This window comes from Chaetodon auriga, chromosome 2 (genome assembly GCF_051107435.1).
Source record: "Chaetodon auriga isolate fChaAug3 chromosome 2, fChaAug3.hap1, whole genome shotgun sequence".
NCBI lineage: Eukaryota > Metazoa > Chordata > Actinopteri > Chaetodontiformes > Chaetodontidae > Chaetodon > Chaetodon auriga.
In genome coordinates, this window is record NC_135075.1 from 28045514 (window position 1) to 28189692 (window position 144179).

General features: G+C 42.8%; 3 protein-coding genes and 1 long non-coding RNA gene across 4 annotated transcripts; 2 read left to right on the forward strand and 2 right to left on the reverse strand.

The window, feature by feature from the left end:
- Nucleotides 1–30530: 30530 nt before the first annotated feature.
- lsm3 (LSM3 homolog, U6 small nuclear RNA and mRNA degradation associated) lies at nt 30531–34334 on the reverse strand. The gene is made up of 4 exons (XM_076745255.1): nt 34282–34334; nt 32421–32531; nt 32159–32254; nt 30531–31413 (listed from the first exon to the last, which is right to left on the reverse strand). The coding sequence occupies exons 1-4, from the start codon at nt 34300–34302 to the stop codon at nt 31333–31335; spliced, it is 309 nt and encodes a 102-aa protein (XP_076601370.1). The 5' UTR covers nt 34303–34334; the 3' UTR covers nt 30531–31332.
- A 1080-nt stretch (nt 34335–35414) lies between these two features.
- Nucleotides 35415–37479, forward strand: LOC143331349 (uncharacterized). The gene is made up of 2 exons (XR_013078129.1): nt 35415–35487; nt 36866–37479. It is a non-coding gene; the product is annotated as an uncharacterized LOC143331349 (long non-coding RNA).
- Nucleotides 37480–55692: 18213 nt separating this feature from the next.
- Nucleotides 55693–61057, forward strand: abraa (actin binding Rho activating protein a). The gene is made up of 2 exons (XM_076749523.1): nt 55693–56463; nt 59936–61057. Exons 1-2 carry the CDS (start codon nt 55825–55827, stop codon nt 60371–60373), a joined length of 1077 nt encoding a protein of 358 aa, XP_076605638.1. The 5' UTR covers nt 55693–55824; the 3' UTR covers nt 60374–61057.
- Nucleotides 61058–66729: 5672 nt separating this feature from the next.
- rims4 (regulating synaptic membrane exocytosis 4) lies at nt 66730–118464 on the reverse strand. The gene is made up of 6 exons (XM_076745243.1): nt 117095–118464; nt 91667–91811; nt 84738–84850; nt 82913–83014; nt 80010–80149; nt 66730–74415 (listed from the first exon to the last, which is right to left on the reverse strand). The coding sequence occupies exons 1-6, from the start codon at nt 117189–117191 to the stop codon at nt 74197–74199; spliced, it is 816 nt and encodes a 271-aa protein (XP_076601358.1). The 5' UTR covers nt 117192–118464; the 3' UTR covers nt 66730–74196.
- Nucleotides 118465–144179: the final 25715 nt, after the last annotated feature.

The window sequence follows — 144179 nt, forward strand, 5'->3', positions numbered from 1 at the left end:
ATAAACAGCTGAACATCTCAAGAGTTTCGTTTGCAATATGAAACCCCCCTCATCAACCGGAGGAGAGAACAGCAGCTTACAAGGGCCTGAGCCTTCAGGAGCCACTCCGTTATTTGATCCTGCAAGCCAAGAGGTTAATGAAATTAGATAACAACCATGTGAAACAAAGAGACCGTGCCTATAAATTACTTAAAGAGGAACAGAAACAGTAAAATCACATCTATAAGTGACAGTTTGAAAACACTGACATGCAGCACGCCTGAGTCCTGGCTAATAATCTGACACTTTGGGAATAGTCGCCTTTCCTGGTGCTTTAGATGTGCTCTCTTAAATTTCTGCTTCCACACCAGAACACAATGGCTGCAACGATCAGGCAACAGCAGGAACTCGACCTGCCACCAAACCCCACAGAACAACTTGACCTCAAAGCTGAATTCACAAACCACCACTTGAAAATGATTTTTACCTGCATTCATCCTGATTCTACCCTCCACAGCCGCTGGGCAGAAGGAGGAATGAATCATTTGGGATGAAAGATTCCCCAAGTTTGAAATATTCAGTGGACCGAAAGTCCGACCGACCTCTCACATTGAGTTTCAAACAGAGAGCGTGACGGGCTGCTGGTTCCTGAAGCGTTTTCCCCCATTCTGTGTTCCCATTTCAATTTCTTATTAAACAAATTCCTCAGTGCTACTTAACATAAAAAGACAGACTGTCCCCGATAATGAAACTGTCATGTAGTTTTATATAATGACCAACATTATATAGTTATATCATAGTGAATGCAGATGGGTTTAAATACAACAACACCCATGATCCTCGGCCACCATTACGATGAAAAAACACAAAGTCTGGACAGAATTTGTCAACAATTGACCAAAAATCCAAAATTAAACTGATTTAAGCTGCAAAATCTAATGTCAGTTTTCTCATTCATCATTAAAAACATTGGCTGTTGAACCAACTTGTGATTAACGTCAGGAGCAAACAGGAAGTGGCGTGATGTGCAGTCTTGGTCATGGTGTTACCCAAACTGGAAGGATCCACAAACGGTCTGAGTTCAACACTGGAAACTTTACACAATCAGTGTTTGTCTCTTAAGGCCATTGAGTGAAAGAACTTTTGTGTGGCCTCAAGGCAATGCTGTGCTATAAGAGGAGTAAGAAAAACCTATATATATAAAAAATAAACTTCCTGTATGTAGCACTTAACGATGTCAGAAAGTGCTTTATGAAGGAAAAATAAAAGCAGATAAAACGAGAAAAAAGCCAAAGACATGAGCACAGAGGAAGTAAAGACAACAAAATGAACTGATCAGGATCAAATAAGTGGGAATTAAGCGGTATAAATAAAACATATGTGAAAAGCTTTCACAAAAAGAAATCAAAATGTTGTTCCGAAGAATTGATCCGATCGGTTCAGTGAGGCTTCTTTCTCTCTGTGTGCACTGCCTGTGAAGTTCAGCGGATACCTTCATTAAAAACACTGACAAAAACCTTCGTTTTATTTCTTTTTCCCTAAAACACAGAAAATATGCTTCCCTGGAGGTTTGTCAAGTTATCTCTATTTAAATATACAACATCCATAAAGCGGTCCACTCAGACCACGCAGCCGTCGTCTTCCTGAAAGGACCCCCCCCCACATACCCCCCACCCCCACGTGATGCAGCATACTGTACATATCAAAACACATTTTCATGTGCAGGAATGAAAACAAAAAGCTGAGGAAGAGATGAGGGACAAAAAGGTCTTCTGTTGCCTGAAGGCTTTGCTATGCAGCACAGGGTTAAGTTGAGCACAGAGAATTATGGATTACTATCTCACACATTTCACATCTTAAAGTGCAGACTGTGGACTTTTGCACATTCCTGCACAAAACCTTACAGCTCTTTCACATAAATAAGTCATGTTGTATATGATCTTTTTATCCATAAATTACTGTCAATTCTCTATTTTTGCTTCTTGACTTGCAGAACTTACTTTTCTGCTTCACTCATGTATTTGTTGTTATGCACCGAAACACAAAGGCAAATTGCTCGTATGTGAAAACCCTTGCGATAAACTGACTGTGATTCTGAGAAACTTTCTTCCTTCAGCAGATGTGAAAACATTCTTCCACACTGAACATCATCATTGTGCACAGTGAAGCACAACAAACAAGAGAAAATAACAAAAAAAAAAAAATGCATTTTTGAGAGGAGGGGAACTTCACTTAAATAGTTGCAGTTTTTGCACCTTTTGCTAAACTTAAGTTATTGTGAAGTAGCTTGAATCAGGGTTGTCTTGAAACCAACACCTCTACAACAGGATAGAGCTAAATGTGACCAAGAATTGCTTGTAAAGGATCCGCGTGATTCTACATAAACTGAACACAAGCGCAGCCAAGTTTCTGCTGCGGGTTAGAGCTCAGATGTACCCTGAGCAACATGTTATTGTCTGAAACACTGACTCCAAGTTTGTCACAAAGTAACAGCGTGTTCGTTCCAGTTGAACAAAAGTTTGTGATGTGAAGATCATTACTGAGCAAACAGAGGCCGTCTGTAACACTGTCGTCATTTTGTCAGCCAAGGGCTTCAGTTACCTGCTCTCCTTCACCAGAAGCTGACGGGGCGACGCGGGACAGGAGACAGGAGCATGCTGTGCAAAGTGATCCGCCGCCACAGTGTAACTACATGAATAAGAGACGAGAGGAAAGCAGTGAGCGCCATCAGTCAGCTGAACGTAAAGTTACACCTGCAGGGCTGGACCGCTGACAGCAGAGGTGAAAGGACACGGCAGGTAAATGTGTACATCGCAGCAGTCCACTGATGCAAGCGCCGACTTTGAGACGTTCAATCACCGCTACAGAAACCTCTGTGGTTCTGTTTGACTGAGTGACGCCATAAAAGAGATTTAAAAAAAAAAAACGACTCACCCAAATAATATAACACATATCTTCTACCCTCTAGTGGCGTCGAGCCCTGCAGATGATTGGTTTGATGATTGATTGATGAGATTGGTTTTATTGGATTGAATTATTGGATTTGACGAATCTGCCATTCCAATAAAACAGAATAGATTTTCATTAAAGAGGGCCTCAAAGTTGATAGATGACATTTAAAAGATTCAAAAGCAACGGGTTTATTAAAGTTCCAATAAAAACGTGTCATCACACGATCTGTGGCTGACAGTCACTTGATTAAGGCTGGTTCAAACACAGCAGGGTTGACTAACTGTGACTTGAGACGTGACCTCTCCACACTCATACTGGGTTGAACCTCAAGATGGTATTTATTCCCCCATGGCTACAGCTACATGCTAAGACTTTCAAACCATCTCAAGCTGCACAAATCAATATTCTTATAATCACTTACATGATCTGCCAAACACTAAATGACAGACGAATTTAGCAAATAGCTGGTGAATATGGTGGAGCATTTAGCAGCTAAAGAGCCAGATATTTTACTCAGGAGTTGGCTGAGATCAAATCAGAGCAAACAGGAGAGTGAATACTGGACTTTCACTTGTCAGGTGGCCAGAAACAGCACTGCTAATGAATGCTAATGTCGCTCCATGTCTGCTGGATCAGTACATGAGCAACTGCTCACTAGCAAGGTCAATTTATAAGATGGTGATATCTCATTGTTGTGTTTACAGCTTGTTCCACTGCCTCTAAGTGGTCAAAAAGGAAATATTGTTTGAAGCAGGCAAGCAGTTAGCCTGGCAAAACCGCATGTAGGCCTACAGGTCAACTTCTAACTCAGTAACAGGGACACTCTCTGAATTGTTTACGTGTGATTTAGCAGAAGCGGAAAACTCAGTGACTTAAATCACAAAAGCTGGTCAAATTCAAGACTTTCTACACTGAGTAATTTAGGTGAACTGGCCCTTTAAAAAAGCTCAGTGACTCAGTGTGTTTTCTTTGAGGAGCTGACAGACTGTACAAACAATGCACTTCTAGGAACCTCAAGAAACTAAATGGTTTAGATAATAAATCCAAATCTCCAGAGAAACATGTAGAGTGTAGAAAACAGCCTAAACAGGAAAAATCAGACGCTCGGCCTCCTCCCACGATGCACAGCTCCTCCTGTAAACTCTTCTGTTTGTACCATCCCTGAACTTGTGTCTGCGCTCCTCCGGCCTCTCCTGCTGTGAACCAAGTATTAGATGATATTAAGTTATTCGTTTAAATATTATAGGAGACGGGAGGAGGAGGTTAGATCCACAAAGAGCTCTGCAGGGAAGTCACGTTTTACTGCCTGCGTGTGTGTGTGTGTGTGTGTGTGTGTGTGTGTGTGTGTGTGTGTGTGTGTGTTTCTGTCATATGAAAATTGGTTTAAAGCCACTTACTGCAGCAACAACAGCTAATTTTCACAGGGAACGTAAAGCTTGGTTTGTCTTCTCAGTGACAGACTGCAGGTGAGAGCGCGGATTGATTTGAATAAAAAGCAAAGTGCTGGTGAGAAGCTTCGAACTGACAGATCTGTTGTGTTCGGCTGCTGGAAAGCTGCATTTTTAAAGCAAGTTGTTAAGATCTCATTATGTTTTTAATAATGTTTGCTCACTGTTTACTGCCTGGGCTTGATTTTATGTCAGTGTAGCTTGTAAATGCAGCTCGTCCAAACAGGGCTGCTAATTTTTTCCAGTTAATCATTTTCTTTTTAAAACATCAAGAAATTCTCACTTTAGTTTATTATCTAATGTGAAAAAAGGCAGAAATACAGTCAAATCTGAGCTGCTGGAACTAATGAATTAAATGAATCGACTGTTTCAGATTTAAAAAAAAAAAAGATATTTTATAATAATAATCCCTAAATCGTTACATTTTTATGGTGAAAGAAACAGGTGCTGTTTAGACAGACACTCGCGCTCACCTTTCTGCTTATGAAATGAGAAAAACAAGGTAAGAGGAGCCAGAGGAACAAACAGGAACAGAGTGACAGTGAAGAACACCGAGCTGTACATCAACACCCTGATTCACAGAGGAGGGATGTAGGTCACCTGTAATCAGACCACGCATCCGTCTGTGAGTGGCTGGGGGGGATCAGACATGATGATTGTTCTGACCCACTCACCTGTTCAGGGGAAGCAGGAGGGGGCTATGACTTACAACAGACAGACAAACGATACACCAAGTCCAACATAATTTGCTGGAAATGCAGGTCACTGAAAAATGACAAGCCAAACTTTAAACCTCCTCTCTCCGTTGAAGAAACGTGAGCTCACTCCATGTTTACTTTGGCCAAAGTTGAATCAATCAATCTTATATAATTTACTTAATTAGAAATTCTGGTAAATTTCAGGTGGGCTCTGTATTCAAAAAAGTCAGCGTGACATTGAATGAGGTTTTCTGACTTCAGGCTCAGCCGCAGGCGTCACATTAACGCTGAACACTGGATGTGGCTGCGAGCAGAGGATGATTACTGATGGTTACAGCTCCTGGAGGGAGCTCCACGACAGAGGCGACGCTGATTTAGGTTTTTTAAGTGTCATCTCAATGCCACCTTGTGACACCGTCCAAACTTGAATGGAATCCAGACACAGAGCATGAGGTCTCATTATATGCAGATGATTTACTCGTTTACATCACAGCTATTCTGTGCCGCATATTCTGTAGACTTCTCGGTCACAAACTCAATGTATTTAAAAGCACATATGTCTCTATTAACCCATCAGCTAACTCTCTGAAGACAGTGTTGTTCAGACAGTTTCTCTTTCAGTTTTTTCAATAACAATGATCTCAGTTAAGTCCCATCATCTCTAACTCTGCCTTACAGATACAGCATATATACATAAAGCATTTCAGCTGTGGCACAGAAACAGAATCAGGTGTCTTATTTTCTCACATTTCTTTTCTTTTGGACCGACCAAGGACACACTTCCTTCAGTACCTGCAGATAATACACTTCACTCAGAAAAGTCTCTGTTCCTTGTGTCTCCAACTGTTAACCTTCTTGAGTTCAATGGTTTAATTTCTTCTGTCTATGCAATGATTAGCTCTATAAACCCCCAAATGCTGGACCACCTAAGGAAAACGTGGGAGCGGGACCAGGATGTGCAGTCCTTGGAGGCTGAATTGGATGGAATACTTGATCGAGTGCACACCCACTCCTGTCAGAAATGGACCTTTCCAGTTTAAGGTCTTACACCCACACATTACTAGCTCTAAGTTGGTTAGGGTCTATCCAGCGGCTCACCCTGCTTGCAGTAGATGCAGACACTCGCTAAGCACTCTGGCTCATGTGTTCTGGTTTTGCCCAGTTCTAGAAACATTTTGGAAGGGCTTCTTTTAGTCCTTTAATGAAATTTCCAGTCCTAGTATCGATCCAAACCCACTCATGGCTGTATGTGGCGTGAGACCGGATGACACTGCCCTGAGTAATAATATGTGCAGCGTTATTACATTTACAACTCTACTGGCAAGACGGCTATTTCTCTTCAAATGGAAACATGCATCCACACACACACACACACACACACACACACACACACACACACACACACACACACACAAACACAGAGCAGACGGCTGAAAGACATGATGCTTCACACCAAACTGGAAAAGATGAAACTTTGAGGTTCTGTGAGGAAGTTTCATAAAGTTTGGCCTCCCTTTCTAGCCAGTCATAATAAACGCTGGTTTGGGATGAGGTTTAGGCTTACAGGTCATCACGCATCCGTGCATCTTACATACATCCACACAGTGATATAATAACTATAACTATGATCATTGCCCTGTCTCCATTTCTGTGTATAACATTACCAGTTTCTGGTTTTAAATACCTATTATAGTTTAGTTTATTAACATTTATTTACTGGCTTTATTTCATTTCCTAACCCTTACTGTACAGCATATCTGCATTATAGCTTTTGATACCAATACCCACCTGCTATTACTATTGCTTTTATTAATAGTTACAATAAAATTACTATTATCATTATTTATTGTTTTCAATTCTTTTTTCTTATGTTAGTACATACAGTCACACAAGGATCGGTGGGTGGGGTTCTGAAGGGCCTGGATGATTGTAATGTCCAGACTCCTGATGTTGTTTTCTGATTATCTCTACATTGCCCAAATTAATAAAAAAAAGCTTATCAAAACAATAAATAAAGTGAAGTGAGTTAATTCTTGGTCATTTTGTGTTTTTGAATCATGAAAGTTAATTCAATTTTTTGGTGAAATTATTTTTGATTATGGTTAATTAGATCATCATAATCACCTGTGGCAGAAAGATCAACACACGGCAGCACAAAATCTGCCAAAATAGTGGCAACTTTATTTGCAGCTGCGCTGGTGTGTGTTGGACTATTTCAGTGAAGAAGCTGAGTCCTGTTAAGGTGAGCTAAGGTAAGGGTGAAAACAAGTTTAAAGAACAGGTGCATTTTGGGGGGGCATTTTTTCAAGTCTTTCATTTTAACAGTATGTGCAGAACGCTAGCCTGACGCACCAGATGGTTGGTTACACAGAACCATGCGGAAAGTCGTCCATGAAAACTGTCTGGAAAAGGGCAGACATTGTCAAAAATGCTCAAGGTGAATGAATGAACCATCCGTCGATTACAGTCGGTCACAGGCTAACTTCAACCAATCAGATCAATGAACCACCTGACGTAGTGGGACTCTTGCCGGGAGAAGAGCGAAAACATCATTTGATTGAGAAAAGCCTACAGTGCCGTTCTTTAATCGTCTTTCAATGTAGATAAAATCTCCGGCTCTGATACAACTGCTGCTACAGCAGCATCGACGCCAACCTCTTTAAGAGCCGCCATTGTTGTTTTCAAACAAACGGTCCCTTCTCTCGCTGTCTCCACACCTAAACCACGCCAGTAGCTGCCAGCCTTTCCTCACAGGACACTGCTTTGTCTGAATCATTGTGGTTTGGACACAAACACATAACATAAAGCTTGGCGAGATGGATTCTCGGCTCTCATGATCTCGTGTGATCTCGCAAATCCAGCTGCCTCGCAAGGAAAGTATGAAGCTGGCCACCGGCATAACTGGCCTACGCTTGTTTTTTCAGTGGAGGCTTCAGTTATGTAGCCTAGAAAGCAATAAATGCAGCGGTTAGAGTTGTATGCAGTAATAGAGTGCAGTCTCGTGCATGAAGCCAATTACAGACCCTGACCTAGACACTTTGTCAGCACCATTACACTGGAACCAAAGACAGAAAATAAAAAATCCCTCCAGAGGGAAGCCAAAGCCACCACAAGCGTGCGGAGCTGCTTGCAGTCAAGACTGCTAAAGATAGACTGAATACCGAAAAGAGACCCCAACCAGCCTCATAACTCAGTCCAGAACAGAACTCTCATTAGTATCCTCATCAATTTAAATCAAATCAAGCTGCCGCTGTTTGCAACACATTGCTGATCATAAAGATCAGAGGAGGAATGACAGGCCAGACGAATACCAACCGACTGTGCTTCCAGACCACTTCAAATTCTGCTTCACATATTTTAATCAGCTCTGCTGCTGTTGAGGAAATAAATCACCTCTAGGCTGACAATATGATTTTCCCACTTTTACTCTTATTACTGCTCCTAATAAAGAAAACCTCTGAGCAATAAAAGTAACTTGTCGGGAACAGTATTTGGTACGGCCCGTTTGTGTGCCGGCGCGGGACGAAACCCAAACCATCTTTCGGTCAATAGTTTGTTTGTCTTTGTGCTTGCGGTCATATTAGCCGTACAAAAACATGTGCAGCTTCCAAACCCGACCGCTCGCATTTCAGGTTTCTTTCTCACAGTGGAGTTTTACTGCTGTCTGGAGATAAAAACAACATGTCTGATCTATTGATTTCCTGTTTACACTGTATTTTGCTTGGTTTTGTATCAGTGGGGGGGTGGGGGGGGTATGACTGTTCCAAACCAAAATCCACTCACTCATCCAAATTCCCTTTTCACATGCAAGCTGCTGTTTGGTAACAGATTTTTGGGTGGTCGGACGAATCCAGCCTTGACAAAGAAAATAATTCCTCACTATATTGTTTCTCAAGCCTTAACTGAATCTGACAATACGCAAAACTCAGCACCTGTTTTTCCTCCTCCAACATATCATAATAATAATCATAACAGTAATAATAATATAACCAATACCATCCATATAGCGCTTTATCATGATACCCAAAGCCCTTCAGTGAAGGGTGGAAACTCACTCTAACCAATGTGTCCCACCTGGGGGATGCATGGCAGCCATTTTGGCACCACAATGCTCAGCACACATCAGCTTCAGGTAGAGAGGGAGGGAAACACTGAAGCAAGCACAAAGGGGGTGATTAGGTGGCCAGCCGGAGAGAGCCGTGTTGGTAAGTTTGCCAGGATGCTGGAGAATTAGGATTTCTTATTAGGACCAGAGGGAAGACTGCCCTCTACTGGCCGACCGACACCATTTCCAGCATTAACTTACTGTCTATTAAACCAAAATCAAACTTCGTCTCCTACAAATTACACTGGTGCACTACTAACACAACAGCTAATACATTTTGAGAGAGATGTAAAGCCACTGGAATTACTTCATATCGACACAATGAGGAAACTTTTCCAGACGTTTCTGCTCATCCCAATCTCAAAGACATCACTTCACATGGCACTGATATTGCAGTTAGTTTGTGGTGGCAAACAAACGCTGGCCGGCTGGATGATGTTCACAGATTAGGAGGGAATGTATCTCTACTCCTATGAACAGCACAGAGGAGGATCCAGCACCGCAGTCTGCAATCCAACATGTGGTTGGTCAAAGCACTTTAATTAAGGTTCGGGAAAAGCCGTGGGTTTGGTTGAATGCTAGCACAGTAAACATGCTGTATCTCGTGTGTTGCAGACTTTTTTTTCTGTATCAAAACAAGACCACAGTCTTTCTCTAACCTTCACCAAGTGCTGTCAGTGCTTAAACATAATCGTATAAAGGTTTAATAATGCTGTTGTTGCTGTGAGCATCTTTTGCGTCACAAGATTGGATATTTTGGTGGAAAACAAAGCTTGTTAACTTTATCAACATCTTGCTGAGTGCATTAACAGCCTTTCGTCATTATCTGAACAGAAAATGTAATGTGCAGCTTTGTTTTTCCTCCAAAACATATTTGCTGTTGCAGATTAGTTTCTTGGTAAGAGGGTTGATCGGACAAGTCACAGGATGTTGTGTGCATCACAAAAACGCATCATGTCCTTCACCTCCTTCACTATTAATACACTGAAGAATATTAGCTTTGTGTAAGTTATTCATACTATCTATATTTAAGATTCAAATTCTTCAGGTCAAATGTTTGGGCCTTTAAATAACGACTGGGGCTTTAAACCCAAGCCAAACATCAGTCTATGCTAATTGTACTGTATGTGCTGGAGCTGGATCACTCCTGCATGAAAATATGGCTCCTGCCAGAATTTCAAGTAAACAAATGCCTGAGGCGACGCAAGAGCTCATTATGGCTTCTATTACATAAGAGAAAATTCCACGGCTCATTAGCTTTCCCAGCATTTCTTTAAATATTCTGTTACACATTTGCTGTTTGCTTCTCACTCTTGTGCCAATGAGTTTGTGATGTCCGTCACAACCTTCATTGTGTTGCTTAAAGAGGATACTGATGGCAAGGTGGTAACAGAAAACTGACTGCAAGCTGAACCAGATTTATTCATGAAATGCAAGCATTGCCGGTCAGGTGGGAGTTGAAGTAATTTGTGCAATGCAGCCCTGAAACAAGATCACACTTTTGTGCATTCTTTCTCTCAAGTATACAAAACAGCAGCACAATCCACAGCATACAGCCTGTCCACTGGATGTCTCTGCTCTGTGTTTCAGGGCAAGTCAGGGCAAGTTTATTTGTATAGCGCCTTTCAACACCAAGGAATTTCAGAGTGCTTTACGTAAGACATAAATGCATTGAGAAGGACGAGGCGATGTAAAAGGACACATTCAAATAGGATTTAAAATGGAGAATGAAATGAGCTAAAACAGAATAAAACAGAAGAATAAAAATTACAGAGCAGCTAGAGTCCAGCACCATGTTTGAATCAATACAATGAAATTCAGTGGCAAATAGAAAAGCCTTAAGCCTGGATTTAAAAGAGTTTGTTCCAGATGTGCGGTGCGTAAAAACTCAAGCCTGCTTTTCCATGTTTAGTTTTGTACGAAGGCTTACGGTGGGAATCTTTTCCATCAGCCGGCAGCGAACACAGAGGCAGTTAATGGAGATGGCCGGACAGTAAACATAGCACAGAGGTGTCACAGAAACAGACACACGTCTCTGTGTCCCAGTCTGCGCATCAGCAGCTGGATGCTAAAAGAGTAAAAGGGTTCATGATGGAGAGAAGCTCCAGACTCAGACGAGTGGCAACAATTGGTGCAAAGAAAAGCCGGAGGAACAGATTAAGTGACTGATAAGACAGAGGTGATAAATGAGGGGCTGGAAAGATCTCTTCCTTATCAATCTCAAAGGCGAGCCACTCCTGCTCTGAGCTACGAACTGACGGGTCAGGTAATTTACAAACCCACGCAGACTTCGCTTCCTTAGCATCCCCGGGCTGCTCACGCACATTCCTAAGCTCCTCACTCATGAGTGTGGACCATTGAATGAACATTTATGCACCTAAGGTACTCTCTTTAGAACGTGCAGGTGTAAAAGGTTCTGATGCTTGTCGGTATCCAGTATTTCCCACTGACATGTCATATCTCTGGTACAGGTCGAAACACGCAGGGGAGCGTTACTCTTCTTATTGTTTCCTTCTATTCAGACCAACCTCAAATCCTCCTCGTCAAGGTGTTTTAGTGACAGGGGTTATGTGGAAACAGCAGTTCATGGCTGGCTGTGCAGCAAACAGTTTCAATAAAAAAGGAAATAACCAATAGAAGACCACCGTGTTTAAACCAAACAACATCTACATGTTGCAGCAAACGAACAGGCTTTTGGTGATTTGTTCTGTTGAGCATTTTGTGTGCAGGATGAGGTTTTTCTTTCACTCTTGGCTGCTGGTTCAAGAACAAATGTTTTGCAAAGCCACTGCTGCTTATTTGTTTCATATGAAAAGTGCAATGCAAATGAGATTAAGGCTGATATTGAACTCTGGAAGACGGAGTTTAGCTGATGACCTCAGCCAAATCAGGTGCTTGCAAATATCGCCTTAAATTTGCCGATGGTCAGGTGATTTTGCTTAGATGTTCAGAAAATATGCCCAGATTAAGGGTGTTACTCTGCAAAATGGGCCACCAAGCAGTGTCCATCTGTCTGTCTGTCTCATAGTTTTCATCCAACCATCTATGCAGACTTGTTCCTGCCGGGCAGACACACAGTTTTTCTTCCTTCAGTTCCCGGACCTTCATTTTTCTATGCCTCATCTTTGACTGCACTTATCTGTTCCTGCCTCACCTCCCTCCCTGTCCTCCCTAATTATGATTTATCAGCACTGATGCTGCGTAATCCCACGACACGAGTGAAAAATATGTGCGCATTAACCTGAAGCTACTAAATTAATGTTTAAGTCATGTCAGCAGTAAAAGGAAGGTAGAGAACGAGGTAAAAAGGAGAAGAGAAGCATTTTTAGATCTTAGTTCGCATCCACTCACCCTCTCCTTTCTTACCCCCTCCCTACTCTCTCCTCCCTGCCATGCCTCCTCCTCCTCCTCCTCCTCCTCCTCCTGGTCTGTGTGGTGAACCACACGGTTAACTGCGGTCCAAGCCTCAACGGCTGTTTCTCGTAGACCTCGTGGCGGCACAATGACACCCTGGGCGGCCAGTTGCCACAAAACTCCACAGTCAAAACAGCTCCATCGACCAGCAGCTGAATACTCCAGAAAAGTCTGTGACCACTTTAGCTTAAGGTTAATCAGACCATTTAAGAAGAAAACATACCAGTGCCCATAAAGCTGAGTGGCTGACAAACAATATATAACACATCTAGTCTTTCCTCCTCATCATCCTCAGTCTTGATGGGAGTTATAAACTTTAGAAATAAAGTTTTGTGAGATCTTTGTTCCCATACTGAAGATAAGTAGCCTACAGTATAACTGACAGGAAGCTCATATTTATCTTACTTTGAAAGCTTGAGTGTAAGTGGCTGAGAATATTTTGTAACTCAGAAGCAACCTCAAAAACAAAGAAAAAAAAATGTTGCGTTACTTATTGTGCCGAGGTTTTCTGGCTTTAATTATTTTCAAACTATTTTTAAACAGACTGGCCATCTGTGGTGGACCAATCTTTACTGTAAATCTCGTGACACATCCATGTTTTTGCCTGTTGTGCTTTCTTAATTGGCCAAAATCGAGTCAATTATGGTCAATTTGGAAAAAGAGCAAGTGTCATGAAATTGTGTCCTTGTGGTGTTGGCTGGCAGACCAAAAATGGTAAACGTTTTTCTTATGTGAGCAAATACGTGAAGTGCTTCAAACTTCCAACTGCAGATGCACACATCTTTAGCGTTAGCGCTGAATAGACTAATGCCAACTTGTACATAAAAGGATTAAGAAGCATTTTGACCCAAATCCTTTCGCTAAACCCCAACCAGCACCAGCGAGCTGCTGTCAGCTGCTGGCCATGTCGTGTGCAGATGCTGCATAAACTGCAAGATTTCTAAAGTCAACAGAAATGAAAATTTCTGCCTCCATCGTCTGCGAGAGGATTTCTTATTAAGTAAAATTAGACATCTGCTTCACTTTCTTTAGTGGGTTAGCTCCTCGGTTAGTGTTTGTGCCCACACTGTGTGGTCGCTTGCTGCCGGGAACTATTCAGATGAATTTACACACACACACACACACACACACATCTGGATTTTTAATATTTTGAATTTCATCTTAACGACCACGGAAAATTGGATTTTTACCTCAAAGCCAAAAGACAAGAAAATATGGAAAAAGAGATAAAAGCTAGTGAGCAAATTATTTTAATGCAACAATTATCATGCTTCAGCTGGAATACATGCCCATTTACTCTCCTCTTTTTCCCTTCTCGCTTTCAGAAAAATGCAGCTGTTCTGTTGTTTACTCCATGATGATAATCAATGGTAATCTCAGGTTGGGCATTGACCACTGTCTCCTGTACAGAGTTGTTAAATGCAGTGATATAATTAGTGTGCACACGGGCAGTCCGTTTGGCTGGAGTTCATCTTGACCTCAGGTATAGTTTGAATTCCTTCTCTGGTAAATAATGTCTTGCATAACTGTCCTAAATTTGGTGTTTATGAGCACTTTTCAGCCTGCAGATCTTTCTCACTCAACATGCCTTCTGCGGTTAAGGTCCAGTGTGGAGGATTTAGTGGCATCTAGCGATTGCAGCTAAAGGAAGGTGACTTCCACCTTTAGTGGCCCTAAAAACATGAAAGGATCGCTCTGGAGCCAGTGTCTGGTTTGTCCGCTCTGGGCTACTGTAGAAACATGATGATAAGAGATTTATATTTTCAGCCGATTACACACTAATGAAAACAACTAGATTATATTACATTTCTGCCAATAGAGCCCCTTAACTCCTACACACTGGACCTTTAAGGACCATCATTTTACTCATTGCTCTGCCTCTGAATGCAAACATATATGATTTTAAATGATTTCATCAATGCCGCTTTTTTCCTGGAGACTCTTCTCACTAAAAACCATCACTGACGAGGCCCACTTGTAACCCTGACCCCTAAACCTCTAGCAATTCTCCTTGATCTGTTTCTTTGGACAGGAAAGGTGTACACCGCCATCTCCACACTGAACCTGTAGGTTGCAGCCACTGTGCAGCAGCTGTCTCATTGCGGCCAGTTTGTACCAGAATCATGACAAGATTACAGATTAACTCATCTTAAATAAATCCGCCATTTCCGGTATTCCAATGACAGATGATGATACAAGATAAAAATGGGATTTATACAAACGCAGATGTCTTTATAAGGCTGACATGACGGCAGATTTGGTCAACACATCCTCATACCTGATTGGCTTTGAATCGGTCGGTTGACAGTGACTCCCAAGACGACATATACAAGGATTACCAAAGGACATACAGGCGGAAAGATCATGATTTGGATAAAAAAAACATTACTGTTGTGTGACTTAAAATAGGCCAGTCTTGACTTTTCACACAAACACCTCCACGTGGACTTTCTTGCTCTTTATACTTCCTCACCTGACTTCCTCCTTTGCTCTCATCGTATTTACTACAGCGACTCGAGAGGTCGCAGTCCAACAATAGTGTAAATTCATTTGACGTGACAACCTGCTGACACAAACAACCTATAAAGTTGTTTTTTCAGGTGAGAACAGGCTGGATTTAGGACGACCTCACAATCAATCTTCAACCAGGTGAAATTATGGATTACTACTCTGGAATATCTGATCTATGTAACGGCAACATGTTTATCTGCTCAAATGACCATTTTCAAAGCTTAACAAGAAAGGTTGTCACCGCTGCAAAGACTCCATCACAGATATAATTTACAGATAATCTATAACATCCTACTTTAGCTCACACAGACTCTTTGCGTCTGCATTTCTGAAATGTCCGTCCTCGTGTGGGTGGTGTCAGCGAGCACCAACCACAAGTGACCAGTTCCCAAAAACATGTTTTTATTTTTCCACGCTGAAATAACTCCTGTCCACTGGTCCCTGATAATTACAGCATACATGACATTATCCCGTGCATTGTCCTGTAACAGACTGTTACAAAAACCCTTTAGGAGTCAGACAAAGGGTCTGCTGGGAAGCCAGCAGCGTGAAACTAACTCCTCCAGACACGTACAGTATTGTTGCCGTGGTCATAACAAACCAGCAGCCGTGTATATTAACAAGCTTGGACATGCTAACCACGCCACATGCTGCGGATTCCTTGTCTGCCTGCTGTCATGTGAAAACCTCGTAACAGCACTTGATATTTCACAATTCACAAAACCATGAGAGGAAATCAAAGATGTGCTGCTCGAAAGCTTGTAAACAAGGTTGTAATTTCTAATACTTTGTGGAGGTACAAGGCTTTTGATTTGGCAGACAGGAAGAGGTGAGATGAATCCTCAGGACGTACAGATGAGCGTGTCTTCCCGTACCACCACCTTATTCATCAGAGAGCTGTTACATAAACATTTTGTCTTCATTCTCTCCCGTTTTCTCTCGCTCTCATTTCCTTTTTAAAACACTTTCACAGCCGCTGTCCAGACAGGATTATTATGATTATTATTTCTGGGTCAGCACTTTTTTTTTTGTTTGCTTTGCTCTTAAGAGATTTTAGTGGGTAATGGTCAAAATGTATTCTCTAATTCACTGAGGACACACTTTTAGGTTTTAATTGTAAACCACATTACTGCCACCTGCAACCTTTTTAACAGAAAAATCTCACACAGCCTCACATACTTACAGGATCCTCACCGAAGAACTGTGTTTACTATTTGCCATGTGGTATAGTTGATATAAGTGATTTGATTTTGATGACTGAGGATTGGGGGTGCATGTCCTTCTGGCAATGACAGGAAGGGGGAATTACGGTAACTCTGATATGACATGAACGCAGCACGAACCCCTCTATGATTTGATCTCTACCTTAGAGTGTGCTGAACCCATGACAAAAACAGTTGCTAGTTAGACTCAGCGAGCACGATGGAGGTCCTCATTACTCGGCAGGTGTTGACGCAACATGCAACATTCCATCTAGATGGAATCTGTGCTAACATTAGCAAGCTAGGCTAACCAACCTTGATTTTCTGTGTGGAATACAAGCTTAACAGCACAAAGGGCCTTCATCTCAAGTGATAAGGTTGTAAAAAGGAAAAACATCTGAAAGAAATCATTTACAATATTGCAATTAAATAAATAAATAAATAAATTTGATGCTATCAACCCTTTAGCTTTGTTTGGTAGAAGGAAGCAGAGCAAAAGCAAAAAGGGTATTAAAATAAAAACATGTCAGTGAGTGAGGAGGGTGTCGGTTTGACTTTGAACAATGTGCATGTCTGCACTGGGAAGTCTGATGTGATCTCAAACGAAAGGAGAAATCTCAGCACAAGAGATCTGAATAAAGTATAAATAATCAAAGTAACAAGAGATGAGATCAGCTGACTGGTCACTGATGTTAATACAACAGTGCTCTCAGCTGGCTCTCGTCATCTGACCTGGTTTGACACATTTTGCATAAAGTTAATTCACTGATGACCTTTCACGATGGCGCCGGTGAGGTTGCTAAGAAATGAGTGATGTGACTGTGCAGCATCTCCGGCCCGGCCGAGGCAGAGTGTGCCTGTTTTTGCATTCACGTGTCATCACGTGTGCTCGCTCTTCCTTCCATGTGACCTCGTGTCATTTTAATTTCTCTGAGGCCTTGTGCTGTGGCTGCCTCTACGACCTCATCATACCTCCTGCCCATGGACACAGGTGACTGAAAGCACACACATAAAAGCAGCGGACCCAGGTGTGTGTGTGTGGTTTAACTACAGAGAGGGCATAAAGCAGTTTTACCATCATTACATCTGCTCCTATAAACTGCGCCACTGCAGCATGCAGCTGCAACCTTTCACTGCAGCAAACATACATGAACTGAAGCTGCTTGTTAACAGGATGAACCAGATTAAAAACAAGCAGGGTTTAAAGCTGCTCATTTCAGATTTGATTTACGTCGAATTTCCCATGATGCCAGCCATTTTAGCACCCACTTCTGCAGTTCCTCTTATTTGCTATTCATAATTGCAACTAGTAGGCTGAAATGGGCTGTGCTTCCCACCTGACTGCTCATATTTATTGTACATTATGATGTGGACTGAGCATAAGTTCCAGCTTGTGACTCCTGTTGCTTCAAACTACTGCAATGAAAACTCTGAACTAACAGTATTTAAAATTCAGCATTGGCATGGACCAACGGTCATTTACATTCACAGAACTTAACTCAGACTCTCCTCTGAGTTTTTGGCTTGTGCAGCAAGACTCGCTCCAACCTAACTCGGCCATAGCTGCTCTCAGGAGCCTCGCTCCACAGCACTAAAACCACCTTTACCACCAGCAGCTGTAAAAGGTTTGGAAATGACACCCAACACCCAGAACTAAGAGCACGGTGAGCTTGGCTGGACATGAGCCCTGTAATGTAGTAATCACTGGTCCCCAGAAACAGAGACCAGATGCTCACCTCTGCTGACAAAGGCCTGATTAGAAACACATGGAATCATTCCATTTGATGAGTCTATCTTTAGATCAAGCCTCAGATGTCCAGCTGTGAATCTGCAACATCCATTTGAAACTGTGCAATAATACCTATTCCTGACTGAATGTAGATAAACATCACATATCCCAACACCCCAGAATCTGAGAGACATCATAGCAACATTTTTGACAGGAAAATATTAATACTGTAAGAGATACCAGATTCCAAGTTCAAACAACATGGCTGAACCCCCTTCACTCTCTCTTTTGGCTCAATATCAACACTTCTCTGAGCATTGGACCCGCACTATTTTCTCCTTTATTCTGAAGATGTTGTGTGGTAGAGAACTTGAACAATAAAAAAAAAGTACACATGACTTCTAAGGATGCAAAAACAACACTGGGCTTCTCTGACACAAAAGGCCTGATCACTGAGACATGAATAAATTCATCAATCACAGTATATACAGTATGTGGGTTATAGGGTACTAGATATATATATACACTATATAGACGCAAGTAAATATAAGTGTGACAACATGTATTTTTAGTGTAGAATAAGGGCTCTGTGTCAATGTCAGTCATTACATTAGCATTAGCTAATGACATTAGCAACAACACACAAAACCACACTGGGCTAGCAGTCCTTAAAGCTAGAACCACTTATCATTGTAACAGCGTGTCTGCTGACCGTCGGAGAACCTACGCTCACATTTATACTCATATTATCCACCGTTGGGATATTCTCGTGAATCATTTAATGCAAACCATTTCAAGATACAGTCACAAAAGGAGGCACAATAAACGCCAACAGCAGACAAACAACCGTTCTTAAAATTGAGGCAACTCACCAATGACGTCCCTCAATGATCCACAGAGTAGTAACACTCCAACAGAAATGGTCCACAAACATCCTCAAAGGTGCAAACAATCCACTGCAGAAAAAATATTTAGTCCAAAACGCGATAATGATCACAGAAAGATATTTTCTCTTTTCAAATTAGTAGGCCTTGTGCTCATCTCCCACTGTCTTCTGTGTGTTCCTTGTTAGCCGCCATCTTGTATTCTGTGGAGTTTTAGATTTCAAATGAAACACTTGACCAATCAGGAAGCCTAGCAATCACAGAAGCCAATAGCAGTGTGAGCTGAGCACAAGGGCCTCCTCTTCAGAAGATCAAGCCAATCACCACCCAATTTGCAGATGATTGATGTTTCAAATAGCCAGTGAAGTTCTGAACATACCAATATGGTTGATTTACCTTTGGTTCACCTCAAATCAAGGAATTCAGTGCTCATGGGGATATTATACACAGTTTGAAGTGATAAATGCAGTAAATGGCCTCAATATAAAGATACATAGTCAAAATATGGGCATAAATACCTTAAATATGAATATAGGTGGCCAATATTTAGATTTCATGAATATAATATATATATATAGTAAATTATCTTTTTTTTTTTTTTAAGGATGCCGAGCCATACCATTAGAGGAAACATGAAAATATTCCATTTTTGTGGTATTATTATCAGTTTTTATTGAACTTGGACCAGGGTAAAGCCTCATGCTGTGGTTCCATTGTGTTTTCCAGCTAATAAGTTGCAGATACAGTCATCTGCAAGCATCTATTTAACATTTAAAAATGTTTCGGTAAAAACTTCTACACTACACTACACTACAACTTCTACAGTACTTCCAGAGACTCATGTCTTCAGAGATGCTTCAGAATGTGACAGTTACGAGCAACAAGTCTCCAGAAACATGGGTCAGTTGCTGACTGTAATGTCTCATAACGGTTCCCGGTACCAATAAAACTCCAACTCTGCAAGGTCAAAAATAAAAACGCTCCAATATCAAGTCATTACAGATTTTTTATTGTACAGAGGACAAATTCATTTGCTTTTTATTGTGCTGCATCAAACAATTTCATGTCAGTAAATATTTTGATATTATTGAATCATTGATGGCTAAAAATCTGCTAACTTTGTTAAAATAAAACCAATGCTTGGATTTCAGAGGGTTTAAGTTAATGAGATGACGTTTAATTCATGTGAATGTTGAGCAGTTCTGCAAAGTTTCATCTTAAAAAACATGATGCGAAGTTTCAGATCTGCATTATATTTGTCCAGACCATTGGTTACCAATCATTTGATTTAGTCCTGTGTTCAACATATTCCATTTATGTGCATAAAAACAGTTTGTTTTACTGGTTCTGTTTTTAGGAAAACACAGTGTCCATATTATGTTTAGTGGGAAAGTTGTGTCTGGTGAAGAAGTGCTGCGTTCCTCCGCTCTAAGTCATAAGGAGGTGGTTAGGGTGGGTGGCTGGTGGGAGTTTGGGTTTGCATGCTGACTCCTGCATCTGCTAAGGTTTAGGCAACAAAAGCGCTTTGGTTAACGCTCATGAAAGATCATGTTTTGAGCAACGGAGCAATGTTTGTTTGTTTGTTTTATGGCTGAATCCCTGTTAGCAGCTACTGTTGGTGTTTCTAATGGGGATATAAATTAAAAAAACTACATAAACCAATGATCAACAGCTGGTGATGGTAACGATTCAACAAGCTAATGAGTGAAGAAGAGTGCAAATGAGCAAACATGACTTTGCCAACATCAGCTTTGAAAATGAGGAACCACAAACACATTTTCCTAAGAATTACTAAAAGTTAACCATCTTACTTCACAAGAAAACTCAGTTGTCTTTCCAGGAACAACATCCATCCATTCAGGAGCTATACCCACTTATCCTGAGGGTTGTGTTTGGGGGTTGGCAGCAGTTGCAGCTGACGCAGGGCGAGAGGCGGGGTACACCTTGGACCGACAATCAAAGGGCTGACACACACAGATGAACAACCATTCACACTCACATTCACACCTACAGGCAGTTGAGAGTCATCAATGACCCTCACCTGCATGTCTCCACAAAACAAACCCCAGCTGCTTGACTGGTTTGAACCCAGAACCTTGTTTCTGTGAGGCAGGTAACAACATGCAGACTCAAAATCCAATGCCGGTGTTTGTAAAGTTACTTAATATGATAACAAAGCGTGGGCTGGAGTGGCCTCGGTGTTGATTTTACATGAGAATGCAGACTTGTCAGTCAGTAAAAGCAAAGTCATCTTAATCTCACAGAAAACAACCAATGACAAGGCAGTGTCAGAATGAATAATGAAGTGTTAAATAACCATTCAGGGTGAATTATCTGAAGGAAATAACCATGAAAAACAGAGAGGTGAGTTAAAAAGAGGACAAAAAACATTTGCCCCGTGTTGGACTGACTCCAGGCTTCATACTGCTGAAAACAGGATCTGTCATATGAACGCGCATGCATCATAACCTCAGCGGCACATATACATACGCACTCATCAGGGCATGACAGTGGCATTTTTAGAAAATTCTGTCTCCCATGAGTCACTGCTGCCCCTCAGCTGAATGAGAGGACATCTCACTGATTACATCAAAACAAACACACTCACATGGCCATATGAAGTCACGTTATACAAGCACATGTGAAGCAGAGGGATTGACTCACATTCTCAGTCACACTGAAAACCTGCAAACAGTCTGATTTAAGATAATGCCTTGCTGTTAACATGATGCTCAGCAGAATGTCAAGGTATTCACAGTAACCCCGAGATTTCAAAAGCTAGAAATCATCGGGGAGACGTAAAGGAATGTGCTGTGAAGACACACGAAGCAAAAACAAATGGAGAAATGTTAGTGTTCATTCTGTTCACAGCGTGGGGGGCAATCACAGAAAGTTAGACAAACAGAAACAGACGGAGGCTTCATCCGACTCTGAAGAGTAAACAATATAAAAATGAGGCTGCTGTGTCTCTATGTCCTGCTGACGGTGCCAGTCGTCAATTTCAGAGGAATTCAGACTCATTAGCCTCTGAAGCCTTCATTACTGCACAATAACAGAGAGGAGAGACAGCGGTGGCAGTAGCTTAAGAGGTTCGAGAGGCTGGCGTCTGACCAAAAGGTTGTTGGTGTAAATCTGGAGGCCCGCAGAGGGAATCGCTTTGGGAAAAAGGAAAGACAAATGTCTTTTGTTTCCATCAGCAGCTATAGTCTCGGATTACACGATGGTCATGAGGATTTTATTTCTCATGTTATTATATAATGCTGTGCATAATATTCCTCTGTCATGGGAAGATGGAGTGACAAAGCCGCAAATTGCACACCCTGTTTTTATATGTGTGTACATGAAGAGGTTAGCAAAGAGTTCGGTTTTGGCAATGGGCGAACTGGTTTGGCAGTGTTTGAACACGGTTTTGATCGGTAATTAATTTCAGTGTTTGAAGTGTGTGACCAGGAACGAGGGAAGGATAGAAAACACAAACGCATGCAAGGAGCATCATAACAGAGAATCTGGAGTGCATAATAACCAGATTTCTAAGAACAGATGTGACTTTATGATGTATTATTTTCATCTTAACTTTAAGACAAAGTGGCACCTCGAAATTCACATTCATAAAAACAGGCTCACTCACACACACACACACACACACACACACACACACACACACACACACACACACACACACACAGCCGTGCCTGGGTCTCTGCTCTTCAGCTCAGCAGGCAGATCTGCGCTGGCATCATAAAACGGTTGTGGCATCTTGGTATTTTCTGGCCATCTGTCCTGCTCTCTTGTATAACAGATCCCTCTGGGCTGTTATTTTCAACTTCTACAATGGGTCACTTGTTGGAGAAAAGGGACACAGGGCATTAATTTGTTTTATCATAATAATTTCAGTTCTTGGCTTTGCATCCCAGTGAAATTCCGAGCGAATAAGTTGGCAGCGTGGACGCTCCTGGCTGCATGTCGACTCTGTTAATGCTGTATGTGCTGTGCAGTCATCATCAGCTGGACGGTAACTAGCAGAATAGTTCTGGCTCCCAGCAGGCTTTCACCACATAAACACTGGTACTGCAGGATCACAATGTCCAACACATAAAGCATTTGAGGAAACGCCCACAGAAACCATGTGTTTTTCTTCTGATCCTTAACCTTTTTTGAGGGAAAAACACAACATTAAGTTACACGTCCAGCTCGTAGGACAGTGACGCGGGACCGCACCAGTTTCAGGCTCACTTAAGTTTTTTTTCTCAGACCTTAAACTTTTCCTTTTAAAAAAACACATTTAGCACCATCTGTTATAAGAGATGCCATCCAGACAAAAACACCACTGAGCCCATATTTGCATGGAAGCGCTTCCGTCGATGATCCGACAGTAAAACCTGATTTTGTCGTGAAAAGATTTATGGGTGTTGCTCAACGTTCAGACGTCAGACTTCATAAACATCCTGTATCATCCTGGGCACACCTCACAATGTTTGGTTGCAGTGTGAATCATCCCACTGGCCTTGTTTGTTTGAGTTTGAGGGTCCTGGTCACAGTCCTGTTTTCACATTTCTTTACCGTACATTTCGATGCACACAGGGAAAATGTATCGCGATGTGTATTTCTGTTGATGGATTGCTTTTTTTAAAAAAGAAACTAACTGATGAAGTTTGAGAAACGCCTTGAGGTGCTTAAAGGTAATTTATATTCTGTTTGAAGTGAAATAAAGATGGCTGTGAAACCCTGGTTGGAAGAGACTTCATTGGCATCAGTTCTGAAGTGTGAAGACAAGCCTACCCGTCACCCTGTAGGTTTTTTTCTTTAATGAGTTCAGCCTTAATTTCTAGAGTGAGAGCAGTTGATAACCTGAAATGCCCTGGGCCGAGGGCCAAGTGTGCAGGAAAACATGATGAGGTGCCCTCCTGGGCGGCTTACATGCTGGAAAATGAATAGGCCTCTATGCGCCTCTAAATGGTTAAATAGTTAATAGTGCTTACAGTCAATTGTTATTACAGAGGTGTAGTAGTTCTATTTAAATCTGAGCTTCTGCTGCCCCGACACATTCAGCGAAAGGCAGAAATCTAACATTCAGAAAAACAACGTACAAAGCCGCAAGTAAAGAGAGAACTAAGACAATACAGGAAGAAGCTGTGCACACACACACTGTGTGTGCATGCACACATAATGGACACACACACACTACATGTGCAATGTACAATATACAGTCAGACAGAAAGGATAGCAGGGATTTAGCAATGAGATCACGTGTGTGTTCTGCCTCGCAGCCGTGACACGATGTTATGTAACATGCGAGGTACACACATACATACACACAGATATATACACACACCCATAAGTCAGCTCTGTTAAACTGTCCAACATGTAGACGGACTCAGGGGAATGAGGGAGAAATACAATCTGATGAGGAGCCCCCCTTCCTTCCCTCTGCACAGTAACCAGGAGGACACACACAGCAGACTGAACTCTGGGCTTTCCAGAACTCTGCAGAAAGGCCTGAGCTAACAGCACGTGAAAAGAGCACACACACACACACACACACACACACACACACACACACACAAGCACTGTCCGGCCAGCAGCTGTTAAACATCTGCAGGTTGAAAAACTGCTGCTGCTTTACTGTCTGATTAAGCCTGTGCAGATGCTCACTTCCTGTTACTGTCACTTAAACAAGAGGCTGAGGATGCAGCTGCGTTAAAGGTCCAGCGTGTAGGCGTTAGCGGCATCTAGAGGCGAGGTTGCAGATTGCAACAAGCTGAACAGCCCTCGTCTCACCCCTAGAACACGGCGGCAAAACATGGCGGACTCCACTAAAGAGGCCCTGCTGCCTTCGTAGACGTGAAGAGCTCGTTCTAAGGAAACACAAACACAATTCTTATGTTCAAGTGATTATATGCAATGAAAACCAATGTGAATATTACTACATATCTGCCAATAGATACCCCTAAATTCTACACACTGGAGACACGTGGGGCGCTTCACTTAACAAAAACAACCCACATTTTGTTCAGATTTGGTTTTTATCTCACATAATCTCCATGTTGATCCACAGTTCTGTCTGTAACAACTTATCAGTGGGATCAATGAATTTCTATCTTATCTTGTCTTATCTTACCTTACCTTAAAGCATCTGCACACAGCAGCAGCTGGCTGCAGCCCCAGAAACCCCTAACAGTCGGGTATTAAGTTAAACAGAGTTTTTGTGACACTGCTCAGTGTTAAATACAGAAATAGGCAGCAGACAGTAGGAGGCCAGTGATGTTTCTGACGCCTCCATGAGAGGAGAAGCTGTGTGTGTGTGTGTGTGTGTGTGAGTGTGTGTGTGTGTGTGTGATAGAGAGAGAGTTTACTTTATGCCGTCAAGGACACGCTGGTCCAAGGTTCCATGAGCCTTGATTCGGTTATTTTTATGTGCTGCATGTGGGTCACATGTATGTCTCAATGGCAGATTCGCTGTGTGCATGCGTGTGTATGTCTGTGTAATGTGTGTGTGCTTACGTGCGCTGCATGTCCTTCTGTCTGCGGTTATTCCCGTTCACAAAGCTTCGCCATGTGACAAACTCTGGTCTATTTTCAGATCAGTGCTGGAATTCATGTACTGACAGGTAGTCCACAAACGATTCCAGGGGAGAAAAAAAAAAAAGTTTCACCTTACTGTGAAAATTTTCCATCTTGTCTACAGGACAGTGAAAGCAGCACGTGGTCAGAAGCTCCAAATCAAACTCCAGAAACGTTTAGATTCATGAATGAATGATTAGTGTTACATGAAAGGGGTCGTTTGTGGTGATGAACTGAGAATTAACACCGCTGAACATTTTAGCCTCCTTTAGCTCTTTGTCTTGGTTTTATTATTTGATTGTTCCACTTCAGTCTCAGTGAACAAGCTGGGATCAAACCTCTGTACCAACCCTGCCCAGAACCAAACAGCAGACAAAGCTACAGCAGGGGAGTCGTCGATCTCAGCTAGTTCGTACAATGTTTCGTCGGACCATGTGACTAATCCAAAGTGTTTATAGCTGTTCCGAATGGTCGCACTTGAAGGTGCAGCGAAGTCCTGATTCCATGTTCATCCAGCTTCACACAGCTGGCCAATCACAGTGAGAAGTGGGCGTGAATGTCAAATCAGCAGTTTCAGGAAGTTACAGAAATGGTTGGAGCCCCCAAAATCCCACGTAGGACAGGAAATGTGTGTGTGTGTGTGTGTGTGTGTGTGTGTGTGTGTGTGTGGGACCATCTGACAAAGTGGAGCAAATAGCAGCTAAAGAGCCAGAGATGTTCCTCAGATGGTGGAAACCAAATCAGAGCTTAAAGGAAACTGAACACTGGGCTCAGTTTTACTGGGTGGACACAAACACGACTCCAAACTAAGGAAAAAGCTGCTCTGTAGCTGCTGGATGTGTTTGCTAACATGTTAGCCGTCACAACTTTGGAATATGTTAATATGTCAGATGTTGCATCTATCAACTTGTTGTGAAGTTCTTCTGCCCCCTAGTGGCTAAAATCAATAAATGCGCCTTGAAATTTTACGTGAATTTGTAGAAAGTAATATGAAATATCGTGGATCAACGTGAGGCTGCGGCAGAAATGAATGTGGACACAGCTTGACTTAGATGTGAAACAGCAGCTAAATAACTTGTAAACATTAAAAACCCGCCTGAATCATCCTGAAAGGAAAAGTCTGACAGGGTGACAGCATGTGTGTTTAGAGGTGTGAATGCAGTGGGAACATATACAGGTTCAGGTGTAATGAGTCGCACTGAAGCAACAGTATGGTCAAGAAATGGTTACAAATCTTTACAGCTTTACCAGAAGAAACAGATCAAAGCAATAGATTAAACAATGTTTTTTATCCGCTGTGGAAGCAACAAACAGAAACTGTGAATTTTGTCATCTTTCAGCTCAGTTCAGATCTTTTCTCTCCCACAAGAAGAAAATCTCTTTGAGGTACGACAACAACACAAACACATGAAACCCAATTAGACAACTGAAGACATTAAAAGTGTAATTTGGTTATATCCTTTCCAATCAACGAGCCTCCAGTCACAAGTTCACCTCTCTCCTCCATAAATAACTACAGCCGAGGTTGTGATGGTGTTGGGTGCTGGAGGAAAAGTGACAGAGGCAGATTTAAATAACTTCAGCCACATCAGAGACATTGTTGACTGAGTGTGAATGCCGAGCGCCGTGGCCTCATCGCATCAGAGCTCCAGTGATTAGAGCTCAAAAAAATACCTCTGACACAAGTGTGAAGCAATGTGAAGCATGAAGTCATTAAGTATTTATTTGTTGACCGCTTCGAGGAACTGGATGACATAATGTTTGAGGACCGTCCTGTCTGTCACCACCTCAAACTGTGGCTGGAATGTGCTGAAAATCACAAACTGGTGACATGACGGTGAAGGAATGAAGCTCTTTTACATTTACAGTCTGAGCCCGTCTGTCATGTTGTTTGCATTCAGCAACATATCGAAGCACGAGCATCATGTGAGCTGCAGATATCGAAGCCTACCACCTTTTATCTTTACCTTAGGAGAAAGTTAGGTGAAGCAGTTAATTCAGCGGTGTGGCAGGAAAAGAAACTTCTGCAAATATAAAACATTTCCGCTAATGTGACATGTACTGTTCACGAACAGTAACAGGCGCTGACAGCAGAGGCAGTGATCCAGGAGGAGAACGGGAAGGCTAAAGCCCTGAACGCAGTAAACACACCTGCTAAGTCTCAGCTATGAATGTATGCCCATAACTTCATACTTGAAGACCTGCCTCCATGTTGCGCATCCACCACGCTCAGTAGAGTCTTTCACTGAACCCACCTGCTCATAAGATCAGCTTTTCTAAGCTTTCATTTACTTAAAAGCACTAAATCTTCACTGGAAGTATAAAGTCACACTGCAGCTCTGTGAGGACGGTGGAGCTTTGAGATGAAGTCAACAGCAATGCTAACATGCTAATGTTTAGCAGGAATGGTGTTCACCGTGTTCACCATCTCACTTTCTGTTAGAATGCTAACAATTGCTAATTAGCCCAACACACAAAGGACAGCTGAGGCTGATGGGAATGTGCTCAAAGTGCTGGACATATTGAAGATTTTACCTGATGTTGATGCCAGTTGAAAAGTCAGGGGACTCATTAGTGAGACACACATGTCAAATTTCACAGCGGAAAAATAGTTCATATTTATTCATTTATCAATGTAAACAGCATTTAAGGAAATGATTGACAGCGCCGTGGAAACACTAGTCAATGGAACTTGGGATTGTTTAGTCAAACTCCTGAAACGGCGAATAAGTGGAACAAATTTCCAAAATAAGCTCAGCTGTGTTACATAAGGTGTTTTTTTTAATCGTTACTGCCCTGATTGAATGACATCTACAAGAGGCCTCATTTACAAAACATTTAGAGGCAAGAAGATGCTGAGTTCCTCATTAAAGTGCATTAAGGTCTTGTCCTTTTGATGCTACATTACAGTAATAGTCCCTTGGAGGCAGCTTTGTACAGTGATAATGGGGAATGATGGTGATGTGGCGAGACAGGCGGTGCAGCCGACGACCGCTGGCATCAACAAAACGCTGCATATTCCCAGTAAAAAAAAAAAAAAAAAAAAACCTCCCTGAGGTTTGAGCTAATTTCATACTAAACCCTGCTTCTGGAAACACAAAACTAAAAAACAGGAAGAACGAGGAAAGATTTCCACGCATCCTCATTTTTTATTAAGAGTCAGCACTGAACCGCTGGAAAGAGACACTCGAACACACCGCGCTGCTTTCAGTTCAATAAAACTTCCTGAGAGATTTATATTCCTGTTCACATGATGTGCAACTACAGAAGAGGCTTCTGCCGTAAACACTTCAGTGATTCAGCTACAAACAATTCTGTTTGGAACTCTCCACCAAAGAAATAGTCCCTGTGAAAACAACATGACCTGTGGACTGTGTGAGGAAACAGGTTCACTGTGGAAAGACTTCTTCTCACGCTTCAAAACTCTGAGCGCCACAGATGAAACTTTCTAAGGTGGAAATCTGAGAAATGTACCTCGAAACCTGGACAAATAAAACCAAAACCAGCAGCAAGGCGTCATTTCACTGGATGGAAGAGAGAAAATGTTCCTCGTGTACGTGTCTGCACAGAGATGAAGCAAACAAAAGGTTTCATTTCAAGACTCTGTGCATCAATACTGCTGTCAAAAGATGATGTTATGAATGTATGAAATATTTTACAACCATAACAGGAGGTCAAGTCAGAGTCCAAACTCTTCTGCCTTGTTCTGCACAGAACAGCGTTTACGTCATCAGTGTCCTGTACTGAACGTTTCCTAACACGCCACCCGCCTTCAGCTGACGCAGTAACAGAAGTAGAAACTGTACTCTTTGTGGAACATTGTGCTCATAACTGCAGGGTTGATGGCGAACGTTGAGTTTTGGCTTTAGCGAAGGCTGGCAGGGAAAGTACAGTAAACGAGACGAAGAGTCCATCACCAGGCCAGCAGCTCCGTCAGGCTGCGCACACAACGGCAGCGTCAGCATGCTGGTGTTCAGCAGGTTCACCGTCTTTGTTTAGCGTGTTAACGTTTGCTAACTAGCCCGAAACACAAAGCACAGCTGGGGCTGATGGGAACGTTGTTGGTTTTGTAAATATTTGGTCATTATGAATCATCCTCTTCAGATTCTGCACCTGTAAGGTCTGGAAATTCATTTATTGCTGATCATTCTGCTGATGCGACCACACAAACATGCTTCAGGTGAGTGACTGGCTGGTTTCATCTTCATACTTTAAGAGACACTGGTAGACACTCCATTTTCATTAAGACCCATACAAGATATCTGTGTCTGGTATGTTTTTATAAGCAAAGCTGAAATGTCAGCCTGTGTGAGGTGGGGGGGGGGTCAGAGTTCAGGTTCAGAGTCCTGATGATAGGTGATCCTCATCGTTAGCATCACTGTGGATGGTTTATTAGATCTGTGCTGCCATCTAGTGCTTAAAACACAACAATACAATAGTGCATTTTCTCAAGTACTTCTTCTGCTACTACTGAAGTAGTAGTTTTGAGGTGTCCATGGAGGGTTGAATCAGGGAAACTGGACTTAGCTGTAGAGACCAGAACTGAAGAGGCCCTTGGATGAGAGGTGAAACCTTTCAACCTTGATTCAACCCTCCCTGGACAATCATGATCCAGGTGACAGAGGGGTTAGAAGTGAAAATATTGTTTTCCACGGTGGCGATGCCGGACCTTCCTCTCGCTGCTCTCCTGGTTCACACCTCTACAGTGTCAGAGGCTGAGCTCAGTCCTGATCAGACCAGGTTCACTGAATGCTGCTGACCCTGCTTCCATTGTACGCGGCATAACGTTAAACTTTAACAAGCTTTAACAGCTAACAGGGCCACTAGCTGCACGGCTAACTGAGCTAACAGCAGCCGGTAACTAAAGCCAAAGACGGCTCCAGCAAAGAGTTCAGAGAGCCGCAGTTAGAAGTTATTCACACAGTGTTCTGTTCTAAACTTTCATTCAGTAAATTGGTATTTCTATATTGTAATATAATATTTTCAGTTGACTCAAGCTTGTTCTCGTTTACAGAAAATGTTTCACACCAGACTTGTAAGACGTTCTTTTCAATTTGTTTTTAATTCAAGTTACCAAAACCATATGAGAACAAATGTTTACACACTGACAAATCTGAGCATGATGTATTTCCAAGTCCCACAAACACTACAAAAATATATAAAAAAAACCTAAAGTAAAACCATCCCAGAGTAACTCAGACATCTTTCCAAATATTCACAGATCATTGGAGGAACTGCAACACTTTTGTTTGGAATCAACATAAAAGTTTCAAACATTTTTGACTTTGAAGCAAATATTTCAAAATCAAAAATCCCATAAAACCCCTCTGCTCAGGTTTGCTGTCTGGTAATACTTTTCAAACTCAACAAAGAGACCAAAGCAGGTTCACGCAGATCTGAAGCAGTTCCGCCTCTTAAAAGCACGATGAGACATTTGTAGTTTGGTCTGCGACTCGCAGAGACTGAGAAGAAGAGGAAACTAAAACCTGGAGGTCATCAAAAAAAACATTCATTTCTTCTGGCTTAACAACTGAAACAGAGGGGATTTATGAACTTAACAACCCAAATAAAAACAAAACAATAGGCCCTCGCAGTCCAAAACTAAGAGAGAACAGTCCTCTTACTTTCTTTTCCTTGAGCCAAAACCTGTTTTACGTCTTTGCAGCCCCACAAAAGGAATCTGTGTCGGACCTGATCTTCGAGTCAGGAGAGGACGGTGAGGACAAAAGAATCTGACCTGAGGGGGCCGAAGACGTTTGAACCCTCCCCCGTTTCAGCCTGTCATCACAGCACCGCTCTCCCCCCGCCAGCTGTCACAAACGCTCCTTCGCAACAGGAAGTGGTCAGGGTTAGCCCACCCTGAGGGGCGGAGCTACGAGGACAACGCCGTCTCCTCTGACGAACAGCATGGGGATGTTTCTCTTGGTCGACTGAAAAGACACAAAAAAGCAAGTTTTTACTATTAGAAAATAAATACACGTATATGAGTTCTGCTTCCTGCAGCACTAGTCTGTTGTCAAAACTTTGGTTTCAAGCCTGAGAGCAAAGACATGTACATATCTCCTTGGACTTAAACCAAAACCTCCACATATCGGTATCAGTGAACTCTTTCAGGCGTTTTTGCATCTGACAAACCTTCAGACTCACAGATCTGTCACTCTGTATCGACCTTCTGGGGTCGTATTTCACCACCTCGCCTGTAACACGCCCACACCTACACAGCTGTTCTGCTCTTCTTTTGACACAGTGCTGTTTGGAACAGCTGATAACGCAGACAGCCAACTGTGTCAGACTGAGTACACATGATGAAGGACAGACAGGACTACAACTATCATTTTACAAGAGTCTAAAACACACATTTCATGTACAGATGATAAAACAAAACAATGATGATTTTACTTTTTCAGACATGCTTGAACAGGATTTGGCCTCCACACCAGAGTTTCTGGATTCTGGCCCTTTTGTATGATTCGTATGCTGTAATTGTATGAGAATATGCATTTAAAATGCTATTTTGTAAGTAGAATGTTGCTGCTTGAATACAACATAAAGGAACATTTTTCTGTTGTTTCAGTAAAGTCCAACATGTCCACGCTTGTTTAGGAGCAAAGATCTCCACAGCAGCAGCTCCTCAGTGAGGAGTGAGGCTGTGACGGGAAGGAATCCATGTCGTACCTTGTAGAGTTCTTCATACGTCTCCTCGTCAATCTCCACCGTCGTCACCGTCTCCTCCACGTCACCCAGGATCATGTTCAGGTGCTGATCGTAGGCCTGGGACACACAAACAATTAAAAATCTGACTAAATAATCAAACTGCATATTTAAAAAGGGACATCCTGGAGGGCGTGCTGACAGTTTGAAATACCCTCTACATGACCACACACGCCTCAAGGCGTTTGTTTTGACCGTGTAAACAGACGCTGAAGGTGTAGCTTACATGCAGTCGGCCGCGGAGCTCCCGGTCGTTCCTCATCTTGACGTAGATCCTCTCATCTAGACTGAGTCTGATCAGATCGAGTGGCTCCTCAACCGTGTTGGTAGTTGGTTGCTGCAGCACACATAAAACGGCATTAGTTAGACAGATTTCAACAACCTTGAGGACAAAGAGAAACGCCACGTCAGTGGACCGCCGCTTCCATAAATCTGCACGGTGGTTAAGTCCAGCATGCGTTCACTGAAGAGCTACGGGCAAACGTACATCAGCATCCGGCTGCGCTCCAGCTCAGTTGCACTACGCCTGTAACTATTTCAGCAGTCTGCTCTTCATTAGGCACATTTACAGTAATTTAGACTCATTTGTCGACATGTTCCTGACTTAACAGCTCATTTAGACGTGGTAGCTGATGCATGTTGCTTCTAATGATCTGATTAACAATAATTCTGTCTGCAGCACCAGTAAAATCATTTATATCTCTTTAATATGTCTCCATTTCTTACGCCAAGTAGCTGGAAATCTTGCCTGTTTTGCAAGAAAGCTAAAAACACATGACTGTGTGTGACAAACAGATAATGCAAAGTTAATAGAGAGAAATAAAGCCGATCATTTTGGATCGCGCTGTACAAACTGCTCAGGGGAGGATATACGTTATTAGTTTTCTTTGTTTAGATTAAAAACTGGCAACTTGGGAGGTTGGATAAAATACTATTTTTAGTGCAGTATACAGATGTTCAGGTGTTAGAGCAGTCATTGGGGGTTTTGGAAAAACCTTCAAAAATAGAGGCAAGTGCTGTTAAACAAGTCTTCTGGGCTTTTCAAAGGTCACCAGGGATTTCTTCTCCTTGGTACTTTCAGAGGAACAGATGCTCAGCTCTGACGCTAATGTGGGTCTAATGAACGAGCGGCACAAACTGAGGCTGCAGCTGGTGAAACGCTTGATGCATAATTCAGAGCAGTAACACATTTTCACTTAATCAAAGCGCAAATTCGGCCACCAGCACACGACCACAGAGTCTCTGGGGGAAAAAACTGCGACGTGGGAGACGAAGATACGAGATGAGAGGAAGAAGTGTTCGTTGGTGCTAAAGTTTCTAATGGTCACAAAGCAAAAAGCAGGCAAGTCACAAACATGACACAAAGCCAACCAACACATCTGGACCACCCTGCAGTGACTGGCTGAACGGGTTTGGGAAGAAACACACGGTTTGCTGGATGAGAGTCTTAATTTGATTTTCACTGACTTATCAAACATGAGTTAGCCTGCTACGAAGCAACATGCAGCTGATGTTTAGAGCAATGCTCAGTCCAGGTCTTATACTAAGTTTGGGGAAAATAAGTAAGACCTAACTAAACACTTGGAGGACAGATTGAAAGGGGACGGCCGGGATGGAGACAAGTCAATTAGACTCTATCGTTTTCTTTACCACTAATGTTGCTGTCTGTCCTACATCTTTGCGATTTACAAACAAGTCAAACTCGTTTAACTAGCATACAGCTTCTTTCCATCACAGTAAAGAAAAAGAAAGCTTGTACCGAGAGCATTATGCTGTCTTACACTTCACAGGCTGAATCTTTACGGCACTAAATTCAACGTGAACCCGAGCTCTGACTGATCAACAAAAACAACACCATCAGACACGTTTTGTCATTAAGACGTTAGCATTACATGCTAACTATGCTAAATTAGCTAGCATGTTTGACAGGCCTCTCCGCGCTGTAAACAGAACAAACGCAACAAAGTACCTCAATAAGCCCCCTAACACAAGTACGCGAGTAAAACTGTTTGCTGTATTCCTCACAGGATAATTATATACACGCTGCGTTACGGAATAACAGTACAATGTAATGCAGACGCGCCAACCTGCTCCACGTCGTCCGCCATGTTTCTGAGTCTGCGCCGTGTAGCCTGAGCAGGACGGGCGTTGCCAGGTCCGCCGAACAGCACGCGCTTTCAGAAGCGGGGGGACGGGCATGCACTTTCTTTTTCTTCTTCTTCTTCTTCTTCTTCTTCTTCTTCTTCTTCTTCTTCTTCTTCTTCTTCTTCTTCTTGAAGTTTCTCCTAATTTTAATCGCTGAAAACTCAACTCTCAGGCTGTGCATCGTTGCTTCAAGGTAAAGTTTAAGACATTATTTTCTCCGTGCTGTGCTACTTGCTTTCTACTAAAGTCTAATTTAAAGAAAACTATAAGTTATCAGCTTTGTATTTGAAATTGTTCCTGTTTATTTGTCTACTGTTCCTCTGTGCTGTGTATTTCAGCTGCCCTGGCAGAGATGGCTAATTCCTACGAAAGTGTCAAGTGTCTTATCGTAATTTGTGTCTTTTTATGCTTTGATTTCTTTTCTCTTGTTGTTGTTTCCTTCAATGTTCTTGCTGTAGTGTATCCCATTTGAAATAACGGCATATTAATATTTCTACCAGATTGATTAATATTACTAGCAATAGTAATCCATTTGTTCATTCAATCAACCTTTAATTAAAATCTCAAACAATCACTGAGGGCATGACCTCATTTCCAGAGATGAAGGACTGATCTACTAATACTTCATTTGATTATTTCTGTGCTACTCTACTATATTTCAAAGGAAAATAATGTACTTTTCACTCCATTATACACTTAATTTATTTATTTAGATGACAGTTGCAGTTACATTGCATGTTAGAACATATGATGAGTTTCCAGAATACGAGGCATCCTTTTCAAGCACCTGCCAAAAATAAAATAACGCATTAACTGACACTGTCATTCACATGGACCGCTTCTCTGCACAACTGCTTTTACTTGAATATTGTTTTTTGCTGGTACAGCTGTACTTTTACTTAAGTAAAAATTTGAATGCAGAACTCTTACGCACAATGAAGTATTTGTACACTGTCATATCGGCACTTAAACTTAATTAAAGGAACAAAACACTTGTTCCACCACATCACAGATGCGCGCCGGAGGATAAACTGCGAACATGGCAACCCGCGACGTGGAAACAAGCGGCCGCGCTCTCCTCTCTCCTTCCAGAGCTTTCCATCCTCCACGTCTTCACGCAGCGCCATCAACGAGTCAGCTCGTCAGTGGTGAGTGATAATTTTAGCCAAAACTTTCAGATTTTTGCCAGTTCAGACACATTTTCACCAGATATTTTCATTTATCAGTCCGCGTTTTATTCCGAGCGACTGTAAAGCAACAGCTGTCAAGTTTACGTGCAGGTCGAGTTGGAGTGAGTGTGGTGAGTTCAGGCTGGAATGAGAGGAAGAGGGCAAACACGGCCATGGGAATAAAGAGTGACACAGGATTTGTTTGTGTTTCTTTATTGTTTCCTCCATGTTTGAGGCTGCAGCTTTCTCTGCCGAGGAACAGATTTAGGAACAGGAATAAGGTCTCATGTGACTCTATTCCCACTGTCACAGGTGCCACGTGTGCAGGTGTCAATCAGCAGCTGTTTTACAGGTTGAAAGTAAAAAACATTGAGCGTAAACTTAATTTGAACAGACGGTTTCTGTTTCTTCATACAGAAAGTTAAAGGCTGTTGGATGCAAACCATCCATCCAATTCATTAAAGATTTATTTAACTATTCCACTTCTTCGTTTTAATTATCGATTCATTTGGCAGTTATTTACCTTAGTAAACAATAGTTTGTATTGTAATCATCAGGAAAAAAGCATCAGTTTCCTACAGGCCAGTGTGACCTTTCCCCGCCATGTCAGCATGTGACCATGAGCAGAAGTCCAAAAGCCAAAGAGGTTCAGTTTAATTTGTAACATGATGAAAACAGGAAGTGAGCACATTGGAGGATCTGGATCCATCACACGTCAGCGCATTGAACACAGACTGACGATGAATAAGTAATTAGATGAATCTTTGTTTGTGTTGCTCTTCAGCTCAGTCACTCTTTTTGAATGTGTTTTATTTCTCTTAGTGTTTCAGGACATATGAGGAGTGTGTGTGTGTGTGTGTGTGTGTGTGTGTGTGTGTGTGTGTGTGTGTCTCTGTGTGTGCGTCCCTCTTCTCCCAGTTCAGCCCAGTGCTTCATACTGGGTGTTTGTGCAGGTGGAGGAGGCAGAGCAGAGCAGTGGTGTTACCCATTCCACCCTCAGCTGCAGCGTAGCTCTGTGGTGGAAGAGATCCCTGCTACAAACGTATCAGCCAACGTGGCTCCAAGCCGCCGTTTGACGAGCCACATGTTTGTTTATCCAAAGTTAGAACGACCAGTATTCACAGTATCCTGTCATGACCGTGTGAGCGCTCCTGTGCTGCTGTGAATCCTGTTTTAAACTCAGGTTAAAGTGTTCAGACAGAGTTCATCGGTCTAATCATTAACACGCAGAGCTGCGTGGTGACCTAGAAAAGGCACATGGTGCCATAATACTACTACGACTGTGAGGGTGATTACGTTTTCTCCTCCCTTCGTTCTCTCTCTCTCTCTCTCTCTCTCTCTGCTCCACATCCTGCAGGATCCAGTGTGGAAGAGAACGACCACAAGGCGGCGCCCGACAGCAGGCGGACAGCAGTGGAGCCTCAGTGGATGAATCCAGCTGAGTGAATGTGTTTGATGAACTGTAGGTGCTGCTCACCGCTGAGAGGTTACAGCGTCCTCAGGTCCAAAAACTAGACCAGAACGTAACCACAACAATCACTAATGTTGTCTCAGGATGGTCATTTAGTTATTTATTTATTTAGGATGTCTGCTTTTCAGGAGTTCACAGGGAAAGTGAGGAGATTTAAAGCGATCCTCCAGGGAGGTTTGATAATAGACTGATTACAAACCGGATCATTATGCACGAGATCGTTACGTACACTTCAATGATCAACTGCAGCACAGGTGTTTTCTTTTGTTGTGAGTCACGCTGACTTTAACAAGATGGGATATAAATGATACCATGTGGTTGAATTTGGTCTAATGGGATGTTATTGTGGAACTGTATATAACTTTTTAAATTGCAATTTAACAGTAAAAATATTCTGTAAATACTTGATTAGAAAAATGTGTCTGTGAGGTTTCTTAAATGTCTGAATCTGATGCAGATTTTACACATGAATTCAATAAAATCACAGTTCATCACTGTCACCTGTTTCCTGTTCAGTCTGTCTGCACTGGCCAATGGTAGCTTCACTCATGGTTACCATGGAAACACCGGTCAGCACATCACTAACTGTTACCATGGAAACACTGGTCAGCGTGCTGTTCTGGGGGCAATGGAGTGAAGCGAAGTTTAATGAATGTGCTGATGATTATTTCAGTCAAACTCAGCTTGGATCCTTGTTTATTAGTTGCTTCCTGCGTCATTAAAACTGCAGCAGGTAACTTGTATAAAAGTACATGAAACATGTAATCTGTGAAAAAAAAAAAAAAAAAAACGGCTCCATTGGTCCCACCTACTGCTACTACTGTGATTTGCAAGAATCCACTGTGCCCGACACAAAACAACCAATCAGAGCCAGAGGAGCACTTGAGGGAGTGTCTGACATCTGTCAATCACTACTCACGCTGCGAACCGCCCCCTCCCTCCGCTCATGCTGCCGGCTGCCGCTCAGTCAAACAGCTCTGTGAGCGGCGTCAGGAGGTTAGTGAAAGCTATGGAGGAGCAACAGACACCTGCAAAGGAGGAACTGCCCACACCGCCACTGCCAACAACAGCACATACGGCTAAGACAGCAAATAAACAGAAAGCTAATATGGTGATTGTTACAGTAACACTCTGCAGCGTGTATGGTATGTTAGCAACTGTGATGTAGCAGCTGGGCAGAGTTAGCAGACACCAAAACCACTAAATGCACATGTAGAATGAAGACCTGAGGCGTCGCAAGATAACATTTACAAGCACTTAGATTTATTGTTAATAATCCGGATGCACAGAATGGACAAATGTTGACATCCAAATTAAATATCAACCATTAAAATACAACAAAACTGACTTTAAAATATGGCTGCCTTCTTTTATGGCTTACTATCTGGGCCATTTCAAGTAATCCACTGAAACAAGTCAGCGAAAACCGAACAGATCAATAAAACCTCCCAGACAAAGTTATTTCAGAAGGCGACAAACACGCTATAAAGAATCCACCAATGAACCGTTAACCAAACATTTATTTTGAAGTACTGTATTTGTGAGGCTGATTTACTGATGAAGACCAGGCAGGTGCAACCACATCAACGTCCACAGGAGGTCAGTGTTGGACCACAAAAGCTCAGCGCTCCCCGGCCTGAACGTCGTCAGCTGCCAGTGGATTTCAGCCATGCTGTACACCAAACAAGGACGCCTAAACGCCCCAAGTGGCAGACAAAGGACATTTTAAAGTCAAGAAGCTCTTTTAAAATATTTTATTATTTTCACATTGATTTGACAGATCAAAGTACAGTGAGGCAGGTCAGATCAGGAGAGAGGGAGACGGGTCAAGGTCATGGGTCATATTCAAACCACCTTCAAGAATAATAAACTACTACTGGTTTGTTACTGGTGTTTTCTTTCATTTAAAATTTTAAATAGGCTGTTTGCAGATGACATCACGTCACTCTTTTGCTGTGGCGTAAACTGCAGATGGAGGGCAGGAAGTGATTTTCTGCATAGGAAACACTAACACACTCAAAATGCTGATGTTTGCATCCTTTACGGTTGCTCAGATCGATCAAACCAAGAAACCACAAGGAGCTTTTATTGAGTACCAAAAGTCTCAACCAGTCAAGCTCTCCCACTCCAGACTGGGAGAACCATTTCTTTGTGGCCCCGGCTGAGTCCCTGAAGTGTTGACACAATGCTGAAAACACACGACCGTCTACAGTATTACTGCATGCTGCATCATAGCACAATGCTAAAAACATAAATAATGCAGTGGTTCACAAAGCTACTGTTTTTTGCACCACTGCATTATTTATGTTTTTGACATTCTTCAAATATCCACAACATCCGTGTAAATATCCTGTGCAATATTACAACAATATTACATGTTTTTTCTACTGTGCTTATATATTTTTTATCCATAGTCTGCAATATGCAATCCAAAAATTCTGCATTGAGCCTAAAAGCAACTTTATTTTTATTGACTACTTACTTTTTTATTGCTTTTTTGTACGTACACACACACACACACACACACACACACACACACGCGCGCGCACACACACACACACACACACACACAGAGCCTTAAACAGTCCCATACAGAGGATTCACACCTCATCACCGGAGCAGCTCATCAGCATTGTTTCATGAAGATCACTCGCGCTGACATGAATAACATCTCCATCTGGAAGAGGACAGAAGCAGCTAAAGAAATGTGCCACCAGCTCTGCTGCTCACAGACACTCATCTGTCTGCGTGGCTGCTTTTATACCAACCGTAATGTTCTGACCCAGTTAAGACGACGCTGCCGTGAAAACGTCATTTCCAGATGAGCCTGTCAGAGATGGAGCAGCTCGGTGCTGCATATACTGCTGTTAAAGTCACTCTGAAGTGATTCTATTTGCATGAAATCGCTGCCTCCTGTTAAGTCTCGTGCAGTAAAAAAATGGCACAGAACACAAAGTGAAACATTTTAGAATCAGAATCAGAATCAGAATCAGAATCAGAAAAAGCTTTATTGCCAAGAATGCTTTTACACATACGAGGAATTTTTTCTGGTGAAATTGGTGCATGACACATCTACTAAAATATGACACATCTACTAAAATAAGAGCATAAAAAATAACAATTTAAATATATATACACAAGTCAGTTATTGTTAGAAACACAGTTTCTTTTATTTCCTCCGTGTGATGTTCCTGGTTAATAACTTTGACATTAAACACTAAAGCTCAAGCTACGAATACTAATTATAGCACCTTTCATACAGAAATTGTGGCTCAAAGTCCTTTACAACAAAGATATCACATGAGTGAGTGAGTGAGTGAGTGAGTGCTTCATATAGAAAAGACACAGAATGCACACAAAAACAGGACTAAAAGAAATGTAAAATCAGATGGAGAATAAACCCACTTGATAACGATAGTAAACGTAAGCTAGAACAAAGATGACATTAAAGACAAAGCATAGAACCACAGAATAAAATAACAGTGATGAAGAAAGTGTGTGTCTCTTGTCACAGTGCTGCTGAGAGGTCAGCTGAAAGTTTTCTGAGACACACTTTAAAAAAACCTCGTCTGACAAAATGATTGATAGGACATAATTAATAACATTAGGACTTTTTTCTGAAGGATATCAGGTCACTTGCAGCTGCACTAAGCAACTTCTGGCAACTCCAAGGTGGAAGTGATTCAGTGCGGCGTCAGTAAAGCGCACACAGCGTTGGCCAGCTTTCCACGGGTGGAGCGCTCACTACGGCTGTTTGTCAGGCAGTTCAGGCCTTCCTGTGAGGGGAGATTTCCCTGCAGAGCCCATTGCCAATGTCATGACTGAACTTGATCAGATTGGCCAAATTAAGAGCGTCTCAGTTAGTGTCGATGGAAGGAGCCTCTCTAGTTTCGATTCAGCTGACAGCTGGATTTCAGTGTTTTAAATAAAAAACTTTAGTTGACGATGGAGGGCAGCAGTTACAGGAGGATGATTTGAGTTTGTGACTCATGGACTGGCCGGATGGATGTGGACAGGGACGTGAAACAGAAGGCGTCCCTGAGCATTGAGCTTCAGCTGGTCCAGTGCAGCAGCTCACTGGTCAACAGTCACGCTCATGATACAGCTGTTTTGTGCATCGTGTGTGCGCCTGGAGGATTTGAAAAGTATATCCACCAGGGGGCAGATCAGAGCTGAACACTATGGCTACCCTTGAAGGCCAAACAGGATCATTATGCGTTAAGCGAAGTGCTTGTTGGATCATTAAATCATCTGAAACTTCTGCCGCTCACACCTTGAAAACACATCCGATGTTTTCTGTAACCATCAAACGGGTTTTATCTCTGTTACATGTTTTGGTATTCACACTCATTCGAGGCGAAACATCAGAGCCTGATGGCAGAAAATTTCAGCCCAGCCAAATGACATAACAACATGGCGTTCACAACATGGCAGCTTCTGACCACAAATTCTGTTGGCAGGTTCCCCCAAATCCAAAAATACACAGCAACAAGTCCGAGTGTTGTGACAGCAGCGTTTGTCTGTTGACTGGTGTCATTGTTTCCGACTCACAGCCGCGGGTCAGTCTGCTGCTGTGCGTCATCTTCTGCTGGAAACCTCGAACACGCCGCGGCTTCGCCAAACAAGACGTCACCGTTTCACCGCCTCAGTGTTATTTCTATTCTGATTGTTATTTCAAAGCTGTTTTAATGATAATAACACATGCAGAAACTTCCAATCTTCAGTCCATCTTAGTGGCTCCGGCACAGAAATGACGAACCCGTTTATAAACTGACAGAGCTGCCATCGGCCCAGCCGCTTCCCCAACTGGGTGAACAGATGACGACCTGTTTGGCTGAAGACGTGGGAGGATGTGGGCAGGGACTCGGAGATCTGGAACCAGGCTAAACATTCTGCATTAAAACAAGTTTTCTGACTTGCACACCTTTTCTTTTTTCTTGAAATAAAAATCAGCAAACTTTGTATAAATTGCATCTTTTTTTTTATCCATATAAGCTTTCTTTGACATTCATTTCCACTCCATGAGGATCAACATGCAAACCTTTTAATTCTTTCCATATACAGAAACACAAACACAATGTGAGCAGCTGAGCTCGAGTGACTGCTGTTTATCTGTACATTGACCTGAAAATTCACATCTCCTTTAAAAGAGACGAGATTTATATTCTAAAAATACACTCTAACAAGACGAGGAAGGGCCAAGAGATGAAAGTGGAAAAAGAGAGGGAAGGGTATGGAAGAATAATTAATTGTTCAGGATGAGGGATGAAAGCATGTACCTGTTAGGTCAGTCTGACCCTAGAATAGCCCGCAGTCGTTAAAATGCCATCCCGCCCTTCTCTCTGCAGCAGTGACTGACAGATTGATTTATATGCATTTAATTATGGATGAGGCCAAAGTCAATGGAGCAAACGGAAACACAGACGAAGTCACACACAGATACTAATATGTATGAACTGGCAAAAACACCAAAATACAAAGTGACACGCACGCCTCCAGTGGGCTCGTCCGGTCGTTTGTCTCCTCTGTAGCTATTTCTACCAGATCTATTTAAAACGGGCTGAGGAGGAGACGAGAACGACCCAGCCTGCGAGGGTCTGCAGGGAAAAACACACATGATCCATTAACATCTGCTCTTCATCACGGCCCTGAATAACACCGCCCTTCAGTAACAAGCATCCCGTCCAGAGCAGGTAATGCAACTGACGCTGCCTGGTATCTTCCAAAAACACCAGAAGAAGAACTTAAGCAGTTAATGACAACATCCATCATGTCATCCATCAGCTGACACAAACACATGGATGACTTGCATGGATCGACCACAAGCAAAGGTTTCCTCGTCTTCTTCTTGCTGTCAGTCATCCTCCACCCACATGGACCACGACGCTCTGATCAAGCTTCTACTCAGACCCGCACACACTGAGACCTCTATGTGCTTTATGCACGGCTGGCTAAGTGTGGAAACCTTCATTAATGATTTAAATCCTCAACATGACTGACCCTGTGTGCTTTTCTCACAGAGAGCTGATCCAGACATTCAAAGTTCATGCTGCAGAACAGCAGCCGACAAGCCGATCATCACAGCAGCAAACCATTTTTCACCCGTTTGTTTCAGGACATTTTCCGTTGAATAAAGGCTGGCGTTTTGCTGAACTTGTTTATGTGTGTTTGACTTTAAACTAATGGATGCGGCTTTTCAAATATGGAGAGGAACACAACTGTGTAAATGTATTAATCAGCTTATTTACTGTTTGCAGAATAACCACTGCCAGCACGCCTGCCACTGCGGCACCATTATACATCATCTGCAGGTCACACTTCCTGCGCTGCTCCTCATCTTTCAACCTCTCAACATGCAAACACAGTGAAGTTCACAGTCCACATAAAGGGAATATAATAAGCTTAATCTTTCTGACATTTTTGAGAGTTGTGAGGTGTTAATAAGGGCATCTGAGACCCGCTGTATTTCACACACTGCTGGGGCAGACGCTGTAAGGAGCTACCTCCATATGCTGCCTACTGCTTGCATTTGCATCTACAGCGTCTGGCTTTTATGTATTGAGTCTTTAAGGTGCCTTGGTTCCATTTGATATCACATAGCAGCGATATATTTCTACACTGAACTCCTTTTCAAATTGAAATATAGTAAAAACTCTATATATTAAACCAGTGATATCCAGTTTAAGGGACAAATTAAATGTGCACACCACTCGTTTCATTTCTATTAAACATTTCAGCAAAGTCAATGAAACCCTGCAAGAGTAAGACATTATGGTGCCACTGAAGTTTCCTGCACCAGGCTAAGTTCTGGTTTCTTTGGGCGAAACTTGGCGCATGTGTTTGCTTTCTGTGACAGAAACCCATTACGGAGAAAGGAGTTACAGCAATTTAGGCTGCGTCCCACTGCTGGCTATTTGGAGCAATGTGAATTAGAGCAGCAGAAATGATAGCTATCTATCATGAGGCAGGACTGCCATCGTCAGCTGTGTGACTGAGGAGAGGAAGAAGAGAGGAATAAAGGGAAATGAAAGAGGGGGAAATGAAGACAAAGAGGACGAGACAGGAGAACAAGTGACAGACATGGAAAGGAAAGGAAAGGAAAGGAAAGGAAAGGAAAGGAAAGGAAAGGAAAGGAAGGATGTGAGGAGGAAATCTGAGCAGGGGAAAGCTGTTCACACTGAAGGAGGCAGAGTAATGTTACCTCTTTGGAGAAGAAAATGAACTCTATGCATCAAGCAAATGCTCTGCAGGAGATCCTTTGATCTCTTGGGATCCCCGGTGTAAATATTTCTGTCTGTAAATTATCTTCTATCTCAAATTATCTGTGCAGCAGACGCTGACATTAGATGATAAAACTGATTTAAGCTCAGGGTTTAGTTAAAAGAAGGCTTTGTATGCTCTCTCCTCATTTTTCTCTCCAAGTTTTATTGTCAGAATAAGTTTCAAGACAAACTTGACCAACTTCTTCTTTCACTATGCAACAACGTAAACAGACATAGTGGAGCATTTAGCAGGTATTTCATATGGCAGAGAGTAGAAACAGAAAGTGAACTCTGCACTGCAAGATGACTGCATGAATAATAATGTTGCTCTGGAACTGCTAGATTTGACAATAAGCAACAAGTTTGCCAACTGAAACGGTGTCTACTGCCCCCAAGTGGCCAAAAAAAGCAGTTAGTGCAGGTTTAAAAATGTTATTTTGTGCTTAAAACTAACCAAACTTCAATGAAGCAGATCAGTTCAGAAAATGGTCCAATCAGATATTTTCGTAATAGTGACATGTAAAAGTTTTCCCAGACAGTAACGACTTGTGTTTCGTTTGGAGGATTTGTTGAGTTAGATTGTGTTCAAGTGTTCAAATGTTCTGTTTCTGAGGGATCTGTCTGAGAGTAAGAATACGATTTGACTCATTTTGTTAATTTTCTACCTTTGGGAATAACAATGAAAACTGGTTTTCATTAGTTTTCTAATCATTTTTGGTAAGTTTCTTTGTTTTCTTTCTACACACATTTCATACAGTTTATTGAAAATGGGGCCCACAAAAGTACAACGGACACAATGCCAGCTGCTGTTCGACAGCAGTCCTGCAGCAGCTTAATGATATCTGTGAGCGTGTTTGTGAATCAAGGACTTGTTAGTGGGGCAGACGCTCATCTCTGAGGAGCAGCAGCAGGACACAGACATTAACTGGCTCTTTGTAATGTTAATGTGCTCCAGCAATGTCAAAGCCAAGCACTCAGAGGTGAGCACAGAAATAGACGAACACGCAGCAAACGACAACAGTCAGGGGGTTTTATAGAACACGTTTGGTTCTTTATACTTGTGAGGACCCTCACTGACACCATGCATTCCCGAACCTTCACCTAAACTCAGTTCCCAGAATAAATGTTAGCATTGCACTTTCAGCAAAACACAGATATGTTTCTTTAGATTTCAGTTTTCAGTCTTATGTTGTGTCAATGCTGTAAAGGTCTGGTTTAGGTGCAGAAAACTTTTGGTTAGGGTTAGGAAAGATGACGTGCTGGCTGAACATACCCATGTTTGACGGCATAAACAAATCTGGAAAATGTCCCAAACCTGTCGTCTCACCTAACTGTCGGGCCACTGAGCTCATAAACATCTGAACTGACCTGAAGCTAATATGATATACATGAAATGTGCAAATTTAATGTATCTGTGGTTTGCAGAAGCCCACAATGCAAACATTTCACGCTGCCATGAAGTTGAACTGAACACACGAACATTCAGAGCTCTGGGTTGTGAAAACATGAGGTGTCTTTTGTAATAATGAAGCTCGTTATTCTGACCAGTTAATATATCAGCGTGTCAGCTGGTGGAGAGACTCCTCACAGTAGAGACCAAACAGTACTTAGCGGCCAGGAGGATGACACAGTGAAAACTAATGGACGCCAGCGGTACGTCTCCATGGAGCACCCGCTCTGCTAACAGTCATTCATCACTGAGCTTCAACCAGGCGTGCATGTTGCAAGAGATAAAACATTTACAGACCCTCTTCCTGTCTCACCTTTTGAAACAAAGCCTTATCTTTTTATATGTTCTCAACATTGTAGCCTCCGTGTGATACCATACGCAAGTTTATGTTTAGTTTAAAGGACACTGAGGATGAAGGTGGATGGCTTTAATACCAACATCCCTTTCAGGGACATTACAGCGAGGACCATAAAAAAACAGGCTGACACAGCCAAATACTCACTTATGTTGCCTGATGATACGTCTCCTCGGGACTGTGTGTTCAGACTGCTCTTTACCGACATGTCCTCACTCTTTAGACCTTTATCACCGCCAACATCAGCCTGAGCAGAGGTCCAATAACTCACACCCGTGTGCATTAGCCAGACCTTTAATTACTCAAGAAAAGAAAAAAGCTGTTAGCATGCATCACAACTCAGCTGAAAACTAGACAAAGAATGAAAGAACATGCAAGTGCTGCAACTAAAAGTAAGTTTATTTAATATAAAAAATTCAGAAACTAAGACAAAAATTAACATTACAACAAAACAGGGTGGAAGCCAGAGGAGAGAGCAGCTGGTCGACTGGAGATCTTGTAACCAGACCAGGTGAGCTGCATCTCCTGCTGATGCAACTCCACCCACCTGGCTCCTGAAGAGAGGTCTGCTCACAATTTGCTATGTCATGACCCCGAACATTAGATTTTCAAAGTGACCGAGTTTTCCTTTATTCTGGAACAAGACGAAGAGTCAGCCATGCACGCAGCTCTGTGAGGCTGTACTCCAGCACAGCATGCGTGCTACCACGCTCACACTGACAACCTCATGGTGGTGCTGGAGGAAATGTTAGGAGATCACTAAAGTTATTAGGATTCATCCCCTGGGAGCCACAAATTTCTACACAAAGTTTCATCACAATCCATCTAGAAGTTGTTGAGATGTTTGAGTCCGTACCAAAGCTGTGGAGCAACCGCCAGACATCGACGGAGCCACATTACTCCGTCTAAAAACACGTGTTTGCTTTTCATTTGACAACAACGATGCATCAAACAACACATGACGACAGCAATCTATGCAAAAACAAATGGATCCTTTATCTCAGAGCACTGATCCAAAAGGCGTAATTGTCCATGTCTGACATGAGCTCCTCATTAAAACAACGAGACGGTGCCCAATAAACACCAGCGAAGAAGAGGCCGCACATGGCCGTGGTAGCTGCACATGATGAATATATTAAAACCATATTTGACAGCAGCAATATTTTTCTGTGCAGTGGAGCTTGTTGCAGAATGAGGGGATCATTTATTACACAGCTTGTTAGACCAAGAGCAGTTGTTAGTGTCTGGCATACATGTACTCTGCATATATCTGGTATCAGCGTTCTATACTGTATACACTGCAGGCATCCTCCCTTGTGCATTTGTCTTGCCTCAGTCCTGCATTAGGCGAACGGTCTCATTACGATTCAAGAGAAACAGGTAGAACACAGCTGTGTGAAGGCGATGCGTAAGCAGTCTTTTCTTGCTTTTTATATGCAATGCTAACTTGTTTTAATAGTTGTAATTTAATATTGAAATATTATTGATGCTTTCTAGCCAATTAAAAGTGAGTGTGGCTGTCCAGGAAATGTATCAAATCCATATATTCCACATTGTGTACAGGAAGTTGAGCTGAGGATGGCATTATCTGCTCCATCACAGTATTAGCTCCATTATCTAATGGGTTTGGATATGACTACTGCACTTACAGCAAGTCTGCTGCAACACTATGTGTCATCAAATATCTTCCACCATTACAGACTCACTTATTGGGTTGATTATTGCAAAGGAAGGAGGGAAGAAATGAGAGAGAAAAGAAGGGCGGAAAGCTGAAAAGTGATAAATGCTGGCAATACTGTTTCTAACATCACTTATTCATCTCCATTATAAGAGTGCAGACTCATTTTCCTCGTTACCACAACAGCAAGAGCCGAAATGGACGGAGCGACAGTGTGATGACAAAAGAGAGGAAATGGAAGAGAAATGATCTTTGGCATGCTGTCACGAATTTCACTTTACTGACTAAATGTCACGGCAAAACACAGAACAGTCGTCCAATCATGGCAAATGTGTTTGTGTGTGTGTGTGTGTGTGTGTGTGTGTGTGTGTGTGTGTGTGTGTGTAGCTGAAGCCCATTCACCAGACAGAAAGTAGAGTTTAAACAATTCTTCATAACCCTGGTTAAAGTCAGTTGGTCATGATCCACTGAAATATCTCACACACACTTGGCCAATAAAGCTGAATCTGATTAGCATGCTAACATGCTAAGCTAAGAGGATGAGCATGGTAAATGTTAGCTTTGTCATCATGAGTGAGTTAGTATGTGTACATTAGCATTTAGCTCAAAGGACCATTGTATACAACCTTACATGTCTGCTAGCATAGCTTAAGACTCTTGGTCTTATTTGTCTTTCAGCATGATCACTATAAAGCACCGTAAAACACTGTGTGTGTGCGTGTGTGTGTGTGTGTGTGTGTGTGTGTGTGTGTGTGTGTGTGTGTGTGTGTGTGTGTGTGCCTCTTGGCAATTGCCTAATTCTTCTTTTGCTCTTAGACAAGATGCAAACTCTGGTCCCTGCCATATTAGCACAACATGATGCTAATTCTGAGTTCACGGTTTCTTGTGTGATGTGGACCTTCGCTCTGCTTCGGAGCACCATAAGATTGAAACTCCTCAGAGACATGACGCTGCACAAATCACATCATTGCAAAAGGTCTGATGGAACATAATGCTGGCACTGATGTGAAATCCAGCACAAAAGACTCAGGTAATCCCCCAGAAAACATATTGTAAATGCACATGCCCTGCGGTTGCACTGTGTGGGACAAAAACACTGCAAACGCCCCTCAAATAAATCACAACTGAGCCTCTGCACAGCCGTTCACACAGATCCTTTCACCCATTCTCCACAGAGAGCACAGGAGTGAGGAGATGAAGAGATGGAGGGAGACAAGGGAGAGAGGGAGAAAGATGGGGAACTGCTGGGAAGATTGCTGGTGATGCAACACTTTATTACAGGCTGGAAGTTTTGCACTGCATTACAAATCTATCTGCCACACCGTGGAGGTCCAGCGGAGAGCAAGCTGTGCAGAAATAATGGCTGATGTTTAAAGAGCAGGAAAAAGACAGCTCAGCGAGGCATACAAATCAGTTACACAGCAGTTTATTGTTGCACGCTGATAAGGAGAAATATTCCTTTTAATAAGTAGAAATGAAGAAAATGGTGCAGGGAGAGGAGAAACTGGAGGAAATTCATGAAATAGTAGAACAAATGCATTAAAAATGCTCGAGAAGAACTGAATAACAGTTGAATAAACATGTCAAACAAATCTGTCTGTGCTGCCTGTTCAGTCACGTCGGTGCTTAGATGGTGTTGGAGATGACAATGGCGAGATGGTAAAGCGCTTTAATCCGCTTTATTTAGCCTATAGCAGGAAATAAAGACGCGGCTGGATTTTAAATTACACACACACACACACACACACACACACACACACACGCACACACACACACACACACACACTTCAAAGAGGAGATGTGCGGAGGTGCGTTGGTGTCAAGACATAAGATTGAAGTTGACTGATCCTCTTAGGTTCTTCACACGCGCACGAACGCGCGCACACACACCTGAAAGCGCTTCACGCACACCTGCATAAACACAAAGGAGCTGCACATAAGCTCTGTCTCTGCGTCTCACACACACACGCACACACACACGCACACACACACACACACACGCACGCACACACGCACGCACGTCGTTGTGTGACTCAGCTGTGTCATATTCACAGCTGAGAGGGAACAGACGAGGAGTGCGGAACCAAAGGACGCCTGTCAGGTCTATTTCTGTCTCGGGCTGCTTCTCGTCTGGGCGACGGTGCGGCTGTGAGCTCTGATCCGCCGCCGTCCCACTTCCCCGTCCCCTCTCTCTGCTCCCCTGCATGATGGCAGAAATCAAAATTAAGAACTACAAACAATCGAGGAGTGCTGCAGCGTTCAGCTTCTTCTGTGCAAACTCAAAGTCATGCAAACATCAGCTGCAGAAAACAGGAGTCGATCCACTCCGAGAAAAGGTGGCAAAGAAGGAGACGTTGAAAATAAAATAAAATAAATCTGTACCTTTTATGACCACCTGGAGGAGTGAAGGTAGAGATTAGAGGAGATGACAGTCAGTAGCTCTGTCCTTACAGGTTAATTTAGCAAGCTGGCAGCATCAAACACAAGTAAACAGCAAAACTGCGAAAATACATAAAACGACGACATAAAATAATTTGACCGAGCACTGATGAATCCTGCACGTCACATGTGACCAGAGCAACATCTTGTCTCCTTCTATGATATTATATTTCCCTCCTCTGTTTAAAAAGACATCTGTCCATGAGCCTCATTTACAAAATGTCTCTGTACACACTGGATCACAAAAATGATGCCAAACGCTCGAACGAGCATCCGGGCCAGCAGGTGGCAACAGGCCGAGGCCAGGGATCGAAGCACCGAGCTCCTGATCGGTGGACGAGCCACAGCCGCCCCATTTTACACACAAACACACAGAAATGGGACTTTTGAAAAGTCTGCACTTTAGTTGCTGTTTTTTAAAAAAAATCTGCTTTAGCGACCTCAGACACTGTGTGTCAGCGAGAGGCCCAGGAGCAGAGGAAAATATCCGTTTTACAAAATATCTACACACGAGCTCAAGGCCTGAATGTAATTATGCTTGAAGATCATAAACCTTATTGTCCATTCGGCGTTATTGTGAGGCTCAGGGAAAATGCCAAAAATAAGAAGACTGAGAGGACTCTGTGTCGAAGCCTGCAACTAACTATTAGTTCACACTAATAAACATATTAGATGACATGAGCTTTGACCTGATAGGACGGGACCTGCTGTGATGACCTCGTTTTGATGCGAGAAAAAACACAGATTTTCTACAGCAGGTCAGTGAGTTCAAAATAAAGCGTCACTGCTTGCAACAGCACGACCACGGCTGAGTAATAATAATAAAAAAAAAAAAACCAAGAAGAAAGGAAGTCTTAAGTGCTGATCCAGACTGAGGAGGATCCGGAGCCGCAGACACTTGCTCTTTTCACCAGACGGATCAGGACACATTGTTCATGGCGCGGCTGCTCGGTGATGTCATGATGTCATGGTCATCATGGGCAGCCAGCGACTTGTTCTCTTCTCACACTGACTCCAATCTGTCCTCTCGTACTGACAGTGTGTGTGTTAAACTGTACTCTATCGTATGCGTGCGTGTGCTTCTACATTGATCCAAAACTTTCATTCTGTGACGACATGTTACAGTTTTAGACCCGGAAAGCATGGACATTGTTGGAAAGTGAGCTTACTTCTGTTAAAATGGCAGAGTCACAGGCTGGCGGTGACGTAAGCATGTCGCTGCGATGATTAAGGTTAGAGTTACGTGCTCGGGAATGCATTTTGCCATCGAGGGCCCTCATAAGTATAGAAGTGGAAATGTGTGAGAGCACGTGTGTGTCACAGGCTGTGTGTGCCTCACTCTGCCAGGACTGGCACTAGACTCAGAAACCACCAGTAATGAGATCTCACTTCTGCAGCCGCCCGCCCCCCCGCAGCGATGGCGTCAGCAGACACAGAAAAAGACATCCTCCAATTAGACATAAATATACGCAAAAATATATCAGCCGTCATCTGTGCGCACATATGTTTAGTCAGTCAGTGATAATCTGTTGTTTTGTTAAGAAAATGGAGTTTCTCTTGCTTCCCTTCCTGCTGAGGTGAGGATGGGTAATTAATGCTGCTACTGGGTTGGATTGGAGGGTAGAGGCTGCATGTTACATCTGAAGGGCGCAATAAACCTGATGCAGCGTCACAAATTCATGTTTTCTCCAACCCCATCGCCTCGTAGAAATTTGACCAGTCACCAAAAAAGAAATTGTAGACATTTTATGGTATTTTTCTTTTGTTAATTCTATTGATTAGGCCGAAAAGTTTACTCAGTATTAGCTAGAGACCTGGTTTGTGACCAGTGACTTTAAACTGGAAAATGGCCGTCACAAGGTGCATTTTTGCCAGAAGCATCCCATCACAGAGGCGCCTCTGGAGCTGGTTTGAACGATCTCATGTCAGTCCATGTCGAATGCACTTTTCTTTGCCCAAGATGCACAAAGTTGTAGCACCACCTGTAGCTACAATGTACTTTGCACTGAAGCCAGCAGCTCCTTCGCTGGATGAAGATCCTTCAACAGTCCTCTGGGCAGCGCTGCAGCAGCTGTTTTTGGTACATTGTCACATTTAGGAATTTGACAAAATAAAGAAAACAAAGTCTGCAGAGGGAGATTGCAGAAGGATCTTTCATGCTCGTACTTTTCAACAATGCACATTTAAAGCCAGCTCATAAATCCTCACTCTCGCTGACTCGCTCAACATTTTGTCAATGCCAAGCGAACCCAATAACGTCAGATCAATCAATCTCGATCAAACTTCAGTACATGCAAACTCCAAAGGCTGATTGATGCTTTTAAAGTTTGCCTCAGTGTCCAGGCTTGTTGGTCCTTCCTGTAAAGCAACAGCTTATCATTGTGAGTCTGACCAGCTGGAGGCCTGGCTATGTGAGATTAGAGGAAACTTCGGTCATAAGAAACACTTTTCATTGGAAAAAAAAAAAAGATTTTTAACTATTTTTGTGACCAAGAACTTCAGCCAGTCTTTTATCAAATGCAACTAATGAATATGTTTGTCTATTATGTGCTAATATGTGGAATTTGCTCATATTGTGGTGAAGTTGACTGCAGCATACTGAGCACACTGACGGAGAGAGGGGAGGTGGATCATGCTGGAGTAAAGGAGGTGTGCGTGGGTATCTCTGTAGTACTGGTGGTAATATCACTTCTTTATAAATTGAATATCATTCGTATGTTTCCTTTAGGCTCGTCTGTTACGTTGTTACCAACATGCAACTTAAAAAAAGTCCCACTTTCACCCAAGTGCCCTTAAGCAATACACAGACTCCCTGCCGGCTCACGGCTCTGCATCTGAACCTGCTCGACGCTGCAGGTGAGCAAACACAAAGAGTTTTCCTGCAGGGATCGACGAAGTGTTCCCCGTTATTATTCAGCCGGTGACTCGCGGTTCACGAAAAGCACTTCTCCTCTGATTAAGTCACGTATAAATACTCGTATCATTACACATGGCGCTCACACCTTTCTCATAGCTTTCAAGTGCCAGGCATGTCTATTTCTGTGCAAGCCTGCCGTGCACTGTGGGCGGTGGGAGCGTGCACGTGAGGCAGCTGTTGGCATGAGGCTGGGAACCTGAAGCGCACACACATACACACTCACACATACCAGAAACCTGAGCTGGTGACGGCGTGGCCCCTGGCTGGTTATTTTAGTCCGAGGACACTCCGAAGACGCATTCGGCTTTGTCTGGCTGCACACGGAAACGTTAAATCTCACTCACAGCATCATACTGAACATTTGCTGATCAGTAATTACTTTCTTCTTTTTCTTCTTTATGCTTTGTGCACAAGGATGATGTAACATGATCAACACCAAACAACTTCTTGACCTTTCAAACAGATAAACATGTTTCTGCTCGAACACTTCTTTATTAAGGTGCAGCATATGTGCACAAAGATGACAGCAGCAATAAAAAAGAATTAAAGCATGAATAGAAAAGCATTAGGACCATAGCTGGAAGTTATCTCAGATTTCTTTGGCGAAATTTAATTATGTTTAATGAGCACTAATGACCGGATACTGCAAATGAATCATTTAATCGCACAGTAAATCTCTCAGTCGCTCTGTCACTCAATCCAGAGTCACTTTGCTGGTTTTAATACACTTTCCCCTGTGTTGACTAATAACTCACTAATGAGCTTTGCCGAGATGAAACTTACTTCAGTTTATTATGTAACGAGCCACGTGAGAGGAAATCACTGGGGAAGATGTACTGAAAGATGAACATGTTCATTAGTTTGTGGCAAAGTCTTTGTTCATTACCAACATGAACGGTGTTTCAGATAAACATACAGAAGCATTCAGTTTATGAGACTCACATTTGATATTCATGTGCAGACTTTGAGTATCTGAGATCATTTTTACATGTAAAAGCCACAATCTACTCCAGAGGAAATGCACCTCAACCAAATTAACTCTTGTGGAAATGTGTATCTAAAATCTTGACTTACATCAAAAGCATCATCAAACAAAACAAGGTTCAGGGAAACAAGGCACAGATCAAACGAGCAGGTAAGACAGGAACCATGAACGCCACATACAAGGGACGAACTGACAAAGGAGAACACACAGACTTATAAGACGAGAGGAGAATCAGACACAGGTGACACAAATCAAACAGTCACAAGGCGGGAAAAAACAGGAAGAAATGACAAAACCAAGCAGACCAGATTATGACACAGACCTACAATCTTTAAAGTGAGATCTGGTGTTCTTACCCCTCAATTCTGGTCAAGAAGATGGAAAACCAGATTTGTTCAATTTGCCATGGATTCATTTTATTTTCTATTGTTCTTATTGGGAACTACTGCTTTTATTTTTAGTAAGATTAAACAGAAACTGATTTTGTGAATATGGATGATGCGCAGACACTGTGATAAGATACGAGAGGAAGATGCATGTAATGAGGTTTCGATGTTTGATAAATAGCGTCGCATATAATCCTGCGTGGGATGGGCAAGACACAGAAATTAAAAACTAATTAACTGAGTGTAACCATACAGATGGTGTTAAAGATACCACAAGAAAAGTTAAACAAGATGCAGACACACAGGAACAAAGAGAAAACAATGAGTCCATCATCAGAAACATCAGATGAGCAGAGAACAAGTGAGAAAGTTGCATTTGAAGCCAACAGGGAGCCACTTCAATTAAATCTAAGACATGTACAGCGTATGGATCATAATCCACAATTTCACACTTACATTAACAGATATACGCAGAGGCTGAAATAGTTCCAGCCATGCATGCACACACACGCACACAAACACACACACTCCAGCGGGTGACCCACAATTTAGGAATTCACACGCACACATGGAAGCGACCGAAGCATTACTTCATGTGCCATGAATTAATATTTGAATGAAAACATCCCTATATATACACAATGAACACACACACACACACACACACACACACACACACACACACACACACTGGTCGCCCGTGTATAGCAGACTGACTCAGAGCGACGGCCTGTTTGTGTTTCAGCATATTTGTGTGTAAGGACAGAAACCTCAGAGCTAAAAACACTGGGCACCTGTTCCCTACATCCCACTGGGAGAAATTCCACCCCTCAGTCACTGTGTGTGTGTGTGTGTGTGTGTGTGTGTCAGTAATAGGAATGTTGACACTGGACTTTCCTGTCTCACGTGGACGCCATGCAACATCACTTCCTTTACGACCCTTCCCTATTTAAAGGCCGGTGTGGAGCCAGAGGGGCTTCATCAGGGGATTAAAGCCAAAGTCGTCGCACTCTTCACACCAGCAGCTCACCCACTGACCGACTGATGATCTGGAAAGCTCTGGATATTCCTGTGAAGATCCGTCGTGGGTATAAAGGCCGAGGCGAACGAACGGGCGAGTTTTTAAGATTCAAGTTGGAACCAAGTGAAACTGAACATTTGTTCTGGTAACACAACCACAACGAGAAGCTGTAAGACTTTGAGGAATTCACAGTCTTCATGCATTGAGCTAACTTCTCATTTTGGAATTGCCACAATCCATTCTGCAAGATATTAGTAGAGTTTTCCAGCAGCAGAGTGGATTTCTAAAGCATTTGGCAAAACACAAGACAATACTAATTTCTGGCAAACGTCCCTTCTGGAATCCTGTCACCATGAGTAGCGGAGGGACCACCACGGTTTCATCACAGGAGCCACAGGCTTTCAAACGGGCGGTACGGAAGATAAAATGCGCCGCGATGGTGGCCAACTTGGCCAAGAGTTGGCAGGGCTGGGCCAATGAACACAACAGCAAGCAGGACAGCATCCCGAGTGGCTGGATGCCCGCGTCGATTGAAGAGGAAGACAACAAAGAGCAAAGACATGTGGTCAAACTTACCGTCACCCCACGTGTAATCGCAGCAGATGCCGGCGACAACAGCGTCAGCAAGATCCGGGCCTGTTCTGTGACCAAGACGGTGCAGCCGAAACGCAGCGAGTGCAGCAGCATGGATTTGGTCAACGCCATCCGAGGCAAGATGGAGTCCGGACCCGAGGAGAGCAAGCCATTCTTGGGCAACGAGTCGCCCACACGGCGGCGGCAGATGAGGGCGCTACAGAGCGCAGGAGGAGGAGGAGGGGGGGTCATCCAAGACAGGAAGCTGATGCTGCAGGAGAAGAAGCTGGGGTCGAGGAGCAGCAGTGTTGACACAGAGGACAGCGGGCTGGGAGAGGAAGCCGGGCTCAGCGACAACAGCGAGCCGAAAACCGAGCAGAGCGAAGTCCAGCCCAAGAAACACACCAACAGGCCCAAGGTAGAGTGTTTTAACACCAAGATTAGAAATGATGTTCAGTGGTGACATGAAGTAACCAACATGAATTCAAACGCAAATTTAAAGCTACACCAATCAGTATTTTAAATCAACAATAAATCAAATAACTGCATCTCGTGGAAGGTGTCTCTCGACGACCCTACAGAGAATTACACATTAGCTAAATGTCTCTGTTTGCCGGAGCTTTTTAGCCTCTTTTATCTTATTGTTTTGGTTTTACAGCATCTGAAAAAAAATATTCATGAACCAATGTATCTGCCTAGTGCCAAACAAACTGGTGAACATAGTGGAGAATTCAGCTGTTAAGAGCTAAAAGGCGGGTGAATATTGGGGAAACATCCGTCAGGTTCCTCGGACTCCAAAGGAATCATACTACGGTTTCATGGCTGCTAGACTCGTAAAATGGGCAACTGTTGGCGAACACCTCTGTAATGTCGCGATTTCAGCTTGTTCTTCTGCCGCTTTAAAACAACTTAAAATGAAACTGAATTGAAAAGAGTTAGTTGACTTAGCTGACAAAATTCAGCTGCTTAGAAATTGAACGAACATCAATTAATCTTAATGAATTTGAGACAAACAAGCTATCGTTATAGCTAGCTAGCTTGACCAAGATACTACTATGTGATTTCTATTTGTTAATTCATTAAATTATCAATTTACCTTTTAATGTTTTTTTTTTTTGTTTTTTTTTTTAAGATTCATCAGCAAGTTCCATTTATCTGTATTTAAAAAGTAGCACTGATTGAATTAAAATAGTTTTCGCGTACACAACATTCAACATTTCTCAACAAATTTAACTGATGTCCTTTCCAAATATGGGGGGGGAGGGGGAAAAGCCGCTCTGGGCCATGATTTGTAATTTGTCCTAACAGAGAGACAACTGAAAACACTGAGATGGCAGAAAAGGCCGAACACTTTGCATCTGGCTGACATCCGAACGTCTTTTATTGTGATAGAAGAGAATTGGTGTTTTGTACATCACACAAGTCTTGACCACACACTCATGAGTTTCTCCTGCTTCCTCCACAACCACAGTAAATATTCCCCGTGTCACTGAATCAAAGTGGAGGACAAATACTGTAAATAAGAGCATAAATATTCACACACAGTCACACAGCGTGAATAAACAAGTTTGAGCAGAAGTCCCTTTGATGTCACCTGAAGAAATCCAAAACCAACAGTTGCATAACTGCAATGCTAAAATGTCTCCTATAAAAGGCGAAGGAGCGGGCCAGCGGGTCGCCGGAGAGCCAGTCCAGCTCATAAAAACACAAGCTGGACCGCGCAGCAGTGGAATATATGTAAATAAAAATAGGCACACTCTCCAACGTGTTCTCCAACCTGACCTTCAGGTGGAACATCATCAGGGAGGGGAGAACAGGGTGAAGGCAGGGAGGGCGGGGGGGGACATGGACGAGAGGCGTAACATGAGAGACTGACACTGAGACCAGAATAATAAGAGGAAAATAAGAAACCTTGAACAGATATGAGAAGCAGCGTAGAGGATATTTTATTTCATCCACTTCATTAATTTAGATTTGGATGAGCTCTAAATGAAATATGCTCTTTGTTAAATGTGCAGCATTGCACAGCTTAAATGTGAATATTTTTAATGCAAAGAAGAAGAAGAAATGACAGCTATGCTGCCCGGATGGAGGCATTGCTAACGTGGACATGGATGTGCTGATAATTATAGCTGTATTACCGCTGATGCACGCTGATGTGCTTACTTTAAAGATGTGAAGTCTGCTTTATTGTGGGATAGATTTGTTGCCAGTCTGGTCACAGACAAACAGACAAACAGCTCTGGTTTGGACTCCACGAGCTCCTCAGAGAAACATGTTGGAAAAATATCTCTTTAGCTGCAGGATGCTCTACTTTCTTCAACAGCCACTCACACACTCTGTCCGTCTGCTGCTTGATGCTGGGCGGGGGGCGCTCAGTGGGTGTGTTCCAGCGTTTTCTCTCTAAAAACGGCTGCTTGCTGCCTCTGGAAACCAGCGTGATGAACCAGCACAGTAAAAATGAGCTAAAAGATGCTAAGAATCTCCCCCGACATAGTCTTGGCTCAGTGTTTCAATAAACATATTGATTAGACAGCTTTAAGTAAGAGGAACAATACCGTAAAGTAAAATACTACATTATCAGTCCTGCATTCAAAATCTAACAAAAGTACAAATCAGCTAAAAGTGGTTAAAAATCACAAAAGCAAATGTTGCTGTAGGTTTATATTAATATGTGTTATTGAACTATAGTGATGCCATAACGTGTCAGCAGCACTTGGTGAACCTGATTTTAAGAACTTTGCATATTACTGAGTAGTTAAATCTGTTGCAGCCGGTTGTATTTTATAAGCTGATCACATGTTTTGAATGAAAATTTGAATCTGAAAGATAACTAAAGCTATTACATGTAGTGGAATAAACAGATTCCCTCTGAACTGCATGGAAGTAGATGAACAGATTCTCTACCTCAGAATTGTACTTGAATATACGTTACTCTCTGCAGAAACACCACAGCAACGAATGCTGAGAAGCAAAGGTGGTGGCAAAAAGAGAAAAAGAGGATCAGGAGCATTATCGCTTCAAGGGTTCACAGGGTTTTGTAGAAGGTCCCTCCGTGACAAGTCCTCACCTTTCATAGAGCAAATTCCAAAGAGATATGGTGACACTGAGCGAAAGGCCTGGCAAGCTGAGGAAAATACCAACCGAGGTGGAAGGTGGGGGAAAGGGGAAGGCTGGGAGAGGAGGAAAGACCAGTTGGGGGGGGGGGGGGGGTGCAAAACAAATCAGAAAATGTCAGAAACGATGCACGAAAAGGGTTCATGAACCTTTCCAAACCCTCTGCTTAGGTTTTCAAACCTTTTGCTGGACCCTCGAGGCTGACAAATAGAAAGTTTATGCATGCTGGTTTATATGAACATGCATTCAGCATTTCCATTTGTGTATACGTCTGGGGGCAAAGCCAAGGCCAAGACGAGGATCAATTGCACCAACTAAGGAGAGTTTATTTAAAGATTGGACTCATTAGTCAACATCAATGCACAGGCAGAGGGGTGGGGTCCATGCAGAGTTTTTAGCTGATCCGAAAAAAGTGACAGCAAAGTAGTTTTAACTGAGAGAGAGCCAGAGCCTCTGCAGGGCCTCTGGTCCAAATGTATTTTAAAAAATGATTATTCACAGACATTACTGCTTCATCAGAGCTTCTCCAGAAATTTCGTTTGCGCTTCAAAAAAGTCGATGAACTTGCAAGCAATGACGACTTGACAAAGACAGCTGGTTTCAGAGGCTAAGCGGTGCTCACTGTGGCTAGTTAACTGATTTTGATATGTAAAATCACACTTTTAGCATCGAAATGTACTTAAGAAATAATGTTTTCTTCATTTGTTTGAATTAAACTTCTGTGATGCTCTTCCAACTCTGACGTTAACCTGCCCGCCGTCATTTATCCCCAGATTAAGATCGTCACTTCAAACGACGTCAAAAACCGTTGGCAAGAGTGGTCCGAGCAGCACGTCAAGGGCCAGAAGCTCAACCCCTTCAGCGAAGAGTTCGACTATGAGTTCGCGATGGCCCAGCGCCTCCGCAAGGGCGACTCCGGCTACGGTCGGCCCAAAGAGGGCTCCAAGACGGCTCAGAGGGGCGACAGGGCCCAGAAACACATCCACAGGGAGATGGAGGAGATGGTGTGGATCATCAGAGACATGGGGATGAAGGATAAAGAGGGGAGGACCGTTATTACCTTCGGCCGACTCTTTGACCGCTACGTGAAGATATCAGACAAGGTGGTGGGCATCCTGCTGCGCTGCCGCAAACACAAGATGCTGGACTTCGAAGGGGAGATGCTGTGGAAAGGACAGGACGATCACGTCGTCATTACACTGAGGGACTGAGGAGAATGACGGCTTCTTATGAACATTCACATGCAAACACGGCACACACCAGCTCAGCGTTATCCATCATGCTAACCTCGATGCTACACAAGAAGCATGTTTGGAAGAGACAGAGAAGAATGCGGCACGAGTTCAGAGATGGTACACAAACACACAGCTTCAGGGACACACACAGCGGGAGGAAATGTTTCGCAAGAATGGAGACAAAATCTCAAAAAAATGGTCACATTTAAATTTTAATGCACATAAAATATTAAAAGGCACGTGAGTGTACACATGGAGTCTACACACACACACACACACACACACACACACACACACACACACGCACACACATGCACACACACACACACACACACACACACACACACACACACACACACACACACAGCAGACTCATTAGTTCTTCTCATATACCTGACAGGTCATCCGGTGAAGCGAAGCTATCTTTAGCATGCTAACCATGCTCGCCTTGCTAACTATGCTAAATACTGGGAGGCTTGAGAATCCACCAGTCATGCTAGAGAGCTTTACTCACACAGAAGTAGACTTCACAGAAAGACTCGACAAAGTCTCTGTTTTGTCCTCTGAGCTCATTTTGATGAACACACGTAAACGAGTGTGGCGTGACGTTAGCCTCGTCACGGAGTGTCATGGCGCTTTGGAGTTTTAATGGTAACAGGATGAAAAACAAGAATGACACAGCGATGTGACCGAGAAGAAACTTGATCATTTGGGATTATTGTTATTACATGTGCATTTTGTGCAGGTTTAGGCTGCTTTCAATGGACTCACACACAAAACCAAAAGTCACAATCATGAACTGTTTCTGGACCATGAATTATCTGTGAAGTGTTGCCTTTTTGCTCTTTTCAAAACAGAAATGCTTTGTAGAGTGTGACATATTAGTATTTTGCAGTGATGTAAAGTAACTAAGTACATTTAGTAAAGTACTGTACTCATATATAATCTAGGTATTGAGCAGTAATTTATACTTTAGACTTGTACTCCAGTACATTTCAGGGGAATATTATGTTTAACTACATCTATTTGACAGGTAGGTATTAGTTACTTTCATTTTAGATGCAAAACTAACATAAGAAACGATGCATTATTACAGTCCATGCATCACCACGCAGGTGTTTGCAGTCATCTGGCTGTTAGGACGTATTCAGGTTGGAGCTGTGTGCAGCTTCGCTGAGCTCCGCTGACAAGGATCAACTCATCCCACAACAAAACTAAACTGAGCACAGTCTGAAATGGTCCATTCTGCAAAATGAGTGCTTCTGCTTTTCATTATTCAGTTCAAAGTGAGAGCTCGTCGGTCTTCTTGGAGAAGTGGAATTTTGTTTAGTATTGAGACTGTGACATTTGGTCATTTTTGCTGTGGTCAGAGTGCTAACATTCAGCTACATGGAAATCAATAAAAATCTCCTGTTTTCCTTTATTTCCTGTTTACACATCGCTGCCTCGCAGCTTCCATCAGCAGATGAATGAGAGTCTGAATTTATGCTGAAGTCCCATATCTACGAGCACAAACTCCACTTGTTAGTCTGCTCTGCTTTCACACCACAAACACACCACAGCTTGTTTGGACCCAGACGGACACATTTTCAACTGGCCTTCATGCAGCTGTTTGGTCTGCAGCAAATTCAGACTGACAGTTTTCACACACAGCCCAGATGAATCAGAGCCAGAGGGTGTAGATGTGCCAGAGTCTTTCTGAACAGGTTGGGTGTGAACACAGTCTGCATTAAGATTAGTAAATGAGGCACGATGCCCACATCCCCTCCTCACAAAGACCCTCTCAAGTGCCAAAAACTGCAGTCCTTCGAATGGCCACTTGAGGCTGGCCACAAAAGTGAATAATCCCCATAGACCCCCATATTAAAATGTCCAACTTCACAGCAGAACAGCCTGGTACAAAAAAATGGTTTTGCTCTCTTTTGCTAATTTTCCCATTCCCAAATTCCCATGATTTTTTTTTATATAGCTCACTCATTTAAATTATATTGAGGCTTAATGTCATGCATAATTATAGACACGACCACTTTGAGTGACAGTTAGCTGTTTGGTTTCAGCAACCAGGCTTCATGCGGTCCTCCTCAGCTCCACCCACGCTCCACCTCTTTGCCAATTTTTGTATTAGCCGGGAGTTTGGTGGAGTCTAAGGTGAAGAATTTGACTGCAGGAGTTTTTAAAGAGTTTTTAAAACATGGTAATAGTACTTTTACTTCAGCAAAAGGTCTTAATTTTTCCTCCACCGCTGCCTGTGACAAGCTCCTTCCTTTAATGTGCTGACACTACTGGACAATTCCCTGCACTCAAACTAACACTGGACTAAGCTGAAGACTTTTTTGTCTCTGCAGGTCTTAAAACCTGTTAATAAAAGCTGCTTTATGACGATGATGATGATGAAATAAAATGCCGGACACAATGACACCATTGCTGTATTGTTACATTACTATATGTTGTCGTTTCTTGGGTCCATCCCCAGTGTCCTCATTTACTGATGTCACTGTTGCAATGAATTATGGGCTATTCAGTCTGAAAAGTCCACAGAGTTGCAGACTTGCTAAAAATCCTTGGGGAAGTCTCTAGAAGTTCATGCCAGAGCCCTTAAGCGCTCGCTGATACTGCGATGAGACAGTCTTAAGCCCTTGTGGACTCTGAGGCTGTCAGTCCAGACACTGCTGGCAAATTGCAGAGCTTTTCCACTTCTCCTCCTCACTGTCCACCATCACTGCATCCCCCTCTGCTACCAGGGTGTCCCATGGAGGAGACGTAGGAATAAAAAGAGTCGAGTAGAGGTGTGGTCAGGGATAGTAGAGGCCACGTGGTACAGCTGGAATAATCCAGACGTCTGCCATTGACCAAGAGGTACGATCGAGAAGGTTGATGCTATGTTATTTTTCATTGATGTGTGCAAGTTTTCCAAAGCCTGGAGTGCAGCTTTCATTGAATTTACCCTTAACACACGAGTGTATCCTTCAGAACTCCATTTAGCCATTCTTACCCCCTTTTAAGACTTGTATCCCTGTTTCTAGGGCTCAACAGTAGCAGCAACACCAGAATTTACCTCATATTTGACTCGTGAGGATGTTAAAATGCTTGAAACAACCTGACCTGATGACATCATGCTAGCAATGACTAAAATCTGAAGGGTGTATGATCCAGTCTAAAAAACATGCTCAAGTGCAAGGTCAACACCTCCAAGAGCAGATTTTTTTTGGCCACTTGGGGGCAGCAACTTTAACACATCGTCACCTTTAAAGCTGATATGGCAAACTTAGCAAACAGCCATTTATTATTTACACACAGCAGAAACAAAGCGACACTATCATTCATTTGGAGGTGCCCTGCTGGCCTCCTGGCAAATGTAAGCCCAACATTCACTCTCTTTGAACTCCTGAGGGAAATATCTGGCTCTTTAAATGTTCCACTCTGTTCACCAGCTGGTCTCTAACTGTGTCTGCCTGCTGTCTGGTGCTGAGCAGGTAGTGCACAGTGAGGTTTCAGAGCTTTCTCGATGAAAACAAGCTGCTGCATCTGAAAATGATGCTATGAGAGCGGTGAGAGTGAAGTAAAACGATCCGTCTGACAGGTAAACAATGAGCTGAAGCTCACAGTAATGCCAAGAGGAGCGACAGATTTGACTAATTATAGGTTGATTCACATCATTAAATTGTTTTCACATTGTCATTTGATGCATTGTTATTATACACACTGCACACACAATATTAAGTGGCTGAGTGGACCTGTTTCACACATGGTAGGTGCACGTTATCTCTGCAGTCATACATTTTTGGCAGCATGAGTCCACACAGCAGAACCTCACATAATTGACTAAAAGTGAAGGTTTCTCATTTACACAATGTTTTATTGATGCAGTAAATTGCCCAACAAGTTTTGAAAATATGAAATAGGAAGCAGGAAAGAGGAAAGAGGGCAGGATAAAAAAAGAGGAGGAGGACTGCAAAGGAGCGTCGAGTGAAAGAGGACACAGAGGGATGATCGAGACTTTAGCCTTGAATTAACGTCCAGCCCTGTGTTACTTTATCTCCTCCTTTCTCTCTGTGTACACAACCTGAGGACGACCAGCCTGTAATGCAGCAGGGGGCGCTACAGCGACAGTCTGTCGAGGCGGTGGTGTGGAACTCTTTCCTGTACGGCGTCCGTGTTTGACTGAGGTGAAACATGCTGTAGCTTGGAATTGTAATTTCCCCCGTGGAGAAAATGATTTATGTCTCAATCTGCGTTTGCACCATCTGAGAATCTCCTGCTGGTTCATCCGAGTTTGGTGTGTGAATCTGTCTTTCTGCCTTTGTGCATGCAAGTCACGCTAGCATGTGTATGTATGTGTGTACGTGTGTGTGTGTGTGTGTGTGTGTGTGTGTGTGTGTGAGAGATGTCTTCTCTGTCAGTCAGTCTGCGCATGTGCATGCAAGTCATGCTTTTGCCTGTGTGTGTGTGCGTGTGTGTGTGTGTGTGTCTGCCTAGTGTGACCTGCCTCACTGTCACGCAATTGCTTTCTCTCTCTTTCTGTGTGTGTGTGTGTGTGTGTGTGTGTGTGTGTGTGTGAGAGAGAGAGAGAGAGAGAGAGAGAGAGAGACCTTAATACAAGCTGATCAGTTTGGTCACCAGGGAGTCTGGACGTCTGCCAGAGAGAGAGAGAGAGAGAGAGAGTGGGAGGGAAAATAATGAGTGATGAAGGAGAACGAGTGAGAGCTAGAGAGATACTATAAGAGAAGAGGGGAGACAGATAAAGAGGAGGAGAGGAGAGTGGAAGGAGGAGCAGAAGCGAGGGACGTAGAGACAAAGAGACAGACGGGCTGAAGCTTCACATTGGTCGTCCTTAGCTGCTGACTGTCAAACAATATGAATCCCTCCTCTCCTCTGCTTCTCTCTCCAGCTCCACGCCTCATTCTCTTCCTCCATCTTTCTTATTATTGTGTTTTTTCTCCTCCTCCTCCTCCTCCTCCTCCTCCTCCTCACTGTCTTTCCTCTCCCTTCCTCTCACCTGTTCCCACAAGAGGTTTGTAGAGATTTAGCTGTTGTTCAGCTCACCTGTTCACCTGTATACTGTACTCATACTGTACACCTGCTCTTAACTGAGTGAAAAAAACAATGATGGAAAGTTTTTTGCTGCTGCTGCTGTTTTCCATCTGCAGCTGCATGGACAAGAAGGAAGTTCTTACTAACACAAAGTATGTTTGTCTTCTATTTTCACCAATGATTGCCTATTCATTTTCAGTAATGCCAGCTCTGTAATGTAAAGAAGTTGGTAGAAGACTGGGTGGTGGTAAAAAAAAATAAAAATGTGTGGTTCCAAACACGTGCTAAAAATCACACCGTCTTTCCATGTAACTATGGGACAAGCAGACGTGAGCGGAACAGAATGAGTGTTTCTGTTCATAGTAGGCTGAAACAGAGAGGACAAGCAAGTCGATCAGATTGTGGCAAAAATGGGACGAAGCATGGCGGTTATCAAACGCTGTGGGAAATTCACGCCTCTTGATTTAACACCTGGTAAAGCATCCGTCTTATCAGACTCATGTTTGGTAATACGGTCGAACAGGAAGTCGTGTAAACACGTCGCTGCTCGTAGAGAACGAGTGGAGCTGCACCACGAATCACTGTTCCATTAAACGTTTGGAGGATGGTGCTTTGTTTTGTACAGAATATCATCACAGCTGAATGTCCTTCGCTTTTCAGAAACCTGCCATTCTTTTAAGTCATCTGGGGTCTTTTTTTATTGTCTTCTTTTATGGTGTGAACCGATGTCACGTGTCTTTTTCATTGTTTTACTGAGATTTGTTGTAACAGTAGCTAATGGGCATCTAAATACAAACAATCGTAACAGCAGGCTACAGTAAGCGTTCTGTTTGAGTTTGTGAAATCAGGAGTTCTTTACAGAGATACTCTGCTGTCGACCGGCAGTGACTGAGCTCTGATCTGCCTCCTCAGATAAACGTTTTAAATTAAAGTACGCAGCCTCTTTCTGTCTTCAGATCAAGTCAAAACTCTCGACAGTCCTCAGAGGAGCTCTCGTCTCATCACTCAGCAGCAGTAATTGTGTCAGCTCGATCTGGAAAGTTTTGAAGTTTTCTACAGTAGCTTTAAGCCTGTTATGGTAAACTTTTTTCTGAGCTATCGTTGGCTCTGCTAGCTTCTGTAATCTCATGGATTTTCAAGTAGACGTTGTCTTTTCTTTTTAATTTCTCCATATTCCTCATTCTGAGGTCAATGAGTCTCTACTGCTACACAAGTACAATTTCAACACTTCACTTCTCTGTCGTCTACATGATATCAGCAGCACAAATACATAAATTAAAACAAACATCGAAACATAATGATGGAGTTAAACTATTTTATTGACAGCTGGAATAGAATAACAATACACCAAATTGTGCATTTACTCAACAATATAACAGTTTGCCAAAGAATCTGCAAATATACTTGTGTTTTCTATGACGGTGCGGTGAATAAAACTAAAGTTACACCACTTGGTCACTCCTCTGATAACATTCAGGTCCTCAAGGCAGTAATACATGAGCAACGCATGGAAAGCAATGCAGATGGGCTTTTGCTGCTTAATGCTTCGCTAACATTAGTTTATGCTAACATTTCTTGATGCTAAAGATGGGATGAAAAGTATTGAAGACTTTAAAAATTCCATTATACCTATAAGTGGATGTGTGACATCCTTAAATGGCTGAGTGGAGCTTAGACAGTGATGCTGTTGCTTCGTTTTACTGCTGCTCAGCTGCCGTTGAACAACAAATTCAACAAGTCGGTTGCTCCAGTGAAGCTCCTCCATGGCTGACAGTAGCTGAGAAAAACAATACACAGTACGCTCAGAAAACCTCCCCTGGATAAATTCTTATCAGTGAGGATTTTCCATCAGCATTGCTTCCAACAGTTGCCCATATCACATGATCCTGACAGCATGAGAAGGCCTGGAAAACTGTCCCATATCGTATCCCAAAACCAAAACATCACCTTCTTATATGCAATATTTCAGGGGCCTTAGAAAAATATTATGTCCTCAAAAGGCCTCCAATGATGGCATAGACATGAGAATTTAAGGCTGTGAATGCTATAGATAAATTACTTTGAATAATCAACCATATTAGGAGAAATAAAAGGAGGATTTGCTCAGAGACCAAATGAGTGTACAACCAGCAATGTGCGACTGAAATGTGTGAGAGGTAATTTAACCAGGAGTCGTGTTGAGAAGCACAAGTTATGAAACTGTGTGGCACTTGGATTCACGCTGGGGTCACCCAGCCTAAAAATGCATTCGCTCAATGTGGGACACTTGGAATGAGGCGATGCAGCAGATGGCATGTGGGGGAACGCTTTTATGACGGGCGGGTCGGGGGCGGCCTCCGAGGAGGAAGTTTGGGAACCGCTGTCTCTGCAGCACAGCAGACGAGAGGAGATGTGTTGCTTTTGGGATCCGCCAGCCACCGTTTCATAACATCCGCAGAGGAGCTGCATCTACCCTTTCATCCTCCCACTCCTCCACCTCTTCCCCCGGAGAGAACGGGATATGATATGTGTCTAGAAATGTACACACTGGCACCCTAAAAGAAAAGGACACAAACAGCGCTCTCTTTCTTTCTAATCGGGAAAACCCATGAACTGAAGAGGGAAATGATATGGACAGTTTAAGCACAGGTAACAGAAGGGTTTTTTTTTTTTTAAAGAACTTCAAAGGGAATTCTCCCCAGATTCACTTCTTACGTTGATCTTCTGCAAAAACAGACAGAAACTTCACAGATTTGCCTCTGCACTCTGAAAATACGTCATCCCTAAACTCAGTGAAATCAAAAAGCATCAAGGTTAGCTCAGAGGTTGCGACTGGCCACTCATACATGTGTCCTAAAATGTGGTCGTATTGCAGTTGCAACCAACTGTGCTTGCTTTGACTCCATCTGGAGACAGAAGCACATTTGCTTTGTACTCAATCACATAAAATAACTCCAGACTAGATGAAGGAAGCTATCTCTCTGGTAGCTCTTTGAATAATAGCTTTAATAAGCTACCAGGATGTGAACAGACAGGATGTATGTGTACTCTGAACTGGTTTAAGAGCAACGGGAGAAAATAACCAATCAGAGTTGAGGTTGGCTCCACGATAAACATGTTTGCTTCAGGCTTTGTCCATAAGCCTTTGTATTATCAGAATTTGAACCTTTAGGTCCAAAACAATTTGAAAACTCTTGAGAAGTCACGTCTTTTCAGTGAGCAACTTTCAGTCACTTCCACTGAAATAATTACGCCATCTTGGTATCAATTCTCTTAATACAAGCATGGAGCCTGAAGGGAAACTGATTGGCCGCTTCCATTTGCAGCTGTTTTAGATTGTTTGCATGTTACAGCTGTGTTTTATGCAGCCTGAGCACATCTGCTGTTGATCAGGTTGTCTGTAAAAGTTAATGTTGAAATGTGCATTCATGGTGTGGAAAAACACTTCTGGAACCCATGATTTCACCTGCTTCAACTCATGTAATTGCTGCGTTTTTTCCAATCACAGAACTCACAAGAGTCACATTATTGTAGACATGTAAATACAGCTGGTGTCAACCAAGATGGCCGGACTGCTCACATCGCTCAAAGATGTTTTGCAGTTCAAGAAAAAGCTGATTCATCACCGGATTTCCTTGTAGGAGATGGCTGAGGGTCATCTCACCTTAAAAGTTATTGGCTGAACACATCAGCTGTTGAATGGATCTCTCTGTATCTTGGTCAATCGCTGCTTATGTTGCCATAGAACTGAAAAGGTCTAATGTGGCAAAAGGGAAAACGTCTGGTTTTGCAGAGGGTCAACCTAAGAGGCAGTCAGGGTGGAAAAGGACCCCAACGGGACTCCAGTACAGCTCTCACAGGCGGCTAAATTGCGAATGTTCTTTTGTGTTTATCTTTAAATTCTACTCGATTGAAACCACAAAGCAGCATTATGTGCATTCAGACATCAATGAAGAAACACTACAGTGTAAGATAGTGGAAGTCAGAAGTTTAGAAAACAAGTCTTGTTAAGAAACAGGTCAGAATGTTTGAATATCTAGTCTGCAAAAACGTTTTTTGCTCAGTTTGTTCAATTAAGCCCACACCAAGGAGTGGGGAGAATACACAAATAGTCTGTTGAAATATCAGAAATTCATTAAGAACATACGCAAATATAATCATTTCCTTAGATGACACTTATTTTACTTTAAGTTATGGGTTGAAATGGCGACACTGTAAAACTTTTTTGCGTCATTTTGATTACTTTATGTGACAATTCTTAGTCCTTAGCCCTGACAAAATGTATATCAGTGTGTTTAAGGCCTCTACTTACATTACAATTGATAGTAGTACATAATTAACATCCATGTGGCAGACACAATCAAAATATTTGTGAATGCAAAAACGTACATTTTTGGTGCTGAATAAGTCAACTATAACATCTACATAGTTCATTAGCTCATTCGTTTGCCTCCTTGGTCACAAAATGTCACAAACAGATTCAGACTGGTGAACGAGAAGCTTCTGACGAGCAAAATTACACAATCAATTTTTAATTAGACAAACATTAATTTCTCTTAATCCTGCTCGCAATGTTGGCATATATTACGTCTCTCTCCCAACAATTAGAAAAGGACATTTTCTTGCAAGGGTCAGCTGTGAACATGTTTACATCAAAGTCACACCAGTGCACCTGTAGCCATCATAGAACGCCCATCACTCACTGCATGCACGCCTCACCGCGGCTGCCATGCTGCTCCACCTTTGACAGGAACTGCCAGGAACGATTTTTAGCTTTTAAATGCTACAATGAACAATCAGCTCTTTGTTAACATTGACTGATAATAAACAACACTAATCTTGTGCAGGCAGCTGCTGCAGGTCAGATGTAGACAGATGGGAAACTTCTATGATGGTTACCGCTGCAACTTTACATTTCTAATTCTCCTTGTGATCAATCTCCACTAAATCTGGATCATTATCATGCAATATTACTTTTCTTTCAGCCGCAGAGTTCTTTTCTTGGATGCAAAGTAATTTCCTTAGAACAGAGTGTACTCTGCTTGTGGGTTGCTGAAAGAAAATCTGATGCCAACTGTGTAAACTTTCCTCTTTCATTGGTCCTCAACTGGGAAATCAGCCCTCAAAATATGTTTAAAATTTGGCACAAAAGAAGAGACAGAAACACATTCCTTGGGTCACAATAAGAGGAGTTAATTGATTTTAAATATATTTATATATATTATAAACGTATATATCGAATCATACAGCTTCTCTAATATCACCTCATTTGTAAAAACAGCCCTCTCTCGTTCTAACTACCAGGCAGTCACTGTTCTCATTCGATTAAAATCCATGCTATTCAATATGCTGAAAAATGATCGGGCACTTTTCAAATCAGAAATTTTAATCTGCATGGGCTATCACATTCCAGCTCCTTCTGTAAACAGAGATTCCTTAGAGACTACATGACGCTCTCCCTGGATCAGGTTATGGACAAAAAAAACAAACAAACAAACAAACAAACGCTGGGTTAAAATGACGGGTCTTAACAAGTGATTTTCGGTTCCAGTATTCAGATTCTTCAAGTTATTTTCAAGGTGTTTTGAATCCTAAAAATGCTGCTGCTTTGTAATTTCTGTCTGGGACATCAGGACATGATGACTTGTGTCCATTAAATCCTATGAAGTCATATATGCTCCAAAGGTCCTGATATATACAAAACACATTCCAGCGGATGAGTTGTCTTATCAAACATTAGAACTGATAAATCTGACTGCAGTGAAAATCACTGGCTAAGCTTGTCACTTTCCACCGTTTCCACTGAACTACTGAAAAACTGCAATGACTGGATGCTTGTTGATTATTGCTTTACAGAACGTAACTAATTTTTTGTGGAAATAAATACAGTATTAATATCCCTGCAACACTGCTACTGGCAAAACAGAGGCCTATTTTGCAAAGAGTAATCGTGTGGTTCATTCAAAATATGAATTGGTGAAAGAGAAATTTTCTTCAGAAATCTTGCTTAAAAGTTAAAAACACAAAGCTGATTTTTGTCTCTTATTACAGATCTCAGTTCTTGTATCGTGTGAAAAGAAAAAGCCCAAAATGAAATTCAGAAAACTTTGAATCTCAATTAAATTGCTACATATGTACGTATTCCTCAATTAAAGCCCAACACACTTCATCCCTCCTCTTCCTTTGTAGCGTATAGCTCATGCTTAGTCTTATCAAGTTGTCTGCTAATTAATGAAAAGTTTTGATCAGTCATGCGGATGCTACCAGCTAAAGCTACAATCTTACGGTAACTAGCAAGGTTTTTCCTTCCCTCCCTCAGATTTTAACATTAATCATCTAAGTCATTATAGATTAACTTTGGCTCACTCCAAAAGACACTAACAACCATAATATTTACACATTAAAAAAAGACTTTAAGAATCAGAAAGTGCCCAAATGAAATACATGTTTGTCCTTTAATAAACTATAAATTTCTCTACAGTGTGCACATTGTGTTCCCTTTAAGTTCATCCTGTTTTATGTCCTTTTTTGAAATCTGTGAAACCTGACGTCAGTCCAGACAGATCCTTTGTTTGGATGATACAAAGTACATTTCATGCTTCCTTCCTCTCTCTCTCCTTCCTTTTCCTCCCTCTCTCCATGCTGAGTCTTAGCATGGCTAATCACCAGGTGCCTTGGCGGTCTGTGGATTAGGGCTGTAATTTAGAATAAAAGGGACGCTCCTCTGCACAGCCTGAATACTGCTGTCAGATGTTGTGAGTGGTTGTTTCTGCTCCCCCCTCACAATAGCACATGCCGCAAGGTAATTGAAGAAGAGGAAGGAGAAGACACTTGCTGGTAGAAATTGGCACAGTAGAAACTGTTATTAGACAACTGTTAGCCAAAGCTTTAAAAAAAAAAAAAAAAAAAAGAGAGGAGGAATCTAAAAAATCTACTTCAAGATTAGCTAAAGAGCGTTCCGAACTACAATTCAGCTGGGATATACAGCAAGGTTTCAGCCCTACGCTGTCAGTCAGGCTATGTCCTCAGTGCGTTTTTAAAACATTTTGTATCAGCATCATCTGTCAGTGCTACAACACAGCTGCAATATCTCCCCCTGCACTTGACGTGACCTGCACTACCAGGTGGATGTGAAAATTTAAAATGACACAGAGCAGAATTGAACCAAATGAGGTCAAAGACCCATTTTCATTTTAGACCCCGTTGACACCTGCCTGTGTCACGCCAGCTGTGTCTAGCTTGTATCCTGGTAAGGTGTAAAACATTGCATTTGGACGTGATAGTCACACACATGTGATCTAAAACAATATACTGCATGCATGAAATCCAATTTAGTTTGACGGTGACACACAGCATCCTGACTGTGACTGTGCATCATAATGTTGTGCACCAGGAAAGCTTCCGGTTGCCACACAACAAATACTTTTACATTTCGATCCCATCTGGCTAAAATTGGATGAAGTGGTTCAGCGAATCACACTTGGGTGAATTAACACCTGCCCACAAACAGCAAGCTGCAAATGTCCTTTCGGACAATCAATTTGCTACAGATTCAAGAAACAAACAGGTGAAATGGGGTCTTAAATCCCTTTTTTCTCAAAACCCACAAGGCTGCATGTTTTCATCTCTAACACAACACTAGATGGTTTATCTAATAAGCCCCTTCCACGAGAGGTGACACAATGATCAGTAAAATCAGCTAATGTCTTGATTGATTGTCATGAAAATGGCTATTGGGTCGTAATGGCACGTGGTCTTTGTGAATTCAGAACCTGCTAGCTCTTCCTTTAAACCATACAAATCCACTCAGGAACCTGGCTCTGCAGGTAAGACTAATTAACTGCAGTCTGAACTAACCTGAAGGATATAAACCCAGCAGTACTCTGGATCTCCAAGAGCAGGTTGAGATCTACAGTAGATCCTTCCAGAAGACGAAAGGGGCTTCATTCATGCCTTCTCCACTCGCACACACATAGTACCAAATAAACTGAACATTGAAGGGTCAAATGTGTGACACAAAAACCAAAAACAGCTCAAGTCAGAATGTTCAAAACCAAGATGTCTTGGTTGGTTACAACAAATAAGCATAATTCTTTTCCAAGTCCTCCGCTGTCCCCACGCTCCTGCAGAAGGGAGGCTGGTGTCTCAAACATTCTGAGGACAGTCTCACTTTCTCTCCGGACTCACGGATTGACAGATAACACTCAGGAGCTGTCCAGCCCCTTAAATAGGACACAGCAAGACAACAAGCAGTCCTGGGAATGAGAATCGAATGTAGGCTGTGAAGAAGGCGCGTAGCCGAAGCAAAGCTGAGCCCGCCGTGTATTGTGGTCCCAGTAGGATGTGATCAATGTCGGCAACCGAGCCCTCCTTTGAAGTATCCTCATTAAGAAGGTTTTTGTTTTTTCATCAAAGAGATCTGGATTGAGCAAAATTTTCCTGTGAGTCTGAGGGGCGGTCGGTTGCAACAACAAAAGAAAAGTGCTTCCCATGAGTCTCGGGAAACAGTCTTATACAATATCAAAAGAATTACAGTACATTTCCAATGAGTGCCAAAATGACCTACTACTTAGTAAAGTCATTTCCCAATCAGGGGAAAGGTTGAGTCCCAAGAGTGGTTGGACCTGTCAAAGTGCCCTTGAGTAAGATATCTATCTGCTCCAAGGGCATTACCACCTGACTGATCCAGGTGTGGGGCTACAGGGTACATAAAAATGTGTCTTAGGATTTGGTTGAGACAGCAATGGAATCTTAGTTGCAAAGAAAAACTTTATATTTGTGTGCGAGTCTTAGGATCGCTCACAACAGGGCCCAATGGTGCTCTCCAGGGACATCTGGGAGGAGTGGCGGATGAGTGGCGCCATCGTTGGGTCCACCATGGAGGAGGTAGGGAAGAGCTTGTACCAGCCAATCACCATTGTGCTGAGGTCCAACTCCTCCAATAGGATTCGAGCTACGCCCATGAAGCATTTGCGGTCCATTCGTCCATAGTTGCCCCAGACGATCACCTACACAAGAGGATGAAGATAATAATTGGGTTATTGAAGTGAGTTTTTATGAATAGTAAGAGAGGTTTAATAAATAAAGGAGACCAGGGTTCGTGTATCACATGTTAGGTTAAGGCGATTAATACACTTGGTTATAATGAGAAGGATCATGGTTTTGTTTAAATGCAGTTTTCCATAAGTGCTGGCTGTCAGCCAGACGGAACAACATTAAAACATTTCCAGCCGACTAATTTATTACTGTTTCAAGTCACATCATGTCACGTGTTCGATTTGGGTTGTTTTCAAGTGTCTTTTAACCGGATGAAGGGTTTTAGTCATTGGAGGCTGGATCTTACATTATCAGAGAAACAAGCTGAGCTAACGTTGGCAGCAGCTCGACTCATTTTCCAAAAATGTCCTAAAAACGCGGTCCTCACTATGTAGCAAATACAAGTACACACACTAACACTGTCCACGTGTGTGAGAAAACAGGAAGCCTTCGAGCTCAGCCTTAAATACATATACAGAACATCCAGTGAAGAGAGCATTGAATGCATGAACCAGTTTCTCATTGCTGGTTTGTGATGTGAATCTTTACTTTTGATTTATTTCTCCCAGAAAGTTTTCCTATTGAGAGACCCCTGGTAGCAGAAACAATCCCACCCCCGGGTCCCCATTTGGCAGCTACTGGTCATTGTATGCATGCACGGGTGGAAAACACTTCAAATATTGAAAAATTCAATGTATCCATGATCTCCACTGGAACCAAGTGTGTGGAGCTTTCTTTTTTCCCTATTTACTGCCACAAGATTCAATTCAAAAAGCACAATAATAAGCTATCTGATGAAATATTAGTGATGGCGGTTTCTCTTTTTAGTTACATTTTCCAAACAATAGATGACTTCAGTGAGACCTGCAGTCTTATCTGAAGGAGGAAAAATGAGAAATTTAACCAATGTTGTACTTTACAGGCTATGTCCGGTCCGGTGAATATCAAAGCTGTGTTTACAGGTACTGTAGATACTTGATGTTCCTCTCAGTGTCTCCAGCAGACTAAAGAGAACTGAAGTGTTTTCAAGAGATTTAATGCCTAAACATGCCTTCAGAGGCCCTTGAATCATGCACATAAAACATTCTGGAGTGTAATGGTGGAGCAGGCAGATTATTGACAAAGTGATAAGGTGAAGAGGGCAGTGCTAATTAGCATTAATCCAGACGGTTTGGAAATCTGTTCTGAAGCAGTCCTGGATCCTGACAGTTTCCCTCTCTGCTTCTGCAGCACAGAGCAGGCTGAGGTTTCAATTAAAGTAAATGAATGGGGTTTGTGTGTGTGTGTGCGTGTGTGTGTTTGTGTGTGTGTGATGGAGATGATGGTGGTATGTGCTTAGAGACCCGTGTGTTTCTACGTGACGTGTCCTCTGTCTCCCGACATCCTGATAACATCAGGGCTCATCTCAGACGGCCCCACATCTTGTCAAGCGGTGGACAAAATAATCAATATCCGTCTGCGCGTGTGTCCTCTCATGTGGTGGTCTTGTGTGTCTGTGCATGCCAGCATACCAATTTGTTTGGTGTGTGTGTGTGTGTGTGTGTGTGTGTGTGTGTGTGTCTGCCTGCAAGTGATTTCCACAGAGACACAGCGGCCAAATCTCCTTCAATCTATTCTCTCCATCTCTAAAGAAGGAGAATCTATCTCTTTTCCTGTCTGCCCACGATCAGTTCTCCCAACAAGGTCCTGACCTCAAACACTACGACTTAGGAGAGAGAGGCACTGGAAGAAGGAGACATGTAAGGCAGAAGATGGAAAATAAAGTGTCCTAGATCCTCTTCTGGTCCACTTTCTTGGAAGTGGAACTCACTCAGACACACACACACACACACACACACACACACACACAGGTACAGGTGCTGATGGAGACACAAAAAAGGATTTAATAAAGAAAAAACAGCATGTTGCATTGAAGTGAGGATAAGTGGATACAGAAAGCGGATGGATGAACTTGAATTGAAGGGAAGAGAACCGTAAGTGCTCGCCAACACCAGAAAGTCAGATTTTCATGCAAAATACATGATATGGTCAAAAGTACTTTAGTGTCCTTTTGGTCTGGGTCAGTGTTCCAGTGAGGGATACGCGGTATATAACTGCTATAGCCTACAATGATAAGTGTTCTTCCAGCCTTTCCAGATTCATGTCAGTACCTCCGTGAAGAGGTCAACAAAGAAACGGACGGAGAGCCTGACAGGCTGCACAGAGCCCTGACCTCAGCCACATCCAACACCTTTGGGATGAACCCGAACACCAACCGTGAGCCGGACCTTATCGGCCGACATCAGTGTCGACTTCACTCGCGCTTTTGTGGCCAAATGGGAGCAAATCCCTGAAGTGTAAAGCCGTCAATGAGGAGGAGGAGGAGGAGGAGGAGGAGGCTGTTATAGCATCAGATGAATGTGCGTGGTTTTGGGGTGAGATGTTGAACATTTACATACGGGCGTAATGTTCAAAATCCACATACATTGTTTTGATCCTTTTTACTTTTAGGGTAGGTGAGGCTGGGAATATGCTCGAGGTGGTTCGGGTGTCAAAGTTGAATGATACACAAAAGCACTTTATAGATTTACCTGAGGGAGCGAATCTATTGACTCCATTTAAATGGGTTGATTTCACTCAGAAAAGTTGCTGTTAGAAACGTTGGTGTGACTGAGCCCTAAAGCACAGGATCAAATAGAGGGATTACTTCAGATGCTCAGCGTGTCTCTCAGTTTTGACACCACAAACTCCCTCTGGTTAGAAGGGACAGAATAATGAAGAATGATGGGAAAGAGGGAGATAAGAGCGACGCATTGTGAAAAAATTATGATAAACCCTGGATTTGCTTTTTTTCCTGTTAAAAAAAAACATCATGTTTCATGTGGACAGAGAAAAGCTGTCACACACATAAAATAAGTGAATTTTTAAACAGAGAAATAACCTGATAGGGATCTTTAGCATCTACTGTAGATACACTGAGAGCACAGAAATAAGCCAACACTTGCAGTAACTCCAGAGAACACACTCAAACGCTCAACAGCATGTGAAAAACAAAACAACACAAAAGATTACATGCAAATTGTCAGAGAGCATGAGATAAGAGGGAGAATGAGACGATCAGGGGATGGTGCAGAGTGCAGAGCGGAGGAGAGGACAAAGACTCGTAGCCGATAATTAGAAAGCAGGCGTTTAGCGGCTAATTACTCAGTGATGGCGGCAGAGCAGCCTCAGGACGTTCTGCAGAGGTTCAAACCTGCAACCTTCAAAATCCGCTGACCTGACCTCTGATCACCACACACACACACACACACACACACACACGTCCCAACGGCATGTGGGAAATACTCATTATAAACAGGAGAAGGTCTTCAGTTTGGGTGTATTTTAATCCCAATTTCAACCAATTAGACAAAAATCACACTGACTTCAATGCAAATGATCAGTACGTCAGTGTCAGTGTAGATGAGTCCAGTGGAAACATATTTACTCAGTGAAAGCAGAGATGTCTTAGTGGTCCTAAATCCTGAAAGCACAGGGGAAATACGGTTTACTAAACTAATAACAAACCATGGTGATGCACAGAAAACAGGAAGGAAAGCATGAAGCTCTGAGCGTGAACGCAGACCCAAGAACTAAAGAGAACCACGAGAACTGAACTAAGAACAAGCCAGAGTTGGACGCAGGCGGGAAAATGGACGACTGAGCAACTTAATCAGACGACCTGAGAGCTGAAAGAGGGGAAACACCTGGACTGGTAAAGTAAATACTCTATATGATGCCAGAATACAAGGTGAGAAGAAAAGCTGCTCCGACGTTCACATAAACGTGTCTGAAATCACGAGCTGTGAATGAACGAGCCGCCGTCGTTCGAGGAAGGATTTGAATGAATTCTCAGCATGGTCTTCAGCGGCGGCGCGCTTTGCTAAATCAGGAAGTGGCAACTTGAAAAGCGCTGCTGATTTCAGCGATTTTCATTATCCAGTGTGAATGAGTTTGATGAAACTCGGAGGACAGCGACGCAGACAGCAGATAATTAAGAGGGAGGCGTTCAGTGGCTAATTACACAGTGACAGGAGCAGCAGGGCAGCCTGAGGCAGAGCTGCAGGCCTCTGCACTGAACACACCACTGTTTCCACCTGCTGATTACTGAGGAAAGCTGCCTCGCATCAGGTTAAAACACACATGTGTGCGTGTTGGGGTTATTTATACTGGAACAGGATTAGAGCAAAAAGAAAAGCATGCAAGTATGAATAGAGCTGCGATAGAAATACAAAGGAAAGAAGAAAGTACAAATAGAACAAGATTTAAGAACAGAGAGGAGGGAAGAGGAGGGAACGAAATATGGAATGCAAGGGAGGAAGGAAAGGAAGTAGAACATGATGGAAGGAGACTAGAAATGCTTCAAAAGAAGGGATGAAAGAAAGAAAAATGTGAAGTGAAAAAGAAGGAGGCAAGGCTGCAGAAAGGGAAAGAAAGAAGAGGGTTAAAAAAGGAAGGAAAAGTAAGATAAGGATAGAAAAACATAAAAACGAAGGAAAGAGATAAGACAGTAGAAAAAGAGGCAATGAAAGAAAGAGCAAGAAAGACAGGAAGGAGAATAAGAGCGGAAAATGAAGGAAAGAGTGACAGCAGAAGAAGTGGGAGAGCTCAGAATCCGCTGTGATAATCAGTCTCTCTTTGGAGACACTTTTTGATCCTGAAAGCAGCTGAAGCTCAAACAACTGAAAGAACAAAATCAGCTCAAACAGCCTCCTGGTCCCTCAGGTCACACTGTCGCTGGAAATGTCAAACTCTTCCTCTCAGCTTCCTCGGCGCCGCCCGAACTCCTCCTACAGAGCCACATTCATCGCTCCACATCATCACGGTGAAAGCCTTTCGTTACGTTACGGTGGTGATCAGGTGGGATTAGTTTGTGTTTGAGGTTATGATTTAGTTTTTTCCACGACCCCTCTGTTGTTGTGGTGTAGCAGCGCGGCTCTAAGGGAAGCAACGCCGGCTTGAAGGGTGTTGCCAACACTTTGGTCCAGACTGAAATATCTCAACAGCTATTGGATGGATTGAAATGTTGTGCCGACATTCATGGTCCCCAGAGGATGAATCCTCCTGACTTTGGTGATCCCATGTGCAGTGAATTCTCTCAACATCAACATTAGATTAGTAGAATCTGATGATTTGGCCCCTTGAGGCTGAACTGTAAATATTTTGGTGATCAGTTCAGTTTCATCAAGTGGTATCATGAGATCCAATATTCATCTTAGTGCCAGAAGAACATGTTAGCATGCTGACATCGTAATCTAAGATGGTGAACATGGTAAATATTATATCTGCTGAAGATTAGCATGTTAGCTTTGTTACTGTGCACATGTTAGCATGCTGGTGTTAGCATTTAGCTCAGCGGACTAGCTTCGCTCAGGTTTCATTGTATTTTGGTTTGATTAAGATTTCTGCTCACGTCCTGCGTTATCGTACTGTTTTCAAAGTGCTTTCCATCGTTCAGAACACATTTGGTATTTTATCCTTCTCCTGGTCTTTTTCAAAGAAATGACAGTGGTGAAAAAAAACTGAAGAGCATGATGGAGTGTCTCACCTGCACCACTTTCCCCTGTGGGCTTTCAGAGAAGACCAGGACCTGGTTGTAGAGAGGATCCAGAGACTTCCTCACTGACTTGGTCTTCTTCTTGGCCACACAGACCCCGTTCTCCAGGAGGTAAACTTTGATGTACGCCGCTGAAACGACAGCAGGCAGAAAAGTTAAACGTGAACTCTATTAACCCCTTCAGAGAACTCTGCAGCTCTGCTTTCCGACGGGGGTTTTCAGTGATTTTAGAGGCTGAGTGTGATGAGACTCAAGGATTTGGAGCTGGAGCAAAGAACAGAGCAGACTACAGCACAGAAGAAGAGAAGAAGAGCAGAGCAGAGCTGAGAAGGAGGCAGATTACAGCAGAGCACAGTAGAAGAAGACAGAGCAGAGCGAAGAGGACTCGAGTCAAGGAACTGATCCAGAAGGTCAAGGTCATGTGACAGACGGCCAAAGGCGTCAGTAGGCTGCTTTACAGCACCTTCACTTGTACTGTAAGAAGTAACGACAGAGCACATCACAGCAGTCCTTTAAAAAACTGCATAATCAATGCAAAAATCTTCAAACGTAAACCGGATTATTACGAGACTGAACACTGATCTCCATGCAGAATATGACGTTACGCCTTCATGCAAATGCAACTTTCAAACTACATTTATGAATCCCTTAATTTCCCTTAAATGGTCGCTGTCATCCTCCGCTACTGATCAGCATGTCTGAAGTAATATCAGACAATGGAGAGGAAACAATTCAGTGTCATCGTAGTGAAAAGAAAAGCTCCTGAAACTGGCTTGATACGATCAGGACATCTCTAATTAAAACACATTTTAATAAACACCCATAATACATGCTGTGTACGCAGATAACGGCCACGGTTTATAAAGATAATACTGTTTACTGCTTGGCAAATAACATGCTAGCAGATTAGCTCGCTAGCTACCCCCTCGGTCATGTGACCTCCGCCTCGCAGTTCCTGGTGGTGTTTTGAGAGGAGAGAGGGATTCATGCATGAGGAAGACCATTTGAAAACATTAAGTTTCCTGCTTTTCTGCATACAAAAACAAAACAAAACAAAACAAAAAAAAACAATAAAAAACACGCTAAATAATTTACTAAACGTCAGGCTTGAAGTTTTGATTTTGCTTCCTGGAATGAAACTTTGCTGCTGGGTAATGCAGCCCAAAACAATATTAGACTTCTGACTTTGACTGAGTCTGACACACAGACAGACAGACACACACACACACACACACACACACCACAGCCTGTCGTCCTGTAGGTTAGATGACGAGATTAAAGATTAGCACACTGAAATATGGAGCAAGGCTCTCTTTGTTTTTCGGCTATATCTGGATTTCCTTTCATCTCTCTCTTTAGCGTGTTTCCTTTCATTCACACTCAGTTGCTCTCCGCTCGTTTCTCCCTCCTCCGACTCTTGTTTGCGCTTTGCTCTGTTTATTATCCTCTTCTCTTTTATCTCTCGCATAATTTTTCCGGGATAATGTTTTTGTTTTTCCTTCGTTGCTGACGCTGTTTTGCTCTTATGCAATTAGGATCAATGGCTGGTTTAATATTATGCAACCACACAGGGGAACTACAATGAGAGTTAATACATAGTTTGTTGTTACACAATCCAACTTGCTGCTGCAAAAAAAAAAAAAGAAAAAAGAAAAAAGAAAAAAACAAAGCGAAACCACGCTGGTGCTGTTTGTTTCCTCTGACCAGTGCTGCTCACTGATACAACAGACACCTCCACAGGACAGAAGACCAACGTTAACTCATCTGATGACTGAGCTGATTGTCTGTTTGAGAAGTTTAGTGTTGGCTTTAGACATCCAACCCAAACTGATTTGAATATACAGTGTTTCAGCTGCAGAAGAGCAGAAAATGTGTCTCTGAGTTACTGTTGGACGTGACCACTCAGTGTTTGACGCTGAAGCAGCGCTGAATGAACTTCCTTCTTCATAAAACTTTTGCTTCGTTCTCTTGTTTGCGACCTGCCTTGTTTACATCATTGTTTACCTGCTAGCAGTGTTCTTCTTACCTGCCTTTGATGGTGCTTTGCTGCTCTTTGCATGTTACTGTGAGGATTTGGCCACATCCTCCTGTCTGTCTCCTGTGATTCCTATGTGCCTCGTCCCTTTTGTGTCCCCCCCCGTGTGTCTTTGTCTGAGCTGAGCTGGGTTTGCTCACCTGCCCCTCCTGTGGACAACCCACCTGCACATCTGTGGCTCATCACTAATCAACCTGCACAGTACAAACACTGATCCAGGACACAGCTACTGGTTAAAAACACCACATGGTACCTTTTGAATTACTATAGAAAATGTGGTGGCGACCTAAACGTCTCTCAGGGTGGTGGGTTGGATATTCTGTCTGCCTATGTTTGCATGTGTCACATGATTTTTCCATCTGGCAACCCATTTCCTGATTTCAGAAAATCTGTTCATGCACATCTTGAGTTTTTTCACTGCACAGACACCACAGAGCCGCATCTGAAGTCAGAGCAACATGCCGCATGTTTGACGACAGCAACAGCAGAAGCGAATGTAGACCTTACTTATTTAGTGGATCTCCTCCCTCTGCTCTGTATTAACTCCCCGGACGCTGAAAACACCATTTCCTCCTCTTCACTCATGCATCTTTCATCTCTGCAAGGACCATAATTACGTTTTCGGAGGAAATATCCAGTTAGGTTTAAAATGTCTGTTTTGGGCTGTTCTGTTTATGTGTAGCTGATGCTATTTGCCGTTTTGTGGTGCATTCATGGTCTGTGGGAACTTCCACATTCTGAGACATGGCAGGTGTTTGATAAACAGCAGCGATATCAAATTCAAATTTTATGAACATCCTGCAGAAAACACAGCTTTGATTCTTTGGATCAGCTGGTGGATCAGAGGGTACGGACTGACCTGGAGGTCCCTTTGAACCCGGTTTCATGGTGAGTCCTCTGGCCTGGACGACCTCCACCTCCAGTCCCCCGTTCCTCTCCATCAGACCGATCTCTACGTCACCTGGGGTGTATGAAAACACGTGCACTTTTAACAATGAGGATGGAGGAGGTGTGTGTGTGTCAGTTATTCAAAAGTTTGGCTTTGATATGATAAAACATGAGAAAAAGATATTTTCCTAACAAACTAGAAATAACACACAGTGTGGACATAGTATTAGTATCATTAGCACCAGCGATACTACAGTTGGTAAGAGGAGGTTTGACAACGTGCACATGGACTTGAGTGTTGAGTTTTTATTCCTTAGTCACAATTTTTGTGAATAAAACACAAATGGAGCGGAACATTTATCCTGATTTTAGAGGAGCTGATTATGCTCAAGAATAAATGTGACAAACACCTCTGCATGAACAGATGGTCTTCATCAAGCTGAAACAAGCAGCTTGCAGTAAGTTTGCATAAACCACAGAAAAAACTCTGAGAGCTTTAGGACAACAGTATGAAAAAGAGTGAGTGCACGAGTGCATCCGACGTCTGCAGCGTTCAACAATGACACGTTCAAGGATTCAGCCAAGTGAGGTCGGTCGTAGATGTCAGAATCCATCTACCAGTGGGTCCAGTGAACTCTTAAGCCTGTTTTAGCTCACAGTTTTGCTTTTATGGCATCTTCACTGTATGATCTAGTCTCAGCACTCTCATCAGCTGTGTCTTCAGCTGCAGCAGGAAGCTGTTTTTAGCAAATTCGCTCTGATTAACCTGCAGCAGAAGCACCAAACGGCACCAAAGGACAAAGGTGAAGAAAGTGGAACGGTCCAAATATTTTCTAAAGAGTTGATGGAAACTAAACTAGAGCTGAGAGGGTGAATATTACACTCACTGAACTCCAGATAAATGCTAATGTTGCTCTGTCAGATGATCTGTAAGTAGGTTACATGTTTGCAAACATGTTAGCCATATCAGCTTTCAGCAGACTGTTTGTTCGTGCTGTCTTTCATTCCGGCCCCGAGAGATCAAAATCTGTCTTCAGAGCCGTCTGTGATTTGGGACATTAAACTTTTTGTCCATTCAACTCGCTGGAAGTCATACTGGATGACAGTTTCAGCTTAAAGCCCCCAAAGAGACAAACGCATTCCTTTGGAAGTGACAGAGAGCAGATGACGGCCAAGTTATTCTGAGTTCTCTGATATTATATAATGCTGGACTGGACAGCAGGTTTGGAGTGGAGCTGGTCCAGTCTGTGTCACTGTTGTCGGGCCAAGGACGCTGTCTGGCTGCCAGCGAGGAAACTGACCCACTTACAGTAGATCACTGCTGTGGAGGACGGGCGGGCTGCATACAATATATCCAGTATACACAGCCTGGAAATGAAGGAGAGCAAGGGAGGGTAACAGCATCTCTGCAGTAGGACACAGGTCTGATTTATGGGGCACTTTCTGTTTTTTCCTGCTGTGAAATGATTTCAGTAGTCATTCGGTTCAGGTTTATGAGGAAGTAAGCTGTTTTTTCTTTCCAATTTTCAGAGGCATTTTTCACGTGCAGAGGTTCTTTTTTTTTTTTAATAAAATAGAGGTGATAGCTGTGACCCTCAGATCTTAACAGTTTTCCTTCTTAGCTTGAGATAATTAAGTAATAGGGATAAATGAAGTTTTTAGCCTTGCGTTAGCCATCTTCTTTAACATTAAAATGAAGGACTGACAGTAGATAAACTGCTGATCGGCTCCTGTAGCTCACAGGGGAAAAAAGCTTTGCAGAATGGTTGTGAAAATGAGGGCTTGTCCTCTCTCACCCATGGATGTTGTCGCCAGCGTCTGTCGCCCAACAAACTGGGCGGGTCCCATCCCATCGAGGAAGTCGCTGAACTGTGCATCAGATGCCAGACACATGCCGCTGTAGTTCAGACTGCAGAGAGTGAAAGAGGCAGACAGACAGACAGACAGACAGACAGACAGACAGACAGACAGATGCTTAAACACGACCAGGCAGTTCTCATTGTACTTCAATTAGAGGAAGTGAGTCAGAGACGGAAAGATGGAGAAAGAACGCAAGAGAGGAGAAACAGAGGCGAGACAGGAACAGTCTGCAGGAGTGAGGAGAGAAAAAAGTTCACAAAATAACTGATCACTCCTGTTTCAACTTCGTCAAACTCCCAGAATTCAAAGTGGTTCCCTGAAACAAAACTCTGCTGGTTTCAGAGTTTGACCCCTGTGTCCTTATTCTGTGTGTGTTTGTGTGTGTTTGTGCAAAGGAATCAGCTCAGAGTGCTTTGATGGCAGCCTGCCAGGTATGCTACGGCTGTGTGTTTGTGTGTCTATGTGTGTGTGCGTGTGCGTGTGTGTGTGTGCTCCATGGAAGGACAAATCCACCTGATGCTGATGTATACCATCAATCTGTGATGCTCGGTATGCGTCTGCGCTGGGACGGCTGAGCAAGTCCTGGTTCCTGTTTCTGTGTTAACAGGTGACGGCGAGCGTGCTGGAGCTCGTCCTCACAAGACAAACGGACGTGTAGGTCGACTCCGCGAGCGAATCATTACGACCTATGTTCACGTTTGTTAAGAGGAAGTCAGGTGACGTATAAAGAGCAAGAAAGTCTGCATACATACGCATTTTAAACCATTATCTTTCCTAAACCTAAGAAAACTGCAACCATCTCAGATCATTAACGGCGAACACCGGCTTGTCGCTGGTCCAGTCAAAAATCATCCCGTTCGCTTGTTTATGTTGGTCTGTTGTCTCGTTTGTCTCTCTGCTCCCTGTAACCACGGTCCACCCGCACAGTTTCCACTTCCTCCAGCTCGTTAAAAACCTGCTCTCAGGATGTGTGACTGTGACAGATTCACATCTTTCCACACGAGCAGGAGTCCAATCAGCCAGAAGAAGTGAAACACCTGTGGAGGTAAGCAGGAAACACTGGAAATGGAAGCTCTGCGCAGGAAAGTTGACTTGTGCAAACATATAAATGTTTAAGTGATAATTTGTATGAGTTAATTTAATATAAGAAGTATTTAAATATTGGCAAAATTGTTGAGCTTTGTAAAGTCACGCCATTCAAAACAACAGACATTTCTCCTGAATGCAGCAGGTATAATTAATTACTGTAATGATTGATTCTATTTATGTGTCCCCTGCGAGTATGAATGCTGTCAAACATGACATGACAGAGTGGAGCCATCATTACAGCTGCTTGTTACACCTGTGCTTTAAAAAAAGAGGCTGAATATCATATCAGCTGCACCACAGAGTTTTTAGAACCACGTGAGGCGACACCAGGTTGTTTTATGGCTGCAGCTTCGCCGGTTGGATTTGATGGATGCTGCTTCAGGTGTATGACAGCCGCTCTACTTAAAAGAGACGTTTGCCAATCCGTCAACCAGTGCCAATACATTACGTCCAAGTTTGGCCCGCGGCCCTGCAGTAATCAGCTGGAGTGTCCTCTGCTGCTCGGGGTGTGTGGCTGCTGTGACACCTGCTCCATGGAAGAGGCATGGCTTTGCAGTTGGTCGTGAGAGACGCTAACGATACGAATACATCTCTCGTATAAACTGCGGTAACTTATCATAAACTGAGCAGTGAAGCTCAGCTTGGCGGATTGTTGCAGTAGTTAGTTAACAACAACTTATCACGACTCCACCAAACATGCAGGATTGCCTAATTTGCACCATTTACTGGCACTTAGCTGGTCACATCCATGCCAACACCTTCGATCTGAAACCCCATAATTTCACCCCGGTGAGTTGGATCATTACTCACAACGGCAGCCCTCGTCTTCCTCTTCCCTCTCCTTAACCTTCATTTTCCTCCCCTCTTGCCTCTACTTTCATATTTCATTCTGTTTGCAGATCTTTGTTCGTCTCCGCCCTGATGAGAACCTCAGCCGAGCGTTTAAGGAGACAGGTGTGTTATTTCTTTAACCAACAGTCCTTCCGCAAGAACTGTGGCCTAAATTAGTGCAACGGCTTTGACTTCATTGTTAAATGAAGGGAAAAAGTGCTAAAATATTAACGAGATTGTTCCAACAAAGTCACACAAAGACGCACAGCCTGACATTTAATATTAACTTCAGGGTGAGAAGCCAAACACAACAGTACTTACAAAATAATTTACAAGGCCGTCTCCCTCCAATACGGTTAACACACAAAGTCACTTAGCTTGGATTGGCAGACGTTAGGAAACATTAAATTACACCAAGTTATTTTTATTTATACTGATTTTTCATTGGCAGTTTGTGTTTGTGCTGTGTTTTCTGTGCATGTGTGGACTCGTACGCGCTGCAGTAAGTAAATTAAGACACATGGAATTAAATCATATTAGATTGAGAGACACTCTAATGAGGTATAGTCCTTTGCGTGTGTGTGTGTGTGTGTGTGTGTGTGTGTGTGTGTGTGTGTGTGTGTGTGTGCGTGTGTGCAAAGGGTGCTGACATGCAATAAGTCAAGCAACATTAGCCAAGTGGGTATTACTGGGTGATAAAATCCTGAGCTTTAGATTATAACATGGGTGTGTGTGTGGGGCACATCAGGGGATTACGCTGCCGTTTGACAGAAATATGACGCTCAATGTAAACCGTGTGCTGTATGCAGAGGACACACTCAAACACTCAGCGTCCTCTATTGTATAATATATTCTATATCCCGTACTGTGTTATATAAGGCTGTTCATTAGCACTTATGTTTGCAAACGAATGTCAGGTTTTAATTCGTTGAAGTGAGTGAAGGTGAATTAATGCTTCATTCAGGTGATGTTCGTCAACATGACGCTGCAAACACACACTGATCAAAACACGTCAGCACTGAGTGGGCTGCCACAGAAAGCGTCTGAACGTCTAATCTTATGCTTGTTTTTCTGTATAAGAGGCCTATTGTGCTGTTGCACCAGGACGAGTTTCACCCTGCGACACGAGAGCAGTGCAGCTCATGCATTGGTCCGTGTCTACCTCACCGATCATTAGCTGCTGATGATTTCGCCTGTGGCCTGGAAATGTTACCCTGTCTTTTTTGCATCATAACCGTGCATTAGCATGATATCATGCTGAACAGAGCCAGTAAATACATGCTCAAGTTTCTGTAGCAGGATTGTCATTTTTAAACTAAGCAGTCAGACACCAAAACAGGAAGCCAGAAACAGTTTGAACAGCTTGTAGACTTAATATTACTGAGTAAGGTTTCTAGGTACAGCTGAGAAATTCTGCCTGTGAACCATTTCAGGGGGAAGAAGCAACAGCTGCTGGTTAAAAATGGTGTAAGAAGGTTGTGTGGCAAATGTCAAAACTGTCTCACAAAGATTACAATTTAATATTAAGTTTAATAATTTAATAGACAAACATTTTTGAGGGCACACACTGTAACTGCGGCCTGGATTAGTGGCTACGTGTGTCTGCAGTCCGGTGTTGGATTCATGTGCTGTGCAGAAGCCTCAGCTTTGGTGATGGAAGCCGGGGTTCATGTCCTGTGTGAGTTCAGGCTGCAGAAACACTTCGGTTGAGGTGAAGATTGTGAGGTAAAGATGATTTTTTCCTCCATCAGTCACCAGTTACAGCTTGTTGTCAGTGAATGTTTTGCAGGTAGATTCACAATGAACACTTTCTGACTCATTATATGGGTTCAAATATGTTTGTGATGCAAATTCGCAGTGTTTTCATGTCACTTAGCGTTGCAGATTTACTGTTATCACAGTAAAGTGAGGAGGAAAGAGTGGATTTTTCCAAAGACACTGAATTTAATTTGAACCACTTAAACCCAGTCAAATGTCAAACACTGACCATGTTCTGTCACACGGTCACAACAGAGAAGACAATGACTAACATGCATTACACAAATAAAGCAAACCGTTCCTACTTCGCCCGATCATCATCACCATCAGCGCACACACACACACGCACGCACGCACGCACGCACGCACGCACGCACGCACGCACGCACACACACACACACGCACACACACACACACACACACACACACACACTGCAGGGTCTGAATTGGCCGAAGCATAAATCAATAAGCTCATAAGTGTGATTGGATGGTGTTAGCTAACAAAGTGCTTATTCATGGCCGTGCATACGCAGGCACAGAGCTTTTCAATCAGCGGCTCGAGCCAAAGCGCTGACGGAAACACGGACGGGCGGCGGTTTGCTGCGGCTGATTTAAATAACGTGGTGGTGCAGCTCCGTTTAATGATTCAGCCGTGGTTTCCCTCTATGTGGTGAAGCTCAGAGCATCAACAGATTTACATTTTCAGCGCTCCGTCTGAACAAGAAATAATAAAATGGTTATGTAACAGTTATTATTCAGACTCTTTCTTACTTCTGAATTTAAGTTCTTTGATTGAGAACGTGCAGATCTTGTGCAGAGTCACGGGGAACGACCTGGAAGTGACGCCTGCAGAGAAACAACAGCTGTGTGGTTTCTGACACAGGTTTTTACAAGCCAGGAAGCAAATATCATGAGCATTTCAATGCCGATCGTCTGGCCTTGAGTCTCCCCCAGCAGTTCATTCTGAGGGGTTGAGAGATGCTTCTCACCTCAAGGTCAGTTTGTAAGATTCTCTGACTTCCTGTCTGTCTTTCACAGCCTCATTTATCGCCTGTGTGCTTAGATTTAGGCAATAAAAAAGGGACTTCTCGATATTTAACCCAGGCAGAGATCTTCCCATAACCTGAAACGAGTGCTTTAACATACGTTTCATCATGCTTCATTTGCAGATATGGCTGGAAAATACCTGATTGTCAGTGAACGTTCTGCAGATGCATTCAGTATCAGCAACTTGTGACTGGCCAGATATGTTAATTAACAATTCCTCATTATGTTAATAGAAAACAGAATCCAGGCGCCGTTATGTTTCCTTCAAAGCGTATTTGCAGTTTCAGATGAGTATATAAACATCATTTGGAAGAGACGGGCTTGCAATTAAGACTGTGACGGGACAGAATGTGTGATTGGTTCGTGTTTTTAGCTTCGCCCACTTGGATGAGGAGGAAGAGGAGTCAACACTGGAGGGTTTGAACGAGCGTGGAAACACAGATTATGCCTTTCTCTCGCTCAGTCTGATGTTTCCTCATCATCATCAGTTTGTTCTCGTGAACCTAAATGAACCAGAACCTGATGAAGGTCCTGGTGTGGATGCCCAGCACCTACATGAAACAACTAACATCTTTATTCTCTGCTTTTCTTTCAGTGCCGCTGCACACGCGGTCTTGATTTCAGCTAACACAAGCTGAACACCGTTTTCATGCAGCAGCTCATGAACTGAATATCTACATGCTCCAAATATAAACAGAATATTAATATGCATGCAAACACTCTCAATGATGCAATCATCCTCTCTCTGAGTCTCTACCTCTCCTTCTTTTCCTCACTCGTCCGTTTGTCTTTAAACCCTCCCAGCCCCCATCACTGTCTGTCTGTCTGTCTGTCTGCTTCGTCTCGTTATGTAACTGTAGGAATTCAAGCTGGTAGCCAGGTTGGCACTAATCAGCATGTGTCCGTGTGTGTGTGTGTGTGTGTGTGTGTGTGTGTGTGTGCAGTAGTACTACACTAGTATTGCTGATGTCATAGCTGCTTTTCCACTGGGCTTTGCTGTATACTCTGTGCGCGTGTGTGTGTGTGTGTGTGTGTGTGTGTGTGTGTGTGCGTGCGCCATCACCCCTGCCGACTGTTTCTGTTCGATCGATGGCGGAAACATACGAGCAGTTGAAGGCGTTTCAGGAGGAAAATAAACTGGAAAGTCTTACGTCCAAAACCTTTACGGGAATTTGTTCTTAAATTGTTGAGCTACTCTCCAGAAACACAGAGAAAAGCTAACAAGCAGGAGCAACAAGAAAAGGCTGATATTTGTTGTGTCTATAATGTGAATTCCTGGATATTAAACATACATCTGCAGTTTTCCAGCATGGTCTGAGTAACATTTGCTCTCAAAGTGTTCTGAGGCCTCACATCACTTGACATGATTCGGCTACGTCCGAGTCCAAAAACGTTGTAAATGCGGATGTGAAAACAATCCTTTCCACTCGTATCTTAAGATGTTTGACTTGAGAGAGAACTTATAATGAAGCAGAAGTCTTAATTCTCCAGCAGCAGTAGAATAGGTGCTTCTTAGCGTGCGATCGATCTGGAAAATCAATGAGAGGAACAGCTGTAAAAGCCCCCTTTGGAAAGTAATTGAGCACTGTCTGCTCCCTGCTGGAAAAGCCTCCTGAGGACGTAAATGAGGACTGTGGAGGCCGATTTATTTTCAAAGAGCCAGTGGAGGAAAAACTCCAACACTCTGCCGACCAATGGTGCAGCTCCATCTCTCAGAAAGCCGGAGACAGACCTCTGTGTTTATAGGACTGGCCTCACTTTCAGTCCAGCCAAAATCGAAACTCCCATGCTGGCACTTCAGGCACACGAGGAAGTGGAAAAGAGTTGCTGTCATTCAAGTTTAGAAGAGAATAAAACAAGAATGTTCCGCACAGCATCCCAATAAGGAAACCTTAGAGAGAAATTAGTTCACAGTGAAACATCCTGCTAACTGACAGACAAAGAGCTGGACCGAGCGCCCCAGAGGCCCCACATGGCCCCAGAGGCCACAGCTGGACTCTGGCTGCGGACCTTTGTCGCATGTCGTACCTCAGCTGTCCAATAAAAGGAAAAATGGCCAAAAATAATGATAAAAAAAAAACAATGAAATCATATCAGACTGAGTTGGATCCAGCTGGTTCTGTGCTGATGAGCTACTCACTTGCCCTCGGAGCCGTAGCTGTTCATGCTGTCCTCGATGGACTCATGGCTGGCCTGGCGGACCGTCCGGCTGGGCATCTCTACAGCCAGACCCGTCTCTGTGCTCCTCTGGATGCCTCCCTTCAACTTCCTGCCCTCCGTATCCACTGCAGGGACGCAGAAAGAGACACGCAAAGAAATTCAGCTGATTTTTATTCTGAATATTTACATGCACAAGATGCTGCTTCCAGGTTATTCACTCAAAATTTAAAATGAGGGTTTTTGTTTAAAGTAGTTGTTAAGTTGAGTTAAAATTGATTTCCACTGTTATTTTGTGTTGCAACACCTTGAAATCCTTCGTTTCCTGCTGTCTAAAGAGAAAAGAGGGCTCTGTGTGGCTCAGAATACACTTAAAGAAAGTGCAAAATGTTGCAGCTACAAAGTAATGTGCACATCAACGGCACCAATTAAAAAACAAAATAAAGACAAACTGTGAAATTATGGAACGTTTTCACCAAGCTTTAACTTTGCTGTGACAATTCAGCAAAAGTAGAAATAAAAATCATCTTTTTTCACACATTTCTGCGTGTAAACTGTGGCTGTTTGTGCGTTCGTCCCGCAGTGACCTCATCAGTGTCAGAAAAAGGACGAGCGCAGTGATGAGAAATCACTTTAACAAGGCCAAGGACAACAGCACTCCATTCCTCCGCAGAGCACACACATACATCTTGTTGCAAAATAGACCACAAAATCGATGCACGTCGCACTTTATGGGACCTTAGTGTGGCTGCAAGGTGTCCTCTGTGTGTGTGTGTGTGTGTGTGTGTGTGTGTGTGTGTATGTGTGTGTGCGTGTGTGTGTGTGTGTGTTGATGGAGGTTGAGTTTATAATGAAGTGCTCTAGCAGGAGGTCTTTGACCTTGTTTTTGGGATAGGACAGGAAAGTTGTTTTCCTTTAATAGTGATGACACACACACACACACACACACACACACACACACACACACACACACACACACATCTGAACCTGAATTTAGATCATTTGACAGTTTTTTTTGTAAAATGGTAATGCAATACTTTTCCTAAGTTTTCTGACTGAATAAATAATAAAATCTATCAAATTAGTGGATTCATGGTAAAACCTTACAGCCACGGATCAAATCCAGACATCGCCAGGCTCGTTTTTTTCCTCCTCAGACTCTTTCAATCACCTTAATGGAAAGAAACATGCTTTAGGGAGCCTGGCGCGCACACACACACACACACACACACACACACACACACACACACACACACACACACAGTGCCATGAAGTTAGTTCTGCAGTTATTAAAAAGCGACCCAGAACGGTGCTATTTCTATCGTTCATGTGGGATGGGACGCTGGCAGATTTGGGTTAGTGCTTCTGCTTCCTGACTGGTTCCATACGATCAGTTAACTCCTGTGTTGGTTCACGAAACACACGGCGGCACCGTCACGCTGCACCACCGCCGTCACTACAGGCCAGTGCGAAGGTCAAAATAAGCATAATTTAATCAGTGAAGGAAATCTCCTCCTTCAGCACCGCTGTCACAGACAGGATCTCTCCAGTCTGACGCTCAGTGCTCTCCTGTGGTTTGTGATGCATTTGATGGGGTGTCATTTTTTATGGTGAGCCCACTTTCCCTCAGTCTGTCTCTGCTACTCTGCTTATAGTTTTATATATTTCCTTATTTTCCAAAGCTTTGATCCCGGAGAACAGTCGTGGTTTTGTTGCTTTCCATCAAAAGTGGAAGTACAGACGTAGAAGAAATAACGGTGGCAAACAGAAAAGACAGCAAAGACGCGCAGCGAAGGTCCCTTTGGTGGAGTACAGCATGCATCCACCTTAGACCACTAGGCCACAGGGACCCCCACCCCCCCGGGATAAATCGCTGATTGCAGCCACATCCCTTTTTGTCCTTAATCCCGATGTGGCTGGCAGAATTCCAGTCCTGTCTATGGAAACTGGTGTCTGATTTCTGGTGCAGGAAGAACGAAGTCTTTTGATTCTGACGGGTCGTCACTAAAACTCGAAATGATGTTGAAACAGTTTCTCCACTTCAGCCAACATGTTTTCATCCCAGTTTGTCAGACACCGACGCCGCTTTGTCGCGCTCCTCTGCACCTCAGTCCCTGTAAAGTGGTTGCTGCAGTGAAACACTCGCATTTTGGTTAGTTTTAGGGTTCGCCACCAAAACTACTCAGTGCTCGGTGGATTGGTTTACAGTGGAGTTAGCTGAGAGATGCTAAAGGGTAGTTTGTGCATCTGTATTAGATGGAGCGGCGGTTTTGATGCCCTGGAAATGAGACCGATGTTTTTAACCTCAGCTGCAGTTGTGGGAAATAAAGTGTTAAGACTTGAATTATCATGTCATCAAGTGAAATATCCCAGCTTGATTTCAGCGCGACTCTGCCGGCCCAAACAGAGACCTAAATAACTCAAGATAGGCTTGAAATACATGATGCAAAACATCAGCTCAAAGTGCTCAAGTGTTAAAAAAACAAAGCCGAACAAGCTGCCGAACATGGGCCGCAACTGGCTCATATTTGGTCTTTAAGCTCACCGAGCTACGACAATCTTAATGTTACATACATGAACATATTCACCTGCATTTACAGTTTTCATCTGAATTTCATTTCATTTACCTGATGCTGATTTACACTGAGTTCTGGAGGCATAAGCCTACAACTCCTGGGATTACAAGCCACAAAAATTGGGTCAGAATGCACTTTTAATGCTTGTGAGTCCCGGTGAACAACCTGACCAACCACATAAAAACGTTTGTAGTTGTAAAACACACTTCCTAATCCTAATCTTGCCCTGCGTCTGGATTTACAAGCATCCAAATCTGCTTTACTCTCAGTCCAGCAGGCCGATGTGCACTATTGTGGTAAGAACAGTCACAAGTCATTCTCGTCTTTGGCAGCATCTATGAAACATTTAAGGTCTGCATGAAGTCACGGATATCTCATAAAGTATTATTTTTGTCTGTTAAAGCCTGTCAACGACCGGAAAACCCTCCACAGCCACTGAAAAACACATTTGTTGTTCGTTACTTGGACTCAAATGAAACTGCTTCACTTCACACTGCAGCATCAAGAAGCTCCGTGTGAGAGATACCAGCAGAAGATAAATTACTGCATCTAACAGAATGACATGCTTCAGTCTGCAGGCAGTGAGAGTCTGTACAATTACTTCACCACGGCTCAGACATGTCAAGATGACCGCTAAAAAAAGATCGAGCCCAGACAGAAACGCAGATATTTTCACTTTTCACTGCACTTTCACTCTCACCAGAGTCAAGCAGAATAACAAACACACGTTTAATTTAACAAAGAATTAACACTAAAACACAGTTTTAGGGTGTGTGTGTGTGTGTGTGTGTGTGTGTGTGTGTGTGTGTGTGTAACCCGCTGTCACCTCTCGTCACCGGTGGTGAACTGAAGCAGAGCAGAGTTACATAACTGATACAGCAGGTGGATAATGGCGGGAGACAAGTCAACCGCCGTGCTTCTCAGCGACCCTTTCATGGCGCTGATGGGATATTATCTCCGTTCAATTCAATCCAGTTCAACACGCTTCATCTGCAGCGCAGTGAAAGGCAATCTTCCCAGGCAATCAAGATAAAAGATTAAAATTTAGAGGAGCGACAGTTTTTCTTATTTACAACATTTCTTCACTGATTGTCTCCAACACTGCTTCCCACATAACATTAGATTTCTCGGTGTCTCTGTCCGTCTTTCTGTTTCTGTGCTTTAAGTTGTAGTCGGCGTTATTATTCGCTCTGCCGGTCGGAAAGTCCCAAAAATGTCAGGAAACTTAACTGCACGTGTGCCATTTTTGGGACACAGCTGAGAAAACTCTGCTGGCGTCAGCGTTGGGTTTTCAGGTAAAGCAGGATTAGCTCTCAGTCAGCGGTGACGCAAGCAACCTTTAATGACTAATTCAGGTTAAGAGAGGAGAAAAACATTCGTGACCAGTCAGATTTCCCGTCATCAAACTGGTTTCACACCTGTTCTCACTGCATTCAGATTTAAGTGGAGCTTCTGTACTTCCTCACTTCAGACACCTTTTCATGGGTCTCTGCTCTTCCTCGCTGATAATTTCTCTTCTGCCTTTTTCTCACATCAGAATCTATTTGTGTCCAATTTAGGATTACTTGTTACTTAAAAGTAAGATAAGATTTTATCTATTCCACACCGGAGAATTCACTCAAGGTGCCCTAAGATTTACATGAACCTGCATGAGTGCAAAATGTGAATTTGCTATTACTTTCAAACTGTGAAGAAAATATACATTACTGCACGTTATTAATGTTTTCTGGTATTCTTTATTGTATCATGTCTACATAAATGAGTAAAATGGGCCTATATTGTGAATTATTCACCAAAATATGAGGAAAAATCCTTCAAACGGTGTTCATACTTCATACTCGAGCCATTTAAATTTCATGCAGTGAATTAAAGCCACTATCTTGTAGAATTTAATTGCATCTTCCAAATTATTCTCATGGCATGAGCTTCTTTCTTGTAGAACAACGAGATAATCCCTCTCTGTGTGCTGCACTCATGGTGAGCAGTCCACAGCAGCTACAGGTAATGACCCCGAAACACCGTTTTTTACGGGTGGAAGGAGACAGATGTTCCGACAGCCAGCAGCTGCTTGGAAAGCCAAGCCGCACCACTTTTTCCCTCTGTGACCAGCTGTTGTTGTTTATTTGTTTCCACATGTTTGGGATCTTAAGTCTGGTCCGGTCACATAAAATCTGGTTGCTCAGTGTGTCAGAGGAATTGCAAAGTGTTTCCGTCCACTCTGTCAGCCTGATTTCTCCCCTTTCTGTCACCACAACTCTGCTCCATGACAGCTAGTCCTCTGAGTGTCCCATAAAGGTCAAACATCTGCAACGAATTATTTCATTATAATATCGTAGTACTGGTTTTTTAAACACTCTAAATCTGATGTGTTAAAACATGAGCACGAGCATCTCAAAGACAGAACAGAAGTAAAATCCCACTCCACTCGAAAATAGGCTACTGTGTTTGTAACGAAGTAGTTCACAGCGTGTGATGGCGAGCGCCCACTGTGATGTAGCACAAAAAGTGTCTGATGTGACTCACAAAAGTTGTGATGTAGCAATCAGAGAGCCAGGACTCATTAGTTTGTCTCCCAGCAGAGAGAAATTAATGAAAGCAGAACAGACACAAAAATAGCTGCTCCCCATTCAGCCAACCGATCTGGCCAACACACTGACTGACGGACAGACAGGCCGACCGAGAAGGTAGGTCACACCTTGTGGCCTAAATTAGTGAAAACACGGAGATACAGGACTTCTATAGAAACACACAACATGCTCTGAACAGCTTTGCAGCTTTGACACAAATAAGCTAAATGTCTAAAAGCTACACAATATAACCCAGTGTTCAAGCTTATGTTATGCAGATCATCCACCATAAATGAGCAGTAAACATGGTGTCTGTATGGGTTATTGTGACAGTCTGTGCTCCTGTTAGCTGAGGCAACAAACTCAGCTACCTGCAGAACCATTTAACAAAATGATGACATAAAATGCTAATGTTTTTGACCTGCTAATGCTAGCTCCTACAGGTGCATTCGCTGCTGTGTGAATCTAATGTGTTTTTAATAATTGAGCTGTAAGCTCGCTAACAACAAAGCGGTGAGATGGAAAGTAGTTCAAAAGGCTTTGCGATTAAGTCAAAATATACAGACTTCACCTGGTGGACTTCTGTCTGATTCAAGCTGTCTCGGTCTCCACTGTGATATTATGACAATTTGTGGCATCTTAAGTGTTCACATTTTTGTTGCATAATGCAATTGCAGTGCTGGTGACGATTGTGCATTTGGGCTGTTAGCATCATTAAATAACCAGCTAGCGTAAATCATACAATGCATCTGTGGATTCTTAGTCTTTCCTTTTCTTGATTGTTCACACAGTCGCCTCTTTTGCAATCGACATTGTGCTTTAATTACAATATTCCTGGTCTTTGGCGGACATTGATTTTATTGGTTTTTACCTTATCCCCATTTCTTGTTAGCTTGTTAGCGAAGCTTGTCTCTTCTGGTCAGATTCTAGTAATGAAATCAGCTGAACAGCAGACAATAGGAAAAAAAATCCAATAAACCTTTAACACCCCTGACCATAAACAGATCCTGATTTATGTGTTGTCTGGTCTACTTAAGCAATCAATGACATTTACATCAATCAACTTGTGACTCACACCTTAGTCACAATAGAGTCTAATAACACCCTCCCTCAGACACGCTTGGTGAGAGGAAGAAAGGGGGGAAGACGAAGAGGTGTGAAATGAATTTGAATCTCACGTGTTGGGAAAGATGCACAGATTGAGGTGTTGGATGACAAAGACGTCAGCTGCGTTTTAGATCTCCCTCTCTGAGGAAATGGAGAGTGAAAGCACGGCCATTTCTATATTTAGTCCACCTCTCTACATAAACAATTACCCCCATCCGAGCCAACATTTGGTGCAGGATTATATATAAACCTCCTAACAGCACTGCAAACAGAGCCACTTCTAGCACAGTGGGGGGGTTACATGGTGCGAATCAAACAAGTCCTAACCCTCTCTCTGTATAACCATACGATGAACCGTGGCATCACACAAGCTCCCTTCTCTCTGCTCACAACGCCTTCTCTCTCCAAACCCTTTATAAAGTTTCCAAACTCTCAACTTCACACACATCTGAGGCTCTGTTTGCCTCCCATGCCACGCTGAGAGCTCGTGACGTATCCCCGAGCCCACCCACCCTCCCTCCCCTACCTCCACTCTGAGGTTTGTCGCAAAAGCTAATGAAGGCAGTCAGGGCACATCTCCTCTGGGTGGCACAGGAAAAAAAGGAGGAGATAAAACGTCATGATACGTTTTAGCTTGGCCTAATTTCACACGCCCGGTCTTTGGGAGAAGAAGCAAACGTCTAAAAATGATCCTCGGTGTGAAGATACAGAATACCGTGTAGACGTCGCTCTGCCTAAATTTTACTGTACAGATTACAGCCACCGTGAAAGACCTCTTCCTCACATTTCCCATGCTGCTATCTATTAGTTCTGCAGACAAGTTTTGGACATTTTTTATCTGTCATCTCTCAAACCAGCTTTCCTTGTATCATCATGGGCTAAAACTTTTTATCCATCCCATTCCTGAGTCAAAAAGAAGCAACACCGTGCACAGCGCTGCACATCCGAACCTCCATGCATGAATAAATGGTTCAATAAAATAGATGTACTGTGATATGCAGTGAGTGAAATTGCTCCGTCGCCATCAGCCCATTCATTACAGAAAGAGAGAAAATCTGGCATAAGGTGCTTGTCAGAGCAAAAGAGAGGAGAAGGAGGATCCTGGGAGGCACTGAAAGAGTTGCATCTATTTGAAAAATGACTTTCCCTGCGAGGCGCTACAGTCGATGACGAGCGATGACTAAGACTGGAGATGAATGAGAAGCTGCTTTTTGAAACCTCTTGGCACCACAAACGACAGGCAAAGCAGAACGTCGCCGGCCGGAAGAGTCGGAGCTAATTACTTTATTGGTAGATAAGCAATTTTTAACCTTTCTCCAAATGAAAGGTTTTGCTGAGTACACGGTGCTATTTTTGAACACCTGGGGGCTACTGTACCAATTACAGACTCGAACAGTTGGCAGAGAGCAGCCAGGGTTTAAATGCCTTGCTCAAGGACACATCAAATTAGACGTTCCAAGCTGGTTTTATGCTTGAAACTGAACAGTGGACGTGGAAGCCAGTGGACAACAGTGACATATCGTTTTCATATGTTACACAGCAACAAGATACAAACTGCCAGCAGCTGCACTCATAAACCAGTGGGGAGGTGTACACGGCAGCGGAAGAGGAGTGACATACTGTTTTCATGTGCCAAACGCTGTCTGAGCAGCACAAACACTCCACCAATCACAGCAGTGTGCAGGTGGACAGCAGCGCAGTGGCGTATGACAGTCAGCAGTGAGATAAATCTATACAATAAGCATCAGTGCATGCTGGGGAGAAGTGTTTATGACAGTGGAACATGGATGTGATGGCACCGTCAATCAACATACATGTAGAACAAGACTGGCCCACTTCTTATACTGGAGTTTCACTGTGTGTGTGACTGCGGGGTCATACATAGTTTGTCACAGTTTGGGGACTCGTCTTCCTTGTGGGGACAAAACTCAAGTCCACGTAATGTAAATCATTATATTTCAGGGTGGAGACTCCAGTAAGTGTTAGGGTTAGCCGAGTAGTGTGTATGGTTATGGTTTGGGTAAGTCTCCAGAAAATGAATGTAATTCTATGTGTGTGTCTCTGTGTGTGTGTGTGTGTGTGTGTGTGTGTGTGTGTGTGTGTGTGTGCATGTACAGATTGCCATCACTTGATCATTTTTCCTCCTCCCTGCCCCTGAAAATTTCCCTGGTAAATTGAAGTGGATAGCTTCCATCGTCTCCACTCAGGGTAAATGGAGTTTCACGGTGACCTGCGGGAGAGTTATTGATCGGGCCTGCAGCTGCCAATACTCTGGTTAAACCTTTGTATTGATTATACATTTCTGTCATAAAAATCTTCATTTGTCATGGGTTCGTTAACGACCTTTTAACCTGCTGCACTGAGTTTGACCTGATGCGCTGTCGCTTAAAAACACACACGGTGTTAAGACTGATCATATATGGACACAAAAGATGGCTTCTCATCTGTTTTGTGAAGGTTATGGCTCTTATATTAAAAACAAAATGAAAATCGTTAACTAGAAGAGCTACATTTAAAGTCAAAGAGTTTAAAGTCATGCTAGCAGCTCGGCAGCACTTGCTCAATGAAAATGCTAACATGCTGATGTTGAGCGGCCTTAATGTTTACACCATTTAAATATACTGTGTTAGCATGCTAACATTAGCTAGGTAGCACTAAACACAAGGCACAGCTGAGGCTGATGGAACATTGTTTGGTCATAAATTAAAGTACCGAACATCATTCTGAGCTGATGGGTCATTTTTCAATAAACCTTGAAGGTGACATGAATGTTTGAGGCGAATTTTCATGACAGTTCATTCAACAGTTGTTGAGAGATTTGATTCAATTGCACTGGATGAGTGAAAACTTTGTCAGACAATGGCCAAATGTAGATATTTCAGTTTTGAACAAAGTGGTTGACAAACTTTATGTTTTTATCATTAAAAAATCAGAACAACAGTAAGGAGTGTGGTGGTGTGGGCTCAGATAGGACCACCTGATTTTCACTTATATTGTTGCACTTCCTGCTGACCAGTGCAGGTCGATAAAGGCTAAATTACCTAATGTGCTTTTAATCTCCTTAAGTCAGTCTCTATTAGGTCAGCTAAACATTTAAAGGGTGAAATATAAATGTAACCACAGGTTGAGAGCCAGCTGTGAATTTGAGCCTCAGTCAGACGTTTACCTCCCTCCCTGAAACCCCCTCTGGGATCTGTTCAGTGTGGTGGCAGCAGGGAGGATCTGAGGACGCTGACGTCAGGATGTTTATACATTATTTACTCACACAGGCTTAAATATCTCCAGTGCATGTCATTTCCATGCAAACTGGGGCTCCTTATTGCTTTGATATAAATACACCAGGAGGTTGTGGTCTGGTGCATCGATTTTATCGGGTTTGAGGAGCAAACGCTGATACTTCTGGCAAAAAGGGTGGTTACACACCGATAGAGAGACGGTGTGAGACAGACAGAGAGAAGAAAAAGAGGGAGGCACGAAATCTGTCAAGACACAAAAGAGGAGACAGAATTAAAAATAACGAGACAGAGTGTGAGCGACAGGAACGAGAGAGAGAGGAGATAAAGATAGAAAGAGATGAAATGAGAGGCTGACAGCATCACCGAGGAGCGGTAATAAAAGAGAGGACGAGCGGGAGATCACACATTTCTGCTCCTCCAAACGTTAAGCACTGTGTCGCTGAAGCAAGACAACACGCCGATAAACTATTAGAGTTAAAACGCCGATATTTATCTTCACTGTGGGACAGACGAGAGCCTGTAAAATAAACTAAAGCAGCCTTAAAAATGTAGTTTATAACAAAGTAGAGAAGTTGCATCAGCATTTAACTGAATCCTCAACCAGAAATGTTTCAAAGAACAATCTGAGGTACTCTGAGAATAAAATGTGAAAAGGAGTTTAAAGCTGCATCACAATATTTTCTACCTTCAGTTATTATCTACATAATATCAAATTCATCTGTTCTTGAATCAAAATACAACTTCTTTTCCAACCTGGGCTCGATGTTTACACAGTTATTCCCATCAGTTATGATTGTATTTTGTACAGTAAATGTTATTTTATGAGAGCTGAGGTAGACTTCATAGGAGGACTCGATATCAGTCTGCACGTCGTATCCAGCACAGGCAGGTCCAGGCCATGTTTTTCCTAGCTTAGCATTGGGGCTTGAAGCAGTGGATTATGACCGGCAGAACTCCAAATCTAACAGAAAATGCACCTTCAGGCAGTTCTTAAGCTGTGCTCTTAATGTGTACTTATCTCGGAAGCCAGTTACCAATCCATCCAACGCTAATCTGGCTTTTGTTCAGACTTTTAAAAACTCTGTTAGGAAACATTGTTGGACAAGAAATAGTTCCAATGCATAAACAACAATATCTCACTTTCTGACTATAAACATGTTAGTGGCTTTATGAGGCTGCACTGAGGCGCAGCAGGCTTGAGCTGAACGATAACGTCAGCATGCTAACATGCTCAGAATGTTTTCCAGCTTAGTGTAGTGTGTTAGCATGCTAATAGCAGTAAACACAAAGTGCAGCTGAGGTCATTAACTTTGCAGGTATTCAGTCATAAACTCAGTGCTGCATTAAATAAAGATCATCCTGAAGGAGAGATAAACGTCCTCGTATGATTTAGATCCATCCAGATACATCCGGAGATATTTCACAGCAGCTTCCTTCAGCTTTCAGTCTTCTTGCTAAGATAAGCTAAAAGTACCGGAGCTGCAGTGAACGCACATAAAAGTTTTCCTATCAGACTAATGCGTGACACGTTCTGCAAATCAGCTCAACTAACACATCTTTCCGTTGCAGTCCCTAAAGTTTCAGAGACTAAGTGACATACTGAAAGGATCCTGCTGAAATCCATTTAACCGAACACAAAAACCAGCGCTTGCCGTTTGCGTCCTCATTCTCTCGCTTTTCTTGGGATCAATGACTGGACAGTTTTACTGTGTTGCTGCAGGGAGAACAAATCACTTTAAGGGGGACCAATTCTGTTGGTGCCTCCGATGAAATAAATTTAAGATGATTTTGGCTGGATCTTTGACCACACACAAACACACACACGCACACACACGAAAAGCACTTGTGTTAGCACTCACACACACACACACACACACACACACACACACACACACACACACAACAGAGTCCTCGATCCTCTATTACAGCTGGCACTGTGGGGATTTCTTCCTGCCAAGGTCTGTATTGAGATGGCAGGGACGCATGGACGACTAAGTGGTCCAAAATGGAAGAAGAGGCTCCAACAAGGACTTTTTAAAATGAGAAAAATGTCTGAGCAAGGACTTTTGGAGATGAGCAGACTACTCTGAAGACTCAGTTATAACAAGGACTTGATGAAATGAGTAAAGGACTCTAAAAGACAAGTAAATACTGACACTAAAGGCTGTTTTTAAGGACAAACCCCAACTCCCACTTGACTTTCGCACATTTTCTTTTTTTTTTACAAGCCATAACCATCACTGAATTTCTTTTCAAAGTTTATTTAGTTGAGCCATCCTCCCTCTGAGTGCTCTGTACACTCTGATGGCCCAACAGCTGTTAGGCTTTAAAATTTTTATTGTATCAGATGACAACACGTCGTGTTGCTTTGGCTGTGATTCGTGATAATTCACCCTGTGCGCCACTGGAAGAGTCCCCCTAAAACGATTCCCCACATTTGAAAAACAGGACGCACTGATGAAGAATGGCTCGTATTTAAGTCAGAGCCAACGTCAGAATCAGGAGGACTTTGTCGGTTTGAGGTTCACATGTGGAAGACGCAAACACTAAAAATCTGATTGATAAAACAGACTCAGAAAGAAGAGTACTGAGTTTTTTAGCACTCTGAAGCATTTTGCATTGTAAAAAGTCCATTTTAGAGAAAAGTAGGTTGCTATTTCTATCGTTAAGTCCTCCAAATTTAGCAACACAATGCCTCGTTTGTCGAAATATTCAGAGCAAGCATTGAAATGTTTTGTGCTACGGTTAAGGTTTCGGGTTGGTCCCAATAATAACCACGCTTTAGGAACAGGAAACAAACAGCGGTCGTGTTGGCCAAACCATCCGCTTCAGCCGCCTCATAATCACATCACCTGACTTCTTCTTCTGCTCCCGACGGACAAGACTCCCAATTCCTATGACCGCTTGATCCCTTTGTCCCTTTAACGTGAGCAAACTCTGCTGATTTGCTGTCGTTTTTCTTGATTGTATTTTTGTGAAATGCATTGATTTAAACGTTGGAGCGCATTTTTTTTCCTACACAACCAAAAATCTAACTTTAACAAGGTGTGAGTCCATTTTTAGAGCTCAAAAAATGATAATGTCTTGCAGTTTAGAACAGATGTACAACATGTTGGATTGATAAGAGACGTCTGTTCCTGTCCTGACAAAATGAATGAGCTGTGTGTGTGTGAGCTGTATAAAACTTTGAAACATCAACACTGAGCTGAGAGAGAACGTGGCAACACTCCTGAGGCCGATAACAAGTTAGTGAGTGTATCTTTAAACAAAGTAGCGATGGCAAATCTCGAGCTCTTGAACGCCCCCCGAACGCTCGTAAGCACAGTGAGCAACAAACAGCATCTTGCCAGATAATGACTGCATGAGGCAGCGGTCGGCAATAAAGTGCTGCATGTGGAGAAAAGTGGCTGTTTTACAGCTCGGCCGTCGGTTCAGTCGGTACAGCTTTATGCCTGTCCATAAAGACACCTTTACAGCAATTCTGTCTGTCCTCGCGTTCATTTAATTAACGTACTGAAGTTACCGGAAATGTTATCACAGCATGCAGGTGTCATTAGAGATTTTGTAACTCTATTAACTGTTAATGCACTTTTCGACGTCGTAATCACATCAAGAAATTACACCGAAAATTAAATTAGAGCACCTTCGCATTCAATTATTTCGCAGCTATGCAGCAAAGAGAAGAAACGCCTGATGATTCTCTAGTTTGAGGTCCATGAAAAGGTATCAGAAGTGTGATGTCAGCAAATGAAAACTACAACTCTGATTCCACGCTCTTTAAAAGGTGAATAAAAACAGGTGTTCCTGAGTCCATGCAGTAACATCCTCTATCCAATCATGTGTTCACCAAGTGGTGAACCACCCTCCATCCTCGACTGAGCCTTTCCATGATGCCCCTTTAACACCCAATCATGATCACCTGTTACCAATGAACCTGTTTACCTGTGGAATGTTCCAAACAGGTGTTTTAGGAGCATATATTTACAAAAATCAATGAAGCTGATGAGGAAAAACATTGAATAAATCGTCTTTGTACTGTTTTTAATTGAATACATGTCAAAAAGGATTAGCAAGTTATCACAGTCATCGGGGTTTTATAAAAGATTTATTGGTAATCACATCAGATACTTACACAGACTCAATGTCATTAAAGCTTTTCTGTGTCAACAACTTAACCTAATAAGCAACATGTCACCAAAGAGTGAAACCAGAGTGCAAGAGAAGTTCACACGGTCATCTTCGCTGCTCTGTCATGAAAGGGAACGAAAGTTAAAGCTGAACGATGTGAATTCGCTCCCTTTGATTTAGCAGCAGTGCACCGGTGAAACAAGAGGTGGAGGAAAGGTGTGGTTGTGAGAGATTACGCATGGTCTTTGATGCTGTCACGGCTTTGAGCACAAATTATTGCATCAAAAAGCGCAAGCATATGTGAGAAACTCAAATTTCATACCAATAAGTGTGTTCACAGTGTCTGGAATTCAACCCTATCTATTACAAATCAGATTTACATACTGGAAGGAAGCATGACATCCTGACGTTGCACAAATGTCACAGGGAGCAGGCTGAGGCTGATGACTGGGAATGAAGAGCGCCGGACTCTGACACGAGAGACCGGTCCAGTATTGGTCCGTATAATGTGTTAACAGTGAGCCTGAGAGGTGCTGGTAGCAGATTTTGTCACCTCTGGGCAGAGCCAGGCTAGCTGTTTCCACCTGTTTCCAGTCTTTGTGCTAAGCTAAGGTAGCCACCTGTGAGCAGTATCTTCATATTTAAAGGAGAGATATGGTATCAATCGTCCCCTAACTCTCCACCGGGAAGCAAATAAGAGTGTTTCACAAAGTGTCAGATGATTCCTTTAAGATAAGAGAAAAGTTTTACTTAAATATTGAAACAGTCATCACATCCTGTCTCGCGCTTCAGGTCAGCAACGACTCCAACCAACACCTCCATCTTTTCCGTTAACCAACATGACCTTGATCGGAACACTCAGTGTCAATGTTTCTGTATATGAATAAAGTTTTTTGAAGAGAAGGATGCTGGAAATGGAAATACTTGAATCAAATAGAGCCGTTGTTAACATAATTAATTCCATCTGTGCTTTCACTACTATGAAAAGTCCAAACGTCTGCTGTAAAAAGGGCCCGTTTTGCTGCATAAGTAAGCAATAAAAATGACCGCCAGGGCAATGAAAATAAAAACTAAGATGCTGTAAACTGTATAGATTTCATTATGAGCGTAACCCTGAGAGAGAAGAGGAGAGAGGAGTGTAAGGAGAGATAAGTAGAAGCAATGAGGACGAGAGAGAGAGAGAGAGAGAGAGAGAGAGAGAGAGAACAGGAGGTGAAGGAAAAGGCAGACAATTAGAAGTGATGAGGGGTGAAGACTGAAGAGGAGGCGCACAGTAGGAGAGACTGACAGGAGGGGACACAAAGAGGAGGAGTGGAGAGGAAAATGGAAGAAGAAATCAACAGAGTGAAGAAGATGGGAGAGAGAGGCAGAGGAGGGATGAAAGAAGCAAGGAAATAGAGATATGTGAAGAGGCAGCAGGAGAGGAGGGGAGTAAAAGGTTTAAGTGAAACAAAGAAGGAGAGAAAAGGCTCAAACAGGCCTTTTCAGGTCGTTTTTTCCCTCCTCTTGACTAATATTTCTATTTCACCGCTAACAGACGCTTGTATCAGCAGAGTTTACAAGCTGCCGGAGCAGGAAGGGAGGGTTTAACCTGTCATCACAAACAATGGGAGGTGGCTGTCAAAGCTCGACGGATCAACACATTCAGATTGCCTCTCCGTGATTTCCTGTCATTAACGCACAAAGCATGGCTGCGGCATCAAGAATGAAATCACTCTGGTTTATTATGTAACGTGTGCTTGAAGAGGCTCCGTGGAGCTCGTCTCATGTGGCTTTGTCTGCACTTGAAGCCCACATGACAACTTGACTTCCTGCTCTCCGTCTGGCACAAAGCAGCCTGTCAGGCCAGTCGGCCCACTGGAAGGCCATCATTCAGGTTTCTGTCTTCCTCCTCCATTTTCCGCCTCCTTCCCTCCTCCATCTTCAAGTCCTTTCTCCACCGCCTCCATCTCTTCCTCGCGTCTGCTGCGCACCTCTGTGCGGATCTCCATGTGGTCGTCATCATCGCAGGAGGGAAATGAGTTCTTTGCAGCAGGCGGAGGGTGTAGCAGTGAAGTGCAGGGAAATGGCCACATGTGTTGCTGTGCTCTTTAATTGGTGGCCTATCACGCTGTTACCAGTTTATTATTGGGTTTATTATTAAGGTCTGTTCAGGTCCATATATTTTGGGTCGGGTCTAAATATCCTCAGGTCTGCTTCAATGGTGGAATGAAATGAAGTACATTTACTGTACCAAAGTACAAATGTGAGGTACTTTCCTTTTCATGGAACTTTCTACTTTTACTCCACTACATTTCAGAGTGAAATATTGTACTTTTTCCTCTACAACTCTTTCCTCTACAGTGATTTTCTCAGCAGTCCTTGTAGTCCACTGCAGTCTGTTGTTGTCCTATTTGGTGTCAGACCAGATTATTCCTGTCTAGAACTGGATCAGCAGCTGTTGAGGCAGGTTGAACTTCCTGAGCTGATGCAGGAGGTGCGTCGTCTGTTGCGCTTTCGAGATGATTGAGGCTGTGTTTGAAGTCCACCTCAGGTCCTTGGAGGCAGCGGATCCCAGAAACCTGAAGGTCTGCACAGTGGAAACAGGTAGTTGCGGATGGAGACAGGGGTAGCATTGAGAGGCTTCTCCTGAAGTCCACTATCGTCCACAGTTCAAGGTTGATCTGACTGCACCAGAGGACCGACCAGCTGTTCGACCTCCCGTCTCTATGCAGACTTCAGAAGTTTAACAGACGGGTCTCCTGAGGTGCCGTCGGTGTAGAGGGAGAAGAGCTGGAGGGAGAGGACACATCCCTGAGGGGCTCCAGTGCTGATGGTCCAGGTGCCATCTGCTGCTTCCTGTCTACCAGAAGTTTGTTAAGCGCTGACAGGTGGAGGCTGGCACAGTGCGGTGGGTGAAGTACTTTTATCTTTAAAACTTTAAGTCCATTAAGTACTTTTACTTAAGAAAAGGAACTGATTACCTCCTCCACTGCTGCTCCGTTCTGGTCTTGTCTGACTGTCCTCGTGTCCCTCACAGATCGGATCCCTTTTCTTTTAAAGTTCATCTACGTATGTCTGGTTTGGGTGGATTTTTCCATTGGGTTGTTTCACATCCGGTCCAACATTTTTGACGTGGCGACCGAGAAAATCACACTCCAGCAGTTTTAGTTTTACGCTAATTAATCAAAGTGAAAAATGTGGTTTGATATCAGCCTGAATGCCCTTCAGGGCTTCTGGTTTCATCCAGAACAAGCTGAACTTTACATCTCTGTGCTCTCACGGCTCTTGAGTTCTCTGTCTGTTGATAGTGTATTTCTAATGATTCACACCTCTCGAACATGTGGTGCAGCTTTTCTCCATCAGTCTACATCCACTGCATTGAAACAAGAGCGGCCATTGTTCCTGCATTAGACTGCAACGCACTGAAGAGCACCTCCCCTGCTCCCATATTGCTCGGTATAACAAATGAACACCTGCAGCCTTCACCTCCTCCTCCCTATAGAATAGACCTCCTTTCCTGGCAGTCCATTTTGTACTCCTGACTTTTCTGGGTCATCTCTCCAGCTCAGAAGCACACCAGAGACCTCGCGCCTCCTCTCGGTCTCCCCTCTTTCTCCTCTATAACTCATGTGTTTGACGTCGGCTCCATGCATCTCTCTGCCTCATTTTCAGTATCACACATTACTGTAACCACACTGGCAGCACTCCTGCAGGTGTAAATCTTTTCACTGCAATTTTTTAATTTATACTTTCATTAAAAACGCAACTTCGCAGCGTTCCGAGATTTACTTTGACTTGGAAACCTCTATTTTTATGTTTCTCTCCTTTTGTCCTTCCTGTGCTTGGCCTCCATGTGACTCGACAGCAGGAATGAGGAGATGGAGTGATGATACAGTGGAGGGGAGGAGAGGAGGGAGGAAGGCATTGAGGGAAGGAGGAAGAGAGGATAAAAGATGAGGGTAATGAGCGAGGAGGGAAAAAGAGACCTAGTGAGCCATATTAATTTTTCACTTTTCTCCCTCTCTCCCCTGATGTTCTCTCACCTCCATCACTCTTCTCTCCTCCCTTCCTGTCCCTCCATCTCCCCCTCCATGCATGTGACCCCTGCTTGATATATGATTGATGCTCCTTCCTTCTCTCCATATCTACTCCTACCTGCCTCTCCTTTGCTTCATCCTCCCTCCACCTCTGCTCCAACATCCATCAAGCACCTTCCTCTCATCCTTCCTTCCTTCTCATCGCTCTTTTTCCATCTGTCCTCTGATTTGTTGAAGGCTAATGTTCCAGATCCTCCCACAATAAGTGACATCTCATTAACTTAGCTGCTGTTATGACGCCATAATACCTGCTGCAGGCTCATACTTCACATGTTTTGCAGACACGTTTGTTCATAAATTTCTGGAATACACTCAGAAACAGACATAACATGAATGTAAACCTATAAAGCACAACATTACCTCTAACCTGAATGTAATCCTAATCCCAATCTTCACCATAAACCAAAGATTTTGACCTAAAGAAGCTGCTTAAAGGAGCGAGGAGCTGAAAAAAATGAAATAAAAATTCTCACTTTGGAAGATTTTCCTCATTTTTCTCTTGTGAGAACATTTGGTCCCTACAAGCAGGAATTACAGCGGCACATACTCTCACACAAAGAAATATAGACTCAATTAGTCTCCCTGAGCAGCAGCAGCAGCAGCAGCGCCTGTTCTGTTTCCATATTAGAGATTTTTTTTCTCCAGCTGATTAATGGGAAGATCAGAATGAACAAGAACACGCCCGAGAGGAAAAAAAAATCCTCCCTAAAAAACATCACCATTATTTCTTTAAAAACTGATTTTGGCAACGTACCTTTGCTTCCTTTTTTGTATTTATGTTTTGTTATCAATGTCATGGAGCAGGTCGTTGCTAGAATTTGACTGTAGAAGAAAGTAAAAGGTGTAAAGTTCGCTAAGTACTAAATATGTTGCAAGTTGGCTAATGTCTATCAAAAATACACTGAGGTATACAGGTATCATTTTACATGAAAGTACTTGAATAGTTTAATTTTGTCAGACACTTTTTCTCTGCAGAATCTGATTTTATATGAAAAACACTGTTATTGTGCACAAAGGCTGAACAAGTCAGAAGCACATGAGAAAGATAAACCACATAAATCAACACAAGAAACAAAAAGTTCAGCGTGCCAACAAGGCAGCGTAGATAGAGAAAAGCAGGTACAGCCAGGGGGATACGGGAAGAAATACTCAGCAATTTTAATGATTAAATGCATCAATTTGTCCTACTGAGGAGAGAAAAGCCCAAAATCACAGTTTGCCTCAGGGGGTGGGGGGGTGTTATAATCTGTACAGCGTTTGACATCCACCGTCCTTAGACCCTCGATTCAGGTTAGGAAAAACCCTTCAAATAAAACACTGAATAATAAATGAGGCAACAGTTTGTCCCATAATTGAAGAAATTCATTATTGTAAAATGTTATTTCATCATTCATTTTCACAATAGCTGAATTTACTTTGTTATAATTTATCTCATTATAGATATTTTATTTCAAAATAATGAATTCAGGCTACTAGAGATGGCTGCAGCCTCTGAGTGGGTCAAATACTGGATCGGATCTCATAGAAGAGACATGAAGTTCAGTTTCTGAAGCAGCAAACAAGAATGTGATGTAGAAATGGTTTAGAGTAAAAGTCACGGATCATACAGCTGGAAAATCTCTGACTATATTCTCTGTCTCTACTTTCATGTCAAAAACAATAACTTCTGGACTGTATTTCATGACTGTCAACACTGAGACTTTTAGGGGGATTTCTCCTTTAAGATGAATCAGTGTTGGTTTATGTCACACAGGTGATGAGTCACTGAGTGAATATTACATTTTTCAGGTTTTACATTTACTCTGTAATGCAGGAGAATTACTGCTCAGTCTGTCACCAAGAGCAGTGAAGTCTGACACCTGAGCTGCTAGGAAGCACATATACTGTGTGTGTGTGTGTGTGTGTGTGTGTGTGTGTGTGTGTGTGTGTTCTGTCTGATGATCATCTGGGGGGACATGAGAACAGAGAGGAAAATAGCAAACAGTAAATCAGGTCAAAGAGAGAGATGTGTTGTTTCTACCAAGGAGACGGGAAAAAGTAAAATGTCCTGAACTCACCTCGCCTGCCTGCTGGTTTAAAGCAGGAAGGACAACCTCCCGTCTCAACACATACACAAAAAAAAAATCTCTGGACAGCACAAAACAACATAAAATAGTAGACAAACAGGTGCTTCTGAGTGGTCCCTGAATGCAGCGCGCACATAGAGCTTAATATCATGTCAATGAATAGATGCAGAGTGTCACGTTTTCCAGGAGAAAAACCAAATTTTTTTAGTTGAAATAAAAGACAAGTCATTGTGTCTAAGTCCTATGCTTTAACATTTGAACATGTTTTAGGACATTAGCCATTTAATGTGCAGCCAGCTGATGTATCTGACAACCTACAACATATAATCATTGAGCTGCAAAGCAACGACCTGCTGCTGAGAGCAGCTCTGTTCAAGACCCCCTGACCCAAACCTGGAAAAGCAGCCACGCAGAGGTTAGTGTGATAAATGTGTTCCCGGGTGTAAGGAAGGATGTAATGAAAATTAAAACGGCCCTTGATAGAAAAACAGCTCCCCGTCCCTGATTTAAAGGTTACTTACCTTTAAAGCTATAGCTACAGGTGTATGTCCACCTACAGCTGCAAGTAAGATAGTTTAATGATTGAGACAACAAATCAAGTCATGGCTGCCGGATGGTGTCACCTATAGAGTGTGTGGATCTTAATGTGTTTTTATAATAATATACGCTGTTCAGCCACAACATTAAAACCAGCAGATGGTTTTAATGTGTGTGGACCCCCAAAACAGCTCTGACTCATCAGGGCATGGACACCGGACCTGTGGGGGTCTCCTGTGGTCTGGCACCAGGGCGGCGGACCCTTTGAGTGCTGTGGGTTGCCAGGTTTGGCCTCCACAAATCAGACTTGTTCCAGCACATCCCACGCATATTCGATCAGGTTGATATCGAGTGAATTTGGAGGTCAGGTCAACGCCCTGAGCTCTTTGTCCTCGTCCTTGGCCATTCCTGTGCAGGCTTTGCAGCGTGGTGGGCTGTAATTCAGTATTCAGCTGTATTCAGCTGGACGAATTTGTAACTGGAGGCCACAGACGACTTAAACTGAGGGTACGATCGATCAAAACATCTCCTCAGCAGATTCTTGTAGATTTGCACCATCAGGCCGTATTCAGACCAAAGACTTCACAGCTTCCAAATTCATTGCCCGTTTTGGCCAATCAAACACGCTCAAGATGCAAGAAGAGCGAGCCTCTGCTGTGTTTGATAAACCCTCAAACTCATGGGTCTGTAACTCAAGCTGGACTTCCTGGATCATATTTCATCATTTCACTTGCACCTGGAACAACATGTTCACACCATCACAGCTCCTTTCTGACTCAAAGATGACTCATAACCACAAATCAACCACTAAGGTTTGTTGTAAATTCAATTTCCAGACACTAAACACACGTAAACAGAAGTTCAGCTGCAGTTTTTCAGGCAGGAAAAGTCGTCTCTGCTGCTCTGCTGCCGTGAGAACAGACTTCCTTCCTGTCCCGTCACTGAAGTGCGAAGGTGGAAAAATGAAACGCAGAGAGTGAGGGGAGCGGGAAAAGTGCGAAAACACGAAGGAGAGCGATTAAGACAATTTAAGGTGGAATGACAGAATTAACCTGCAAACAGGATTTTTAGACCGCGGAGTGAAAAGGTGGCAGAGAGAGAGAGGGAGAGCTTGGCAGAGAGACACTGAGACAAAAAGGGAGAGAGAGAGAATTAACCTCCAATCAGGCCTCTATTTAGCTGCAGTCAACCACAATCAGCAGCCATATTAGCATTTAATTAGACTGAGAGCCACAAACCACGGCCTGCCGCTCCGCTCTGATTACCTCACACACTGCTTTCATATCTGTGTGTGTGTGTGTGCGGAGACTTGTGTATGTGTGTGGGAATGTGTACCCAGAAGTGTGTAAAAGTGTGTCTAAGCATGGGAAGACCTACATTTCTGAATGCATGAGTGCTCATACAGATGTGTGTTCGCAAGAGTGTGTACGGTGAAGCTCGCTGCGGTGAATGGGCGTGTGTGTTGGGGTGTTTTTCGGCGGAGACGTCCGGAGGAGCAGGTTTAAATCTGTTCCCGAGTGTAAACAAATTATTCACACCTTCATACAGGTGATGTTCCCGGCACGGAGCCCTTCATCAGACGACTCGTGGTCGGCGTCAGGAAACACGCACACACACACTGGAAGCAGCTGACAGTGTGAATTAGCTTTAGCGAAGATCTTTATGCATCACGTGTGGTTTCGCCCTGAGACGTTCTAACATCCAGGAAATTTGATAAATATATAGACATGCTGTATGATAGCCAACCCAGCACCCCTCCACTCCCCTACTCCCCATTCCAGCAGCAATAGTACAAACACTGCATTTACTGTCCATATTGGCAACAGTATTTTTATAAGCTGTACATGTTGAACATGTACACAGACCAATTCAATGTTCTTTTTATGCAACCGCATTTCCCAAGAACAAGATATGGAGACGCTGCTGTTACAAGAAGCACAGCCTCTAAATGAGCTGCAAACATGTATTCAGTGCTCTTGTACAACAGTATTAGAAAATGTGGCGCCTGAAGAGCAGATGTTCTGCTACGGAAACACTCCCAGTGGATATCTGGACTACAAGCATCCTGGACGACGTCACAGGACATCTCTCATCATCAATGCTAGTATCTAATCCCTACAAGACCCACAAGACAAAAAATGCTTGATCGCAATAACAACATCCCAGATCATGTCACGAGCTCAGAGTGGTAATTAAGTGAGAGCATGCTGACCTCGAGTGTGACCCTGAAAACAGCATCGGGTGGCGTCTAATGAGCATCAGGCCTTATAGGACCAGGACTGCACCGCTTCCTGCTAACAGCCATGAATAAGAATAATATTTTAAAAAGTAATAATACTAAAAAGTGCATTACAGAGGACAGACACAGATGGGGAAGACATGCAGCAAAGGGTCCCGGTCTGATGTGGTCCAGGTGGTTGCTGTTCATTCCTGGTTGGACAACAGAGATTACGGAGCTGTTGACCTGTGGTTTGGGAGCACCTTAACCCAGAGGACACACAGTCCACAATGTTTGGGGGGATTAGCTCTGCTGGCACAGGTTCGATATTGACTTTGAGCAGAGTGATTAAAGGTGATTTTAGTCCTGTGCACCGCAGCGTTATCTGCGATCATTCCGGGCCACGCGCCCCCGCGAGAGCGCAGGACAAATAATCGGTGAACAGCGGCAATTTGTCACCGCTAATGTATGAGGAAACAAGTCGCAATCATTTTCATTGTTTTCTGCTCAAAGTCGTCCTTTTTCCAGCCCTGTGTCTCATTAAGAAGCAGATTTGTCAAACGCAATTAGTTTCCCACAACTGTGTGTGTGTGTGTGTGTGTGTGTGTGTGTGTGTGTGGCTGTGAAGCAGCAGGTGTGAACGGTGCACGAGGTGTCTCTAAAAATAAGCCGCTGTCTGGTGTTTTGGCCGGATGGTTTGGTTTGACCGAGCTGCTGCAAGTATTGGATTGGAAATAACTCTTATTTGCAATATAAAGAACTACAACATGTGCTTTCAGCCTCCTTGATCCTGTCAGCTGCTACAACAAGTTCAAAGTCTGCAGCTGCAGCCGCTTCTTCTCTCCTGTTGTTTTAATATTATCAAGATGTTGGTGATGCAACAGCAGCAATTTACAGTTAAAAACAATCAAATGGATGAAGATTTTTGATATTCCTCTGGCAGCCACACCCACGTGTTTCTAACAGGAAGCCTGTGGCCTTCTTAACACTAGCTAACACTCGCATTAACAGTTAAAACCTGCAAACACACAATCTTATAAAACCTGTCCTGTTTTTTTACTCTCGTGTACTTTCAGTCTACTTTTATCCTTTACTTCAATTTGGATGGAAAAGACAATCCAGTACTCCAGTTTTCCAGGCAGGATTAGTACAACAGGACATCAGGAGTAATGTAATGTAGCAATAATACCAGTTCAGAGCAAAGCGAATGACATCATCTGATGTCATCTGATGCATCCGATTTGAGGAAACACTCGATCCTTCCGACAATCTCATCATAGAAAACCTGACATAAACACACAGGTGTGTACAGGTGTGTGCGCACACATGCACGAGACATCAAACACACACTGTTAGTCTAATCTTACCAGAGTTTATGATGATATGATTTGATTCTGAATAAAATCTAAGTTTTAATAAGCCAAAGATAAAATGAAATCACATGCACGACACTTTTAAAGGGAATTATTAGAGGAGCCTTAAAAGTTGGAGACAAACTCACCAAAATTAACATATTGTGGAAAAGACATTAGAGTCTGTCAGTGGTGGAACGTAACTGAGTATATTTACTCAAGTACGAGACAAGTACAGATTTGAGTTGCTTGTACTTTAAGTATATCCAATTGTATGACACATTATACTTCTAACGCACCACATTTCACAGGGAAACATTGTACTTTTATTTAACAGCTATAGCTGGAGGATACTTTGATTTTACACACAAAGCATCTGATCACCTTCTGACAGATGATGCGTTGTCACAGACTAAAGGCCCCTCAGACCCTCACAGGTGTTTTCAGTTATGTGGCTGATTAGACCGGCTCAGGCTGGAGCTCTTCAGGGATTTACAGGAGGTCACCATGTACCGACAGGAACGAGAAAGTTGTAAATTGCTTTTCAACAAAACCAAAAGGAGAGCCTCTGAATTCAAAAAAAAAAAAAAAAAAAAGAGGAAAGTTTCTTATCTTGTTGCAAACAATAATAACTTGTCTGAACCCTGAAGCCTCTGTAATTTCACACTCTGAAGGCACCATTTTGCATAGTGTGTACTTTTACTTTTCATTTTTCTAATACCTACTCAGTTTTACTCAAGTAGAACTTTGAATGCAGGCTGTTTACACTGCAGTATTGTTACTTTTACTTCAGTAAAGCATCTGAGTACTGCTTCACTTTGTCTCAGAAGTCATATGGTTGTTTCATCTCTTTCAAAACCAACTCTACAGGTTGTGACTAAGTACTAAGTACTGAATGTGAAATTGACTGGCATCAAATGAAGACTCTGAGCTTCATCGCCTGTTTGTAATTCAACGAACTTTCAAGCGATTACAGGGTGAAATCACCTATATGCAACACACACATATATATATATACTGGACTCACACACACACACACACTCATGTACATGCCAACATTATCAAAGTGGACATCTGCCATTCAACCACCAGCCTGCTGACCTTTATGAGTCATGTCTGTGTTGCCAGAGTTAGCAGGGCTGCAAACGAGCAAATATTTTCACTATTATTTAACATGTTTGTCATCTGTCACATTCAAGACCAAGTGAATGTGTTTCAGCGCTGAATGGTGGTATCATTCTTTCACATAAACTGTGCAAAATACACAGAATATGACAATGCAGCCAAGATGAAACCGTGAGTAAACATAAACAGTGCATGCACATGTTGAGAGGTGATGCACTGAAAGAGCTTGTTCTGTGAGCCAGGGCAGATTTACGTAACACGTCGTCTCACATGTGGATGGAAACATCAGTTTTCCAGCAGACAGGTGACAAATAGCATGTGCCTCATGTCCTATGTTTTATGCATGACTCAATCAGTCTTATTGTGGCTGCATGTGTGTGTGTGTGTGTGTGTGTGCGTGTGTGTGTCATTCCCACTCACCCCCATCGTCTTCATCAAAGGAGTTCATGCAGGGGAAGTAGATGGCGAGGGCCTCGAAGGACGCCGACAGGCTGATGCGGCTCTGCGATCTTTCCATGTAGAGGCCCGCCGTCGGGCCCGGGTCGGCCGGCTTGGCCAAGCGCGGCTGGGCATTCTTCACGCGGAGTACGGCTCGCGGCGTCTTGGATGGCTGTCAGCTGCCCCCCACGGCAGATCCACCTCACCCCGAAAAGAAGAGTCCAGCAAGAACCCCGAGGAGCTCACACCGAGTAAGATCGGTGCAAAAACTTAGTCGCAGCAGAAGTTGACGTCAAAGAAAGATTTTGATGTTGCTCTTTCTCTGTTAGACAAAATGAAAGCTCCGCTGCTGTAAAATCATCCTGGTGAAGCAGGATATCTCTCTGCCGGTCGCTCACTTTGATGAGGTTCAGTGTTCTGATCAGTGATATCTTTGTCTATGCTGTTTCTTAACTGGACATCTGTCTGTGGTGGTGCGTGTAAGAGTTGAAACTCTCCCTTCCTGTCATTTCTGCTCTAGATTTTGGATTTTGCTTCACTTCTCAGGCAGAAGCCGGTGCACATCGTCCTGTTCATTCCTTTCGGTCCTCAGAAGTCCAGGTGGCGGTCTGACGGACTTATTGTTGCCTGAGTCTTTCCTGCTTCTCCACGCTGATAAAACCTGATCTTACTCAGTTTGTCTCACAAACTCCCTGAACTCTGCGCTCTGCATGTCAATCTAACATCCTCCTGCTTGTGCATTCACGGCTCGGATGCCTGGTCTTCCTCAGATCCCGACGAAGCAGGGAAGATGGGAGGAGACGCTGGCGGTAGAGGTGATGTTGACGCCCAGCTGGAAACGTGTTGCTTGCCGACTGAATCAAAGCTTTTCGTTTCTGTGGCCCGGCGTTGTCATTTCCTCGTGCTTTGACAGAGCAAAAGCTTTTCTGTCTTTCACTCAGATAAACTGACTTTCAGAAAGCCAGCTGATCGTCAGGAGCTGTTGCAAATCTGGTTCGTTTCCAAGCCCAGATCAGCTCGGAGAGCGTCAGTTGCAGCAACAATTGCAACTGGGGGCAATCTGTTGCTTCTGCTGTGATCTGAGCTGTATTGCAGTTAATGTTCTGCTCTAATGTTCTTAATGTTATGTTGCTGTGAGCGAGGTTTGCTGTCTTCTCTCCTCCGTCGGTTCCAGGTCTCTCCGTCGCCTTGCCGATGCTCCTCTGACTGTCTGCTCCTGAGACAGGAAAGGACAGAGAGAGAGCGAGAGACGGTGTGAGAGAAAGAGAGAGAGAGACTGAGAGAGAGAGAGAGAGAGAGAGAGAGAGAGGCTGTGTTGTTTAACAGCTTGTGTCTGACTGGACTCATTCACTGACGAGCTGCATGGAGAGCGAGAGAGCGAGGGAGGAGGGGGAGCAGAGGGGATGGAGAGCAGACTGTTGCTGGCAGCCCGACCAATCAGAATGTGGATGAGGGAATATGGGCGTGACTTGGGGACAGTGGAGGCAATGCAGGGTAGGATAAGTTAACAATGTCTCTCTCTCTCTCTCTCCATCCCCTCGTGTCTCTCGATGGTCAACAACCTTTTCCAAGCAAAGATCACCACAAATACGTGAATCAATCCAGAGAGATGTTCAAATGCAGAATGACGCCATCCTCTCTAATTTTTTGCATGCAGAATGTTTGATCAAGGTTACGATTTGTCAAGGTGAAACCAAAGAGAGACGACACAACCACAAATGACCATGAAAGAGATCTCAGGCTGCAGGTCAATGGCAGGATTTTGGATTGGCAGACCAGTATCACATCATGCTGTTTGCAACCATAATTACATTTTGTGACATAGCATGAGTTGTTTTCCATCCAGCCATCAATGGTAAAAAAATCATTACTTGCCCTGATGATATGTTGAAGGCGGTACAAGGAGTATTTAGACTTTTTTTTAAGTACAAGTAGCAATACCACCAAGTAAAATACTCAAAATTGTGCTTAAGTAAAGAAGCATCAGCAAAATATAGTTAAAGTTACTTAAAGAAAAAAATAATAATATGCAAACAGCATTTTAATGACGGATCTCGTTTTGAATTTATACTTGGGAACATTAATAACAGTACATCGATCTTTATAATCTGATCATAGGTTTTGTGTGTCAAATTCCAATCAGTAAGTAGCATGTAGCAAGTGACTAAAGCTGTCAAATAAATATACTGGAGCAAAAGAACACAATATTTCCTTTCGAGGTTGTGAAGTAGAAGTAGAAAGTAGCATAAAAGTGAAGTGCTTAAGCGAAGTACAAGTACCTCAAAATTGAGGGACAATCCAATACAGTACTTGAGTAAATGCATTCCACCACTCTGAGACTGTCACCTGCAGCTCTTCAATCCCAAAATTCACACCAGACACAAGACGGCAGCCTCTGTGCTGAAGAAATGTCCGTCCAGTCAATCCACGCCGACTCTGACGTCCATCACACTGTCACAGCAGGAGGACAAACCGTCTTTACCAGGCTGAGTGATAGCAGAGATTCAGTGGGATGAAACTGTTTGCACCTCAGTTCCATGAGAAGTTTACTTGAAAAACTTTTCTTTTGTGTGTATTATTATGTCTCCTATTCACTGTATCTCCACATGGCCGAAGCGGAAACAGAAATCTCTTAGTGAAACTTTGGGTCTCGATCAATCAGGACAGATTTAGTATTAACTTCACAACATGAACAGCAGGAGATTTATGTGACCTGAATGGTGGCTTGAATTACATTTAACAAGGATTGCATTGCATTGCATCTCAAATTGCTGCTTCACAATAAAAGCCTATGATTTACCAGTGGAAAGCCTTTATTGTGGAGGTGATATACTGCTTGAATTAGCTGTATGGAGAGTAAATCCAGCCCCCAGCACAGCAGCAGAAGAGCATTCAGTGCTGACTGGTGAAACACTTTGATGGACCCCCTCCTGTAGAATAATCATCTGTTCTTGTGTTTCTCTGTCTCTTATTCCTCCCTCTTTCTCACCTCTTCGTCTTCATATTGTGGACTCTTTCCATCTTGTTGTTTGTGTGTGTCTTGCTTCCTGTGAAGCGGAGCAGGAAGGAGGGAGGAGATGGGCTGTGTAATCAACAGCACTTCACGGGGCTCCATTCATCTCTCTGCCTCTATAGATGCTGGCCATAGGGGACACACACACAACACATACACACACTCACACACAAACATAATCAGAACAAACACAGACTACACAGCAGGAGACATAAAGGTACACAAATGTATCGTGAAAAGCTGCCGTATCACTGTGCTACCACACGTTTAACAAGAGAGTAAGAGTCCACTGCCACGCTAACAGCTCTGTGAAGCTGCACTGAGACACAGCAGTGGTTTGAGCTAAACGCTAACATTAAAATGAAATATTGTCAGACCAATAAGTGCCACTGATCTGGTTAGCATGCTAACGTCAGCATGCTAACATGCTTGCTATAATAAAATAACATGCAGATATAAAATTTCTGACCTGATGATGGTGACTGATGAAAATTTATGGGACGATTCACAATGACAACCAATTTTGAGACATCTTACAATAAAATCCACAGATGTGTACCTGATGGTGGCGCTAGAGGAACGTTCAGAGGTTCACTGAAGTAAGTAAGGCTCATCTTCTGAAGACCACGACTGGCTATACCAAAGGTTACGCCAATGCATCCAATAGTTGTTGAAATATTTCAAAGTGTTTGCCCGACCAACAGACCATGAGGCGTATCAGGATTTACTTCAGACCAGATCACTGAAGACCAGCATTTTCACAATGATAATAACTGAGTTCAAGTTACCTCTTATTGGTTTGACAGTATTTCATTTTAACACAAAGAAGAAGAAGCTGTCCACGGACTGAAATTTCCAATTCCCATGGTTTTATTAGTACAACGTTTAGATCTGCAAATTTGTCCTCATGCGATATTTTGTTTTCATAAATTGTTCTGGCTGGGAAGATATTCTATGTGAAAAAATGTCTAATCTACCTCAAAATCACAATAACAATCCAGCCTGATTTTTATGTATCTTCTTATTTCTTCTTTGCTTTAGGCTATGACGCACATTACTTCATCGCAGAAGCGTCTTGCGTCATTTACTGACATGAGCCACTGTCCTCACTCCACTGTCAGCTTCAGCTGTTGTTCACTTTTTGTCCATTCAGCAAACACAAGCCATAAAAAAGAGTTTGTAAAAATATCAGCAGCAAATGAATCCCGTAATTGCCTATAAACAACCTTATCAACCCCGTGCAGACATAATCTGTTTTGCTGTGGGATGTTAAAATGTTTTACTCGCTGGCTTTTTTATGCAGCGCTTGTCTTATTTGGGGTCCTCGTTCATGTTTGTGTTACTTTCAGGGAGCAACCTGCCGACGCTTTAGAAAAGGCTCTTTACACTGCGATGCTTCTGTCCTTGTGTGCTCTGCTGAGTGCACTGTGGCCAGTGAAGTGCACTGCTATCGTGTTGACAAGCGTTCGGCTGCTCGCTGTGAGCATGCTGTCCAAGCACACCTTATCACAGGAGCATTGACCTTTTACTACAAGAACCTGCCTCAGTCTCCGTCTCCGCCTTTCTCGTGTCACTGCCTGTCTCCATGCCTCCCTGCCTTTTGCCTCCATCTGCTCCTCTGCCATACTGTCTTCTTTTATGCATTTCCATTTGTCTTCCTGCTGCTATCATCAGCTGTCTTTATTTGGCTGCTTTTGTTTACTTGCATTTTTTTTGTCTACCTGAAAATCCCTTATTTATGTTTGATGTTCCAACCATCACACTGATCCATGCTTCTGTCCTTTGAGGAAAAATCAGAAAGCCAAGGGGGAAATGTGTATTTTGTATTTAATGGTGGTGCCATCATCTCTGCATTAATTCAGCTAGTTCTCTGTCTACTTAGATGGATTGGATAAACTATTTTCCATACATTCCATCCATTCAATTTGCTTCATTTTAAACTGCATTTCCATAAAACATCACTACAGGAGCCGCAACTACGACAACCCACATTCATTTTCCACCACTTGTCTAACTTTGAAACTGAAAAAAACATCTTGTCCTGCAGCTTAACTTGTTGAACGAGCTACCAAACAAAAACATTCAGTGTGGAAAAGTGCACTGCTAATATAACGGAGTAGGAATTTGTCCCCCCCTTAAATAACAAAAAGTAGAGATGAGACCAGATAGATTAAATGTACTCAACAAGGAATTTATTCCAGGGTCTGGCAGTAGTATGCTACCTAAGTCCAATAAACAAAAAAAAAATAAAAATATTGTTGGACTGGAACGTACCTTTCCTGTAAATCAAATGTCAGTTTGTTCAACTCAATATATGTCTTTTGTTTGTAGTGACACAATCACTTCAAAATATTAAACACAAAAAAAAATAATAAAGTAAAATATCAAAATAATTTCTCTTCGGCTTCAGTATAAATGACCTGACTTAATCAGACAGCAAAAATAAATGACAACAATGTAGTTCTTGAAATATCAAAACCCAAAATTATTGTGCAATGTCTTTCAGTGTTTATCAAAACTAAATCAGTCCTTTTGTTCTTGGATAATGAACAGTTAAACCTCTCCACAGACTGTGGTTATTCGCAATCCAGTATTCCTTAGTCCAGGAAGAACAAAAACAAAACTCCAGTGAAGAAAACAAAATTGGGTCCTTGTAAAAAAAAAAAAAAATACTATAGAGCTCTATAAAAAAAATAGTTTTCTGATACTCAAGTGATCCATGCCTATAGCTGGGTGGTGGCGGCGACGCGTCCGGGAAACAGCAGTCTCTACCTGGCTCCGGTCCACACCCATCGGCTAGCGGGAAACATCATAAAAGTGGTGACTTGACATGTAAGACGGCTAGAGACTGGCTACAGCTTGCTGTGTCTTCTCTCCTCTCAGCACAAAAGTCAAGTGAAGTTTTAAACTCATATACATTGAGGGTAGAGTTTACAGTGTTAATATTAAACACACACAAACAACTCTAAACCATCATAACGACTCATTTAAAAGGCTGTTCGCAGTCAGCCATGACTTAGCAATTAGCATCTTAACTAGCGATTAGCGTTTAAGCTAGCGATTAACATTTTAACATTGAAAAATACACATTTACACATACGCCAGCAAATTACGTCTTTTCACAACACAAGCACAACCACACACGTTCAATATATATGTGCTCACCTAGCAGGAAACATCATAAAAGTGGTGACTTGACATGTAAGACGGCTAGAGACTGGCGACAGCTTGCTGTGTCTTCTCTCCTCTCAGCACAGAAGTCAAGTGAAGTTTTAAACTCATATACATTGCGGGTAGAGTTTACAGTGTTAATATTAAACACACACAAACAACTCTAAACCATCATAATGACTCATTTAAAAGGCTGTTAGCAGTCACTTATGACTTAGCAATTAGCATCGTAACTAGCGATTAGCATTTAAACTAGCGATTAGCGTTTAAGATAGCGATTAACATTTTAACATTGAAAAATACACATTTACACATACACCAGCAAATTACCCACAACACAGGCACAACCACACACATTGAATATATATGTGCTCACCTAGCAGGAAACATCAGAAAAGTGGTGACTTCACATGTAAAACGGCTAGAGACTGGCTACAGCTTACTGTGTCTTCCCTCCTCTCAGCATAAAAGTCAAGTGAACCCGCGAAATCTCCTGCTCTGAGATCGCCACTCTACAGCCGTAAAGCGGAGCGTACTGTTGTGACTCTTAAAGAGACAGTGTGCCTATTAACGCTGAATACACAGACCAGCTAAAGAACCACTGCGTTACACTAACAGCGGTTGTCAGGCCACATAGCTGATTATCTGCTCATTACACATTAAACAGCATGTAAATGTCACTTCAAATGCCACGTTGGTCCATTTACACAACAACACATTATCTGCACGAAGCTTGTAGGCTACAGTAAAAACTGTGTCTCTTGTTCCCCTGCTGGTGCTCAGCCTGCCAGCAGCAACACAGACTTGCTCTAGCTTGCTGAGATAAGAGTATTTCTGATATTTCCCCATGGACTTTTTGTCTTCCTCTTAACAATAGAAAACTATTAACAATAAATTTGAAAAAACACACATGTATAAATTATGTTGAGATTTTTTTGATCTCCAAAAAGCATCAAACATGTGGTGGTATCAGCACCTGCCTGTATAAGTTAGTAAATTTGAATTAAGTTTTATTGAAATCTTTGCTGCTCATGAAGATTGAAGTTTGAGTGTGAAGGTGTGTTCAGCCCTGTTGGCTCAACAGATAATCGTACTGTTGCACTGTTCTTTGATTTGTACTGACGGGAAAACATTTGCAGAAATTATATCAGGACAACAACAGAAATAGGAGCAACATCTCCTCTAGGATAAACAGGTTTTGGCACAAAATAAGAAACTCATGAGCTCAGAGTCTAAGAACAGTAGGTCAAAGCATTGTTCTGCTTTATTAACTGGAGCTAGAGAGCAGCAAAACTGACGTTTATTTATATGAAAATGTTATAGTATTACTTCAGGTACTTTAAGCGGTCCTCCGGGCAGATTTCACTGAAATCATTCGGCAAATCAACTTCCACCCTCCAGTGCAACACGTGACAACAAATTGCTGAGATCAAAATGAAGGATGTTGATGGATGTGGTCTGAACAAGGGCACCAGAAGTAGGAGGGTAGGCAGGAAGGAAGGGGACCCCCACTTCATGCCCCTGGCCCACATTCATTTTAAGTCATGGATCACTGTATCCCAGTTTCAATCATTCCTGTCCACTTTAAGACCGGAGGTAAAACAAACTATGAAACAATTTGGCTTTCATCAGTGCATCAGAGAAGCAACTACAGACAGAGGAACTCTCCTTGAGCTCATCTGTAAGAAGAGAGTCATGTTTTACAACAGCCATGAAACACTTGTGATGGTTCCTCAGGATAAATGAACTGTTTCCAGTTGTTTCTCCATGGACGTTCAAGATTCATGTTCTTTTCCAAACTGGCTGTTTCCTTCCAGTCGTGACACATTTTACGTTATATGTCAATGTATACATATATGTCAATGCTAACACACCGTAGGTTAAAAGTTAGCCATGCTAAGATGGTTAGGTATATTGATTAAATGTAGCAGAGTTTACATGTTTCGCCAAGCTCACATCTCTCATGTCACGTGTTGCACCTCACACACACTGATTTGATGGTCTTGCCAGTTGCCGTTGCCACACACAGGGCAGGTTTCTCACATCCTACAGGCGGTTTTAATTGAAAGAGCACAAGGAAAGTTCATTTTTACTGTGCACCATGAGCCACTTAAGTGGAGGAATAAAAGTCTGCCCGACTGAACCTTGACCTGGACACAGTGATTAGGACGGGGTATAAAGGTCACGTCTGTTCTGCCTGCCTGCTCGCCTGCCCACCCGCCCGCCCAAACCTGGGTGTTGCCAAGGCAACTGCGAGTTGCAGCAGCAACGTCAAGATCAGCTGACACTGATGCGAGATGACAAGACCACCCGGAGAGGAAGAGAGAGTGAATGGAAAAGGAAAAGGAATAATTAAGGAACAGACTGAAGACATGAGGACGTTTCCTATTTAAAGCGACGCGCTGGAAGAGAAAAACTGATGGAATAAGATGCAAATAGAGAGTCAGACAGAGGAGGAGGGATGGAAAATAACATGGAGGGGTATCGTCAGTGTTCAAATCAGTTATTTCTGAAATCACTCCAGCTCTAAGCTCACACACACACACACACACACACACACACACACACACACACACACACACAGCCATGTAGTCCACTGAGATTATGCAATTGAATGTGTGTTATTCCATCATAATCCTGCCTGGCTGGGTATTAACACTGAAACTTTTATAAGAAGAGCAGGTCTAAAGTGTTCTCTTTCTCTTTCTCATTTTCTTCATCTCCTTTCTGAACATCTCTCTCACACACACACACACACACACGCACGCAAACGGTTATCATTTCCAAACCAAACCTCTCTCTCTATGTTCTAGCATTAGCATTAGCATTAGCACTTCTCTCTCCAGGTGATGCTGCACTGTGTGAGCTTAGCTTGGGTGCAGAAGCTAAACCATCAGATAACGTGGTGACATTTCTTCAGGAAGATTCATATGGCTGACGGTCAACATTAATCCTGAAACGTACTCCTGAGGCATGGCTACATCATCACAATCTTTTAGCTTTTATGTGTTGGTGAAAAATGTCATTACGTCTGACTTCTTGTTCTCAAATTGTCCTGTTTTTCCCAGCTAGGGCCACAGAGACAGGGAGGCTTGAGATGAACAATGTCTTTTAATCAAGTTATTTCAGTACTGAAATGTGCAACAGCTGAATTAACAGTTATGTTGAGGTGAGAACAGGCAGGCAGGAGAATCCAGTCCAGAGTCTGTACTGATGAGGCAGTCCATGTACATTTGTCCATTTTTACTATTATTAGTTGTAGCATGGTTATTTCATCTTAATGGTAATTGTGGAACTTTGTGGCTTTTTTCCCTGTTGTTGTTGTTGTTGTTGTTGTTGTTGTTTTTAAGTATTTCATCCTTCCTTCTAACTGTGTTGAGCATTTTTTACTACACAAAGCAATTTCCCCCTGCAGGAATCAATAAAGTTTTCTGAATCTGACGACAAAAAGAATCATGACAGCAGCTGTCCAAAAGCAAGACTGGAGACAACTGTTACCACATTCACAACGGACCATTTGACAAATGCTGTGTGCAGAGCTGGAGTTTGAACACTGAAGAGCAGGTGGGTAATTGGCTGATGAGTCTCAGGTGTGCTCCTGTGATGAGGGGGAGGTGTGGACAGGTGAAGCCAATCCTGCTGGTGTTACCTGTAAGACGCACCCACAAACAGACAGGGAGAGTCAGACAGTGCACACAGGGGAAAAGGGAGGCAGACAAATTGAACACAAATATAACTTCTTATCTGCTGTTTTCATCATGAAAAATATGTTTTGGCATAGTTTTCATTTGCATTAGCTCTGAATTTGTTTTGAATTTTTAGTTTTACTTTCTAATCTGTTTCAGAAATTCATTTTATTTTCTGATTTCACATTTTTATTTTAGTTTCTATATCACTTTAATTTAACTTTGGGAAACAGAAACTTAAGAGTACGAAATGCAAAGCATGATAAAAACTTCTGTCAAGTTGTCAGATTATTGTGGAGATGTTTTTTAATCCTTTAACAGTCAAGCTTTAGAGTATTTTTATTGAAATACTATTACTCTCCACCATACATTGATACATGTTTGTTGCGAACACGTGACTTCAAGAAAAATGTACAAAATTAAGAAAATAAAACGAGGAGGGAAAAGCGGCCCATGAAGAACGGAGGCCTCTGTGGTTGGCAGAAGTCCAGTGGATTTCTAGTCCATTGTCTCTCAGCCACAACTAATCACCTGCTTGTCCACGACTAATGGACCTTTGCAGATTCAGCCGCTGAGCACTGATGAAGTCAAGAAGCGACTGTGCGTCTGCATCAGGACTGTTCCTCCAGCAGCCAGCGAGTCTTTTCGCTGTGTGGATTTGAGAGGAATCTGTCGTTTTTTTGTTGTGTTGGAACATTTAATGTGCAGATCTGAAATCGATAGAAGACTATTTTTGCAATATAAATATGTATATGATTTTTCAGACAATGGATGTGAGTTCACCCAAAAACAGATCAACATAAAAGAAGTGAGTTGATGAAGCCTCTTAAACCTTTGCAGACATAATATTTTCACACACGTCTTTCAGTTTTCTCCAGTTTCCTGAAATGCTTTGCAACAAATGTTTAGAAAAAGCCTTCATATTTTTCAAGACTAGCAGAATATGCTTTCCAGATCATGTATTGGCTGGGAACCTTGTGTTTGTCAGTTTTGCTGTCTAACACACACACACACACACACACACACACACACTGACGTCAGTCTGTCAGTCTTGCTGTGTCTCTGGGGTCCATCCAGGAAGAGACAGAAGGCTGAGCAGCCAGAGGTAAAGACCTCCGCTGAGCTACCACAGTGTGTGTGTGTGTGTGTGTGTGTGTGTGTGTGTGTGTGTGATAATAAGAACGTATGTGCGTGAGACAAAGAAACACAGAGAGCTTTATTTATGCTCATCTTTGTGTGATGCCATGATTTTCTGTGTGTGTGTTCATGTGCAGACACGGGAGGGGACAGATAAAAGTGTTATATAACCATGTCATGATGGATCACCAGGTATCCTGTGCTGTGTGTGTGTGTGTGAGTGTGTGTGAGTGTGTGTGTGTAGCTGTCATGGTAAGCTCAGTCAAATCTATCTACACACACACAAAGTGGAAGCACAAACCTCTCCTCCATTACATCAGAGAGCCCAGTGCTCTTTATTTTTAGTTTCTCTATAAATCTAAAAATCCTTTTTGATATTAAAATTGTATTTTTTTTTATTTTTATTTTTTTCGATTAAAAGTAAGAAATCCGTCTGTGGTTTTGTCAGTTTTTATGATTTGGAGAGATTCTGGCTAAACTGCAATGTCATCAGGAGCCTGTTATTTTTTCATCTGGGTATTAGCTGAGAAACCTTTGACGGTTAATGTTCACACTGTTTGGTTTTGTGCTCTCATGTATGTATAAATAAAACAATAAAAACTGTATGAAACCTTGATATTTAGTGATTTTCATGTACATGTACACACACGTATATTTTAGTATGAACAGTCCATGAATCTAATTCTGACCTAAAACCCTAAAAAATGAATTAGGACCAGAAACTGTCATCACTCTCACCGTCTACAACTATAACTGGTCCTCACAAAGACAGAAGTGATTATTCGTGGGTTCACTTGATTGATTAATAATATTCAAAGTATTGATTAAGAGAACTTGATCTATTTAGCGGTGCAGTGAGGCCTGTACGCAGACTTTGTGTAAAATCAGTGGAGTTTCTCTTAAATGCAGTTTGTAACAATAGAATTGGACTGAAAACATGAAACAGAGCATAAAAGATGTTTGTGACACACATAATAAAATACCTGCATTGATTTTCGTTCACGTAATGCACACAGGAAGCGGAGACGTGTGCTGTTATGATCATTAACACACACACACACACACACACACACACACAATCGAAAGAAGACAGAATGTGTCTGAGCTATGGAGAAACTGTAAATTGTGTTTTTGCCTGTGTGTGTTTGTGTCTGATGGAGTGTTGAACCATGGGAGGTGAGCGGCTTTGCACCAGCACGTGATGTGTGCAGCTGCGCGTGTGTGTGTGCGTGTGTGCGTGCGTCCCAGTGGGCGTGCAGATATGGAGGTGACATTGATTTGTCTTTGAGGATGAGGCGTTCCTTCTCGTGCCGCTCTGTATCTTTATTTCACACCTCTCTATCTCAAACCTCTAACCTCCTCCCCTCCTGTTTTCACTCCTTCATTATCTCTTCGCCTCCTGTCTTCCTCCCTTCCTCTCCATTTTTCACCCCTCTCCTCTTCAGCCACTCTGTCCATCCTTATTTCCTCTCATCTCTGAACACAGTGACGAGGGTAATTTGCTTTAGGTCCTCATGAAGCAGCTCTTCCTCACTGTGATGTGTTTCCTGTTGTGGCAGGAGATAGAGGCAGGAGGGTGGAGGGAGTGTAAATCACTTGTTTATCAGCTGGGTGGAGGGAAGCGGTTTTATTTAATGGAAGAGGCGAAGGGCTGGGAGGGTTTAGAAGTGTGGAATTATTGTACTGATTTGGTTTCAGGGAGGAAAAGAAATGAGAGTTTGTTACAGGTGGTGGTGATGGAGAGGATGTTTTAACTATCGATGCCTCGATCGCTTGCTCAGCCTCCGTGATGCTAGCAGCCGCTCGATCCATCACTTTGATCCTGCATGAAATACCTCAACAGCTATCGGATGGACCGCCATGAAAATTCATTCACACCTTCATGTCTCTCAGGATAAATTGTAGAAACTTCAGTGATCCCTTGGATGTTTCCTCCGCCACCACCATTAGACTGATATTTGTGTTTTTTTATTGAAATATTGAGATTGTATTTGTAATATGTGAAATTCATGTTCCTCTGAGGATGAGTTGCTCCTTTCTTAGCATGCTTGGCTTAGCATTTAGCTCAAAGCGCGGCTGTGTTGAACCACAGTCTCACAGAGTGGCTGTAGTTTTGCTGACACAGATTTCAGGGAGACAAAAAGTTGTTGGCGACCACCAGATTTGCTGGATGAAATTTATCAGCTGTGACTAGCATAAGCTAATGCTAATGCTCTGAATGTGATTGAATTTTAGAGTCAAATGTGTAGCAGTGGGTTTATTTAGAGGTGCCTTTGTGTTAGTCTCGGTTTTAATCAGATTTTACACTAAAGTACTCTGAATATTAGCATGAAATTAGATATTTTATTCATCCTCGGGGGAAATTGGATGTCACTGCAGCAGCACATGAACGAAACACACGGAACAACAAATAGTCCTCAAACACGAGCACTGACAGAAAAGTAAAAATGTATGCATTTTTAAGCACGCGCATGCACGAGTGTGTAAACTGTAGTTTGATAAGACAGAGTTGCAGAGAAATGTAACTGTAGGTCCAGTTAGCAGCTCCAGTTAGACCTCAGCCTGAGCTGATGGCCACAAATGATGTCCTGTGCTGCCTGACACACTGGGGGTTTAAGTCTCTGAACAAAGTCGCTCATCTTCTCAACCAGCATCTCATGGAGGAGGTGGGAGGTGTTGCTCAGCGTGCTGCATCGTCTTCTCTGTCGCTGCGTCCCGAGACTGCAGGTCAACTCCTGCTCCAATCACTGTCCAGTAGCTGTCCAATGGTTACTGAGCTCATTTAGACCAGAACGTTCTCTCATGCCTCTGTTTCGTCCTCCCGCTCTCTGACCCAGAAACTGTGGAAGGAGAGAATCGGCCTTCAGCGTCTCTGATGTGTTTTACAAACGCTCCTCCAAACACAAGTGTGTGTGTGTGTGTGTGTGTGTGTGTGTGTGTGTGTGTGTGCGTGCGTGTGTGTGTGTGTGTATTGGAACATGTTAGTTAATGGGTCTGGTCTCTCTGTGCTGCATACTGAATCCCAATCACATGTTGGGAAAGTCTCTGGAGAATGCAGGTTCAATTCTTCTTTCCAGCCTTTCGTGTGTGTGTGTTTGTGTGTGTGTGTGTGTGTGTGTGTGTGTGAGAGAGAGAGAGAGAGAGAGAGAGAGAGAGGGAGAGAGCATGTAAATAATGATTTTGTGGCCATGTGACTGTGAGTATGTGTTTAGGGGGAAGGGAAAGGATAGTGAGTAAAGGGAAAATGCGTGAAAACACAGAAGCCTGAATGTAAATGTGAAACGTGTTTTATGGAAACTGAAATAAAACTGAATTATTTTACAGCTTTAAGCAAAGACTCAAACATTTAGACAAACACTTCTTTGACTTGAGTTCTGTTGACCCACTGGACTCCCCGGCTGGACGTTCCCTGGAGCCGACAGCTGGACGTCAGGAGGTAACTGAGCTTGTCTATTAGATGCAAGAGGCATCACTTGTGTTTCTTTGGTCAACTGTTCTATTGAGTCTCAAACTGAGTGTTTTCGTTTGTTCATCCCAGGATCCTGAAGTTTTTTGTTTAGATTTGGACTCAACACTGGTCGAACTGAGAGTTTTGTTTGGTCGCTGATGGTCTCGTTGGTGGTCGTTATAGACTTTTTATGTTTTTTACAGTCATATGTTAATATAACATTAATCAATAACCGGCTTATTAGGCTCCGATTATATGTGAGGATAACAAAAGAATAAAGTGTGTTTCTTAGCTCTGAAGTGTCTGCCTGATTTAACCTCCTGATGAAGATAAAATGTCAACACATGGATGGATCCATAATATTAAACATGTTCATTTGTTCATTTAGGAGAAACCTTAAGCCTTCAGAGGTTAGTGGAGATCTGGAAAATGTCCCTTTGGAGATTTTTCCTCTGAAGGGAACAAAATGATCCAAACAGCACACAAACACGACACCTCTGATATAGCAGCTTGTCACAGCCCACACATCGAATACATGACATCACTGAGACGCCATCGGTGGCCACGATGAACGATCGCGGCTGTTTACGTGTGAGAGAGATATTTAAAGAGACAAACAGAGTGTGTGTTGTCTCTTTTCAGTCAGGAGGGAGAAGGAGGAGGCGCAGGCACAGATGGAGTGTTCATTTGCTTTGTTTGTGCCAGAAGTCTCTTTTTGGCAGACGTTAAACACCAACAGACTTTATCTGTGCTACAAATTCAACATGATGAGCCAAGTGCACAACAGCAAGCTCGACAGTGATGCAGTGACTGATCACCTGATGTTACCTGAGTCCAGGCAGTCGTGGTCATGTTGAGGAAGTGCACTTAATGGGACTGGTGTCTTCCTGATGATCATGGTGACATGCCGATGCTAAGCAGGTGTGATGTTTAGTTTAGCGTTGTATTTATCATCATCCTCTACCAGTTTGAAATGGAAATACTGTGGATGTAGGATGTAAAGTCTAATAGTGTGTCATGCAGCCACACTGGAGTTTTGGCTTTAACACTTTGTCTCTCGGTCTGATTCTGCAGCTGGCAAACGATCCAAACAGATTCTCCCTTCTGAACCCAGCAAACACCACCAGGATCCACGACACTCACACACTCACTCGGAAATATATATTTTTCTCCAAAGAGGCAGACCAGCAAAAAAAACGCAGCAATAAATTTAGAAACTTTTTTTTTCTTTTTCAGATTGAATTAACTTTGAATCTCAACCAATTAGAAGAGAGGTTTTTTTTTCCAAATTCACCTGCACTATGTATGAACCCCTCGATCCGCATTCTGTAACAGTGTACAGGCCGAGGAAGTGTGTGTGTGTGTGTGTGTGTGTGTGTGTGTGTGTGTGTCTGTCCTCTTGTTCAGTTAATGAGTGTGTGTACTGTACTGCAGGTACAAAGGGACAGCGGGTCCTGTAGGGGCAGAGGGAACATACCCTCATGTCAAGGACACAGATGCTGCCCAACTGTTCCATTTACACAGAGAGACACACACACACACACACACACACACACATACAAACACACACACACACACACACACACACACACACACACACACACTCTTTCTTCTTGTCTTCTTTTCTTTCATTTGTTTGTTTACAGATAATTACAGGACTAATATTAACAAAAAAGAAGAAGAAGAATCTTAGAAATATGAACTTGTTGACTCACACAGGGGACACAGATGATTGCCACAGACATAAGTACATGCTACAGTTACATATTGACTTCAGAGCACAAAGACCGGGTGCAGAGCTGGATCAGTTTAAACAGGTTCCATCAACATGACGCCGGATTACTAACTGGGGGAAATGGCCACTTGCCCTCAGGCCCCAGAACTGAAGGGGCTCCTGTGTGAGTGTTCAGCCTGAAGACAGCTCTGCAAATGCTTGGGACTGCATTGGTGAAGATGTGTTGTTTGAAACACAATGCAGGAAGGCAAGTTAGAGAAATATCTCCATTCATTTGAATGCACGCCAAAACAGCTGTTTGAGGCAGGAATTTACAAGTCTGGAAAGTTGTTATCGTGTCAAAGTTATCAAAGTTATCCTCCTAAAGTTAAATGATGACTCTCTGGAACACGAGAGAATATGAGCTGCAGCAAAGCTTTTGCCTCTCTCACATTATATATGAGAAAAAAAGAAAGAGAGAGAGAGAAAGAGAAATGAAAGCAGGAGCAGATCACAGGATCGCACAGTCAAGATCAAAGATTTGAGAGACAATGAGAGTAAGGAGGAAGGAGAGAGTGATGGAGGAGACAGAGGAAAGAGGAAAATGGCAAAGAACAAATGAATAATAAAGAGAGGAGTGTCGTCATGAAAACTGTCATAAATCACTGTTTTTGAATCACTGACAGTCAGTTTTATAATGTGAATCGATGCTACGATTAAGGTTTGGTTAACAGACAAAAACAACTTTGTTTAAGGTTTAAGGAAAGTTTAATAAAGGTTAAAATAAGTACTAAGATTAGAAGACCTTTGTTGTCATTGTTACAACAACACAGCTAACAGACGTATTCAAGCTGTGACCAAGACGTGATCTCTTTTTACTTTAGTGGATTTTCCTATTAGAATTATTGTTTTCATCAGCAGAATGAAGTGAAATGCATTCACAGCTCAGTGAATTGAACTGACAGCATGAGGAGTGGAGGGAGGAGAGGGTGAGAGGACGAATAAGAAAGACCCAGAACAACGAGTGTGTGTGTGTGTAAGCAGCATTACTGTGATCTAATGTCCGCAACACGACATAAATCTGCAGTGTTGAATTCAGCTAAATGCATTTTCCACACACACACACACACACACACACACACACACACACACACACTCACAGAAGGGCTGCAGGCTGCAGGTTGAGTCTGTATGAAGCATGAAGTGTGCAGGTTGGGCAGCAGATGACTGATGATCCCTGGGAGATTAGAGAGGCTCAGCACCAGAAGTGTTACGCAGGCGGAAATTCTGAGGGTGCACAATTAGAGCAGGGGGTCTTGGGGGTCCTTCCCCAGAAAGATACAAGGATGTAATGACAGTTTTCTGCAATTTGGCATATATGTATTCAAAGAACTTGATTTTCATATTAACTCTCTGCACTGTTATGATTGGCTGGTTATTCACTCACTTCTACATCAGCTTCTACGCTGCTGCCACTTTTCTTGAAAAAGAGCTGAATCTTGTCTGCATCACCCCAAAATTTCAGAGGCATAAAATCACATACAAAGACTGTAATATATCCACAATACAAGATACTGGAGATATTAAACCGAATTCAGTGTTTTTTAACGATCAGCTCGCTTGCATAACATTAGCACAGCTCTCCTCTACCAGTATTAACTAAATAGGATGCTATGCTATGCTAAGTCAACTTTGGAAGAAACCAACACCACAGGGACAGGGGTGTGTGACTTCTTGAGGTATGATCTGTGACATTAGAAGAATAAGTTTGACTCATAATGTTAAAGGATCATAAATACAAAAAGAAGAAGTCATAAAAGAATATTTGAAACAAAATAAAAATGTAATTTAAAATGTGGCTGCCCAGCTTGAATGGACACGACGCGTCTGCTCAGGACCGCACTGTGTTGTGTTGATGTGAAATTCAGGTACTGAATGTGAGCTGAGGACACTCAAACATCTCACCGACACATTACGACAGCGAACGCTTCATCGTAACATTGATGCATTCCAGAACAGTCCAGCTTTGTCCTTGTTTGACTTGCGAGTCAATAACTCCTGCCTTTTGCTCGTGATGCTAGCAGCCTGTTGGTCCTTTGTGCAGGTGTTTGTAGTCCTCAGAGGACGAGTCCTAAAGACACTTGTGTCCTGGCTTTGCTGTAGCGCCACCTGCACATCAGAGTTTACACAAGTCCAACGAAATATCTGAACACCTGCTGATGGATGGAATCCCAGACAGACTGTGGAAAACCCCCTGAGGTTTCCTCTAGCGCCACCATGAGGTTGACGTGGACAAATGAAATGTTTCAGCAGCTGTTGATTGTTGTAAAAACTTCTTATCAGCTTCTTTTGATTTTTGTTCTGCTCTCTCTTTCCTGTTCTTTCTGCCATGTTTATCTCTTGCCCTTGTGAAGCACCTTGCAACTTTTAGAAAATCAGTTACTCCGGCCGAAAGATTATTGTCATCACAACTGAACAGTGGATCTTCTCTTCGCTACATTATCTCTCAGCAAAAATCGTTGAAGGGGTGAAACATGTATGTAAATTAAGCCATGAGTAAATGATGAAGGAAATGTCTTAAAACAAGTTTTAATTTTGCTTTCTTGTGGAAAGAAAACTTTCTCCAAGGTAGTCTTTCTAATTATTTAGGGAGACAGAACAAGTACAATAGAATTACATTTTACCTTTCGGGCCTTTCATTGAGTTTCACCTTTGCTTTTCTGTCTGTTCCAGATACACAACCCTGCAAAGTTAAAGCACGTCATCATGAAACACGTCCACAGAATGAGCAGGTGACATTGAAAAAGATTTTCATATCATGCAGCTGGGACACTGATCGCTGCTCTTACCTGTGTTTGATGTGCAGGACTCGTCACCTGCAGCTAAAGGTACGCTAAGTTTTACCTGCATGTCAGCTGAGTGTGTGTTCAGCTTCAAATGAAAGATGTAAATCTCACACACACGCCGTAGTTGCAGCTCCATGGCAGGCTTGATAAACACCAGTATTCTGCTGTTATCGATACCTAACCTCTCCACAATTCTGAGCTGTTTCATATATTGTGTAAACAGCTGAAGGAGAGACGTTCAGCAAGTCCTGCGAAATGAAAGCAACATTCCCCACGATGTTTGACGCAAACTCGAAAACTCTTATCATCTGTGCATCTCGCAGGGGTTTGTTAAATGAGCAAGAATGTTGAAGTTCATCTAATTACACACAATAAAGCTCCAATAGTATGTGTAGTTACACCTGTTTTGAGGTGTCTGCCTCCAGCTCATTACAGCGGGCTGCAACTGCAACATCTTCCCCGTTTACTCTGGATCATCCACAGAACATGCCGTCAGCAGTTTTCATAGGGACGATTTTGCTGGTAGGAAGTTACATCTATTAATGTAATCTTTCACCGAGCTCATTACTTGCACTGTATAACATCTTGCTTACTTGACCAAATTTCTCCAGATGAGACGTCGCATTCAAGCCACTTCTCAGAGTTTCTGTTGGATCCACAGCGCCTTAATGTCAGCGTTTCTTTGTGAATATGTAAATATCTTCTCCACAGATGAGGATCATCCCCGGGAGGCTGAAACAATGCAGGTGGCTCCGGCTTTGCACCATAAATAGCTCGCAGGCCGTCGTCATTTGTTGGTGTGACATTTTCAGCGTAAAGGTTAGATGTTGCAGATGTTGCAGGATGCATTCTTCTCATAGCTGAGGCCTGTCGTGCTCCGCTGTTCTGTGTCATCGCCTGCGGTTACACTTGTTATTTCAATGTGATTTGTGAGATCTGATTCTTGAGATCAGACTTCATGAAATCACGTCTCTGCACGTCCACACTTGGCATGGAAATAGTGCTTGTGGGGCTGCTGGGAGTATTTGTTTAAAATGGTGTCTGCGTTGCTTCTTCCTCATCTTGCTCTCCATCTCTTTACGTTGCTGTAACATTCTGGCTGGAAGTTCTCCAGACTACCCTTAGTTTGGGTCAGACCATTTTTGGCTTTACAGACCTGTTAGTAAATGTGTCCAGGTGTGACTGGAATATGTGGGCCTGAAGCCTTTGATTCTTTTATACTCAGTGTCCTGCAAAAACAGAAGCAACAGAGTTTTTTGCTGTCAAATAATAGCCTCTTCAAATAAAAGCTCACATGTTAAATTCAGCATAATGTACATTTCCATGGCATAAATCCCATCAGTACAGCGAGACTCATGCTATACATACATTTTAACTCTGGTTGCTTCATTTTTTGGATCACTGTGAAGTTCCTGTTGATGAAACTCAACACTGCCTCTCTGTTTCATATTAAAAGCATACAGGAAAAGGGAGGGGAGTAAGCTGCAGGAGGGTTGAATTTAATGTGAAATGTCAGCACAGGAAGCATGAACTCTGACCTGCTGTTGGTGCAAAAAGCGAAAGCTGCAAACACACGAAACGCCACAAATGTCAATGTCATGGTGGCGATAATGGAAATTAAGGGAATCACCGAACTCAGTGGGATTCATCCTGTGGAGACCATGAATGTCTGCACGAAATTTGTTCTCATAAAGGCAGTATTTATTACAGGTCTGTTTTTTAGTGGATTTCTTTACCAAAAATGGTTTTCACAGTTTCATTTCACTCAGTGGCTGTTTGACTGATGAGCGTTTTCCCGTTGTCATCTGTTTTTACTGTTCCACAAAGACTCATTTCACCTTCACCTGAAGCATGTGACTAAGGTATGTGGCTTCTCTGTGTGCCCGTTTAAGTGACTAAACCTCAGTTTTCACAAGGTTTTGCAGACTTTTTCAACTTTGTACTAAAATCAAGAAGCGCCCACAGTGTGGGGAAGCGCTGCTTTGATATTTTGATCATGAGGTATTTCTAATTTTGGACAAGCAGCTCTGTCCCATTAAAATCCTCTCTGCCTGCAGGGGGCTCCTCTCTGAGAATGACTGCTAACTGTGAGTGAGGCGCTGCAGTCCTTAGTCCTCTGCAGAAAGGAGTTTACATGTCCTGACAAAGATTTCACATCAAGGATTTAACCTAGTCGATTCTGATCTTATGTTGTTTGAGAGTTAAAAGGGGAGTTTGCATAATAGTTAAACAAGGAAGAGGAAGTAGTGTTTAACTCTGCATGTAGGCTACTACAAAATCAACACAAGATGAGCTAATAGTTAAATTTAGCATCAGATTCAGTTCATTCAAGGCAGATTAAGCTCTCATGTGAAGTGTTGGGATCAGGGATGTAGCTGTGATTGTGAAGGTTATGGTTACACACCACTGATGGCAAAATGTCATTGAGTGTCCTCAAGAGTAAAGAAGAACAAAATGTGTGTGTGTGTGTGTGTGTGTGTGTGTGTGTGTGTGTGTGTGCATGTGCATGTGTGTGTGTGTGTGTGTGTGTGTGTGTGTGTCAGTCTGCCAAACCTCAAGTACTCAGTTCTTGTGTCTGAAGTGCAGCAGTCAGTTCCTTTTTGGGCATTTCAGCCTAGTTTGCAGAGAAATTGGGGCGCGGCCTCAGACAGACAGTTTATATAGAAACTAGCTCAGACTCTCTTCCTTCCTCTCTCTCGCTCTCTTCCTCTTCTCCGATCAATTCTTCACCAGCTCCTCCCTCTGTCCACAGAAGCAGCTCTGACCATTTTTGAACTATTTTTTCCATTTATATGTTTTATTACACTCAACATTCTGAACATGCAGTCTCACATTCTTAACACATGGACACACAGGACGTATAGGCCCTCCATCCTGTGTTTATCCTTCACAGAGCGTCTGTTTTTCATGCAGCCGGGCCTCTTTTCCAGCTCACTGTGACACAGAAAATAGAATAAGCGAATATAGAGCCATAAGTAAAATGATAACTAGTGATTTCACTTCCACAGTCGTGAAGAGGAGCTCAAAAAGAGTTGGAAAAATTGTGAAGTCAGAGAAAATCCTTCTGAACTGATCCTTCTGCGTGTGACTGATGGACGAGCTCCACAAAGGTGGGATTTATGTGATGTCTGAATGGGAGGATTTCATGCTCCTCTTCAACAGGAGGAGATGTTTTGAGGGTGAGTGCTCTGTTAGCAGGGACAGGTGCTCGTATCTGCAGCGCTGTATGCAAAAACAATACAGAAAAGGCAATTTAACACAGCTTTTGTTTCTTTTTTTTCTGTTGTGACACTAATTGAGAAGAAACATGGACGGTTTTGCCACATCTGGCTTTCTACAATCCATTTTTGATGTGAAGTGTTTGGATTTTTCAGTCAAATTGCTTTGATGTCATTGGCTGGAACGTCACACAGCTGCTACTTTTAGAGCATCTTCAGACCTTCTCACTGTTATTAATGATCATTGATGTACCAGGTCAAGATGCTCTTTCCTGGAAAGCAGCAGTAATCAGTGGCCGATCAGCATCACTGAAACACACACACACACACACACACACACACACACACACACACACACACACACACACTCAGTCTTCATATGATTGTCCCACTCCTCCATCTGCTCCTCCTCTCCAGGCGTTCATCGTGTTTTTCTGCTGAATCAACAGGAAGTCAACTCTGTATTCTGCTGCCGCTCGTCCCCGCAGATTTCCCAGAAGGCCGCTCTCACTGTCCTGAGATTAAGACGCTCCACCGCAGGAGATCCGGTGGTCTTCAGGGAGAAGTGGTGACGTGCACACAACCAGAGTGATGATTGCTTTCCGTCTTGTTCACTCAGAGATTTTGAGAGAAATTAAACTCTTAACAAGAACTATTAAACATCAAGGCCACAAGTGAATCTTTGAACATCTCTTACCTCATGTTATCTCCGCCTCTCTTGGTCTTCAGTCGCAGTCTAGGTGTGTAAGTGCTGTGTGGAGTTACCTGCTTACAATTTAAATCATCAAACTCCATGATTTCTGTCATAATAATAAATCATTTAGTAAAAATTGGAAACCAAGCTAGCAAGAGACTTTTCTTTTGTTAGAATTATGTTCAAAGTGAGATGAAAACATGAGGATTTATGGGAGATTTTTGAACGTTAAACTGATTTCATAGAGATTTGTGGATTTTACCTTCCATCTCATTTTGTTATCGTAGCAGCTGAACAGAGCAGAAAAGTTTAGACTTTGTAGACTATAACCAGTATTTTAATGGAGTTTGATGACTATATTTTCATCATATATATATAACTTGTTCTACTGGATCAACATAAATACATCACAGTTTTCTATGTGTGTTTATGAATAAGCGAGGCGTCATCTCTGCTTATGTGTAAAAGCCCAGCTGGTCTGATCTGGTGCTTTTTACAAAAGGAAGCTGGTGCAACACCCAAAAAAAGGAAGGAAAAAAAAAAAAACACTTAACATTTCCCAGTAAAATGTGCTTTCCTCTCAACTCTTTGCATTTTTAAAGCTTGTTTTTTAGTTTGTCAGCAGAAAAAAGTTTCACTGCATGTGAATCATTGTGAATTTTGACGACTGATATCAGCCTGTGTCATTACACTTGTGTTATTCTGAGAAGAAACATGTCCACACACACACACACACACACACACACACACACTCTCACCACAACCACCCTCCAGTGAGTTCTTTAATATCCTGCCCTGTTTCTGCATCCAGCCAGTCCCAAAATAAACAGGAACCTGCTGCTTGTTTGACTCATTTAGCAGAAAAAAACACTGAATGGTGACAGAAAACTGCAGGAAATTCAAACACATGAACCCAATCGGCAATAAAATAACCAATACACATAATTTAGATTAAACATATGTGAAGAGAAAATACGTTCACACCATATTATGCACTTGTAAGCACAAACCTACATAGTCAGGTAGTTAAGGCAAACAATGCACTTCCAGTGACAGCAGGGCTGTGTGGGGAGCATGTCAGGAGAGGGTTCATTACACACAGACACACAGTTTATGCACAAGTACACACTTCCACACCTTGAGTCATCAAAGAAGCATCCAAAACACAACAGGAATAGCACTAATCCCCTGTTCTCCATGCTCTATAAATAACTGTTCTGTTCTTGTTAATCTGAGGAAGCAAGCGGGAGCCATAAAAACAGAGACAGGCTGCTCAAAGGACAGTTCCTGCCTCACTGGAGGTTCTGCTCATTTCCTGCATTCCCTCATTGTTTTACATCAGCGAGCGTGCTCACATCCACACCAGTGTCCCAGTTACGCTCAGGTGTTTGGAGCATGCAGGTATGTGTCAACATTATGTCCCTGTGAACCCAGACTAGCCTTCATCGCGGTTTTGAGAAGTCTGATTATGATAGATGGAGTGTTCAGGTAGAAATTGATCCTGCTGGAGGTTTCTGATCGCTGTCAGCCACGTTCACTGACGCGTCCTCGACCCGTGTTATGCAGCAGTATGTTCTTCACAAATGTGATGAGAAGTGATGTGCTGATGACCGACACACTGAAACGAATGTGAAATCGCTGCTCTGATGACACATCGCTGGCATCTTTCTCCACTACTGACACTACTTTTGTTTGCTTTTGATTTGAAGCTTTGCAGCGTGACATTGCCCACTGAGTGTGTGTGTGTGTGTGTGTGTGTGTGTGTGTGTGTGTGTGTGTGTGTGTGTGGTCTAGTGTAAACCTTGACTGACAGGAATGAAGAGACAGCTGGTCCTTCTCTCAAACACATTCAAAGATGCATAAAGTCTGTACACATACGCACAAAAACACACCCACATAGTGAAACACAGACTCTCTCTCTCTCTCTCTCTCTCTCTCTCTCTCCCTCTCTCTCTCTCTCTCTCTCTCTCTCTCTCTCCCTCTCTCTCTCTCTCTCTCTCTCTCTCTCTCCCTCTCTCTTTCTCTCCCTCTCTCTCTCTCTCTCTCTCCCTCTCTCCCTCTCTCTCTCTCTCTCTCTCTCTCTCTCTCTCTCCCTCTCTCTCTCTCTCTCCCTCTCTCTCTCCCTCTCTCTCTCTCTCCCTCTCTCTCTCCCTCTCTCTCTCTCTCCCTCTCTCTCTCTCTCTCTCTCTCTCTCTCATGGTGACTGATAGTGCTGACAAAAGACTGCGATGAGGAATTGAGCCTGCATCCTCCCGGGATTTTCCCCACATGCGATTGAGATTCAATCTGCAGCACCGAGACGAGGACCATTAACCAACATGTTGACGACGTGCACACGCTTACACAAACGCACAGAAACCTTCTAAATCAAGATTCAGCACAAACCAAAGCACATGCATCCGCCCATCAGCGCCGCTCTTTGGTCTTTCTCTGTTTGCTGATTTGTCTCTGATGTCTTTAGCATAATTTTGTCTTTCCACCACTTTTTCATTGGTTGTCCTGTGCCCCCCCCCCCCCCGTATAATAAAGGATGAATTCGTGAATAGCAGTCTTGCTCTCTGTGTCGGCCTGTCTTCCTGTCTTGTCTCTCTAATCTCCACCCGTCCTTCTCCTCCTGTGTCTCCCCGCCCATCCCTCTTGTTCTGCTTCCCATTACTTTCCAAAGCTGTCACCTTCGGACCAAATGGCTGTGTAGAGAAACTGTGACTCCATTGATTTTCAGTAGATCTTTCTTCTGCTTGGAGCCCCACAGCAAGGCCTGAGTTATAGGACTTCATAACATATTGATTAAAACTCTGTCAGATTGATTGAGGACTGCAGAGAGTCCTGCATCAAGGCGAGGCAGCTCTCAATCTCCTGGATGACGACCGGTTGAGTGCCAGCAGGCCGCCTGCAGCCAGACAGGGTGAACTCAAGAGGATCATGTGCTTTTGTGCTATTCACAGCCTTAGAGTAACTTCTTGAACACTGGAAGATCCCCCTGCAGGTGTACTGATCAACCGCAGAGCTTCATTTTAAGATTACGTGATTGGAAAGAAACCACATGTTAGGCTGAAATACAGAGAAATAAGAAAATAATGCACATACAAGTATTTTTCAGGGATCAACATACAGGCTATATCAAAATATGGCAAATATATGCAAAATTGTAAACGTGTTTCATTGTTATGAATATCAGAAAAGGTCCTTCACAATTCTACCAGAACTGTATGGAGCACATGATAATACTGAATTATTGTCTAATACTTCGCATGAAAGGCATCTAGAGTATTTCCATTTGAGATCAGATTTCCACTGTTGAGGCGTTTCTGCCTCAGTTTTATTTGGTCTGGTTTGACCAGTAGTTTATGGTTGCTAATGTAAGCTAATTTAGAGACATTCTGCTGTGTAACTGGCATTACTGTGTCAGTCCTGACCCTTATCAAACTTATGTTACGCTGTGTTTCGCCATAAGAATTTACCGTCGTGCCATCAAGTGTAAAAATTCAAATGAGACCTTTCAGAGAAATGCTGCAAACTGAGCAATGTACACAAAAATGACAACACACGGCACTCATAACTATTTAACTGTTTAAAGTCACGTAAAGGCCAACTCATTTTCTAGCATGTAGGGCAGCTAATGTGGCACTGAGTCATGTTTCCTCCGCTGAAAGGACACCCGAGAGGACGATTTAGCATGTTTTATCTACTGTCAGAGCATCCGAGAGTGCTCTTCTGCTGCATTTATGTTTTTAACACAGGGGGTGCTGGGGGAGTGATTGCCCCCACTTTGTCTTCAGATGAGCTGACAGATCTCCTTCCTCAGTGAAACACCTGAACAATGCTGAACAGTGACAGCCGGCATGTTCAGGACGGCCTGCAGAGTCTCATTCGGTTCAGACTCTGCTCTGTCGCCGCCTGTTGTCGTGTTGACATGATGTCGCTCGTGAACTGGTTAAAAAGCAGATTTGTTAACAGAAAGGTGGTGGATCAAAAAAATGTACAAAAGCACATTTTTGGAATTTCTGAGTGGATTTTTAATTTCAGAAGGTGACAGAAAATCAAGCAGTTCTTGAATACTGAGGATCTCTGCAGTTAAGTGAAGCCAACTGAGGACCATTTGTGTTCACAAAGCTACTTAATATTGTACAAATATAACCT

Excerpts from the sequence above, each read along its gene's own strand:
- rims4 (XM_076745243.1), bottom strand. The coding sequence starts at position 117,191 with ATGGAAAGATCGCAGAGCCGCATCAGCCTGTCGGCGTCCTTCGAGGCC. Across the intron at positions 91,812-117,094 it reads CTTTGATGAAGACGATGGGG|TGGATACGGAGGGCAGGAAG; the intron begins GTGAGTGGGAAT and ends GCGTCCCTGCAG. Across the intron at positions 74,416-80,009 it reads CACAGGGGAAAGTGGTGCAG|GTGATCGTCTGGGGCAACTA; the intron begins GTGAGACACTCC and ends CCTCTTGTGTAG.
- abraa (XM_076749523.1), top strand. The coding sequence starts at position 55,825 with ATGAGTAGCGGAGGGACCACCACGGTTTCATCACAGGAGCCACAGGCT. Across the intron at positions 56,464-59,935 it reads AACACACCAACAGGCCCAAG|ATTAAGATCGTCACTTCAAA; the intron begins GTAGAGTGTTTT and ends ATTTATCCCCAG.
- lsm3 (XM_076745255.1), bottom strand. The coding sequence starts at position 34,302 with ATGGCGGACGACGTGGAGCAG. Across the intron at positions 32,532-34,281 it reads TGGCGGACGACGTGGAGCAG|CAACCAACTACCAACACGGT; the intron begins GTTGGCGCGTCT and ends TGTGTGCTGCAG. Across the intron at positions 31,414-32,158 it reads CGTATGAAGAACTCTACAAG|TCGACCAAGAGAAACATCCC; the intron begins GTACGACATGGA and ends GTGTCTTTTCAG.